Genomic DNA, 114,851 nt, shown 5'->3' on the forward strand with positions numbered 1-114,851 from the left:
TTGTGTCTGGAATTTGGTGCGGGCTTTGATGTGTGTACGTCTAAGTGTTTGTGTATATTTTGCAGACAGTATTTTAGGTACGTGGGGGAAGGAGGGAGGGGAATCGATGCCTTATTCCCCCTTGGATGCACAATCCCCACTGGCTTTACCCATCCCACAACTCTAGCACAGCTGTTGGTGATGGTTGGGCCGCCCACATAACCCCATGTCATCCCTTCCAAGCACTTTTCTATGGCTTAGTGGCCTCTCGTAATATCCAACATCAGAGCAAAAATTAGAAATGGTGATGGCAAGTTCTCAAAGGCCATTCACTGTTATTTTAAAAAAAATACATTTTACATTCTGTTTGAGCACAATTTAGATGTTACTTTTATTTCCTGTTGATTCCAGTGGGGAAAGAAGCATGCACTTGAACGATTTCCCCATGGAAATCAGCAGCGCTTGGGAACGGTTAGCTTCAGTGAGGGTTGTGTCCTTTCTAGACAACCCCATTCTGTGTTTACCTGGAAGCACTTGGTTCAAAGAGAGTTAACTTCTAAGGATGTGTACTTAGGGATTGGAGCCTTAAGTACAGAATTTTAAAGGCATCAACCTGGGGGTGTGTGTGTGTATGAATCACTCCTGAGTTTAAACAGTTGGGGCTAAGCCTGTCCTTGGATCTTGGCTACCCCCAGGTGGCTGCCAGTCTCCTGCAGTAAGATGCACAGGGCTTTTATTGTAGCAGGGTGTGTGGCATATTGAGGGTGTGTGGCATATTAGGCCACACACCCTCGATGTAGCCAATCCTCCAAGAGCTTACAGGGCTCTTCTTGTAAGGCCTACTGTAAGCTCCAGGAGGATTGGCTACATCAGGGGCGTGTGGCCTAATATGCAAAGGAGTTCCTGCTGCAAAGAAAGCCCTCGAGATGCAGGCCCATCTTCCGCCATGGCCAGGCAAAAGTCATCTTAATGCCAACCATGGTGGTTTATGTGCAAAAAAAGGAATATGCATAGTATTCACAGGGCTCCCTTTCCAATACGGCTCTCGGTAGAAACCGAGCAACCTACTCTGGTGCCAGAATTTCAGATGACATGACTCACCCAACAACTCATTCAACTTAACTGCAGAAATTGCACTAACGTCGTCAGGTTGTTCTTATTATTTTTTTGCACTACTGTGGCAATGACCTTAAGACTACCCCACATTCTCAGCCTCTGCCTTTCCCTGGGTTTTTGGAGGAGCTGAAGTTTCGAAAGCTGCTTCTCATATTCCTTTCAGAAGACACAGGTGCATGCTCAGAAAATGAAATATGTCTAAAACTTTGTGAGAACACAATGGGCATTAACACATTCTCATTTTCCTTGCTTGTATCTTCATGTTGCTTTGGGGATTCTTTTCTGTTTTGCTGTGTTTTGCTCCCTCTTGTGGTCAATTTGATATTACATTGCTGTACGTCTGGCATATCTGTAATTTTAAACACGTGCAGAACGGGGAGGGGGGGAACCCTTGGAGCAAAAAGAACTCACAAGCAAAGAAAATGAAAATGCAGAAAAACCCAATGTTGGCATTAGAACCCATAGCCCTGAGCCTTGCTGGCTACGGAGATGTATCTGTTAGAGGGAGAAATGTACATCTTCATTGCTTCTAAAACTTTGCTTTAGGTAAATGTGTTAAAGCAAATGACCAAAACTTGGGGCAGGTTGACATTCATACAAACGACACATGGCTGAGTGGTAGAGCATTGGCTTGGCATACAGAAAGTCCCAGGTTTAATCCCTGGCACCTCCAGTTCAAAGAATCGAGTAGCAGGTAATGTAGCAGACGATCTGAAATCTGGAGAACCACTGCCAGTTGAGTAGACAGTTCTGATCTTGATAGACAAATGGTCCGATTCACTAGAAGGCCAGTGCCTAAAAGCTAGATGCATCATTTCCCACCGCGCCTGTAAATGAATACCAATAGTCGCATTTAGGGAACTGCCACGGATCTGCCTCATTCAGACATCCATAGCCTTGATTTGAGATTGTCCATATTCACATCCAAAATGTCAACAGTCGACCCATTGCAGAAGTTTGTGGGAACACGACAAAACCACCCGCCACTGGCGATCGATGCGCGTTTTGTAGTTTGGATTTTTACCTGTGCTCGGATCTTTTTAGACACAGTACCCTTTCAGAGCAGACCTCTGTGCCTTTCTAACGTAATGTGTTCAGCAGCCCTGAGATTCTTCGGACTTGAGAGATGTGACTAGGACTGGTTTCTTGCTATTCTCATGTACAACAGTGGGAGAGTGGATGAGGCCTTCTTTGACACATTTCCTAATGCCAAGGGAATTGGACACCTCCGGGCTCCACGTAAAGTCTCCCAGGATCAGGCATCACAAGCAACAGTTGCGGGGGGGGGGGGGGGCAGTCCCATATTCTCTGATGCTGTGAAGCTGTCACTGCCACACTTGTGTGTGTGTCTTTCTCTCTCTATGTGCCTGTGTTTCTAAAGGCCAATGTTTCCTCATTGCCCCAATGTGCTGCATTCCTTTTTTTGGATATGACTCAACCTTCCTTTCTTTCTGGACTCTTGTACTAAATGGCTTAAAACAAACCGATTAACAAATAAAGGCAAACTGGCAGCTTGGGTTCAGAGTTTCACTGGTAAGAAAAGCGAAGGGACAAACTGGCAGGGGCTTCACTTCGAATCCGTTCGGCATTTGCTTTTGCTTTTTAAATAAGAACCTACTTGGAAATCCCATCCTCACCCTGAGACCCCTGGCCGATTCCATGCACGTTTTTGTGCACGTGTGTTACATGGCAATCATGTTACCTGTGCAATTGTTGGTTCATTTGCAGTTACAATGGCAAGTCCCGATGGCATAGGGTAATCTGTTCCCCACCACACATCATTATTATCTGTAGCTTCCTTTCACACCAGATGTACATTGATACCCCTCCATTGTAATGCCACTATCATACTTCTTTGCCCATCATTAATTTGATTTGGTGTATGCATACTGCTGTTTGAAACTGTAATTGTACACTTTTAAAAAGTACATTTGCATAGTTTGCAGTGCTGAACAGGACACTGGGCAGATTCCATTCCCCTCCCCCCATCTGTTTATATTTGGGCTCCATTTCCGTGCTGGGAAGGCCAAGACATCTGTGCCTATTCTGCCCCACCCACCCCAATCTTCCTTTAAATCTGCAGGGAAACATGCTGGACATTCAACAATGTAATATTGGCTTGACCAGCAGGGGGAGCAAGACACCTGTGGAAAAGGGAAAGTAAAGCAATAGGAGAAAACGAGCAATTGAGAATGCAAAAGTGATTTTATATTGCTGTACTGTACCAGCTGTGCTAAGATATCCCTCCCCTCAAGAAAACCTCCATGAGTTTTTTGTGAAGATGCAGGGGAAGGGGGCACTTACTTTCTTTTTTTTGGACATAAAGGAATACCACTCCCCCCCCCTTTGAATCCAAGAAAACGATCATCCCAATAATGTCATGCCAGGAAACATATTTATTTATTTATTGCATTTATATCCCGCCTTCCCCTAATGGGTTCAGGGCGGCTGCTATTTTTAAAAATTACTGATTTTTTAAAAAGCTAGGCGGGGTTTGGGAAGGGGGGAGATTAGTGCAAAAATGGAAGAGGGTGTCTTGAGGACCCCCCCCCCCAAAAAAATTCAGTGCTGAAATGGGAAGGGGGGTCGAATCCTCTTTGAACCTGCCCTGTCAAAAACAGTATTGTTTCAGAGAACTTTCACACCAGACGCTGGGGAAGCGGCTGGTTGTGTTTGTTCAGTGAGAAGTTAATTCTTGGTGTTCCAGCATGGTTAAGGCCTTGTGTCCCCCCGCCCTAGCTCTAGTCAAGAGTTAGTCTCATAAATCCTTAGTGTTGCCAGCTTCTAGGTGAGTGGGGCCTGGAGCTCTTCTGGAATTACAACTGATCTCCAGACTACAAAGATCAGAAAATGGCTGCTAGAGAGGGTGGGGTGTGGTGGACATTTTGAAAGTCTAGGGCTGAGGAGACGGCAATGCCAGCAAGCCAGAAAAACCTGCTAACCTCAGGAGCTCCATTTGAAAGTAAACAGTCACCTGGCCACCCCGTATCCTTATCGGCCATTCTGCCTCTAGAGCAGACATCCTGTGTTCTGTGCCAAAGGCCTAAGCGAAGGGAGCAAGGAAATAAGCTGGAGTTGGTGTCCAGCCGAGAAGTTTGCATAGAGACCGTAATACATAACAGGTACATTTCCCCAGAGGTTGAGATGAGTCTAGGCTAGCTGGGGGTGGGGGTAAGAAGTGCAGATGACTCAGAAAACAGTACACAGCAGGGACCCCCATGTGCTGTAGGAAGATAGTTACCATAGCAACACGGCCAGGCCCCTTCGGAAACTTTACAAATGGGGCGATGAGGGGGGGGGGGAACCACACAAAGGCCCTATTCCTACATTCGCTAGTCAAATTCTAAGGGTCACCGGCTGTCGTAATTTTGCCTCTCTGTGGTTAGCCTTCAGAACAAAAGCAGCACCTGTTTCTGATAAGGCATTGCCTATTTCAAGGTAACAGACACACTGATGTGTGGCCAGTTCCCCAGAAATATTAAAGCTTATATTCCTCCAGCGGGCACCTCTCCAAAGGACTGACCTACTCCCCCCCACCAACTATGCATCCTTCAAGAAAGCATCAAATGACATTCCCAGATTGTCCTCTGCACAAAAGGCAAAAACACTGAGAAGCCACCTTCGGAAGGTACTGCATTGACCTGGATAGCCGAGGCAAGCCCGATCTCATCAGTTCTCAGAAGCTAAGGTTCAACTCTGGCAAGTACTTGGACTGTCTTGGAATATTAGAACCGGGAGGTGAGGTCAGGCCTTATTCTGCCACCTCTCTGAATATCCTCCAGCAGTGCCGGATTAAACCCTGTGCAGGCCCCTAAGCAGTCAAAATCTTGGGGGGCCCCAAACAAATTATCTCAAGAGTCGGAGCACCCACCCCACCAACGGTGGTCCCCACGGCAGCCTGCAGGCACCTTCTCAAAAGCCCCTTTGACAAAGCTGTGGGGGAAAAGTAGAGAGGCAAACTTGGAGATGATGCCAGCAGCAGCCACACCAGGCAAGTTGGACAAAGAGCAGCTCAGTTGCTGGCTGTGCATGCAGGCTGGGAGGGCTGCTAGCAGGGGGAAAACCGGGGAAGGGGAGGCAGCCTGGGGCCCCTAAAGACATGGGGGCCCATAGGCCAGTGCCTGGTTTGCCTAATTGTTAATCCAGCCCTGTCCTCCAGGCTCCCAATAGGGCTCAGTCACCAGAGGTTGTCATGACTTTCCAGTGCGTACACACACACACACAGGTTGCCAGGTTCTACCTCACTGCCGGCAAAACACGCATGGTGCAATGACATCACCCAAAAGTGACATCACATAGGATTGCCAAGTCTTCTTCATTCCCCAGCGGGGGACATTTGCGTGTGCGATGCGCACGTGACAAAATGACATCACCCAGAAGTGCCATCATCAATATGGTGGCACCTGTGCAGGGCCGCTCTAGGCGTTTCTGGGAAAACTCTATGGTTTTCCCAGACACTCTAGCTATTTGGGAGGTTAAAACTCTATGGTACCTATCGTACCATAGAGTTTTACCTCCTAAATGGCTAGAGTGTGCGGGGAAACCATAGAGTTTTCCCGGAAACATTTCAAGCAGCCCCACACGGGCGCCACCATTTTGATGATGGCACTTTCGGGTGACGTCATCGCACCAGCAATGCAGGGGGAGGTTCACCCTGCCAGCCCAATGTGGGTCGGCGGGTTGAGAACCTCCTGGGTGGGAAATTCCCCGCCCGGACCGGGGGTTTGGCAGCCCTATCATCACATCACTTACATGATGTGCGACGCTCTAGATTTTGGGCAAAAACTCTTTTTTTTTTGTTACAAAACCGTAGAGTTTGCCCAAAAACCAGAGGGTCGACTCATCATCACATGATGTTTTGGGGTGGGGTTTCCTCTGCAAGCCAGCTGGGGGTCAGGGGATTGGAGCCCCAAAGACCGGGGGATCCCATGGCTGGACTGGGGGGGTCTGGCAAGCCTAACACACACACATACACACAAAATACAAAAATGTCAAAAGAAAGATACTATGCTTCCCTACAAAGTTTTCTTGTGGTTTATCTGCTCATTCTCCAGTAGGGGGCTCTATAATTTAGAAAGTCATTTGTAACAGAGAGGAAGGTCCATTCCAGAAAAGCACTTTAGGGACTGTTGCTTGAATAAACCTTTGTTGGTCTTAAAGGGTCTGCTGTGATATATGCAGGAATGCCACCTGATTGGATGCTGGAGAGGGAAAAAGGGGGGGTGGGGGCAGGCCACATTTTGGGCAAGACCTCACAGGAGTGGAGCTCCAGAACCTCTACATTTTATTGTGCTCTTTCTTACCCCCTCTCCCCCATACTTGCTTCTGAGCTCCAAAACCATATAAAGCAGATAGATGGAAATCTTTGTCATGTCACAGTGGCCACGGAGGACAAAGTCATTTAACAAGCATGATGGGAGTAAGGTTTCATTAGGACAATTAAAATTCAAGAAGCATTTTAAGGTAGCTGCTGAGCTGATATAATTTAGTACACCTTCCCGTGTGTGGCATGTGCAAATGAGTTATACAAATGAGTTCTGCTGAGCTCCAGCATCTCTTTTTCTACAAAATGACCCCTGTGGGAGGGGAACAGATTATGCTATGGAGTTCCAGCTAGGTTTTAACCAGCCCAGGTTAAATCCATACTTTGTACAAAGAATACTTGACATCCTCAGGCTTTCAAATCACATTTATGAAACATTTGAAGAACAGAAAAAAGCATACAAAGAAATTGTCAAGATTCCTCCATAAGAGACCACAGTGAAAGGATGATAAATTGAAGTGGCCAGAATGCAAGACCAGCCATGGCCAGATGGAGGAGATAAGGTCAGTCTTCAAGGACACATTTTGGTGTGTGATGGTGGGTACGAGGATACCCAGAGAGGTCTCCATAGAAAGGTGGCTGAGGATCTCTTGCTCTGCCTAGCAAAATAAGGTCCTCTTCCGTCACTCAATGCAAAGCACCTTGACCAGCTGGGGTGCCTCACATTGTGGTGTAGTGGTATATGGCCAGAAGGACCACAGGGCACTAAGCAGGGAGGAGAAGAGGATATCATTAGGCAAATTCCACAGTAGCCCCATAGCTATCAGTTCCCCTTTCCCCCACCAGGCAGCTGGGACTCGCTCACCGTGAACATCAGGATGGCAAAGCCAAACCAGGAGACCCCCCAGGCGTAGCTGTCTACTGCGTGTTTGATGTGGTCAAAGCAGCCCTGGAGCAAAAAGGATAACTGAGTGAGAACTTCTTAAACAGGAACAAAGAACACATCGACACATAGGGTTGCCAGCTCCAATTCAAGAAATATCTGAGGACATTAGGGGTGGAGCCAGGAGACAATATTGTAACAAGCATAACTGAACTCCAAAGGGAGTTCTGGCCATCACATTTAAAGGGCTGCACACCTTTTAAATGCCTTCCCCTCCATTGTAAATAATGAAGGGTAAGGGCACCTTCATTTGGGGCTCATATGATTGGACCCCCTGGTCCAATCTTCTTGAAACTTGGAGGGTGTTTTGGGGAGAGGCACTGGATGCTATACTGCCAATTTAGAGCCTCTACCTCAAAAAACAACTCCCCAGGAGCCCCAGATACCCATGGATTAATTCTCCATTATATCCTATGGAAAATGGTCTCCATAGGAAATGATGGATTGTCCAGCAGACATCCCCCCCCCCCCGCTTTCTGATGACCCTGAATCAGGGGAGGGCCACCATACCAGGGGATCCCCTGCCCCCACGTGGGGATTGTGCAAACCAAGCAGAGAATCAGGAAAAAGAGTGACTGGAGAAAACCCAAAGGTTCTGTGATAACCAGCCTCATAAAGAAGGAAGAAAAGGAAAGGTCCCCTGTGCAAGCACCAGTCGTTTCCGATTCTGGGGTGATGTTACTTTCACAATGTTTTCACAGCAGACTTTTTACGGGGTGGTTTGCCATTGCCTTCCCCAGTCATCTACACTCCCCCCCGCCCCAGCAAGCTGGGTATTCATTTTACCAACCTTAAACAAATAATAGAAATGGTTACTGATACTTATTGACACTCTCATACAAAATTATTTCAAATATCATACCCTGATGTGCAGAACATCTATATTAACTGCAACATAAGGACATAAATAAACCATTTAAAGGGGGAGTCCTGAAGTATTTCCAAAAAGTCCGGCTTCAAAGCAATCCTCGGTCCAAAAGTTCCCGCGGAAACCACGTGATAGTTGAAACTCCAATATGTCCAATATATCTTGAACACAGCTGTCTTGAAACACAGCAATGAGGTAGTACTTTTATATTCCCTTGTTTCACTAGAAACGTTGACCAGCTTTCAACAATATACCAGAGCATGGCAAGATTCCAATATTTTTGCACACAATTAAGTCACAGTCTTCAAGGTCTTGCCTTTAACAAAATTAAGTCACAAGTCTCCAAGGTCTTGGCTTCACATCACCTACTGTCTGATCTGCTTTAATTGGAGATGCTGAGGATTGAACCTGGGACCTTCTGCATGCCAAGCAGATGCTCTACCGCTCAGCCACAGGAAGTGGCTTTAGTTGGCTTACTAAATCCAGCATCATCTAAGCCAACTGGCAGTGACTCTCTAAGGCAGAGAAGGGTCTTTGTGGGTCCTATCACCCAGTGGCTTTTAACTAGACACGTTTAATTAGGACTTTCTGCATGCAGAACATACACTCTGAGTCATGGCTCCTTTCCAGAGGCTGAGAGTGCTGCTTCCTCCATCAGGTTGGCAGCTCTCTTTGACCTGGAAAAGGAGGGTCTGTTCGATTCCAGCCAGTTCTGATCTCACCAAAGTGTCCAGGAACAGCAAGGGAAATATAGAGGATTCCCCATACCTTGGTATTGATGTAGTCAATATGGCCCATTCTGCAGCCCTCTTCGTTGATGATGATGAAGTTGGGATCCCGCTTGCAACAGTAGAATGGCCAGGGGGCCACCACCTCGGGGTACCTGCTGCGGAAGACTGAGGTATAATTCACCCAATCCATTGGGCTGTTCGTGCCGCAGCATTGTTGCTAGAGGAGGAGAGGAGAAGATCACACTGAATAGAGTTTGTACCTTCTGTAGAAAAAACAACTCTCAGGCACCTTGCTTTGGTTTGGTTTTTTTTTTTTTGCTGTGCTCCACCTATGAGTGAAACCGCCTTGTCCTGAATCTACTGAGGCTGGTCTTGTCTCCTCTAGCTGCCAAGGTTTCGAGAGGAGGTCTTTCACCTCCCCTACTACCTGATCCCTTTTTGTTGGAGATGCCAGGGATTGAACCTGGGATCTTCTGCATGCAAAGCAGACGTTCTGCCACTGAGCCACAGCTCCATCCCTGTTGTGTTCAGGAGTGGTGGAAATGTTCAGAAGCACAGGGCTTTTTTGTAGCAGACACTCCATTGCCTGTTACACCCCTGATATACTCAATCCTTCTGGAGCTTACAGTAGGCCCTGTAAGAAGAGTCTTGTAAGCTCTTGGAGGATTGGCTGCATCAGAAATTTGTGGCCTAATATGCAAAGGAGTTCCTGCTCCAAAAAAACCCCCTGGGCTCCAAGAAGACTTAGAGCAGGGGTGGCCAAACTGTGGCTCAGGAGCCACATGTGGCTCTTTCACACGTATTGTGTGGCTCTTGAAGCCTCCCCTTCCTTGTCAGCTGGCTTGGAGAAAGCATCTCTCTCTTTAAATCACTTCTCCAAGCTAGCTGGTGGCTTGGAAAATGTATTTAAAGTTAAAGTAACTTTCTTTCCACCTCTCCCTCCCTCCTCCCTCTATTTGCTTCCTTTGCAGCTCTCAAACATCCGACATTCTTGTCATTTATTCTTTGTGGCTCTTGTGTTAAGCAAGTTTGGCCACGCCTGACTTAGAGGAACTTAGCAGCAGCACTTTCTGGTAGATCTGTATTCGCAATAATATTTTTACAACATGTAGTTTAGGTCCCACTTTTTCTCCTCAACGGGGACCCAAAAGCAGCTCACGCCATTGTTCTCCTCTCCTTATTTTCTCCTCACAACTATGCTGTGAAGTAGGTCAGGGTGAGAGGCCATGACTGGCCCGAGGTCACCCAGCAAGCACCCATGACAGAGTCTCCTAGAGTCTAGCCTGACATACTAACCACTACTCAGTGCTGCCATCCACAGCTCTGACGTGTCCCTGAATGCTCTCATCTCTCACAGCAGGCTCCCATGTCGGAAAGCAGAGGAGAAGAGGAGGAAAAGTGGAAGGAAGAGGAAGAGAAGGAGTTGGTTTTAAACCCCACCCTTCAGGATCCGATGGAGTCTCAGAGTGGCTTACAATCTCCTTCCCTTCCTCTCCTCACGACAGGCACCCTGTGAGGTAGGTGGGACTGAGAGAACTGGGACTGACCCAGGGTCACCCAACTGGCTGCATGGGGGAGAAGGAGGGGGGAATCAAACCCTGTTCTCCAGATTAGACACTACAGCAAACTGTAGGAGTGCCTACAGGGTGTCAGAGTAGGGTTGCCAGGCTCTCGGCGCCAGGTACGCACATTGCTGGGCGGGGGGGATCTATTATATATATCACTTGGCGAGGAGAATCTATTATAACGATAGAGTTTTTCCCCAAGTGACAGAGCATCCATTGGCAATGTGCCCGGCACAATAACATCGCTTCTGGGAAAGCCAGCGCTCTTCGGGATGGGGCTCCACCCACCAGCCATTTGTACGGTAGCAAGTTGAATCCCCTGAAATCGGGGTAACCCCTGCCCCCAGCAAGAGGCTGGGAACCCAGTGCCAGAGACACCTTCCTAATACCAGTGTGGTGAAAAACTAGCAGCTAGTTGCTAGGAGTGGTGCAGGCGTATGCACAAATTCCCAGAATGCCCTTCTGATTGGTCACACCAGGAGTCAGTTCCATCAGCAGAGGTTGGGAAGGAAAGCAGAAATGTGACTGAGCTGCTGTCAGTGTACTCCCAGGGAGACTAACCAAATTAAATAAATTTTGCACCATTGTGTTCTTATCAGTTAATTCCCACCCTCCAAGAGTTACTGGAGACAGACATGCCACTTTAATGCATCTAAGCTGTGTCCGGGTGGGCTGTACAGTGCGGCTTCTGCCACCAAGCCACTGCCCAGCCCTGACAAAGTCACAAGTTTAGCTCTGGGCCATTCTCTTCAGTTGAAACCCTGTAGGGTTGGGCACCTTACCTCCATCATGAAGCGGTCCCACATCTGGGTGAGCTCCCGGCCTTGGTGCGTGTCTGCAGAATAGTAGGTCAGCATCTGTTTGGTGACCAAATTGGAATTCGAAATGACCTGGGTGGGGAAGGGAGAGGAAACTATGCAGGTGAGCCACATTCCCCAACTTCTCAGCACAAACCACGCAGTCTGAGAAGTCTGCTTTGCAAAGAACTCAGTTAAAAAATATAAGAGAAGACTGGTAAGGTCCTCTTTGTCCACTGTAACCCACCCATTTTGGAAGACTGGAGGGCTTATGTTAGTCCCTCCCACCATCAGAGATTAGACAAGTGGGGACAGAATATTTCCATTGGGGACATCCTCCCTGTGGAACGCTCTCCCCAAAGACAGTGGACAGCAACGGGAGAAGAAAATGGGGAAAGTTTGGCTCCACAATGTTTGGGTATGGTTGGAAACACTCTACTGTTTCTAGGCTAAGTTGGTTTTCTAGGCTCAGAAGAAAAAGGTGATGCAACCCTAGACCAAATTCTCTTTGGAAAGCCTTGCAAACTTTTGAGCATAAAGATTTTCCTTCATGAAGAGGTGCTTGTAGTCACTGGGTTGGATCCAGGTAGCTTTTCTGCTGGTGAAAAAAGAAGGGACCACCCAAAAAGGCTGTGCTGGGGATCATGGTACAGGCACAGACAAAAGTACAGAGTGTTGGACTGGATGGGCCATTGGTCTGATCCAATATGGCTTCACTTCTGTTCTTAAAATATGTCAAAAGAGCAATCACAGGTCATTTAATCTTCACCCATGTTTGAAGAACCACCTTACAATGCTAAGAAAGCTTGTAATGTTAACTGGTCGATCCCATAAGAGGCATCAGCATGATATCAGTTTGTAGAATGAAACTTTCAACACTGACTGCCACTGTAGGGTTGCCAAGTCTGTGTTGGAAAATACCTGGAGATTTCAGGGGTGGAGCCAGGAAAGGGGAGGGTTTGGGGAGGGGAAGGGCCTCAACATGATATAAGGCCATAGAGTCCACCCTTCAAAGCAGCCATTTTCTCCAGCGGAGCCAATCTCTGCCAGCTGGAGATCAGTCGTAAAAGCAGAAGATCTCCAGGCCCCACGTGGAGACTGGCAACCCTAACTGCCAGTGAGAGGCAGCCATCATTCACCTTCAGCCAATGACAAGACAAGCATCCCCACATTCCCACAACTGCTTTGATTGCTGGAGTCAAGTTGCACGGAGACGTCATGCTCACTGTAGCCAATGAGCTACATAGTTTAAAGGGGCATGTTTACTGTTTCACGCAGTATGTACAAAACAGAATTGTCCAAGAAGGTCTGTTCATACAAGAAGCTTTGTGGAAAGTGCCATCAAGTCACAGCTGACTTATGGTGACCCCCTCATGGGGCTTTCAAGGCAAGAGACATTCAGAGGTGATTTCACCATTGCCCACCTCTGCCTAGCAACCCTGGACTTCCTCGGTGTCTCCCATCCAAGGACTACCCAGGGTTCACCCTGCTTAGCTTCCAAGATCTGATGAGATTGGATTAGTCTGGGCTATCCATATCTGGGCGTAAAGAAAATAGGATGGTAGCTTTTAATGTCTGTGGGGGGAAAAAAAATCAGGCAGTTTTAAAATATTATATTATCTTGCTTTTATTGCTTTGTTCTCCAGTCCTGTAATCCAGAATTATTGCACTTTTCTAGTATTAGTAGACTTGGTTTTACTGTGTTGTTTTCTAGTTCCATAATCTGCCCTCAGTCTCAACATGAATCATGGAATATAAATAGAGTTGGTGACTCCAGGTTGGGAATTCCTGAAGATTTGGGGGTGGAGCCTGAGAAGGGACCACAGCAGCATATGCTGCCATATAGTCCACCCTCCAAAACCGCCATTTTCTACAGGGAAACTGATTAGTGTTGTCTGGAGATCAATTGTAATTCTGGGAGATCTCCACTCCTAAATACAGAAGAAGTAAGTTAAGTAAATGAGTGAACTGCATGAAGTTTTGAAAGGCCACAGCCAGGAACTTTTGCACAAGTCTGATGCCGTAGACAAGAATGGGGTCATGTCAAGTTAAATGCACATGGTAGAAAGTCACTCCCCCCCAAAAAAAACAACAACCACAAAGGCTTTGAGATGCAATGTTTCTTAGTAGACTTCGATCATTTTAGTATGTGGCACCCAATACTCCCTTGAAGTTGGGAAGTCTTATAAGCAAAAATTCTACTTTGTGAGCTACTGGTATTAAAGTTGTGAGCTACTGCATAAATTAGTTTGCTCTGGGGCCGTTTTTCCTGGGCTAAGACAAAAAAGTGTGAGTCAGAGACTAAAAATCTGTGAGCTAACTCTCACTAACTCATCTCAGAAGGAACACTGATGGCACCTCCCCTCCTGCAACGCATAAACAAGTTAGGCAGAGGGATGACTGGCACCTCCCCCCTCCACCAAGCCATGCCCTTCTGCTCCCATCAAAAATGGGCACAACTGGAAGATGTCCCCCTCCCATACTTACAAAGTCCCGGTGAGTGTAGGCTGTGATGCAAGATGCACATTCAAACAAGTAGACAACCAAGATCAGGACCAGATACTGAGGACATAAAAGACAAAGTGAGACTCCAGCAGGGACAGGATAACAAGTCATCCTTCTCTGTTGAACCCTGTGGAAAGCAGGGTTGAGTGACCCGTCCCTTCTTTCTATGGAGACATGAATCTGTCTTCTCAGACTCTTGGTCCACGAACATCAGGATGGTCTATTCTGGTGGACAGTTACTCTCCAGGATCTCAGGTTAGGGGTATCACCCTCCAGGTGGGGCCTGGGGAATCTCCTGAAATTACAGCTCCAGTCTACAGAGATCAGCTCTTTGATGCTTTGGATGGTGGGCTCTATGGCTTTGTACCCCACTGGGGTTCCTGTCCTCTCCAGGCTCCACCTCAAATCTCCAGAACTTCCCCAGCCTGGAGCTTCTAACCCTACCCCTCACTGGTAACCAGGGAGGACCTGGCAGCCCTATTTCAGGCAAACATCACTTCCAACCTGGCCCTTTCACCTGGAGATGCCAGGGACTGAACCTGGGACCTTCTGCATGCCAAGCAGATGCTCTACCCCTGAGCCATGGCCCCTCTCCGATACACACACAGGGCCCGAGCATCATTTCTGTGGGCTTGGTACAAACATACAACACAGGTTTCTGTGCACTTGCAGTTAATTCTTCATAGCACAGTCTCATCTGTTATGAAAGCCGTATTTCTGAAGTGAAAAGCTTATCATAACAAGGGACTTGCAGGTCAGGGAGGAATGCTATAACCCCTATAAAGTTGCTTCGGGTAGATGCGTTGGTCCAAAGTGAAACTCAAACCCCAAAGTCACGTGATGCTTTTTTATGATGACCGATTAAAATGACACAAAGCAGCAGGCAACTTTTCAAGTTCTGGAGACCACTTCAACAGGCTGGATGAGTTACGGAGACCCCAAAAACTTGCATGTTGTTCTATCTCATGTCATTTTTGGCTGGGGCTAGTAAAGGGCATTATCTGGGTTTGGGGGAGGGTTGCCAACTTCCAGGTGGCACTGGGAGATCTCCTACTATTATAATTGATCTCCAGACAATCAAGATCAGTTCCCTGGAGAAAATGGCTGCTTTGGAGACTGGACACTATGGCATTGTACCACTGAGGTACCTCCCCAAACGCCACCCTCCTGAGGCTCCACCCCCAAAATCTCCCATTATTTCTTAACCCTTAGAGCTAGTTACCCTACTTTCGGGTTCCCCTACCCCCCCCCCCCCATACTTAGGCCTGTACCAAGCAGGCTGGGTGCATACTGGAGAACCCAAAAACTTGCATGCCAGTTTGGTGTAGAGCCAGTTTGGTGTAGTGGTTAAGTGTGCGGACTCTTATCTGGGAGAACCGGGTTTGATTCCCCACTCCTCCACTTGCAGCTGCTGGAATGGCCTTGGGTCAGCCATAGCTCTCGTAGGAGTTGTCCTTGAAAGGGCAGCTGCTGTGAGAGCCTTCTCAGCCCCACCCACCTCACAGGGTATCTGTTGTGGGGGGAGAAGATATAGGAGATGGGTAGCCGCTCTGAGTCTCTGATTCAGAGAGAAGGGCGGGGTATAAAATTGCAGTCTTCTTCTTCACAAACACTCAGCCCACAGTAGGGTTGCCAGGCCCTCCCTGGCACTAGTGGGGAATGGGGGGTTAGAGTTGCCAGATCAAGGTTTTGGGAACTTCTGGAGATTTGGGGTGGAGCCAGGGAAGGACAGGGACTTCAGTGGGGTACAGTGCCATACAGTCCACCCACCAGACCATCCATTTCTTCCAGTAAACCATTTGTATTAGGATTTTTGTACAAATACTAAAAAAGAAAAACAAGACAAAAAACTCCCTACTCTCACACACAAAAGAAACAACTACCGTTTTTCTCCTGCGGAACTCATCTCTGTACTCTGGAGAGCAGCTGTAATTCTGAGGGATTTCCCAGGTCCCACTTGGAGGCTGGCATTCCTATACAGGGTTATCAACTTCAGTGCGGTCCCCAAATTACTAGTCTCCAGATGACAGAGAGCAATTCCCCTGGAGACCATGGCAGCTTCAGTGGGCAGACTGCTATGGCAGGGGTGCCCAACGGTAGCTCTCCAGATGCTTTTTTGCCTACAACTCCCATCAGCCCCAGCCATTGGCCATGCTGGCTGGGGCTGATGGGAGTTGTAGGCAAAAAACATCTGGAGAGCTACCGTTGGCCACCCCTGTGCTATGGCATCAGATCCCTGCTGAGCTCTATCTGCTTCTCAAACTCCACCCTCTGCAAGCACCGCCCCCAAATCTCCAGGAATTCCCCAAGCTTCAGTTAGTGACTCTCCCCATAGTTATTTCTGGTCAAACAGATCCCTTTAAAATATGTAAAACCTCCAAAGCTTATTGTCCAGTGGCCATTACGGGATGGATGTCAACACAATACCCTGAGCGTCAAGCAAGCATCCCTTCTTCCAGCCATCTCCCACTCTCCCTGTTTCTGGTCTCATCCCATAATCAGGGGACAAGCCTCAAAGCTTCCTTTCTCAATAGCGATGAAGTGAATCAGACTTCCTTTTAAAGCTAGTGTTCAGAGATATCCATTCTTGGTCCTTGTTGCACTCACCAGTAAAACCATGAGGCGATTGCCACGCACCAGGCTGATAATGCCGAAGACACAGACGCAGAAGAAGGCAAAACCAGTGAAGATGGAGATCCAGGCACCCGAGTAGACATCATCTTTGCCCGAGACCCCCAGGATGGGGTACACTTTATATGGATCGGCTGTCACCCAGACAGACTCAGCATATAGGGCTAACCCTGCAAGCTGCAACAACATGGGAGGCTGTCAGCATGGCCTGTGGTCAGCTTCCACGTGCACGGTAGAAAAAGAAACATACAATTGCTTTGGTCTGCAGCCCAGCACAGGAGATCTCCCACGATTACACTTGATCTCCAAATGATAATGGCTGCTTAGAGGGTGGACTCTATGGCAATATACCCGGCTGAGGTCCCTCCTTCCCCAACCCCGCCCTCCTCAGGCTCCACCCCCAAATCGCAAGGTATTTCCCAGGCCAGAGCTGTCAACCTTATGTACTCACCATAATCACAATATTAGCCATCACCAACAAGCCCACAACAAACGGTGACCCCTTCTCTGCCATGTTCCCTGGAAACGGCTCCTTTCCAGCAGCTCAGATTCTGAAGAAATGGAAAGAAAATGAAGGAGTCAGGGGTGAAGTGTCTGGAAAGCACCAAATCAAAAAGCAGATCTATCACCATCCAATGTCACTTCATAAAGGACATGCATCGAAAGAGATTGGTTGAAACTGAGTACTGTCCTACCAATGAGATGATTGCAGATCTATTCACCAAGCCACTTGACAAAACCAAGTTTGAGTATTTATGCGAGAAGCTGAACCTGAATTACTTCTGTGTTGATGCTTGAGAAGAGGTGTTAGAGCTTTCAAGTGAACAACACTTCCAGCCATTATAGAGTTAACTTGCATGTCGCTTGTAATGATGACTGGAAGTGTTGTTAACTTGAAAACTCCCAACAGACAAGAACTTTCCCCACCAAGTAAGAAGGGTTTTATGATCATGGTTCTGGTTCTCCCAGGTTCCCACTCAAATTTGTGGAGAACAGCCATCTTCAACCTGTCAGGTCGTGAAGTTCTGCTTCCTAGGGTTGCAAACCCTGATAAAACAGACATATTTGTTTAAGAAGGGGCTGCTGCTAGTGCACATGTGTGGAGACCGAGGACATCACAGCTACTGACTCTTGGCACCTGTACTGAAAAGAGCAGCCTGTTTGTGATTTAGGTCACTCAGTGACACAGAGGGTCCTCTACAGCTGTGTTCCTCAGCTGGGTCCTCTCCTCACTATGGTACAGGGGGGCCAAACTTGCTTAACATAAGAGTCACACAGAATAAATGCCAGATGTTTGGGAGCTGCAAGACATGAATGTTTGAGAGATGGAAGGAAGGAAGGAAGGAAGGAAGGAAGGAAGGAAGGAAGGAAGGAAGGAAGGAAGGAAGGAAGGAAGGAAGGAAGGAAGGAAGGAAGGAAGGAAGGAAAATAGATGGGGGGAGGGAGAAAGGAGGGAGAGGTGGAAAAAGCCCTCTACTTTAAATGCATTCTCCAAGCTGTCTGCTGGTTTGGCTTGGAAAGGTGATTTAAAGAGACAAATGCCTTCTCCAAGCCAGCCAGTAGGGCTGTGGGGGGCTTCGAGAGCCACACAATATGGGTGAAAGAGCCACATGTGGTTCCCAAGCCTCAGTTTGGCCACCCCTGCTTTGGTACATTTCCTAATGTCTGGCACTTTTGGTCTGGTGCCCATGGCCTCAGCCCCGACACCAGTGATGTCATAACTCTGCTTCCCTTCCTGTCATATGACCCTGATGTCACTCATCTGAAGCTCACTGGGTCCCATGTTACTTGGGGATTAAAGATGGGTCTCTGGTCTAGAAAGACTGAAGATCATCAGTGGAGAAGAGACCCCACACAAGTCAATTTTGTCAATGTATCCCCCTCAATCACCAGCCTCTACGATATGTGAAGATACTCAGAAAGACAACTGCTAGATCTTTGTGTCAAGGAGAGATCTTTGCCTGAAGTTAGGATTCATGGACACACACACACACTAGAATATTATGACCCATCTTCCTCCACCAAGCCCACGGGGCCTGTTTTTAGACTACATGCCTTAATTCATTCCACTTTTGTGCTGAAATAATCCATTCCACAACTTGTTTATGGCAGCATTCCCTTTTTAGAAACAGATTTTAAAATATTTAACTTTTGTGGAACCAAACGGCAAAGCAGATTTAAAATATTATTTTTAAGCACATCTGTTGACACATTACTGGGACAGTGCAAATGGACTCAGATAGCCATATTTTCATTAGAAAAAAACAGCACAGAAACACCTCCCCCCCCCCACCCACCCACCCACAATCCTTCAAAAACGGCTGTGCAAAATGTGGGGCTGTAGTTGAGCAATGGTACAACCAGGGAAGTGTTCTCATCTGGATAGCCCCCGTGAGCCTGATCTCATTAGATCTCAGAAGCTATGCAGGGTCCGTCCTGGCTTCTGCTTGGATGGGAAACCATCAAGGTCACGATGCAGAGGCAGGTGATGGCAAACTGGCTCTGAGCATTTCTTGCCTTGAAAACCCTAGGGGAGCTGCCCTAAATTGGCTGTGACTCAATAGCTTTTCCCTCCAACACCAGATGAGCTGAATAAATTGCAACCTATTCTCATTCTCATGAACCGACTCAGTGGCCTTTAAGTAGTATAGAACTCTAGACAGGAAGTTACCACCTGCCTTGGTTGGGAATGATGGCCACTTACAATAACTCCCACAGGTTGCCAACATACAGCTGAACAACAGAACCATTTGTAAGGCAGAGGCAGGAAGAGAAATATCTCATGCTTATGCAGGGATTGTGTTGGTGATGCTTACTCTGTTCAATTATTTCTACCCCTCCTTTCTCCCCGGGGCAGGGGAGAACCCCAAAGCAGCTTATATTGTTCTCCTCTCTTCCACTTTATCTCCACAACAACTCTGTGAGGAAGGTTAGGCTGCCAGTGTGTGATTGGCCTGAGGTCATCCAGCAAGCTTCCATGGCAGAGTGGGGATTTGAACCCAGGTCTCCTAGATCCTAGTTTAACACTATAACCACACCAGTTCTCTATTTAGGTTTCAGTTTGGGAGGGAGATAGATAGAAATGCATCCATGACTTATGCAGAGGAAGATACTTTTCCAAAAATGTAGGTTATGTTCCCTCTTATTGCATTTTCCAGCTTTACAACACTTTTGCAGCGCTGGTTTTCAGTCAGAAGCCAGTTGCCAGCCAAAGGACACAGGCAGAGCTAGGCCTGAAGCAGGCAAATTGGAAACAGATTTTGCAGACTTGTTTGCACACTCTATAAGAGTGTTCCTTTGGCAATTAAAGACGGTTTCAGGTAAATAAATAGATTCTAGAGAAGCACAGAAGTGACTTGTGTTGTAGCCACACTCACCCCTCACAACACAGCATGCCTTTGCATCTCGAGGAAGTGATTAACAACGCTGTGGGGAATAAAGGGGATGCAGAGATTGTTTGGCCCGCTGTGGACCCAGGCAAGGGAGTGAATGTTTGTCCCCAGGAATCCATTCAACACCAGTTTGGTCCAACAAAGGCAGGTTTGACTGGTCAGGAGGGAAAGGCCTACTAGGCAACATTATATGGATTCCGAGGGAGGGGGGGATGTCAGAATTGCACCATCCAGGAGAGGAACACGAACTGCCCATTCAAGCCTGTCCGACGAAGTACCCTCCCCACCACTCCCAACGTTCCTGGCCACACCAGTTTCCTTCTCACCTGACACCAAGTAGACAAACAGCTCCTAGTTCAAAGAGGAACATCCAGTGGTCTACTGGGTAGAAGTCTGAAGACTCTGATTGGTACAGTCCTCAACATCTGAGGTGAATCCACCCTAGAAAATACCTTGAGAGTTGTGGCAGTGATGGACGTCTCTACCTGACGAAGCAAGCTGAAGCTGGGCAATTTCTTGGTCTCACACAGGTTTTGTTCTGACAGAACCAAACCCCTTGCTTACGCTCCCCCTCCCCACAAGGGAAACCCTCTCTTGGCCCTCAAATTGTAATCGTTGAGAAGATCTGATCTATTTCAGTTTTGTCAGTTCTGTCACAGTTCAATAAAATCTTACTTCATTATGTTAATCTGATACTCTAAGGATTTCTATGTGTCTTTTTCATTGACTTGATTTTTTTCTCGTATATTTTATAGAAAGGTAATAAAAGAAGACTCAAATTAAAATTGTAATTCTAGGTTTTACAGCATTTAGTCAGAACAGGTTTGACCAGGGTTGCCAACCTTCCTGGAGACTTGGAGGTAGAGTGTGGGGAGGGCAGGGTTTGGAGAGGGGAGAGACCTCAGCAGGGATTGTAATGCCATAAATGCCCACCTTCCAAAGCAGCCATTTTCTCCAGGGAAACCGGTCTCTTTCACCTGGTGATCTGCTGTAATTCCTGGAGATCTCCAGGAGCTACTTGAAGGTTGGGAACCCTAGGTTCGACCTTACATCTGCATCCAAAACCTAGTTCTGTGAGAAAACAGTACAGATCTAGGCTATGCTGTGGAGCAAGAAGGGTTTTGATTTTTAAGTTCCAAAGATTCAGGAATTTTCGAGAAGTAACACTGACTGAGCCTGAGATGTATCCTTTGCGGCTGCTGCAGAGGGACACGTGAAACATCCATTCTTATATTAGCATGTGCATTATGATTTAAATCCAAACTTCTCCATTTGAGACATGGGAAATGCCCAGCGAACTGAAGTAAAAATGGCCCCCAGAGTGGCTTCTAAGTAATGGTGCATGTCAGGGATGAAGACCAATTGATCACTGGGAACATTCAGAGCCACCGTATTTTAAAGTACCATATTTTAAAGTAAGGTGTCTAGAAATACAATATAGATAACACATTATGCTGTCAAACTATCAGGTTTTTCTTTTGTTGCTGGTGTTAAATAAGTTGTGGGTGGGTGGGTGGGTGTGAGATTCTGAACTAAGATTACCAACTCTGGGCTGGAGGTTTGGGAATGGAGCTTGTGGAAGGCAGGGTTTGGGGACAGGGGAATATAATACCATAGAGTCCAATCTTTAAAGCAGCCATTTTCTCCAGAGAGCCTGGTCTCTGTAGTGTGGTGAAAAGTCATAGTTATAGATCTCCAGACCCCGCTTGGAGGTTGGCAACCCTATTCTGAAAATGTCATTATATTCAGGTGGCAGTTTTGGCAATATAGGCCCATTGCGCACATACATCTTACTTCAGATTTTCAGAGCATTAAGCTTTTAATTTTGACTTTTGATTCTGTGCTCACCTTACACACCATTCTCCCCCCCCCCATCAGTGCATTTATTCTGCAGCTACATTTTTTTTTAATCTACGCTGTTCTAAATCAGGGTAGAATGTCACATGAGGGAGTGGCATAAAAAGGTTTTTTTTTTAATTTACACAATTGTCCTATTGCAGCCGCATCCAGCAAGTTTTTTCCATTTAAATCCTCGAGGTTCAGTTTTTGCACATGCATTTGTTTGTTGAATAAAAGGGTACAGAAAGGAAGGCAGGCAAAGGGGGAAACCCGATGTTGAAACTGACAAGACTTTTTGCAGCTGCGAAGCCCAATTTCCCATATTGCTGAGCACTAGGGGATTCTCTGCTGTGCTATTGGCCCCTGTGAAAAATGGGAAAGAGTCACACAAACTTGTAATAGGGGGGGATATGTTGAATGTACAGAATGCATGGTAGAACCCACTGACACTGATGCTGCAAACTGTGATTGTTGGCAATGTGTGTATGTGTGCCTACACAAAGTCAGCTGCAATTCCACCACACTTTGCACAAGGCTGCAATTTGTAGGTCGGAGGACTCCACTGGCAGAAGCTCTGGGGAGCTTTTTTGTGCCACTAAACTTTTTTTGTTTTCACCAGTGCCCTAGCACAGCTGCATAGTAATACTGACTTCCTGTCCTTTCTTGCAAAATTTGCATGGTTTTCTCTTTGTGATTCTCTAATTTGATCCTGCACACTGTTCACAGATCTTGGCAGTTTTTTAAAAGCCTGTCCTGTGCTGATTGCATTTTGTTCGCCAAACTGATTGATCCCAAGCAATTCTTAAGTTTGGCAGTTTGCAGAAGGTCCATGTGATTCAACTGCCATTTTAATGTTAGGCTTCCAGAGACTGCCAAAATGGTTCCCCTCAACACTTTGTTAATTAAAAGGAAAATGTTTTCAAAACTTTAGGATTCCCATCCCAGTCTCTCTCTCTCTCTCTTTAATCTCATGTCAGTTTCATTCCACACTGATGATTCCCCCCAGCCTTTATTTGGTTTGCATGCAGCACTGAAATCCCTTTCCCCCCCCACTGGGGACGCTGACATTTGCCTCCTCTCTGATCCCTCTTTCAAGTCAATACCAGCAGGAAACTAAACCTCACACAGCTTCTTTTAAACTTTCCACTTCTTTAATTTTTTAAATTCAGCGATCTGAGACTAGCACTAGCTAGCCTCATATATTTAAACTCATGTCGCTTGTAAAAAATAATAAAAAAGTAAAACAACAAGGGGAAAATGGAGTTTGCACATAGATGAAGGGGGGAGGATGGGAGACAATGCAGAGTGGGCAGAACAATCTTGATATGGGTGGGGAGTGAACTTTGAAGGGTGGCAAAAGGGTGGTGGGGGGAATCCGAGGGAATTTGTACGTTTTTCCGATTACCTTCAGTTTGGAAGTGATACAAGGGAAAAACTGGCACAAAAGCACTCTCAGAAAACCCAGAGAAACAACAACCAGAAAGAGAACTGAGTGCTGGAGGGAGGAAAATCAATGCAGAATGACACAGAAAATCCAAGCAACATGCACAGTAAAAGGCAGGGGAAACAAGGCCATAGAGATAAATTCTTAGTGGGGAACAAGTTTGTCAGTTTTCCTCTGGGAAAAAACGGTAACCTTCAGACAAAGCAGTCCCACTCAATTCCTACCACTCAGCAGCTGCAGAAAACAGATGGGGGTGAGGGGGAGATGATAACAGTTCTACAAATCCATCCAAAAATTAGATGCAGTTGTTAGATTAGAAAATAAGGTGGTTTCCCCCTTGTACTCTGAGGTAAAAACAACCCAGGTTGGCCATAATCACAATGGGGGGAAATGGAAAGAGTTCTAGAGCCTTTCCCCTTGGGTGTCATTCTTCCTCTCATACATACCCCCAAAGGAGCCATATTTATTTATTTAATTCATTTATACCCCATCTTCCTCTGCAATACAGCCCTTCATGCAAGCAGACAGTTTTGACCAGATTTCCCCTTAGGCAGGGCTTTTTTTGAGCAGGAATGCACAGAAACGCAGTTCTGGCTGGCTTAGTGTCAGGGGTGTGTGGCCTAATATGCAAATGAGTTCCTGCGGGCTTCTAAAAAAGCCCTGTGTGAAACAGTGGTGATGTAAGGGGGAGTGGTCTAATATGCAAATGAGTTCCTGCTGGACTTTTCCCACAAAAGCCCTGACCTTAAGAATACTTCAGATGGGAGGGAACCAAGTGCAGAGGTCAGCAACAGACATACACAACGCAAGCCAGAAGTTCCTTCCAGCCATTACTAAGAAATCCTAACTAAAATATTAATGCGGGGAAACAAAAACAAATGACTGAAAAAATAAGAGGACATCATGGATGCCTCCCTTCGCTCAGTACTTTGTCTTCTCAGCCATTTTCTTCACTTCTCTTTCTATAACAATCTTCCCTTTGGTCGCTTGCACAAGCCATTATCCTGGCATTTTCTGCCCTATCTCCTAAAACCTCTTCCTAACCCGCAGCAACTCCTTGGGGCAGGCTTCAATCCCCGCCAAACTAACAATTCTCCCTCTCCTCACAGGGGATGGCCTGCACACATCTTGCTGATCTCTGAGCAGCTGAACTTCCTGCACACTCAACCAACTGGTATCAGAGGCTTCTTCACTACAAACACAGAGAAATAAAAAGAGAGCTTTAATGAGCCTGCAACACAGCTGGTGAAGAGAGCTGTGTTTCTCGAAAGCTTGAGCTACAATAAAATGTATTAGTCTTAAAGGTGCTACTGGAATTTTTGCTATTTTTGCAGCAACAGACTAACATGGCTAACTCCTCTGAAGCTACAAACAGCCAATTCTCTTTGCAGTCATCAACCAGGTTTTCAGGCTCTCGTTTTTTTTAAAAATAATGGGACAATTTCCAAAATGGAGTTGACCTTACGCAGGTTCATTTGAAATTAAGACCTGGACTCAAGCCTCTCAACCTGTTAGTTTTTGTCTCCAGTCCTCCCTGCAATGTAATGTGTTTATGAGGCTATTATCACTTGCTGACATCTCCAACTTGCTACACTGGCCAGTGGAAAGCTGAAAATCTACTTAACCACTCTTTATTAGTTACATTTTGTTTATACAGCCCAAGCGGCTCAGCAGGATACCAATGTCAATATCTCTCCGCCCCCATCCCTTCTACACATTTTTTTTTTACAGGAGTGTTCTCACAGTCCTTGATAACAATGGCATTCTACCAAGAGGTCTTGCTTGGGGGAGAAACTTCTAGTGGATCACACCCCATAATTGCCCATTTCAGCTAAGACCCAAGAAAGGTAGCCATTTTAGTCTGAATGCAACAGTAGAAAAGAGCAAGAGCTCGGTAGCACCTTAAAGACTAACAACATTTGTGGCAGGGCATGAGTCATTGCTCACTCCAGTGACTCATAAAAGCTCATACCCTGTAGGGTTGCCAAGTCCAATTTAAGAAATATCTGGGGACTTTGGGGGTGGAGCCAGGAGTCTTTGGGGGGTGGAACCAGGAGACATTGAGGGCGGAGCCGAGAGCAAGGGTGTGACAAGCATAATTGAACTTCAAGGGAGTTCTGGCCATCACATTTAAAGGGACTGCACAAATTTTTAAATGCCTTCCTTCCATAGGAAATAATGAAGGGTAGGGGCACCTTCCTTTGGGGCTCATAGAATTGGACCCCCTGGTCCAATCTTTTTGAAACTTTAGAGGTATTTTGGGGAGAGGCACTAGATGCTATACTGAAAATTTGGTGCCTTTATCTCAAAAAACAGCCCCCCCAGAGCTCCCGATACCCGTGGATCAATTCCCCATCATTCCCTATGGGAATCGTTCATGGAGGTACATGATGGCTCTCGGGGCGGGGCTTCCCCCTGCCAGCCAGCTGGCTGGGGGAGGGGGGAAGCCTGTAAAACCGGGGGATCCCCCTCTGGGACCTGGGGATTGGGAAGCCTAATACCCTGCCACAAATTTTGTTAGTCTTTAAGGTGCTATTGGGTTCTTGCCCTTTTTTACAGCTATGACCCAAGGCAATCTCATTAAGTTGGATCCAACTAGCTATTCTGTTCCATCTCCTTCCCACTTTATTTCAGTCTATGTTCCCCATGGCTTTTGTTCACTGTGACCCATGATTTCCAACGTGGCCTTTATGGTGGTTTCTTGCCACTTTTACATCAGTAGAAAAGCTAAGGTCTTCCATCACCTCTGGGTCTCAAGATCAATGTTCCCTCTAAGCTGCAGAGTCTTGTGAGCAAAAATTCTACTTTGTGATCTACTATTGGCATTAAAGTTGTGAGCTACTGCATAAATTATTGTGCTCTGGAGACATCCTTCCTGAGCTAAGACAAAAATCTTTGAGCTGGAGGCTAAAATCTGTGAGCTAGCTCACACTAACTCAGCTTAGAAGGAACAGTGCTCAAGATTAGGATTCACCGTGTTTTTAAGACCATCTCCACAAACAGCAGAGTTCCCATCTTTGTCACACAAAACAACCAAATAACATAAATAAATGATTGGCAGAATTGCTTACTTGTTCCAGCGGTCTGGAGAGATGTCCATTAATCATAGTTGTTGCACCTTGTTTGTCCCCAAAGGCTGACCTATGGTTCCAGGTTCAGATCTCTCTAGGTGGCCTTGATTGGTTGCATGTCCTCACATTTGCAAGGCAGGGAAAACAATTCTCACCTACCTTACAGGCAGGATATAAGGACCACCAGAAATGGCATGTGGGGTTAGAATCATAGAATCACAGCCAGTTTGGTGTAGTGGTTGAGAGTGCATAGACTCATATTGAGGAGAACTGGGTTTGATTCCCCACTCCTCCACGTGCACCTGCTGATGTGACCTTGGGTCAGCCACAAGTTCTCTCAGAGCTGTTCTGATCAAGAGCAGTTCTGGGAGAGCTCTCTCAGCCTCACCTACCTCACAGGGTGTCTGTTGTGGGGAGGGGAAGGGAAAGGAGATTGTAAACTGCTCTGAGACTCCTTTGGGTAGTGAAGAGTAGGGTCTGAATCCAATCTCTTCTTCTTACTTCTGTGCCTCTAGGATTACAAAGAGGAGGGTTCCCACATTGCTCACAACCTTACTTCTTCGTATATACTTAAGTGCCTAGTGATGTTAATTCCTCGTAAAAGTGAAGGATCTCCAGGCCTCATCTGGAAGCTGGCAACCCTATAGGGGGTAGGAGAACCATGTGGGAATCCTACCAAGCCCCAGATCTCTCCTTCCATAATTTTCTAAAATCTTAGAAGCTAGTTGGGCCTTTTATTCTTGGAACTATTGCCTGGCTGTTCTCAGCCTTTCATCCCTTCTAGAATGTTCTCTAGTCTTCTCAGACTGCCTTTTGAAGGCATTTCTGCTGTTCTCAAAAATAACTTTCCCTCTCCACATTGTAGGGTGGTCAACTCCAGATTCTGAAAACCTGGAGATTTGAGCCTTTGGAGAGGAGACTTTAGAAAGGACATGGACCATGGTAAAGTATAATACCATGCAGCCTACCTTTTAATGTTTTAAATGAATAAATAAGGAAGCAATTTATGTACTCTGGTGACCAGTTGTAATCCTGGGAAACCTCCACCCCCCACCTGAAGGTTGGCACCTCTAGATATGCACAAGTAAATAGAGGCCCTTTACACCTAGGAGTATGCCCCAGGGCCCAGTCAGTTTACTATTAGATGCAGTGATACTTGAGTATAATTAATGGCCCTCCCTGATCCACTAAAAATAATCACCAGCACCAGGCTTGAAACTGCAATTCTGAGCGGGAGGTTCTATCCACCCCAAAGGCGGTCCACTCAACAACACCCCAACTCACCTGTCCACTGTATACTAGCCAACTCCAACCCGTTCTGCCAGATAAAGCAGATTGAGAGCTGCCCTTTATACATTTACCCAGGTAAGGGGTGAGGGGGTTAGACGACTGGACTGGATTTTCCGGATTGGAGTCTGGATGGACTGGTTGAGAAAAGGCTGGTTGTCTTCTGCTCTTCTTGGGCCAGCTAGGCGATGCCCCACCCAGAATGGGTTGGCTGATTGGAGCCAGGATGGCTTTAGCATAGTGAGGTCCATAGCGAGATAATTAACCTGAGGACAAGAATTTCCCCTGCAGGAGTTCAGCAACAGCTTGACAATTTAAGGGATAAAGCAAAAAGGTAAGCTGGAGGGAAGGTTGCCAGCTAAATGGGAAAGAAATTTCAAATAGTCTGGCCCAGGGCTTTTGTATATTAGGCCCCACCCCCTGACATCACCATTGTTTCACATAGGGCTTTTTTGTAGAAAAAGCCCAGCAGGAACTCATTTGCAGATTAGGCCACACCCCCTGACATCATCATTGCTTCACACAGGACTTTTTTTGTAGAAAAAGCCCAGCAGGAACATATTTGCCCCTGACACCGAGCCAGCCGGAACTATATTCCTGTGCGTTCCTGCTAAAAAAAAAAAAGCCCTGGGCTGGCCAACACTATGGGCAGCATACAGATATTGGCCAGGCAGCTCTACACCCGGATTGCTGCAAACTAATTCTGATGATGTTCAAGTCACCAGCTTAATGCTGATAAATAACCCCGTTTTATATTTCCGGGAGGCCCTGTAATCCGTTGCTGCAATCCGTGAAACACATTAGAAGGGCAAGCCCAATTCCATCTAGAGATTAAGCCAGCAACCCAAAAGACTAGCTGTTTCAAATAAACATTTTTAAAAACCTAGAAGCTGGTATAAGGCAACAGATTGAAGCCCTACTGACAAAGATATTTATAGTTTGAAGTAAGCATGTTTCCAGATAGGGATAGCTTTGAGAGAGCTAATTTTCCTATCAAGCCCATGTAGCTGTGGCTTTAACAGTGGTTAGTAACAGGTGAGTGCATTATGCCAGAAATACTTCACCTGCTGATTTGCGCAGAGCAAATCTGGACACAGGCACACCAACAGGCCATTCCCCCCCTCACCAGTTACCTTGCTCTGGAACAGATTTGCAACCTATGGCTTTAAAAAAAGAGAAAGAAAATGAAATCTGTAAATTAAGGTGTGCTGGAGCCACTAGGATGAGGAAGAGAATGGCAGGAAACGATTTTGATGGGATGAAAGGACTTCTTAAGAGATGCCAGCATGATGCAGGAGATAAGAGCAGAGGACTCCAATTTGGAGAACTGGGTTTGATTCCTCCCTTCTCCACATGAAGCCAGCTGGGTGACCTTGGTCCAGCCACAGTTCCCTCAGAGCTCTCTCAGCACCACCAACCTCACAAGGTTCCTGATGTGGGGAGAGGAAGGGAAGGCGATTGCAAGCCACTTTGGGACCCCTTCGGGTAGAGAAAAGCAGGATATTTTAAAAACCAACTTGTCTTCTTTTTTATAGAAAGGGAACTGATAGATGTGAATGGTTGCCAGTGTTTTAAGCGCAAACCATACACAGATTTATGTCTGTGTGCTAAAACAGTCAGGCAGGGTGGTCCTTTGTATAATGATTCCTTATTGTGAGACCAAATGTACACCACTTCCTCATAAAACGACTCGCAGCAACCAATATCGGGGTTGTGGAAAATGTAATTGATGGGCCCACGTGTCAATTAGCAGTCATTGAAGTTGTATGTTTTCAGTTACATAAATGGCTTTTCTCATACTGGCTTTGTTGGGGGTTTTTTTGCCTTCGCATTTTGATGTCGTTTAACTCTTTTAATGGTAAAAGCTGGCTGACGCCTGCTCTAGACAATACTGGCATGAAATTTGTGTGTGCTTTTTTAGCCAGGATATGCTGACATGGTACGGCAATAACTTTTTTTTTTGTGATTACCATCAAGAGAGATGAAGTTAAAATCCGTGGATCTATGCCAATGTTTAAGAGAGGCGGTGCGGTGCGGGGAGCAGAATTATCATCTAACCAGCAAAAATAATAACCCAGCCTGGCCTACTCCTGTGTTTTTAGTAAAAGACTTGATAAAATCAGCAGAAGAAGCAAACCATGATGCTCCCTGGCCAATTTGCTCCCATGGAAATGCTGTTAAAGCAGCCGCTCCTTGGCTGCATCTATCAGTAATTCCAGATTTCCCTCCTATTCATGTGGCATTTTAATGTCCTGATTGATTCCTAGTAGAAGGCCTGCCAGCTCTTTGTGGGGGGTGTGTGTGTGTGTGCAAAGACCTCTTCCCATATATTTAACAATCTCTGTTGTGTTGAACTTCCACAGAGAAAATCTTTTCTACCAGTGCATCTCTAGGGAGAGGGGTGATGCTAGTCCTACCGGACTTCCGCCCATCACACAGCTATTGAATGCACATGAAGGCACGCACCCAGGAAGGAGAAGATTATTGGATTTATATCCCACCCTATTCTCTGAATCTCAGAGCGATCACAATCTCCATTACCTCCCCCCACCTCACAACAGACACCATGTGAGATAGTTGGGGCTGAGAGAGCTCTGACAGCAGCTGCTCTTTCAAGGACAACTCTTGTGGGAACTATGGCTGACCTAAGGCCATTCCAGCAGCTGCAAGTGGAAGAGTGGGGAATCAAACCCGGTTCTCCCAGATAAGAGTCTGCGCACTTAACCACTACACCAAACTGGAAAAAGAAGGCAATGCCCTTTGTTAGCTGGGTGACCTCCCTTGGATTTATATCCCACCCTATACTCTGAATCTCAGAGCGGTCACAATCTCCTTTACCTCTTTGAATAGGCAACAGGCAGCGCAAGACCCTGTGCGGCTCTAGATTGCCGCTGAGCGGGGCTTCCTGTGTTCATGAGCTCTCTTTGGCTTTCCACTTCGATTGTGTGAGCTGGAGAGCCAGTTTGGTGTAATGGTTAAGTGTGCAGACTCTTATCTGGGAGAATCAGGTTTAATTCCCCACTCCTCCACTTGCGCCTGCTGGAATGGTCTTGGGTCAGCCACAGCTCTCACAGGAGTTGTCCTTGAAAGGGCAGCTGCTGTGAGAGCCCTCTCAGCCCCACCCACCTCACAGGGTGTCTGTTGTGGGGGGAGAAGATGTAGGAGATTGTAAGCTGCTCTGAGTCACTGGTTCAGAAAGAAGGGCAGGGTATAAATCTGCAGTCTTCTTCTTCTTGGTCCAAAGAATGCTACGTCAAAAACTGCTAGTAGGGTTGCCAGCTCTGGGTCGGGAAATACCTGGAGATTTTTGTGGTGGATCCTGGGGAGGCCAGTGATTGAGGAGAGGAACCTCAGGAAGGTATAATGTCACAGCGTCCACCATCCAAAGAAGCCATTTTCTCCCAGCAAACTGTTCCTGGTCATCTGGAGATCAACTGTAATATGGGAGAGCGTCAGGTGCCACCTGGAGGCTGACAGCCCTATAAGCTGGTAGCTCCTTTATTCATGAGCCCTTTTCAGACATTACAATCTCCCTGGAGCCCGCTAGGGGAAACATGTGCTAGCTGTGATGGTTAAAATAAATATTGGTATATTACTGACACATCAGTCACCAGAGACTTGTGCCTTTAGCATGCACGCTTACTCCCGAAAGCTATTCAACTGTTCACATCCCAATTCAGTCAGCTCCTAAAATCAGTGAGCAAACTACAAATATGATCACATGAAATATGAACAGGTAGTGGCTCCCCCCCAATGTTCTTTTCCTGTTTGTCTGTAAGAACAGAAATACCCCTAATTCTAGCTCAGTCATTCCCCACTGTAGTGCCCATGTGTTTCATGGTGCTTTCCTTCATTCCCAAAACAAAGAGCCAATTCTGGGTTTCCTGCACATCATTGGGACAGGAGCTCCTTCTGAAGAAACCAGGAGGCATCACCTTTGTGTCACCAGGTAGCACCTATTTGGAAACAGCTGCCTCCCTCATATGAGAGCCAGATCGGTATAGTGGTTAGGAGTGCGGACACTAATCTGAGAGAACCAGGTTTGATTCCCCATTCCTCCACGTGCAGCCAGCTGGGTGACTTTGGGCCAGCCAGAAGTTCTCTCAGAGCTGTTCTTTCAAGAGCAGATCTCAAAAGGGCTCTCTCAGCCCCATCTACCTCACAGGGTGTCTGATGTGGGTAGAGGAAGGAAAAGAAGATTGTAAACTCCTCCAAGACTTTGAGTGAAGGACGGGTATAAATCCAATCTCTTTTTCTACAAAAATGCACGGCTTAGAAAACCTCCGCACTTTTTATGATTACTGCCTGTGGCAGCCATTTTGTGGTGGCCCCCACGCTCCCATGTTCTCAAAATTCCAAAACTGCCTGCAGGCTCAACCCAGCCAGAGACTCCATTCTAGCTGCATGTGGAGAACCATTCAGAACCATTTTTTTGGACTGAGTGCTGTCTAGGCTTGCCAACTGTTCTGAGAGACTCATCCTAAAACTCAATACCATTTGAAACAAGTCTACTAGTTCCGAGCAGTAGATTGCTGTTTCATCTCCACACGCCTGCTCAGCAACTCAATAGGAATCCCAATGGCTGGTCAGGTTTGGCCTCTATGTTTTTTTTTTTGCACCACTACCTCTTTAAAGCAGTTCTCCAAGTTTCAGGAGTTGGTCGGGTTTTCTTCATGGTTAACAAGGCAGCATGGGAGAAGCCTTGCCTTAGTGACTCTCTAACAGAATGGCCCCGTGGCGCAGAGTGGTAAAGCTGCAGTACTGCAGTCAGGGCCCTCTGCTCACGACCTGAGTTCGATCCCAGCGGAAGCTGGTTTCAGGTAGCCGGCTCCAGGTTGATTCAGTCTTCCATCCTTCCGAGGTCGGTAAAATGAGTACCCAGCTTGCTGGGGGGAAAGTGTAGATGACTGGGTAAGACAATGGCAAACCACCCCATAAAAAGTCTGCCCTGAAAATGTTGTGAAAGCAACGTCACTCCAGAGCCAGAAACGACTAGTGCTTGCACAGGGGACTACCTTTTCCCTTTTTTTTTTTTTTAACAGAATGGCATGAAGAGGACTCGAAATCAAAATTAAACAGAAGGGCAGCAGCACCTTACAGACTAACAGCATTCATTGGACCATCCTGTTGAAGTGAGAGCCTCTGACTCAGAAAAGCTTGCAATTCTGTAAGTCTTCAAGGTGCCACAATATTTCTGCACAGTTTTGTTGCCACAGGCTAACAAGGGTATGCTCTCCCTCGTAAGAGGTATACAAGACAAAACGTAGCATGAAAGACAGGTCTCCAAAAAGGGTTTTGAGAGAGCCTTCAGTGTGCATTGTGGGGCAAACAACTTGAAAACTCACAGCCGTCACTGTGAGAAAGTGGACTTCTACCACGGATGTTTTCATTTAATTGTGACAGTTTCTGGGCCTTGAGGACGCCACCTCTTTGCAGAAGGGCAAGTTCTACAACCCCATGTTTGTGTGTCACCACTTCCCTCTGCTGGATTAAAAGGAGAGAAATCATACTTCAGAACTGGTTTGTTTTGGCCTGAATGCTGTTGTTCAGGCACCAGCCTTATTTTCTCCTTTTCCTCTTAGAGGTGTTGGTCCCTGCAAAGGTCTGATTGGTGAACATGAGGAAGTCTTTTGCTTCTTCCCACCTGGGCCAGGCAACAAATTACCATTCTGTCCCCACACGTCTGTCCTCAAAAGTTAAACAGCGTGGCTCTCAGTTAACACCTGGACTTTGGCAACAGGCGCTTTTGTGTGTGAATCCTCCACATTCCTGCATTGCTGAATGTGTAAATTGCCCTTCGTTTAGCACTTCTGCACCAAATGTGAAAAACATCCTTCCCTGCTGTTTGGTCTGAGCAGGGCTGTCGTTATAGCAGTGTGGAAGGATCTTCCATGATCAACAGCTACTAGCCTTGGTGGTTGAAGAAGCTGTCATGTTCAGAGGCTGTAAAACTCTGATTACCAGAGCCAGGAGGCAACACTGGGGAAGGCCTCAGCCTTGGAGAGCCAGTGTGGTGCAGTGGTTAAGTGCGCGGACTCCTTATCAGGGAGAACCAGGTTTGATTCCTCACTCCTCCACTTGCAGCTGCTGGAATGGCCTTGGGTCAGCCATAGCACTCTGAGGCTGTCCTTGAAAGGGCAGCTTATGTGAGAGCTCTCTCAGCCCCACCTACCTCACAGGGTCTTTGTTGTGGGGGAGGAAGATAAAGGAGATTGTGAGCCATTCTGAGACTCTGCGATACAGTGAAGGGTGGGATATAAGTCCAATTATCATCTTCTTCTATACCCTGTTGTCGGCCGTCCAGAGGAACTGGTTGGTCACTTTGTGACACAGGTGCTGGCCTAGATGGACCACTAGTCTGATCCAGCAGGACTCTTCTTGTGTTCTTAACTCCTTCATAGATAGAAACTGTCACCTGAAAGCAGGGTTGCCAGTTCCTGTTGCTGATCCAGTGGGGGGATTTGGGTGGCATTCCAGGGGTGGGCAGGGATTGTGCGTGATGTCTCCAATGTGATGATGTCACCCGGAAGTGATGTCACTGTGTCAGGGACATCATACAGTGACATCCCTGTTTAGGGCCGGATTTTCCCCTGCCTACCAACTGGTCCACAGCATGGAGAAGCCTCCAGAATCAGGGGATCCCCCACTGGGACCTGGCAACCCTACCTAAATGGTATATTCCTGTAATGAACATGCCCAGCACCTTTTTTTTTAGCAGGAGCTCCTTTGCATATTAGGCCACACCCACCCTTATGTAGCCAATCCTCCTGGAGCTTGCAGTAGGCCCTGTACTAAGAGCCCTGTAAGCTCTTGAAAGATTGGCTACATCAGGGGTGTGTGGCCTAATATGCAAAGCAGTTCCTGCTATAAAAAAAGCCCTGAACGTGCCTATGGGACCACAGGTAACAGAACTGAACAAAAACAGTTGTGTGAAGTAAGCTGTTCTCTTCCTCCAGCCCTCTGCAAGCTTCCTCTTGGCAAGCTTGCAGGCCCAGAGTCGTTGCACAATCCACCTCATCCTGTTACAGTCCCTTTTTTCTCCCATTCCCCGGCACAGAAGAGACCAGGCCCAGCACTGGAGTTAGAGAAGTGACAATATTTTATTAGTTTGGTGGGAGGGCTGGCAATTGAAATCCAGTTCCTGGTTTGACATATTTTTGCATCTTGATTCCAAGAATGTCAGCTTTTCTTAAAAAGAAACTAACAGTAAAAAGGAACAAGAACTAAACAGAAAGTGGGGCGAGGGAGGAAGGAAAGGCAGGGAGTGAATAGGCAAACAACGGAATAACAGAGCGTGTTTCTGGACACGCTACATTACGCCTTCCCCAAACCGAGTCTGGCAAGGAACCAGAAAGGTTGCAGGTGGCCGATCTGCCTGCTCACATCCTTGGTGTGTGTGTGCGTGGGGTGAGTGGGGGGCTGCCAGCTTTCACAGGGGGCTTCCTGTTTCTTCCAGGTCTCCAAGTGTCTAGTCTCCTGTGATGTGGGGAACTCAGCACATGAGAAAACCTGTGTATTGCTGTGCAACTGGTAGAGTGGCAATAGCCCTATTGGTGGGTTGGGCTCTGGCAACTTTTCATGGGTAGAATCCTCCCTCTACCATAATGCCTGTCCAGGAGGATTAGGTCTTGGGACAGAATCAGCTTGGTGTCATGGCTGAGAATCTAATCTGGAGAACCAGGTCCAGTTCCCCCACTTGAAGCTAGGTGGGTGACCTTAGGCAAGTCACGGCACTCTCAGTCTAAAAAATAAGCATAGCTTGCCAACTACTGATGCCAAAAAGAGCTATAGTTTCAGCAGCCAAACAATCCCTTCCGGGATCTCCTGGCTATTTCACACATAATGCCCTATGATCATTAATTAATTAGGTCTTGGGAAAGCGAACAAACAAAACCAAAAATCAGTCCCCCCCCCCGCTAGTGTTCTAAAATCCACCCCCTAAGCGCCAGTAGTGTAAGTCAACCAATGTAGTCTATTTCCTTAATTTGCCACCTGTCGGCGACCCTGTAAAAGCTGGTGAAACCAAGAGCCACCTCCCACCCTCCAGCAGTAGGGAAAAGTTTTGGTGGGCAGATGTCATTGCAAGGCAACACAGCGGCCTCAGCGGGCCACCGTCCTCCTCCTTCTCTTCCAAGATGGCTTGTTCCCAAAGATCTTTGGAAGATGACGACAAATGTCATAGCATGACCACCCTTGCAGTGATCGGCGAGGTTCCACTATCGGGGAAATGTCCTGCTTGCAGAGGGCAAAAATCAGTCTCACCCAGAAATGGACTCTCCTGCCTCTATTGCCACTGGTGACCTTAGGGCCAAGCCAAGGAACTCCCGGGATGGACAAAGACCAGCCCTCTTGTCTGTTTTCAGCAACTTCACCTGTCTCCCTTACATCGTTAAGGAGTGGAAGCGAGGGGGGGGGGGGGTTTGCTTTCAATTTTCTCTTCTCCCCTCCCTGAACGAGTCAGTAAAGGTGCTGATGGAAGTTACTGGGAACAAGGAAAGTGGAAGGGCTCACCCGCTGCGATCGCCCTCACAGCTTGCTTTCCAATAAATTAAGTGCAAATAGTGAGGAGGTGAAAAAAGGAAGCATAATACAAGGTAAGTGGTGGTGGTGGGGGGGGGGAGTGAGGCAAGCAAGTGTAGGCAGACGTGGATTCTTACACAAGAGGCCGGCAGGGTTAGCAAGGGGGGTAAATCTGAGTGTGCACAATCTTTATCTTGTGCACGAGCTACCAAAGAAAAAGGTGGGGTTACAAATGAGTGGCGGTGGACAGAAAGGGCAGTGGACAGGCTGGGGCTCAGTGGGATGTGGTGTTATCTGCACAAAAAATTCGGAGGTGTGGGGGGGTCTTTCTTGTCAAAGCTAAGGTCCGTCTGTGTTAAGGTCAAAGAGGAAGTTTGTGTGACAGCCCCAAGCGACTGAGCACTGGTTAGCGATGTGCGCGCATGAGTCGTTAAGGGTGCAGGCGTGTGGTCCTCGGCGTGCCCCCCCATCCCCGTTTTTCCAAGATACTGCAGGTTCAAGCGTGGGATCTGGGTGCTTTGCGGAGGTAGCCAGACGAGCCGAGATACCTGGAAACGGCATCTGAGACCAGCAGTATTGGGGAGGGGCCCTAAGGAATTGTGAGAATTGAGGGTAGAGGATGTGGGGAGGGGCTAGCAATGGGAGCCATAAAGCCCAGAAAGGTATGCATGGAGAGGAATATGGCAGTTGGGGGGCGGGGGAACAAAAGGAATCCGTGAGGACAAAAGGACAACGCTCAGTCAGAGCAGAGGGAGAGGAGATCGGTGGGGGAAGTGTTTGGAGAACCTACCCCTCTCCCCCTGTAGATACCACCCCCTTCCCACCCCCATGGTAATGCCCGCCTCCCCCAGTGACACACCACATTCCCCACCCCTCCCCCACCCCCTTAGCACCGAAGGACTCAGTTCATCTCCTCAAAGAATTTGTAGGTGGGGTTCTCGTAGCCGTGGTTCTGCATCTTGTTCAGCTGCCGCTCCTCGGGGCTAACCATCGGATCAACCTGTGGTGTGAAGCGGAGGGGGGGGGGGAAGGAGGAAGAGAAAGGGGAATGAAAAACAAAAACCAACTGGGAGCAGTGAGACACTCTCCCCCCAAATTACAAGACCACCGATGTTTTGGGAGATTTTCAGAGCGTGGCAGCAAGTGATATTCAGGGTGTGGCGGGAAGAGAATTCTAGGAACTAAGAGCTCTGGGAACTGTAGTCCGACATGGAGGAGGAGATTTAACAGAATTGTCAGTATTTATTTATTTGCTTTACATAGACCCTGCCTTTCTCCTCAGCGGGGGGCTTTACACTAAGGTGGCTTTACACTATTCTCCTCTCCTCCATTTTATCCTCACAACCAGGGCTTTTTTGTAGCAGGAACTCCTTTGCCTATTAGGCTACACACTCCTGATCTATCCAGTCCTCCAAGAGCTTAAAGTAGGATCTGTGCTGCTCACAACAATCACTCTCAGAGGTAGGTTAGCCTAAGAAACGGTGACAGTCCCAAGGACGCTCAGCGAGCTTCCATGGCAGAGTGAGGATTTGAACCTTGGTCTCCTGGGATCCTATCCCTATCCTAACCACATCACCATTCATTTTCAGTACACTCACCAAACTATGATCTCCAGGAATCTCTCCTTTTTTGTGTGGGTGGGAGGGGGAAACAGTTAAGAAAATACAAGCCCCAGCCTGGATAGCCCAGGCAAGGCCAATCTTGTCAGATCCCGGAAGCTAAGCTGAGTCTGCTTGCGGAGAGGGCAGGAGAGAAATCAAAAGTGATAAACAAACAATAAATAAAAAAAATTAATAAGTAGGGCCGACCCTGGCAAGTACTTGGATGGGAGACCTTGGAATACCAGGGCCGGGATGCGGTGGCTTGGATTGAGCCACTTCAGTCCAAGCCCCAGTAGGGGTGGCCAGAAGTCAACCATGACTTCCAGGCACACGTACATATACACACACACAAAACCCACAATCACCCTGCAAGTTAAGCAAATACAAAACCATGTTTGTGATGGCAGGATTCATGTATCATAGAAGACACTTGCTTTTTTTTTTTTGGAAACAGTGATAACAGAATTGGTTTGCATCCAAGGCAGACTTGGAAGGGCAAGGTGCATTTCCATGCCACATATTGCCTATCTTCCTCCATCACCTTTCTGTGGGGCACCTGCTCTTCTCCTTGCTTGTGACTCACTTTGGACCAGGTGGTGTGGGTGTTGCTCTTGCAAAGGGGGAAAGACACACAAGTCCTGCCTTTGAAACAGGAAGGGGGGGAGGTTGGATTGGACACAACGTCCTGTCCTTTCTCACTTTACCTCAACAATGCCATGGCTGATGGTCCCGTAGGGCTTCCGGCGGACCATCAGGAGACTGACGATGATCACCATGGCAACCGCCACAGCCACCACTAGAAGGCCGATCAGGGCGCCCCTATTGATGGTCACCAAGGTGTCTGGTTCCTGTGACGGAAAAGATTTGGTGAGATTTTTGGTACACTGTCTCAGCCTCCGTCCTCTTCCCAAAGACCGTTGCCCTCCCCTTCTGTGCTTAGACAAAAGCCCCCCTCCATACAACACATCTTTAAAGGTTCCTAGATCTTCCCTGGCCACTGGCTGGGGGAGGTGTGGTGAGTTACCAGCCCCAGGATGGAAAATTCCCAGAGATTTGAGGGTGGAGCCTGGGGAAGACAGGGACCTCAGAGGGGTACAATGCCATGGAATCCACCCTCCAATGTGGGTGTCCCCAACCTTTTCAAGTCTTTGGGCACATTTGGAATGCTGACATGGCATAGTGCAGGGGTGTTGAACTCAATTGTTATGAGGGTCGGATCCGACATAAATGAGACCTTTTCGGGCCGGGCCATGTGTGTCATAAAATGTAATGCTAAGTAGCAGAGAGATAAACTTTTTAAAGGACACAAACACAAATTTGTTTTTAAAATTTAAGATAAGATATACTTAAAATCTTGCAATATTTTGTTAATTTAAAAGTTTCTGATAACGGACACCTTTTGGCCTGAATTACTGCATCAAAATCCGGAGACAATGTCTGTGCTTTAGCAATCTTGAGTATGCCATTCAGGTGTTGTGTGTTTGTAAGTTGCAAACCTACTTTTGATTTACTGACATTCATTATAGAAATCTCATGGTCAATGCTTTGAGCCTAAGACCCAGGAGAAAACATGAAATGGCTGGGCATTGCAAGCTTTTGTACAGAGGTTGCTTCATGGGCCAACTGAGAAAACAGAGGCTTTGCTCTGTAGATCCTCTGTGATTTAGCAAGCCTGGCAAAGCAAGCTGTGATGCAGAAGGAAGCAAGAGATGGAGAAGGAAGCAGATAACAGTGAGTTGCTCATGGAGGAACCCTCGCTCCAAAGCATCCATTTTCTCCAGGGAAACTCATCTCCGTAGTCTAGAGATGAGCAGTAATTCCATGAGAATCAGGCCCGTGGCCACGGGGGCCTTGTGGAGGCCCTGCCCTTGCCTGCTTTTCTCTCTCTTTTTTGCCATGGCTGAGCTGGTGAAGTGTCATCAGCGGCAGCCGGAGCCGGAAGAGCTGAGCAGGGCACAGTGCACTGCAGAAGCAAAAGCAGCAGGCGGAGAGAAAGGAGGCAGAGGAAGCTGCGTGGAATGGACCGGGGAGGGGAGATGGATGGAACTGCTGGCAGCAAAGTGCTGGGGTGGGGGTGAGGGAGGTGGAAGGAACTCCCCTGCTTGCACGCAAGGTGCTGTCCCTTCTTGACTCCAAAGTTTTAGAGTTGACTGCCTTGACTTGGCCACTTTCAGAGCTTCCAGCTTTTGCCCCTACCCCAGAAAGCTTCTGAGAAGCATTCTGCAGTGGATGGGAAAGAATGCCCCTGCAACTTTTTAAATCCTGGTTATGCCCCTGATGGGAATCCCCAAGGCCCAACTGGAGGTTGGCATCCCTACTGGGCCACCCCCCACAAAATTCTTGATGAGATCAGGGAGGGCTTTTTTTTTTTGCAGCAGGAACTCCTTTGCATATTAGGCCACGCACTCCTGAGGTAGCCAATCCTCCTGGAGCTAACAGTAGGCCCCGTACTAAGAGCTCTTGGAGGATTGACTACATCAGGGATGTGTAGCCTAATACGCAAAGGAGTTCCAGCTACAAAAAAAGCTCTAGAAACAGGTATGCTGTGACTACCCCTCAGCCAGGCTCTGTGGGCCCCTCAAATTTTGTCACTCCCCCACTGCACCTTCAGCAGCCCTGCGTAAGTTAAAGATGTTTCACATATTCTTTGTTTATACTCTGCACTTAAGTTTTTCAAGGCACACCTGAAACTCTTAAAAGCGTGAACAAGTCAAACATGCATCTGGAAGCACAAACTTTATGTGTTCTGAGAGCGCTCAAATTAACAGCAGCTCCTGGCTGAACCTGCAGCCTGCGGCAAACGGGGGTTTGTTACTACCTTGTAAGCTCTGGCAGAGCGGCCCTGAGAGCATCGCTCGTTTTCACAAGTTTTTTTTCCTTTTTAATTTGTCGAAGTAGAAAAAGCGAACCTTGTTCACCAGGCTGTTTGGGAGGATAAAGATGGGAAAGGAATTTGCGCGCACACACAAAAGTGCTACTTAACGAGACGAAGAAAAGGGATTAGGTAAAGATTACGGCTAGTGTTGTGAAGTGTTCGGTAAGCTTTTGATCCCCCACAGCGAGTGTGCGCTGGGTGTTAAGAGCAGAAATAAAATGGGATTTGTTCTTAACACGCCCGTCTCTCTCCCCCCTCCCGTCAGGGACATTTCACCAACAATACTACAGTTCGCAGAATGTAAATATCAGAATTTTAAAATGTCATTTCCTATGCCATATTGTGCCACTTCAAAATCCTGCCAAACTGATCAAAAATGCATTCTGCGCATCAGTTCTGATAGCTTGAACCAGGAGGCTGTTCTCACTTGCCTTTTCCAAGAACAAAAGCAGACCTGTGGCCAAATTAAAAAGGATTAATTGGCTCCTAGAGTTTCCCTTTTCGGAGAGAGTACTCTATTCCGGCCTCTGGTTTCTTCAAAGCCTTTTGGGACCCAAACCAAAGAAATATAGCTGAAATAATTCTTTCTTGGGATGCAATTTTTTTTAAAAAATCCATGAACTAAGATGTGAAACATGACATAAAGCAGAGAGATGACCTCAGTCACGGGAAGGTACCCGTTATAGAAAGGTGGGGGTGGGTGAGACTTCTGCAGGTTATATTTCCTATGCTGTGGGATTCCACAGAGAAGCAGCCGGATCACTGGAACTTCTCTGCTTCCTGCCGTGTAATTTGATGCCAGTGAACCTCTTGTAAAAAAATTAAAATAAAAGATGGGAGTAAAAGAGGTACAAGAACAAAGAAGGCAGGGACCAAGGTATAACTGCAACAGATGCGGGGAGGGGGGCAGAGAGGCAACTGATTCTAATGGGGAATCTGGAATTCTCCATGTCACCGTGAGAACAGTGAAATATACTGGGAGGGAATAAAAACACGAACAGCCAGATGTATGTAATAATCATTTCGGCCCTGACTAGTGTGGGAAAAGGCACTCTGCACATGCCCAAAAGCAGGGCCGTAGCTACTGGAGAAACTTTGGAGCAGCAAGGTTCTCCTAGCACAGGGGTGGCCGAATTGTGGCTCGGGAGCCACATGTGGCTCTTTCACACATACTGTGTGGCTCTCAAAGCCCCCACGACCCCACCAGCTGGCTTAGAGAAGGCATTTCCCTCTTTAAATCATTTCTCCAAGACAAGCCAGCTGGCAACTTGGAGAATGCATTTAAAGTTGCTTTCTTTCCACCTCTCCCTTCCCCCATCAGTTCAGTTCAGACCTTTATTGGCATAAAAGCAATAATGATTCACAATCAAAAGTAGATACAAAGGCCTGAAGTATAGTAAGAACAAAACATAAAACAATTTATTAAAATAGCAGCCAATAATACTAATAAAGAGTAGACACCCAGCAATTAAAATACAGTAGTATGCCTAGATTTAATTTTATAGGCTTCTACTAAGAAATTCGCAACACATGTAGTAATATGGGGATTAACATCTTCTAAAAACTAGGCTGGAGTTTTCCTTTTAGTAAATACATTGTGTTGGAGGTATTCAGCTAAAAACTGTCTACGTTGTGAGGCCAGGAAAGGACATTCTAAAATATTATGGGATATAGAATCAAGGACTCCTAATTCACATGGACATAATCTATTTTGGAGAGGTATCTGTCTAAACCTACCAAAGAGAGCTGTTGATGGGAAGGCATTTAAACGTGCCAGAGTAAAAGTCTGACAATGGAATGGGGAGTCTAAAGTAAAAAAATAATGGGGTATCTTCCCATGTCTTTGGAGTATACCTAGATTAGCTGCAAAGCAAACGGGGGGATGTGAGAGGAACACTTTTTTGCATTCGTGATCCATAAACCTTAGTTGGATTGTTCTTAAAATATATAATTCATCACATAAGAAAAGAGTGTCCACCTCAATACCAAGTTTTTGTAGTTTGTGAGTAAAGTCACGTGATGCTGTGCCTGCCTTTCATCAGGTAGTGTAATAAACTTCCTGAATCCGTTCTGAAATGGATTTTTAACCAGAATTTAAAAGCCATAATCCAGGCTCTGGTTTCTAGAAGGTGTAAACCTAGCTCTGCACAAATGGATGAGTAGGGGACATCTATTTTCCTTTCCTTCCTTCCTTGCAGCCCTCGAACATTTGACATTTATTCTGTGTGGCTCTTACGTTAAGCAAGTTTGGTCACCTCTGTACTAGTGCTTTCTCCCAAAGGGAAATGAGTGGAGGTGATATTCTATTGAGAATGTAACTGCTTCTGCCTTCCAGTGTTCTAAGCCAATAACTGCAAAAGATACCCCCACCTTTCAGCCCCCTCCCCCGCCACAATACTGGCTATGGGCCTGTAGAAAAGCTGTCTCTTCATGCTTTAAGATGGAGTTCTAAGCTCTGAAGGAGAGCAGAAAAAGCATTTGGGCTCAACGTCAGTCCTCAGAGCATGCTCAGTTTGGTGTAGTGGTTAAGTGTGCAGACTCTTATCTGGGAGAACCGGGTTTGATTCCTCACTCCTCCACTTGCACCTGCTGAAATGGCCTTGGGTCAGCCATAGCTCTCGCAGAGGTTGTCCTTGAAAGGGCAGCTTATATGAGAGCTCTTTCAGCCCCACCCACCTCACAGGGTGTCTGTTGTGGGGGAGGAAGGTAAAGGAGATTGTGAGCCGCTCTGAGACTCTTTGGAGTGGAGGGTGGGATATAAATCCATCATCATCATCTTCTTCTTCTTCATCTTCTTCTTCTTCGAATTAGGAACTAGCCTTGTGTTGGGCTTAGAATACTAGAGAAAGAATTAGAAGATGGGGGGGGGGGGTGGTGGTTTGCAGATCTCTGCTCTGTGATGGCAGCTTGCTGGGTGACCTTGGGCCAGCCTAACCTATCTCGCAGAGCTGTTGTTGTGATGGTAAACTGTGGGATGGGATAACCTTGTTCCTGGGCTGCTTGGATAAAGGGCAGGGTACGATGCAGATGGAAGATATTTTAGAAGTCATATTAAAAAATAAAGATGGGCGCCACATTGGTATGCGTTTGCTGTCCTGGGGATGGCTCTCTTTGACTTGAAACTGAGGGAGAGGCAAGAGGCAAGACCTACAAGGAGGGGTATGTTTTAGCACTCCCATCTTCAGAATCCGCACTATGCAGTGGGCAAACTTTGCTCCCAGTGCCCCCTTCGGGATCGCAGTCCGATGCATTTCTCCCAGAAAGGCTGGTGGGAACCACCAAAACCAGTGGCAAAGGTGGCAGCAACTGGCTATGGAGTCACTCAGTTAGTTCCATAGCAGGTGAGAGATCTGAAACCAGGTCTTCCAGGTCTGTTGCGGTGGAGCTTTTTGGATGGGTTTTAGCTGACCACATTGGATTTTAATTGGTTTCATTGTGCTTTAGCGTCATTTAAATTGTTTTAATCTTATTGTGTCCAGTGTTCCCTCTAAGATGAGCTAGTGTGAGCTAGCTCACGGTTTTTTAGCTTCTGGCTCACACATTTTTGTCTTAGCTCAGGAAAAGTGCTCCCAGAGCAAACTAATTTATGCAGGAGCTCACAACTTTAATGCCAGGAGCTCACAAAATAGAATTCTTGCTCACAAGACTCCACAGCTTACAGGGATTATTGATTGTAACCTGCCCTGAGCCTGCCTTGGCAGGAAGGGTGGGATACAAATGGAATAAATAATAATAAAATAATAATAATAATCCCCCTTGGATGCCCTAACCACTATACCACGCTGGCTGTCATAAGCCACAATCACCCCTCCCCTTAGTGACCTCAGCCTCTGTTTATTCGTGGTTCATTCCACTACAGACTCCAGGGCAATATATGTGGTTTCTTCCTCCACGGAAGAGCCAGTCTGGTGTACTGGTTAACAGCGGTAGGTCTGATCCCCCACTCCTCACATGAAGCCAGCTGGGTGACCTTGGGTCAGTCACATCTCTCTCAGAGCTTTCTCAGCCCCACCTACCGCACAGGGTGTCTGTTGTGGGGAGAGGAAGGAAAGGTGATTGTAAGCAAGACTCCTTGCGTAGTGAAGGGCAGGGTATAAAACCAACTCTTTCCCTTATCTCCACAACAACCCTGTATGTATCTGAAGAAGTGTGCATGCGCACAAAAGCTTATATCCAGAATTAAACTTCGTTGGTCTTAAAGGTGCCACTGGACTCAAACTTTGTTCTATTGCTGTTCAGGCCCAATGGCTACTCACCTGAACCTGTGAGATTAGTTAGGCTGAGAGTGTGTGAGACAGGCCCAAAGCACAGGCAAGCTTCATGACGGAAGGTGGAGGGGGGGATTTGAACTCAAGATCTCTCTAGCTGAGTTGCAGCACTCTAACCAGTACAACACACCAATTCTCATTTATACGTCTGACGGAATCATGCATACACTTGACTGAATCACAAATCTAAGTAGAAGACAAGTGGCACCTTTAAGACCAACTAAGTTTTATTCAGAATGTAAGCTTTCGTATGCTCTAAGCAGATGAAGTCTGCTTAGAGCATACGAAAGCTTACATTCTGAATAAAACTTAGTTAGTCTTAAAAGTGCACTTGTCTACTGCTTTGGACCAACACGGCTGCCCGCTTGGATCTATCCGCATATCTAAGTGTTCCTGCATTATTTTGGACTGTAAGTGAAGGAGCACATATCTTAACCTTCCCCATTTTAAAAAGATGGCTTAACCTCTCTGTATATAAAAACTAGCAGGTTCTCTCCCTCCCAGCTGCAGCCTTTTTTATTATTCCCCTCCCCACCCCACCCCCCATTACCACCCTAATGAGCAGCACAGAGAACAGAAGCTGCACAGCTCCGCTGTCGGTCTGATTCCTTGAATAGAACATAACAAAGACAGAACCCCAAAATGGTGTGTTTTTTCGAAATATATTACGACAACAACATGAAAAGAAGCGCTCGAGGGAATGCTTGGGGGCAGCGATATGCTGGGAAATGAATCTTACTTTGAAGAACAGGCACAATTACAGTGCCGAGGAAAAGCAGGAAAATAAATAAGGTCAGCTATTCCGCCGCGCCCCCCCCCCCCACCGCACAAAAAGCATCCCCCTTGCACAAAAGCTGGCGTGCCCTGAAGAAAGCACATGGGGGTTGGATCCGGTGTTAGTGGAAATGTCTAACAGCTTTTTGCTGAATCCTTCTTTTTACTGCAGATTTGTCATTTGTTGTGTTTGGGTGGGGGAGTCCCCAGGGGCACAGCATTTTGGGGAGCCCTTCAGGCTGTGGTAGGATAGAGAGGAAAGCCCATCATGCTAGGAAGAAGGCGGCAGGAAAAGAGGAAGACCTGACATGAGATGGGTGGACTCTATCGGGGCAGCCGTGGCCCCCAGTTTGCAAGACCTGACCAAAGTTGTTAAGAACAGGATGTTTTGGAGGACATGAATCTACAGGGTTGCGTAAGTCAGAAGTGACTTGGCGGTACAGGTGACACACAAGATGGGGGTGGGGGATGGGCAAGTCAGTCCCATTTTTCTGGTGGGCATTTCTTTCACTGGACCCAAGCCAAAGGTATCTCTCTCACACCATCACAATATTTCTTTAATTTTTACTTCATTGTGGGGACTCAAAGTGGCTTATATTTGTTGTGTTTGGGCGGGGGAGTCCCCTGGTGTTCCCAGGAGCACAGCATTTTGGGGAGCCCTTCAGGCTGTGGTAAAATGGAGAGGAAGGTCCATAATGCTAGAAATATAATGCCCTCCCTTTGTGGGGACCCAAAGTGGCTTACATTGTTCTTCTCTCCTCCATTTTATCCACACAACAACCCTGTGAGGTAGGTTAGGCTGAGAGTGTCTGGTGAACTCTCCACTACAGCACACTGTCTCTCTGCCACCAAGGAAAAAACCCAGTTCATGAGCTAACTTTTTCAAATGTGAGAAGCCTTAATTCCAGCAGCCTGCCCCTTTAACAAGACTGACAGTTATAGGAGAGTAAAGACCACAGGTTGCTAAACTTGCGTAACATAAAAGCCGCATAGAATAAAAGTCAGATGTTTGAGAGCTGAAAGATATGAACATGGAAGGAAGGAAGGAAAATAGATGAGGGAGAGAGAGGTGGAAGGGAAGCAACTTTAACTTTATGCATTCTCCAAGCCACTGGCTGGCTTGGATTGGAGAAGCTATTTAGAGAGAGAGAAATGCCTTCTCCAAGCTGGCTGATGGGGTGGTGGGGGCTTCAAGAGCCACACAATATGTGTGAAAGAGCCACATGTGGCTCCTTAGCCACATTTTGGCCACCCCTGGTAAAGACCAAATGTTACGGGACACCATAGGGCAGGGGTCCCCAACCCCCGGTCCATGGCCTGTTAGCAACCGGGCTGTGATTCGTATAATTATTTCATTATATATTATAGTGTAATAGTAGTAGTAATAATAATAATAGTAATACGACATTGGATTTATATCCCGCCCTCCACACCAAATTCCAGAGTCTCAGAGCGGCTCACAATCTTCTTTACCTTCCTCTCCCACAACAGACACCCTGTGAGGTGGATGGGGCTGAGAGAGCTCTCCCCAGAAGCTGCCCTTTCAAGGACAACTCTGCGAGAGCTATGGCTAACCCAAGGCCATTCCAGCAGCTGCAAGAGGAGGAGTGGGAAATCAAACCCGGTTCTCCCAGATAACAGTCTGCACATTTAAATCACCACACCAAATGAATAGAAATAAAGTGCACAATGGTAACATCCCCAAATCATCCCCCCACTGTCCCCTGTCCATGGAAAAATTGTCTTTCACAAAACCGGTCCCTGGTGCCAAAAAGGTTGGGGACCGCTGTAGGGAATCAATGTCCAAGCCTCCCCCCAAACCAAGTGCAATTTGCTTGCAAAAAAAACTGCCACAGGAAACCCACAATATAGTCGGGAATCACAGTGATGGGATGGGGGGGCATTTTCCAAACCAAAACACCCTCCTCAGCTGCTTTGCAATCCATGTGGGTTAAAGAAGGGTTTAAAGCAGCTGCAGATGACATTTGGATCAGGGAAACTATTTGGAAAAACAAATAAACCCCTCTTCCCTACCCCATATGGGAGGCGGCCACAGCTGCTTTTGGCAGCCAGATCGCACACTGGGGGATTTGAACACAGATCCCAAAATTCACATAAGTTTTAAGCAATTAATAAGGCAACAGAGGGTTATTTTTTTTTTTTAAATCGTCTTTTGCTATACAAAGCTAAAAGATGACTGATTAGCATTTTAAAACTCTCCATAAAGGAGTGGGAGGGGGAATGGAACCTAAATGAAAAAACCTCAAGATTTGAAATTCAGTTTAAACATAATAAAGACTAATAAGGTACGTGTGTGAAGGGCGAGGGGGGGGAGTGGATAAAGGAGAAAGTAGAAGCATCTTGGTAGAGCTCTAAAAGCTCATGATAAGAATTTAAAAAGGGATGCATTAGAAAGAGGAAGCCTGCCAAGGAGAATAGCTCAGGTCATTAGACCATCAAGATGTTAAAAAAAAAAGAGCACTTAAGACAGACAGAAATATTGCGGGGAAGTTAAATGAGTGCTTTGCATCTGTCGTAGACAAAAAAGACAAGGCTGGGGGGAGATACACCCGAGCCATTCCTCAGTGAAGGTGATAAATCTGCAGGAATGACACACACTGAATCCTCTTCGGAAGACGTCGTGGAGTGAAAAGGGGGGGGGGGGGGGGAGGCAGGGAGATTAAGCTCATAAATCACCCGGAGCAGATGGAATTCTCTCCTCTGCCAGTCCTAAAGGAGGCCCAATGTCAGAGGGCTGAAGCGTCAGCGACTCCAGATGCGGCGCTCTGTGCTTCGAAGCCTGGACTGTGCATGCCGACGGCTGTCCGCACGTGCAAACACCCCCCCCCCCCCAAAAAAAAGAAAAGGAGACAGGAGAAGCCAAAAATCCCTTCCCTGTGCAGGCAATCTGATTCCTTTGCTGAACCTCACACGCACCTGCCAAACAGATGGTCATCCCTGCCACCTTTAACAGGATCCAAGCGGGCAGCCGTGTTGGTCTGAAGCAGTTGAACAAAGCAGGAGTCAAGTGTCACCTTTAAGACCAACCAATTTTTATTTAGAACGTAAGCTTTCGTGTGCTCTTAAGCACACTTCATCAGACAAGGAATCCAGCACAGTGAGCAAAGCCATACATAGCTGAGCAGAGCTAGGCAGTGGCCCAGAATGCAACATGGTACAGATTTAAGAACCAATGACAGTGAAGTGAAATTATCTGGTAGGCAGTTGTTTAGAATGTAAAATGGTACAATGACAGAATAGTAAAATTAACAAATTGAGCAAATCTTTGATCATGCTCATGCTACTCAGAGCAAAGGTTTGCTCAATTTGTTAATTTCACTATTCTGTCATTGTACCATTTCACATTCTAAACCACTGCCTACCAGATAATTTCACTTCACTGTCATTGGTTCTTAAATCTGTACCATGTTGCATTCTGGGCCACTGCCTACCAGCTACGTATGGCTCTGCTCAGCTATGTATGGCTTTGCTCACTGTGCTGGATTCCTTGTCTGATGAAGTGTGCTTAAGAGCACACAAAAGCTTACGCTCTAAATAAAAATTGGTTGGTCTTAAAGGTGCAACTTTTCTCCTGCTTTGTTCAACTTTTAACAAGAGCGATTCCCCTTTTTTGGCAGGGAGGTGGGGCTGGCTGAAGCCAAGCATCCCTCACCCCTTCACCTCTCCCCCCACCACCACCCTACACACACCAAGAGATTGGCACTGTCAAAGCAAGGGATGCCAAACATCTGTTTGGCAGGGAGAATGAAACATGTGCCCTGCGGCTGTGCAGGAGAACTCAGTGGGGCCAGAGCCTGCATTGCTTGCCTATGGAACAAGGGAGTTGCTAATACTCAGCTTTTAAAATTACTAGGTGTGAATCTGGAAACCGCAGGTGCCCGACAAAACCAAGTTCCGTGACCTGGAACTTGTCAGAGGGAGGAGCAGGGTCCACGTGGCAGTCTATTTGCAAGAAGTGGCTATACACCTTTGTATATCCTCTCTATACCTAGGGTTGTCAACTCTGGGTTGGGAAATTCTTGGAGATTGGGGATAGAACCTGGGGAGGGTCTTCAGCTGGGTGCAATACCAGAGAGTCTGTCTTCCAAAGGTGCTGTTTTCTCCAGGGGAGCTGACCCCTGTGGCCTCACCTGGAGATGGCAACCCTACCTTGTATCCCTACCTCTTCTCCGCAGGGTTTCCATCGGATTTCACACTATCTGCCCCGGGGCTGCAACTCGCTCTGCCTCTTTTGTGCAGCAAACAAGATCCTCTAAAACCCAGTTTCTGTTTGCCAAGCGAAAGAGGCGGAGCGAGTTGCAGCCCCGGGGCAGATAGTGTGAAATCTGACGGAAGCCCTGCAGAGAAGAGGCGCATGAGAGTGGCATAAGGCTAGTGGGAAATCGGTCTAAGTCTGTGGGACTGGTCCAAGGTCACCCAGCAAGCTTTATTGGTAGAACAGGGATTTGAAACTAGGTTTCCTGGATCTCAGTATGACACTCTAATTCAGGGGTGTCAAACATGTGGCCCAGGGGCCGAATCAGGCCACTGGAGGGCTCCTATCAGGCCCCTGAGCAACTCAATGTTGTCTGCTTTCTTCTCCCTCTCTTGCTTCCTTCTGCATCACAACTTGCTTTGCCAGACTTGCTCAATCACACAGGAGCAACAGAGCAAAGCTCCTCCCTTGTGGGGGAAGGAAAGCTAGCTTTGCCAGGCTCTCTCAACTGCACACCAGAGGCTACTAAGCCAAGCCTCTCTTCCTTCTGTTGGCTGAGGCTCAGCAAGCCAGTGAAGTGGATTAGGCTGAGTGTGTGTGTTTGTTTGTGTCCGTTATAGTTTATATCTCCCTGACCTGGTATTACATTTTATGACAAACATGGCCCGGCCCAACAAGGTCAAGATCTGGCCCTCATAGCAAATCAGTTCGACACCCCTGCTCTAACCACTCCAATAAAGGAAAGCAAAGAAACTCCACAATAGTCAGGCAAACATTCTAGATAAATATACTTAAGGCTCTCCTGACAATGCTACTGTGAACAGTGTTGGAGCTTTTTAGCATTACCTCAATACATTTTCATTTTCCCACTGCACCATCGGCATTTGTCTTTGCCTTCTTTTGCCTTGGGAGGCTGGTGTAGCCCTCTTTGTTTTGCTACAGCTGCACCACACTGACAATTCTCATTATGCAACCAGTTGCCCCACCCCAAAAATATATTTTTATGTACACGCATGTATGCACAAACACAAACATTCACAGAGTGCCATGACCAAAGTCCTGGGAATTATTGCAGTTTGCACAAAAATGTATATTGGAGATCAGCCTGCTCACACTGCTGAGTTTCAAGCTGTCAGCAAATCACATAGGGAGCGGGCCTTGTTGACTGACTGACTTTCAAAATACAAAACACCTTTAAGCAATTAACACAATTAAGCTCCCCGTTCTCATGCAATTCCCGCAATGTGATCAAACAGAACAGAAGTGTTTGAGACAGCCTGAACAACTGGAAAGTGAGGAAGCAGTGCCAAGTTCTTGCACACATTTGGATCTGTGCATTTATTTATTTATATAGTAATTTTCCACCCACAGTTGGGACTCAAAGCAATTATTAGACCTTTGTTCTCGCTTCCTTTATTTTCTCAGAACAGCCCTGTGAGGATGGCCAGGTTGAGATTAGAGGTGGGAATTTGAACCAGGTCACCCAGGTGTCCTAGTCTGCCACTCTATCACTATGCCACATCAGCTCCTGCTGAGTTATTTTTCAGCAAAAAAGAGGTGGGAAAGAGACTCTGTTCTCTATTTGTACAGATGGATAGGTTGAGTTTGCATGAACAAGTACGGAGGGGAAGGGGAAACACACAGAACAGGAAGATATGGGGGCAGGGGATGCACACCTGGCCAGGTGGGAAGGCGAGGTGAAGCTGTTTCGGGCTGGCTCCAGAGCCACTTACCAACTCGTCACGTTGGATCTCTTGGGATTTGTACACCAGGCCTTTGAGGTCCGAGGCAGACACATTAACCTACAGTAAGGGACAGAAAATGACTTTAGGATCTGAGGCTAGTGGCTGTAACAGGGAGAGAGAAGAGGACTGTGTGTAAGTAAACATATTTCCTTTCTGTCAACTCAGAGAAGATGTAGACCTTGGCCACTGGAACCAGCTCTTTCCCCTTTTAAATATCTCCTTTCACACCTGACAGAGACAATTCAGTGCAGGCAAGCATGGACGTGGTACAGCCTTCCACACAACAGCAACTCCTCGGGATCACATTTTTATTGACAGGACGTTTTGGAGACCATTAATTCATAGGGTCGCCCTGAATTGCAGGTGGCTTGATGGCACATCGCACTCACAAGAAATTCAAAGCAGGGCACATTATTCTCTGCTCCTCGCAGTTTTCTCTCACCACAACCCTGACAGGAAGATTCAACTGTGAATGGCCCAAGGTCACCCTGCAAAGTTCCATGGCAAAGTAGGGATTTCTCAGATCCTAGTTCAAACCTGAAACCACTAGACTGCACTCTTGTCTTTGGGAATCATTACTTGAAAAGACGCCTTTGTGTTAAGATTTCCCTGCATGTGGGAAAGGCAGACTTTGGCAACACCTCTGCAACAGTTAATAAAATTTCTAAGCTCTTTTAAAAATAAGACAACCCCATGGGATAATCAGTGAATAAAACACAGAAGGTACGTCAGCATTCCTCTCAGATGGGACTTACTTTCCGTTCATACTCATAGAGCAAGGCTTTGTCGCTGGTTGGGTAGTCATATTCAGCCAGACCAGAAGCTGCAGAGAAAGGAATCCGGTAAGGAACAGAAGCTTGCCTCTTAACGGTTCAAAATACCCTCTCCCCCTTTTGAGGTGGGATGATCTGTTTATGACTTGTATCCTGCCTTTCTGTCACAAAATGGCACGCAAGGCAGCCTAGCAGCATAAAATTTAAAATTAAAAAACCCTAACGATTTCTTAAAAACAGCAGCCAGCAGCAGAAATCAAAGCCAGGATTAAGAACAAGCCAGCCATAATTAGAAATTTAAAAAGCAGCAGTGCAATAAAAAAAAAAGCTGTAGCATAAAGCTTCAGAGGAGGAGGAAAAAAGATGTCGGGCATGCCATCTGGATCACAACTGGAGGGGCAGATTTCACTGCTTGGAAGCGTTTCCCTCCCACCGTCCACCCCCCTCCAAGAAATACTCCGGGAAGATGTTGAACGTAGATCTGAACACTCACCTTTCTTGTCAACTTGTTCAGAATCTGCCCGTTCCCCACAGAGCATCAAGAGCAGAGAGACAGACAGAGCGCATGGCAGAAAGAAAAAAAAAAAGGGCAGAAAAAGAAACACACTTTTGAGGCCAAGAGGAAAATAAAAAGGATGACAACAGGGTGTCAAGGAAGCAGGGATCAAGCTGGCAACTAGGACACAAATGGCTTTCAAGCTGGGCTTGAGGAGTCCTGAGGTACGATTGAAGCGTATCGAGAATTCCTCATGAAGCAGCTTCCACTTCTGTGAAAGATGGCTCACCACTGCCAATCTTTCTTTTTATCTGTGATTTAAGGCCAGTTTTGAGCATGTGGTACAAAAGGTGACAGCAAAAGGCCTAGCCCCGCTTCTAAAGCATATTCTAGAATTTTCCACAGCAAATGAGGAACACCTTGGTCAAGCTAGAAAGGGCTCTCACCCTGAAAGGAGAGTTTGAAAACCAATGAACAAGGGCAGATCTCCAGATTGATGCTCAGTTCTCCTGCTTGCTTTCTGACATGAGAAAGTTCATTGTCATGGAAAATATGGTGGGATACCGCATGCTAGACTCAATGGGAAACTAAATACCATTTGTCACCATCATGGGGATATGTTTGAAAGAAACATACTCATAAAAAAACCCAAACCCTCAAAAACCAAGATTAGGGATGTTGCTTCACGGCAGTTTTACCACGTGAAAAACTGTGAGAATTGGGTTTATGCCATAGTCATCTCTCAGGATTCAAACAGATGTACACTAAAAAGAAAAGAAGTTCGCAATACTGTGAGAATATACTGGGCTCCAGTTCTTTTTGTAACATGTGCATGGATCTACATCCATGCATGGATCTACATTCATGCATGTGTTACAAAAAGAACAACAGATCCAACACTGATCTGCCACCAGCACATTTCCTCACAGCTGTACAGTTGGAAGAACTGCCCGTAGCATATCAGTGTTCAATTCATTGATACGGTATAGCTGCCCGCATTTTTGTTTTTTAAAAGAGAGAACTTAAAAGGGGCAATGGCTCTCGAGCCACTCCAACCAGACAAGAATTGCTCCTAAGACCACTGAGTCACTACTCTGAATTTATCTAGAAACAGAGCAGAAGGGACTTGAAGGGTCATAAGAACATAAGAGAAGCCATGTTGGATCAGGCCAATGGCCTGTCCAGTCCAACACTCTGTCACACAGTGGCAAAAAAAAAAAAGTGCCATCAGGAGATCTACCAGTGGGGCAAGTACAATAGAAGCCCTCCCACTGTTGCCACCCCGAAGCACCAAGAATACAGAGCATCACTGCCTTCCTTTTAACCCTAGAGCAGATTCTCATTTATTGCAGGATACTTAATGGACATCAATCTGCTATTCTGGCATTTATTACTGATTTTGTTGTTTTAGCCCAGTGGACACAGGCTGGCAGTCCCTAGGCCCTGGCTTGTGATGCTTTTAATCTGCTAAGGGACATTGCATGCTGATTCACCACCCACTTTCTTTACATTTAGGACAGCTTGCCATTCCATCCTACTGTCTGATGAAGTGTGCCTAGAGAACACGAAAACTTACATTCTGAAGAAAACTTTGTTGGTCTTAAAGGTACTACTTGACTCTGCTTTGTTCTACTGCTTCAGACTAATACAGCTGCCCACCTGGATCTGCCCCAGACAAAGAGTTCTATCTATACACTGTGGCTACTATCCACTGATGGACCTCTGCTCCATGTGTTCTTACTAATGTTTAGCTGAAAACTTTGGATACAATTTCAAGCTGTTAGTTCTGCTCCGACCTTCTGAGGAAAAAGAAAACAGATCTGCTCCATCCTCTATATGGCAGCCCTTCAGATACCTGGCACGTCTCAGTCATCTCCTCTCCAGGCTAGCCATACCCAGCTCCTTCATCCTTTCCTCACAGGACTGCTCACCATCTAACTGCATCATGAAAAACAGTTCTGATCACCCAAACATCCCATCTCCAAAACATATTGTAGAACACATTAAAAAGGATACCCAAAATGACCAGGGGAACAAATGCATCTTCTTCCTAATGAAGAAAAGCTGAAATGGTTGGATTCAATCATATGGATTCAAAATCGCCTTGGATTCAAAACAGAACAGACTCTGGGACTACTATAACCAGACCTTTGTGGTCAGTTGTTAAACTGAATTACAGTCAAATAGAGGGGGTGGGATCAACCCATCAACTCCAACATGGTCTCATTAATTAAAACCAACCTGCCCCCCAGCCCTGTAAAAAAAAATTGGACAACAAATAGATATCTGTCTTTTTTTCTTTAAAGTGCTATTAACAGTGTGGTGGGAACTGGCTTTGATGGACGAAAGACACAGGGTGAAAAACCCTCCCCACTCTTTCCTTTCACAACCCTAGTCCAACTTTTAAAAAGATAACAGGAGATCTGTGATTACTACTTTGCCCCTGAATTTGGGGGGCACTGCAGCTGAGCGGACAGAGAACATGTTTTGCCTACAGAAGGTCTCCCTCAGATTCAATTTCTGGCAACTCCATTAAAATGCTATTAAGTGGTGGGTGCGAGGGAAGGCCTCTGACTGCCTGAAACTCTGGAGAGCTGCTACCAGTCGGAAGAGACCATACTGCATTAGATGGACCAATGGGTTAGGGCTTGGTATAAGGTAAGCTTCCTGTGGATTTTAAGAAAAATTGCTAGCCAGGAGGGGACACGATCAGAAGTTTATGAAGTTATTTACAGTGTGGAGAGAGAGAGAAAAAATAATCTCTCATACACAATGGTTCTTTCACCATGTGGAAAAAGGAGATTAAGATAAAGCATAAATTGATGTATGGAATGTATTGACCCAGGGTGACGCAATGGTTGCTGATAGTGGGAACTGGCATCAAAGCAGACGACTTATGGAAACCCTGTCGGGTTTTCAAGGCAAAAGACCATGAGAGGTGGCTTGCCATTGCCTGCCTCTGCATTGCAACCCTGGACTTCCTTGGTGGTTTCCCATCCAAACCCTAACCAGGGCTAACCTGCTTAGCTTCCAAGAACACTGTGGGTAGTATAGCCAGGATACCCTAAGATTGCCTGGAAGCCAGAAGTTCTAGCTCTTCCAGTGTTATGCACCACTAGGTGGCAAGCTAGCCTTGTTTTTTTTAAGGCAAAAGATGTTTCAGAGGTGGTTTGCCACTGCCAGTCTCCGCACTGTGACCCTGATGTTCCTTGGAGAAACATCACCCTTTCAAATACTAGCCAACCCTTCAGAGATCTGATGAGATTGGGCTATCCAGGTCAGGGTAGCTATCTTGGTCATGGTTGGTCAAGGGGTTAGCGCAGAGTGGTAAAGCTGCAGTCCTAAGCTCTGCTCATGACCTGAGTTCAATCCTGGTGGAAGCTGGGTTCAAGTAGACAGCTCAAGGTTGACCCAGCCTTCCATCCTTCCGAGGTCGGTAAAATGAGTACCCAGTTTGCTGGGGGGGGGGGGGGGGAAGTGTAGATGATTGGGGAAGGCAATGGCAAACCACCCTGTAAAAAAGTCTGCCGTGAAAACGTGAAAGCAACGTCACCCCAGAGCCGGAAACGACTGGTGCTTCCACAGGGGACTGCCTTTACCTTTTAAAAATACATTTGTGGAGGTTAACAATTTTTTTTTGCCGTTATATCCAATAGAACCTCTACATTTAGTGGCAGTATACTTCCAATTCGCAGCCTGCTTGTCTTCACCAATGGGTTCCAAATAGCTGAGCTGCAGCCACTGGCAAACATGACAGATGTCAAAGTACTGGACTAGATCAGTCAGATTCAACAGTTCCCAACAGTTACAGATTCCTGTAATCTCAGCAATGCAGCAATCTAGGGAAAGCACACAGGTTGGCAACCACACCGGGGACGACTGTCAGAGAAGAGCTTTCCCATCCTAAGCCTGCCAGGAGCCTTCTAACTGACCACGGTCCCAAAGGGAGAGCTAGGATCCGATGGGTTGTTTTTGTCAGATCCAGAGAGCAATTCTTATGTTCTTCCTACTCCCTTTCCTGCTAAATCATTCATGAATTCGGCCCTCTGGAGATGAGAGTTCTGCAGCTTTTTATAGCTGTTCTCAGATTCTCATTATTTCATTCATTCGCTAAGAGAGACTAAAAGGCCTATTGTAAAGTCCTTGGGGTTTTGTTTTTTTTTACACCATGGGCTGTTCCTCCAAGAGGCAGAAAACAAAACCCAAAAGCTGCCAAGTGACATATTACAGAGTGACCCTATTCTCAAATCATGTTTACTGGCTGGGACAGTCCCTCTTGTTACTTGGTCCCTCTTGCGCCTGCTAAGCAACGTGCTCTGCCGGCAGGAAAGGATATACAGGTGCAGTTGCAAGACCCGTGCATTAGTTGGTGGTTATCACCAGCGTAATGCTTGAATTCACAGGACACAGCTGGGGAGGAGAGGGGGTTGAGACTGGGAAGAGCTGGAGCACGTTGGAAGAGTAACAGAAGTTAATCAATCGGGGTCCTTCTTCCCCACAGTGGCATGTGACAACTGCAGAAGAGATAGCATGGTGGAGAAATGTGTTAGTTGCAGCTGACTTATGGCGACCCCATAGAGCTTTCAAGGCAAGAGACATTCAGAGGTAGTTTGCCATTGCCTGACTCTGCTTGGCAACCCTGGACTTCCTTGGTGGTCTCCCTTCCAAGTACTAACCAGGGCCAACCCTGCTTAGCTTCCAAGATCAGACCGAGAAAAGGCTAACCTGGGCCATGTCAGAAGACCTGCAAATAAGGGGCCTAAAGACATATGAACATATGAAGCTGCCTTCTTCTGAATCAGACCATGAGTCCATCAAAGTCAGTATTGTCTACTCAGACTGGCAGCGGCTCTCCAGGGTCTCAAGCTGAGATTTTTCACACCTATTTGCCTGGACCCTCTTTAGTTGGAGATGCCAGGAATTGAACCTGGGACCTTCTGCTTACCAAGCAGATGCTCTACCATTGAGCAACTGCCCCTCCCCAATTCCAAGGAGGGCAGACTACCAAAGACTAGGTGCAGTTGCTGAGAAGGCCCCTCTGAGAAGGTCCCCACCAATCTTGCCCTGACCTGGATAGCCCAGGTGGGCCTGGTCTTGTCAGATCAGCTGGCAGCTTGGAGAATGCATTTAAAGTTAAAGTTGCTTTCTTTCCATCTCTCCTTCCCTCCCTTGTGGATCTCAAACATCTGACATTCATGTCTTGTGGCTCTCAAACATCTGACGTTTATTCTTTGTGGCTCTTGCATTAAGCAAGTTTGGCCACCTCTGAACTAGAGGCTGTGTAAGTTCCACAGTTCTTTTGGAGAGATGGTTTTTGTTCTGCAAAGTTTGAAAGGGGGAGGGGAGACTGGACCTACTAGGGCAGGGGTGTCAAACATGCAGTTCGGGGCCAAATCGGGCCCCCGGAGGGCTCCTATTAGGCCCCCGAGCAATTGGCTGTCATCTGCTTCCTTCTTCCTATATCTTGCTTCCTTCTGCATAACCGCTTGCTTTGCAAGGCTAGCTCAATTGCACAGGAGCTACAGAACAAAACCTCTATTTTCTCCAATGGCTGAGGCTCCTCCCTTGGGGAAGGAAGGAAAGAGCCAGAGCTTCCTTTGCCCAGTTCCCTGGATCCCATGGGAGAAATACAAATAAAGCACCTTTAAGACCAACGAGTGCTAATGCTTTAAGCATGTTTTAAAATATATATTTGTGTTTGTGTTCTTTATAACATTTATATCTCTGCTCTCTAATATTAAATGGGTACACACATGGCCCAGCCCGACATGGCCTGGCCCAACAAGGTCTCTTTTATGTCAGATCTGGCCCTCATAACAAATGAATTTGACACCCCTGTACTACGGCCATTTTCCTGCAGAAGATCATCCCCACCGAGGTGCTTCTGTCTCAGCTGCAGAAGAGGAACAAGTGCATAATGTATTATCCTGCCCTAAGTTCTGCTGCTAGAACAATGAGTGGTTTCAGCAAGCAAAACACAGTTCACGCATCTATCCAAGATGCACAGCAGAAGGACAGCTGACATGACTGTGAGCAAAGAGGTTGTGGGGAGCAGTTTGGAACTGCTCTTGCTTTCTGATCATCCTATGAGGTTCTGCTGTAGGAGTGCATTGTGGAAGGAGGTGTGGCAGGGACCTAAAAGAAGGCCTTGCATGGTTAACTAGAGCAGGAGTGGCCAACGGTAGCTCTCCAGATGTTTTTTTGGCTGAAAACTCCCATCAGCCCCAGCCAGAATGGTCAATGGCTGGGGCTGATGGGAGTTGTAGGCAAAAAACATCTGGAGAGCTACCGTTGGCCACTCCTGAACTAGAGAACTGAGGCTTTGGCTCAGTGGTACAGCATTTTGCTTGGCATGCAGCAGGTCCCAGGTTCAATCCCCACTATTTACAACTAAACAGATAGGAGGAGATGTGAAAGATTTTGATTTGAGACCCTGAATAGCTGCCATCAGTCTGAGCAGGTGGTATTGACTTTGGTGGACCAAGGGTCTGATTCAGTATTGGACAGCTTCATGTGCGTTCTTGTGCATATGTGGGAATTTGGTGATGGGACGTTTGTTGCAAACAACACTGCAAAGCTGGGGGCACAAAACAGTAAAAAGCAGATGGACAGAACGACTGAAACCCCCTTGTGGGCACTGTGCCTTGGGATTTGTGCGTGCAAGCATTCTAAGATGGTCTGAAGGAAAGCATGAATTCACAATTCTCTTGGAATGTCCACAGCCATAGAGTATCTCTCTCACTTCTCTGCAATTATTCCTCTTCTAACTTCTGTGGGCACTGACAAGAGAGGCACGGTCTCCGGAAACATGTGCATGAGAGTGTGAGAGGGTGACATCATCCCAGCACTCAGATCACTGCTGTGTGCCTTCTGCAGACCACTGCTGTTGCCTTCTTCCCCACATGAGTCATGCTGAGGGCATTGCTGGGGCACAAGGTCACAATTCGCAGGTGATGGCAGAGCTTCTAGGAACTCTGTGGAAACATCTATGGTGACGTTAGCTTTGCAATCTACAGTGGCGCCTCTGGATTGGATGCAAGGGATGGGTCGGACTGCAAGCCCAGAGTTGGCACTGGCACTGGGGGAGGGGGAATCCATCAATTTCAGGTCATTCTCAGGTCACGACCTTTCTTGAGGGAACTGTGCACTTCTCTCTGCACACTGGAGGAGATCACACCGCACCATGATGGAATATCTTAGACAGAGTTGTTGAAGTCATTTGTTATGAGGGCCGGATCTGACATAAATGAGCCCTTGTTGAGCTGGGCCATGTCAGGCCAGGCCAGGCGTGTACATATTTAAGATTCAGTAGCAGAGATATAAACTTTATAAAGGACAAACACAATTAAAGATTTTAAAAAACTTAAAACATGCTTAAAACATTAGCACTAGTTGGTCTTAAAGGTGCTTTCTTTATATTTCTCCCATGGGATTCAAGGAACTTGGCAAAGGAAGATTTCCTACCTTCCCCAGGGGACCAGGAGGGGGAGGAGCCTCAGCCAATAAAAGGAAGAGTGGCTCATCTCAGTAGTTCTGCTGCGCAGTTGAGAGCCTGACAAAACAAGCTCTGCCTTCCCTCCACTCCTCCCCAAGGGAGAAGCCTCAGCCAATGGAAAAAATAGAGGCTTTGCTCTGTAGTTCCTGAGCAAGCCTTGCACAGCAGGCTGTGATGCAGAAGGAAGCAAGAGAGAGGGAGAAGGAAGCAGATGACAGCCAGTTGCTTGGGGACCTGATAAGAGCCCTCCGGGAGCTTGATTTGGCCCCTGAACTGCATGTTTGACACCCCTGTCTTAGGAGATGGGAGAGAAGAGGGACCCTGATGCTTAGGGCAGTGGTTTGCTTGGATTCTCTCCCATTTATCTCTGGAGCATATGAACCAGCCAGAGATTTCAGTGAAGGTACAGTTCAACTGACTGATACCCATCAGCAATCCATCATGGTTTGACATGTGCTTGATAACTACCCTACGTTTGCAGTGCCAGGCTGCCTGTCAAAGTCAGGAATAGCCCCCAGACAGCCCCTACCTGGTCTGCTCTGCATAGGCTGACCAGATGTGTTCTGCTAAGCTGATCACAAATTGCAAAGGATGGCTGTTTATACAGATGAGATGCGCCAACATCAGAAACCAAAGCAAACTGAGGAATCATTTTAATAAGGCATCCCATGACTGAAGGATCAGGTCTATTTTCTCATAGATATTAGCTTTTAAGTCAGCTGATTTCTTGCTCTGAATATCCAGCAGCATCTTCTAACCCAGAGGGGAATTAGGGATGCCAGCCTCCAGGTGGGACCTGGGGATCCCCTGGAATTCCAGCTCATCTCCAGACTACAGATATCAGTTCCCCTGGATAAAATGGAAGCTTTGGAGAGTGGACTCTATGGTACTGTACCCCATGAAGGTCCCTGTCCTCTCCAGACTCAATCCCCAAATCTCCAGGAATTTCCAAACCTGGATCCGGCAACATGATCCCCTCTATCCCCTGACAGTGGCCAGAGAGTACCTGGCAACCCTACTATAGTTCGACAAGGACTGAAATACTACTCCAATTTATCAGAAATTCTGCTTCTTCCTTCACACCCCTTCTTTCTTTTACAAGTCTGCTTCTCTGGATGCTGATAACCTCACCACCCATCCTTCTGTCTGGGCATGCGGCCAGAGCATCATTTTCCATTTCTCATTATATTTTGCTCCTGTGATCCAATCTTCAAATGGCCCAACTCTGTCAATGTCACTGCTGGAATATTTCTATTGATACCGCTGCTAATTCAATGACTTCTCTGGGTCTCTCTCTCTCTTCTTGTGCTATGCTTCTTAACACCGCCCCCACCCCCCAGGTCCTGTAGGGTTTCTTTGTACCTCTAGGCTGGTACTATGAATATTATAGCAGCCTTTGCACAGTACCAGGTGTTTTAGGTACTCGACAGATATCACAGCCATTGCAATTTGAACACAGACCTGGACTCAGCCAAAAGATATCTTTTCCCCTAGCAATTTAAGATATTGTTATCAGTCTCCGTAACTTCAGGACACACAAAACATTAGGGTTTACGTATCATTCATGATTCCCAATGGTTTTCTTAATCTTGAAAAAAAAAATACCCTGTCATATTTGGTGGCAGACAGTTTCAGAGATTAAATGGGCATTATCGAACAATATTAGTTATTTTCTTTCAGTGCTCTTTCAGGTGACCTCTAGCTCAACTTGTTCTCTACTCACTTTGTCCTAAAAGTGGCAAGATTCTATATAGTTCAGAGCAGGAATGCAATTCCTTCCCACTCTTTAAAAAAATCTCAGAAGTTGATGAGATATGCTAGGGCAACTCAAGAATCAATCACGCGGCCCTGTTTCTTAGGCACATTGGCTAACGAAGAGGAAAAAGATGAAATGGCGCAAAAGAAAATGAATACTTAATAATAATTAAAGATTCTTTTTCCTTTGTACCATTTTCTCTTTTTCTTCTTCATTTGCCTTGGTGCTGCCCCCTTTTTTAAGACCATTGGCTAATGAAGATGAAGAAGAGACATCCTGTGAGGTAGGTAGGGCTGAGAGAGCTCTGAGAGAACTGTGACTGACCCAAGGTCATCCAAGCTGGCTGCATGTGCAGGAGTGGGGAATCAAACCCGGTTCTCCCAGATTAGAGCCTGCGCTCTTAACCACTACACCAAACTAGCTCTCACTGTGACCATCTCACACGTATGTTCAGATCAAAAGTCCTCAAAAACCTTTCTTCTCAATAGAGAAGAACCCATTTTAGAAATACTAAATACAATTCCAATTCCTCTAAAGCATTTTTTTACTGCTTACATTGGCAAATATCTCCAGTTCCAACACACCTATTGGGAAATGGGATGCCTAGAATACCAGTTCCATTCAGGATTCTACTCAGGTCTCTTCAGTGGGGCTCACTCCCAGGAAAGTGTGCTCACAAAAGCACTGATAGTGCAGTTGTGTTCTTAGTTTTCATAAGAAGGCTGTAGGAGAAAGAGCCATCTGGGTGCAGTGGTTAAACTGCTAGGTAGGACTAGTATCTGGGGGACCCAGATTTGAAACCCTGTTCTGCCACAGATGTTCACTCGGTGACCTTGGGCCAAACAGCCTAGCCTGCTTCACAGAGAAGCATAAAATGGGGAGGGGAGAACCATGTATGTGGCCCAGGGGCTCCTTACAGGAAGGGTAAGAATGTACTAGATAATGAACCTCCTTTTCCAACCCTCCTTCTCTGTCTCTCTTGCGGTCGCAAAGCCTACAATTGTTCGTGAGCTCTCTCTTGCTAAGCATCTTCTGCTCTACACGTGCCCTGAGCAAGTGGAAAGGTGGCATAAAAAGGTTTTAAATAAATAAACAACATGGCATGCAAAAGGTTCAGGTTCAGTTGCATGGCACCTCCAGTTATAAAACAATACCGCAGTATAAAACAATACCTTCAGGCCAATTCAGCAGGCAGATTTTAGGTAAGATGCTTTCTGCCTCCGCCCCCAATCAGTAATAAAGGGATATCATTATAGACCTACAGCAAACCTGCAGCAACAAGGTTTTGTGTAAGGTAACTTTGCCTTCCTCTTCCTATAAGTATTACAAACTTGGGCATAACTAGGAGGTATGGGCTGAAGGGCAAAAGTCAAAGGGATCTCACCTGTGGCTTGCAGATTAGGGTTGCAAACTCCAAGTGGGACCTGGAGATCCAGAATTATACCATCTCCAGACTACAGAGATTAGTTCCTTTGGAGGGAATGGCTGTTTTGGAGGGTGAATTCTATGGCAATATAGCCCACTGATGTCCCCTCTAGGGATGCCAACCTCCAGGTGGGGGCTAGAACCCCCAGGAATTCCAGCTCATTTTCAGACTATAGAGATCAGCTCCCCTGGAGAAAATGGATGCTTTGGAGAATGGACTCTGTGGCACAGTATTCCACTGAGGTTCCTGTCCTCCCCAGGCTCCACCCTCAAATCTCCAGGAGTTTACCAATCTGGAGTTGATAACCCCTACCTCCCTGCCCCCAGCTGGTGGCCAGGGGGACCTGGCAACCCTCCCCCTCTCAAGGCTCCCGCCCCAAATCTCCACAAATTTCCCAAGCAGGAGTTTGCATCTCTGCAGATGGTACATCTGTGGAAGAACGAGCAATTGATTCCCAACTCACTCAAGCCATTTTCAGAACAATATTTGGCATAGTTCTTTGTTGTTTTAAGTCCCCTTGAGGAAAAAAGCAGGATGTAAATACTTACAAAACAAAAGTTGATGACTGATTCCTCAATAGTGTTGCTAGTGGCCCTACTGACGGACCTCCGGATGGCACCTGTTTTTTTTGCCACTGTGTGACACTGTGGAACTGGATGGGCCATTGGCCTGATCCAACATGGCTTCTCTTATGTTCTTATGTTGCTCCGCCCCCAGGCTTCTGCTTTCCTCGGATCAAACGATCAATTCCCCACCAGTAGATGCCTGGATGCATTTTGATCCATAGCTCCCTCCAATTTCCCTTGCAGCTTCCTATTCTGTTTTTTTTTTTTAAAGATTTGGAAGCTGTGAGGGAAATTGGAGGGAGCCACGAGTTAAAATGCAGCCGTGCAGCACCTAGTGGAGAATCAATTGCTTGATCCAAGGAAAGCAGAAGCATAAGCCCAGGACGAAGCGACTGGTAACAAGTATTAGAAAACTGCCAATGGCTGTTTAAGCAGCAGGGATGGGAAAGATTTTGGTCTGGACCCTTGGAATGATCCTGCAGGTCAGAAAGTGAACCCCAGGCCTGGGAATCGATAACCTGATTTGTAAGTTTCAGATGTTCATGCGTATGATGTAGGTTACTCCAGTACTATTCTACTAGGAAACTCTAGAGTTGCTGCTACAGAATCAGGCCCCAGCTACTTGTTATTCATTACACAGACTTTTGAAAAAAAAGTCCACTTTTTCGCATCGCTTCAGTCCAAGCAGCCAATACTTCCTCTGCTTCAAAGCAAGAGATCAAAAGCTAAACCCCTCCACGGTCATTACTGCTTCCAGGGTCAAGTAATCCCTCAAGTGGCCTAGCGTGGTTCTGCTAAAAGATTATTTAATTGCTGGAGCAGCAACTGGAATGTCGAAGGAGCAGGATTGAAGCTGATTCAGATTTGACAAATGGAAATGGAAAATGAATGCTGAATTTAAATGGGAAATAAGAACCTGAAACTGTCATGTTTGATATACTTTGAGCGAATCTCTAGCTGAGGAAGGACCCTGCCAGAGCACACCAAGACCCCATTTAATTCAGTATCCAACTTCCCAGAGTAGCCAAGCAAACAACCTCTCCAAAAGGCCCTGAAGCAGGTCACAGAGGCCAAAGTGACCTCCTATTACTACCCCTCACAACTGTTACTGAGAAATATACTGTCTTTGAACATGGAGGCTCCATTTATACCTCATGATTTAATAGCAACGGATGGGCCTCTCTTCCACGAATTTGTCTAATTCCCCTTCAAAGCCATCAGTGCTAATGGCCACTGCTCGATCCTGTGGCAGTCATTTCTGTCAGCTAATTAGGCATCATGTGAAGGAGTGCTTTTGTCTGTCCTCCTGAATCAACTGCCCCATCAATTTCCTTGAGTGCACCAACGCATTATGGGAAAAGGGAAAAAATATCACTCTTCTGTTTTCCTTGACACTACACATACTTTTTAAAACAAATCTCTAGTTAAAAAGCTAATTATGATCATAAACTCAAAAGCCAATAAAAAGAGAGGTTTTATTTAGAGTGAAGATATTGAAGAAGAAGAAGATATTGAATTTATATCCCGCCCTCCACTCCGAAGAGTCTCAGAGCGGCTCACAATCTCCTTTACCTTCCTCCCCCACAACAGACACCCTGTGAGGTGGGTGGGGCTGAGAGGGCTCTCACAGAAACTGCCCTTTCAAGGACAACCTCTGCCAGAGCTATGGCTGACCCAAGGCCATTCCAGCAAGTGCAAGTGGAGGAGTGGGGAATCAAACCCGGTTCTCCCAGATAAGAGTCCGCACACTTAACCACTACACCAAACTGGCTTATAACCATCCTAGACAGCAGTGTAGATTTTAGAGCTTCACGGGACATTGGGTGTGTTATTTGGTAGCATGACTCACAATTCAGTCCAAAACTTTTGCTTGTGAAAAGGGACAAAAATTTCAGATTTTGAAACTGGAAAAACAGATCAGATTTTCTTTTTACACTCAGCACAAAATTTCACTTCACCTGTAGAACAAATTCCAACTATAATACTTTGCCCCTAAAAAGCAGATGTATTTCATGTCCAAATTGTGCCAATGATTACCAATGTGAGGCAGATTAGGAAGGAGAGACATACACACCAGATCCAGAACAGGCAGGGGGAGAAGTCCCCCATCCACACAGTCCTCCAAACGCAAAGAAAGTTCTCTCTCAAACTCTATTCCAAAGAGGAATTTCACAAACCAACAAAGAAAACCGACCATCCAGAGGACATCCATCAGCACCATCTAATATACACATAAACCTCCTGCTACCTCAGTTGTGACTATAAGAAGTACACTAAGAGGAGACAAACTCTTACTGTAACTAATATAAAGGTGACCAGAGATTGTGGAATGACTACTTTTGGGAGGTCCTCCTGCCCATTTATCTTGGTTCAAATACTGGAAAAGACTAACTTTTAGTCAACAGGACTGGAAAAAAGCTTCCTTTTCCCTAAGGAAATGAAAGGAAACTCCTTTAGGTGTAAAATTCTGACCATTCTGGGTCCATGGGAGGGAGACCTATCATGCTTTAACTTTTCATTAAAACCCAACTGAACAAAAATGAAATCAACCACATAGCACTACCTGTCAAACTCAGGTTTCAGAATGATGAAAATTTCTAAAAACTCTCAGTAAGGATCACCATTGGAGAATCTTACAAAAGTCAAACCAAACACAACAGATCAGCATAAATAAGGCCTCTAACAGGGGAGGGATTCCCTCTGGTCATACAAAATGCCCTCTGAAGGACCAATAAACCAAAAATCATACACAGTTCAGAGGGATCTTGCCTGCACATTATGTGATCTTTCCACGGATCTGACATCTGAACAGACTGCCTGCTGACACCCTCCCCCCACTGCCACCAAGAAGCAGCTCCCTCATTAATAATCTATCTACCATGATGCTCTGGGAGTTAAAGACCCCTTTGCTAAACAAAGTTTTGCTCCCTTCCAAACACTGTTGTACTCACCTTCTCCATCACGTGGGTATGAATGACTCTCAGCAGCCATGTCCTCACTACTGTCGACAGGGAGGAACTCCTCAGTGGTGCGTGTCTCCGAGATGGAGGTGGTGAGCAGGTCATTGGTTGCCACCCGTTCTGATCGCAGCAGCTCCTCTGGAAAGACCGAAGGGAAGCCATTTTGAGAGGCAGGTGGCCGACTTACATCACAAGCCCTGAACAGGTAGTTGCCTTTTGAGCCTGTGGGCTGAGGAGGGCATAACCATGGCCTCAGACTGAACTATTAGATCCCTAACTGCTAGGATACAGCAGGCTACCAACTTAGAGATTCCCCACAGGGGTAGACTGAAAGAAAAAAGAACTCTGTCCCCCAGCCATCTAGGCTCAATCTCACAAAAGGATGGAAAGGAAGACTTCTGACCAGTGTTCCCTCTAAGCTGAGTTAGTGTGAGCTAGCTCACAGATTTTTAGCCTCCAGCTCACAGATTTTTTTTGTCTTGGCTCAGGAAGGATGACCCCAGAGTACAATAATTTATGCAGCTGCTCACAGCTTTAATGCCAGTAGCTCACAAAGTAGAATTTTTGCTCACAGGACTCTGCAGCTTAGAGGTAACATTGCTTCTGAACTGCTTTCCCAGGCCCTGTCCAAAGGAGGGAAAGAGAGGCCATCTGCCCTCCTAAGGGCAGCACACAGCATCTGCCTCACTGTTCAAGGCCTGTGAAGCCCACAGGCTGGCTTCCCCTGCCCCCCATCTAGGTCAGGCCAACTCAGCTGCAGAAGGGCAGTGCACGACCTCGCCAGAACTACATGAGATTCAGACAGCTTGCAAACCTCCCTTTTGCCACTGGGTTGACCTGGCCCAGGCGCAGGGGAAGAAGGCCATTGCCCCCCCTCCAGAAAAATTCCACTGGCCATAACGGAGAGTCCACCCCTGTTTCCCCCAACCTTTAAAGCTGCTGCAATGGAAATCCGCCATCGTTCAAGACCTGCCTGACAACTTAATCTTTTACTTCAAAAGGGAAATTCCCTTTAGCGCTTTACAATATATTCTTCCTTGATGTCCCATTAATGGCTTATTGCCAACCCATCCACAAGATTCTCATGAGCTTATTGCCAACCCATCCACAAGATTCTCATGAGCATGCATCCCCCTTCTGAATCTTTGCCTAACCTTCCCAGGTGAAGAACTAAACAACTTGTTCCCCAGAGAGTACTGAGATCGGGAACTCAAAACCTCCTCGTTGTCCCCGGGCCAAAGGAAGCCTGTTTGAAATCTACTAGGGATAGGGCCTTCTCCGTAATGGCCCCTTCCTGGTGGAACCAGCTGCCGGAAGAGGTAAGGGCCTTGCGGGATCTTGCTCAATTCCGCAGGGCCTGTAAGACAGTCCTCTTCCGGCTGGCTTACAACTAACCGGCACTTGAAACTGAGTGTAGTTTTGACTGCTGTATGTTTTTAATGTTTTAACTGTGTAAACTGTTTAAATTTTTATATTCTTAAGTTAGATTTTATATGCTGTAAGCCGCCCTGAGCCACCTGGTGGGAAGGGCGGGATATAAATCACAACCCCACCCCCCAAAAAAAACAACAACTTGATTCAAACTAGGCCACCTAAACATCCCACAGTTCTCTCCAGCAGTCCCTTGTTCCGATATCCTACGCTGAATCTGTGAAGAGAAGGTGCTGCTTCCAACTTGCAGGAGACAAAATGCCCTCCCCCAAAGGACTCGTGGCAGAAATTTGGCTTAGATGAAGACAGGAATGTTTTCTTCTTCTCAACACACCCACTTAAGGATGCTAAGGCCTACATTTTAGTAAGAACGGACTCTGGTTCAGTCCCAGAAACCACTGCAGCGTGGCTCTGCCTACTACTCATGAACCCCCTGTAACTGGCCGAGCTGTGCTCTCCACATTATAGTTTATGATGCTGTTATAGTAGGAAGGGTCTGTGTATTGTAACTTATATGACGTTTTTCGTGGCATCCGTCTTGGAAACACTTAGCAACAAAAGGATACAAAAGGTGTTAATTTTAGGTGCTGGCGGCTGACTTCCTAACAGTTAGTTTGGGCCCTTTGGTTGACAACCAAGAGATTTGTTTACTTTTGGGCCGAATGTGTACACTGTTTTGACACATGCTCTCAGCAACTTGGTTATCTTGGTATTTAGCAGAATGCAATGAAACACAGGGCAAGCACTGGATACTGTCTCTTTCCTCCACTGCTGGGATCTGGACACAAGTCAGCTGTCTCCTACCAAAATCTGCTTAAAGGAGGGGACTGGGGGTTCCATTGTCCCTTAGGACATCAGGGGATTTATTATCCTACTACAGGACTGGGTATTAATGTGGTTGAAAGCAGTCCCTGGCTGCTTTTAATGGATCTCCTTCCTCCTTCTGGCTTATGTCTGGTTGTTCATTGCCACAGATCTGGAAAATGGGAAGTATGTCATAAAATGGACAATATAATCACACAGGTTCCATGTTTTTGACTGTGTTCAATTAGCAGGAACACAGACACTGAAGGTAGGAGCGGAGGAGGAGGAGGAAAAGACAACTGCAGATTTATACCCCGCCCTTCTCTCTGAATCAGAGACTCAGAGTAGCTTACAATCTCCTATATCTTCTCCCCTCACAACAGACACCCTGTGAGGTGGGTGGGGCTGAGAGGGCTCTCACAGCAGCTGCCCTTTAAAAGACAACTCCTGCAATAGCTATGGCTAACCCAAGGACATTCCAGCAGCTGTAGGTGGAGGAGTGGCGAATCAAACCCGGTTCTCCCAGATAAGAGTCCGTACACTTAACCACTACACCAAACTAGCTCTATGTAAGATTCTCATTTCCAACAGCACTGAGGACAGGCAGTTGGGCTAGGGTGAAAGCTCTTAGGTATTTGGGGATTTCTAAAGCATAAAAACAGTTTGCTGGCACAAAGGTTTGACTATGATCCCCTAGCACTAGACAGAGATGTTCCCAAGCTCTGTCGAGTTGAGGAATTGTCTCCCAGATCCATTGTTTGAGTATTTCTTTAGCTCCTGAGAATTCAAGATGGCAGACCGCTAAGGAGGAGAAGCTTAAAAGTTGCGTTTTATCCTCAGCTGTATCAACCTGACCTGAGCAGTAGCTATCCACAAGAATTAAGGGGTTAATCCAGTTGGTTCAGGCTTAGCTGTAGACAGAAACGTATAGCTTGATACCAATTATGAGCTGTATAAAATGTTCTGAATGAAGTTGTATAAAATGTTTTGAACAAATGAGTAACTCAGCGAGGTCTCTGGGGTGTCCTTTCCCTTAGCTCTGGAGGGGAAAACTGACCCCATACCCATACCAAACCTTTAATGGCATAATAGATTCAAATAAAAATACACAGAATATAAAAATTTAAACATTGGAGATAAAATCAAAATGAAACCGAGCTTACAGATGCATTCAAACATGGTCAGAATTAAATTTAAGGATGTCAGCCAGAAATTTTGCCACAGCCTCACTAACCACCCCCTCAGTATCACTCAATAAATAATAACAGGGTGGCAGAATAGACAAATCTGGGGGAAAAGAAAGCTTGCCAAATAAATCTTTACGGAGGTTATGGTAAAAAGAACAATCAAGCAATATATGCTGGATTGAGTCAGGAGTATTCGCTCCACAGGAGCAAAGTCTATCGGCTAAAGGGACTTGCTGATATCTCCCTTGTAAAACTTTGGAGGGAAACGCATTTAGTCTAGCCAACATAAATGCCCTGCGATGACTTGGAATGGTTAAGTCTGATAGATAACTGGGCATTTTGCCACAGAAAGCATAGAGACCTAAGGAAGCTGGAGAGCAAATATAAGGGTCTGTTGGCCGTAACTTCGTTTCCTCCGATTCCCACAGTCTCAATTTAATACATCTGAAGATGTATGACTCATCAGAGGTAGAAAAATCATCTACCTCTAACCCCAATTGACTGAGTTTGGACAGAAGCACTGCTGTCCAGGATGAAATATATGGGTCTCTTTTCATACAATCAAGAAGGCTGTTAGGATCTGTTCTAAAGCTGACCCAATAAGAACTGGTGAAACCATTGGAAGGAACAATCCTGGTCAGGCCGTTTGCTTCCAGCTAGTGGTAATCAAGGGTGTGTGTGCTCTAATGCTGCTTCCAGGTGAGGCTTAGAGATCTCTGGGAATTACAGCTCATCTCCAAACTACAGACAACAGATACCCAGTTGAAAATGGCTGCTTGGGAAGGTGTACTCTCTGAGACCATTCCCAGCTGAGGCCCCTTCGCTCTCCAAGCCCTGCCCATCTGAGGTTCTTCCCGCAAATCTCCGGAAATTTCCCAACCTATAGCTGGCAACCCTATGTAACTGGAACCTTGATTTCCCAGACATTAGCCAGCCATTTCTGGTTTAAAGAGGCAAAAGAAATAGAGGGAGGGGAAGGAAGAAGAGAAGGAGACCTACAGGAACAGCAGAGACTAGAGAGGTTGCAGAGGAAAAGAGACTGCCCCCTTGGGAAATGAAGGGGTATGGTACATACCAATGTCCCCGCGGAGCTCTTGAGCCAGCTGGTGATTCTTGTACAGCAAAGCCAAACTCTGGTTCATCCGTTCTTCAATGACATGGAGGTGGGTATAAACCTAGGGGAAAATGGCAGCAGGGGTTCAGGTTCTGCAGGCAGGCCCAACACTGCAGGGCTGGAAGGGGAAACGACTTCCTAAGAAGGGAAGGGGAAAAATCGCACCTGAAACTTCATTTGCTCAGCCTTCTCGGGATCGGCAGCAGCCACGTGCTGGTAGTGGCGGAGGGTGTGCCGCTGGTCTTTCTGTTCTGCCCGCACGTACCTCTTCAGGGCTGCCAGGACGCGGTCCGGCTGGGTGAGAAACAGAGGAGCACAAAGGTGAAGACACGAGAATCACACATGAAACTGGCCTTATACTGAATCTGGCCATCAGTCCATCAAGGTCAGTATTGTCTATTCAGGCTGGCAATGGCTTTCCAGGGAGCTACACAAAGGTCTTTCCAATCATTTACTACCTGTTAAACTGGAGATGCCAAGGATTGAACCTGTGACCTACTGCATGCCAGCCAAATGCTCTACCATGAAGTCACAACCCCTTCCCTGAACCTCTTCCTAACATCTCCACTACTTACCCCACCACCGCGGACCATCCCCGGATGTCTTTTCTCTGCAGCCTGCCCCTTTTTCTTCCCATTTGTCCACGGCTGACGAATACCCCCAGGCTGCACGTTCTCCATACAATCATCTCTGCCTCGATCTATATAAGCTCACAGCATTTTGGGCATGCATCGCTTAAGTATTAGATACAGGAAGACAGGAAGGAGCATCTCGGGTTCTGTGCACCTGCATGGGGTGGGTTATTCCAGGCTAACTGGTGTTCCCCCCCCTCCACCATCCACAGGCAGAGCTCGCTTGCGTATTATCCTCCAAGATCAACCTTTCCTTCAATCTCTGTCAACAGTCGCTTTGTTGTGTATCCCTGATATTCAGCCACACGCTTGCTACCAACTTGCCATTCACAGCACCAAAGTACTCGAGGCGATGGGGGACGTCAGGGCGACTCAGCTTGCATCTGGCATTAGGCGGATAGGATGGAAGGGAGCGGACAGGGTAAGCGGCAGGAGGTTGCCGCTGAAGAAGTAGATCTTGACAAGGGTCTCAAAGGAAGAAGGGAAAACTACCCTGTACAAATTTAAGTCTTGTCTCCCTTTGTCTTTTCTTTTTTTGCTGTCAAATCAAAGCTGACTTAGAGTGACACCTTGGGGTTTTCAAGGCAAGAGACATGGAGAAGTGGCTTGCCGTTGCCTGCTTCTGTGTAGCAACCCTGGACTTCCTTGGGGGTCTCCAGGGCTTTTTCTTGCATCAGAGGCCATACCCCAAGAGCTTTCAGTAGGCCCTGTAAGAAGAGCCCTGTAAGCTCTTAGAGGATTGGCTACATCAGGGGTGTGTGGCCTAATATGCAAAGGAGTTCCTGCTACAAACACACACAAACACACAAAGCCCAGGTGGACTCCTATCCAAACACTAACCGGAGCTGAATCTGCTCGGCTTCTGAGATTCAACAAGATCCGGCCAGCTTGGGTTATCCAGAGCAGCAAATTAAAGTCCCTTCTCCCCACGTCTTATGGGAACTGACACACACACAAAAGCACTTAACTCTTGAATGATTACAATGATGGATTAGGATCTGGGAAACCCAGGTTCAAATCCCAACTCTGTCACAGAAGACTGCTTGGATGACCTTGCTCCAATCACTCTCTCTCACTCTAACCTACCTCACAGAGTTGTTGCTGTGAGGATAAAACAGAGGCAGGGAAAACAGTGTTTGGGCCCCCATTTGAGAAGAAAAAATGGTACAGGTTATCTAAATAAATGACAGTTCTCTTTAATTCAATCTGTAAGGTCTATTTCTTCTCCTTTACAGCTATGATGACATTTCCCAACATTTGTTTCTATCCCGCCCTTCCTTTAAGGAACTCAGGGCAGCAAAGATGGTTGTCACCTCCTCCCTTTGGCTTCCACACCAGCCCTGCGAAGCAAGTTATGCTGAGAATGGCTCAAGGCCACTCAACTAGCCACCATGGCTCAGTAGGGATTGGAACTCAGGTCCTAAATCAACACTGCATCATGCAGACTCTCCATTGCACCCTAGGGAATGCTGGGATTAGTACCCTTGCCTAGTTAGTGAACTGCATAGTTTCCTTGGTGCCTTTCCCTGCAGGAATGCAGTTAGCAGCACGTTCCCCAAGGATGCTTAGTCCCAGGGCATGGCTGGAAAGCATGTGACACAGGACCCTTGATAATGCAGTCCACTCTCTGGTTAATGCCTGGCTAGGTATTTTACGTGCACATGTGTGTCTGCACCTGGAAGTCAGGCAACTTTGGTGATTGACCTCTGCTGGGGGCCTGGAGGATATTTAGGGAGGTGGCTGAATAAAGCCTGCTCCTGCCTCCCGACTGCTGGTATTCCAAGGAGGTCTCTCATCCAAGTACTTGCCAGAGTCAACCCTACTTAGCTGCCATGATCTGATGAGATCAGGCTTACCTGGGCTATCCAGGTCAAAACAGTGTTTGGCTAGGTGACCCTTCCTATTCACCAGCTTGACTCCCATGGCAGGAAAAAAGGCCAGGTGACAAAACTAAATACAAGGCATTTACATTGCTCAGGGAATCACCCCTGGGATTCTCATGCCCTGGGATGCTAAGCTCAGCAGCCTCTATGGTTAGGCCAGGCCAAAAGTACCAAAGGGTGTACACCAGGCAGGAAGAACAGAAGAAAGACCAGAGATGGGGGCAAGGAGGAAGACATGAAGCTGAGTCAGACCATCAAAGTCAGTATTGTCAATTCTGACTAGCAGCAGCTTTCCAGAATCTCTGGCAGAGGTCCTTTCACATCCATTTAATTGGAGATGAGGAAGACTGAACACGGGACCTTCTGCATGCCAAGCAGATGTTCTACCTCTGTAGCCATGACCTCTCCCCTTAACAAGAATGAATAAAACTGCCTTACCCTGAGTGAGACTATTGGACTGTTGCAATTATCTACTGCAACATTCCAGGGTCTCAGAGAGAAGTCCTTCCTATCACCTCATCCCTGGAAGTGCTGAGGACTAAATTTGGGACTCATGACATGCAAAGCAGATGCTCTACCACTGAGCCACAGCCCCTATCTATGAGATAGCAATAAAGGATGTGGAGGAGAATGGGAGGTGATGGGCTGCTGGAAAAATCTATGGAGGAGAGTGTCAGAACGGAGGGAACATCAGTAGGAAAGATTATAAGCTGAGTTATACTTGGACTTCCGCTGAGAATCATCAACTGTCTTACTCAGCTGCATGCATACTCGCTAATTCTACATATTGGCTGCGATCACACACACTAAATAATGCACTTTCAATGCACTTTCCAACTGGATTTTGCCAGCTCACACAGTAAAATCCAGTTGGAAAACACACTGAAAGTGGATTGAAAATGCATTATTTAGTGTGTGTGATCGCAGTCATTCAGGCAGTTTCCACACTGCTTTTGTGCTTAGAAACAATACTTGGAAGTTTACCCCCCCCCCCAAAAAAAATCAGGTTCACAACAGATGACAACCAAACATAACTTAAAAGAGAGCATCGGCCTACAAAATCAGAATTAAATCAGCAAGGTGGTGGTGGTGGGAACCAGAGGAATTAAAAGCATCAGCAATCTCATTTCCAATAAATCAGCAGCCAAAATTATTGAACCCCATCAAAGACCATTAAAGTTTTTTTTTAAAAAGGCGATTCAGGGCATTAAAAGTTGGGTGGAGGAAGCTGTGCGTTTCATTGACCTATACGTATATAATTATTCTGTTAAAAATTATATCGAAGCATTATGTGTCGCTGCAGCCTATGCGTGACCATTTGTGCAAGCGGAATTGTGCCAAGTACATTTTCCTTTTCCACTTGTGCTGCTGGATTCAAGCCAATGCAACCCCCCCTTCCCCTTCTCACTTCCTTAGAGACATAGATCTGACACATGAAAGCTAATACTGAAATAAAAATTTGTTTGCCTTTGAGATACTGCTGGACTCCTCTATAATTCTGCTATTGCAACAACCTGGATGCTGCCACCCTTCTGGAGTGATCTCTCTCATGCAAAAAGCTTCCTTATCCTGAATAGGCCTTTTGGTCCATCAAGGAAAGCACCATCTACGCAAGCTGGCAGCAGCTCTCTGAGGTCTCAGGCAGAGGTCTTTCACACCACCTGCTACCGGATCCTTTTTAAAGGGGAGATGCTGCAGGGAACAGAACCTGGGACCTTGGGCACGCCAAGCAGATGCTCTGCTCCTAATCCACGGCACTGCCCCAGATTTAACACAACTGCACCAAGCCAAGAATGCTGAGAGCCATTATCTGCACAACAGATACCCTCAGTTCTCAATGCTCTGATGAACTCTTGTCCCAATTTGCCCACGCTCCCTCCTCCTGGTGGTAGAAAGTGTTGTCAAATTGCAGCTGACTTACAGTGACATCTCATGGAGTTTCCAAGGTAAGGGACATTCAGAGGTGGTTTTGCCATTGTCTGCCACTGCGTAGCGACCCCGGACTTCCCTGGTGGTCTCCCATCCAAGTACTAACCAGGCCTGACCCTGCTTAGCTTCCAAAATCTGATGAGACTGGACTAGCCTGGGCCATCTAGGCCAGGATCCCTCTGCCTACCTGAGGGTTATCGCTCTGCACAGCCGTCAGGTAGCTCTCGAGTGCTGCACGGCGGTTATCATTCAGCAGGGCCACCACCCGGGCAAGGTGGGTCTCCACCAGTCGCTGTCGTTCCTTGGCTACCTGCTCTTCTAATGTCTGGAGGATGGATTGGAAATGCTGGAACAGCCAGAAGCAGCGAGTCGGGGTGAAAGCGGAAGGTACTTAATTAAATGAGTGCATGCAATAATTTATATGCTTTTAGAACATATATATTTGAGATGGTTTATGGTCAAAGACCAGGGGTGGCCAAACCGCAGCTCGGGAGCCACATGTGGCTCTTTCACAAATATCGTGTGGCTCAAAACCCCCACTACCCTGTTGGCTGGCTTGGAGAAGGCATTTCTCTCTTTAAACCACTTCTCCAAGTCAAGCAAGCTGGCAGCTTGGAGAATCTATTTAAAGTTGCTTTCTTTTCATGTCTCTCTCACTCCCCCTATCTATTTGCCTTCCTGCCTATCTTGCGGTTATCAAACATCTGACATTCATGTCTTGCAGCTCTCAACCTGACATTTATTCTATGTGGCTCTTACGTTAAGAAAGTTTGGCTACCCCTGGTCAAAAGCCATTGAGAAAACAAACACCACTTACTCAGAAGGCCACGATGTAAAACCAGGGCTCCCAAAAGTGACACTGAACTTGCCACACTGTGTGTGGGGGGGGATATTCATTAAGAACGTGCGAGTGGGGAGGCAGACACGTAATGGTTGAGTCTAGAAACTGAAACCACTGACGAACACAACATATGTGAGCTACGTTCCATTAAGCTGCTTCTGACTTTTCGTGTCCTTATGGATTAATGACCTCCAAAACCTTACGTTCTTAACGACATAAGAACAGCCCTGCTGGATCAGATGAGCGATTCATCTAGTCCAACTTCTTGTTTCACATAGTGGTCAACCAGCTCCTCCGGACAGCCCACAACGAGGTATAGAGGCCAAGGCCTTCCCCTGATGCTGCCTTCCTGGCACTCGGATTCAGAGGTAGACTGCCTCTGAATGTGGAGGTTTCCTCTGAACCTCTTATCACTAACAGCCTCACTCAGGTCTCGCAGACTGAGGGCCATGGCTTCCTTTGTTGACTCAATCCACTTCATGCTAGGTTTGTCCTCTTTTCCCACTGCCTTTTGCTAGCATTATTCTCTTTTTCTAATGAGTCCTCTCACAAAGTGACCAAAAACAGAGTATCAGGGAAGCCCCAATCGAGGTCAATCTAACAACTGCCACCAATGGATGGACTAGAGTAGACCGCGGCACAGTGGCTGGCCAATTGTCCCTTTCCTCAGTGTCAATACTCACCTCGTTGAGTGCCTGGCGGTCAGTCTTGGGCAAGTTCTTGGCTTGGTTGTCGGCCTCGGCCCACTCCTTCATCACCTAGGGAATCAGAACAAAACTCTGGATCATGGTGCAGTGCCCGCTGACACTCTGCTCCTACACTCAAGTCACCCACTGCTCCTGCATATGAGCTGCAGGAAGTGTGTGTATTACAGATACTGGATACCGCTGTGCATTTTCTTCTTGCAAAGTCAGGAGAGGTGAAACTGTTGAAGGCTGCAGTCCAAAGAACGTTAGCCTCCCTGAATAAAAGGGACTTCCAAACAGACCTCCTTCGCTTGTTCTCTAGACACTCTGTTCTGAGTCTCCTCCCTCTCCCCAGCCAAGTGAACCTATGAAGCTGCCTTCTACTGAATCAGACCCTCGGTCCATCAAAGTCAGTACTGTCTACTCAGACTGGCAGTGGCTCTCCAGGGTCTCAAGCAGAGGTTTTTCATGCCTACTTGCCTGGACTTTTTAATTGGAGATGCCGGGGATTGAACCTGGGACCTTCTTCTTACAAAGCAGATTCTCTACCACTGAGCCATCATCCCATTCCAAAGTACACAGATCATTTTGAACCTAACTGGTCTGCCCAACCGGATGCTGCTGTCAGACCACTGGGCCCTTCCCTTCCTCAGGTAAAGAGTTCACTGCCTAGATACACAAAGAATAGGAAAGCAAGGTTTGGGTTCCAGTTTGCACCTTAAAGACCAACAAGTTTCCGAGGGTTCAAGCTTCTCTGAGCCAAAGCTCCTTTTGTCAGACTTGACTGTCAAAAGCTCATATCCTGGAAAATGGTTTGTTCTTTCAGGTGTTACTCAATTTGACATTTTGCAGGTGCCTGGCCCCAAGACAGCTCAGTTAGTTATCACCAGGGGAAGGGCCCTCTCAGTTGTCGCTCCTACCCTGTGGAATGCACTCTCAGACGATGTCGGTGCCCTGCCAGATTTGCTTAGTTCCCACAGGGCATGCAAACCTGAATTCTACAGACTGGCCTTTGGAGGGCAACTACATGTTTGGGCTGCTTTACATTCTAAATAAATAAAATTTTAGTAGTGGTATGCTGATAGCCACCTATCTTAACTTTTTAATGTTACTACTTTATATTTGTTGTTTGTGTTTTACGCTGTTTTCACCATCTTGGCTTTAATGTCGTAAATTGCCACGAGACCCTTTGTGTGTGTGGTGATTAAAAAGCCCAATAAATAAATACAATAAACAAAAATGTGGAAGTCAGATGACCTCAAGATCCCAATGCCTTTCCTGACCTGTTTGGTGTAGTGGTTAAGTGTGTGGACTCTTATCTGGGAGAACCGGGTTTGATTCCCCACTCCTCCACTTGCAGCTGCTGGCATGGCCTTGGGTCAGCCATAGCTCTGGCAGAGGTTGTCCTTGAAAGGGCAGCTGCTGTGAGAGCCCTCTCCAGCCCCACCCACCTCACAGGGTGTCTGTTGTGGGGGAGGAAGGTGAAGGAGATTGTGAGCCGCTCTGAGACTCTTCGGAGCGGAGGGCGGGATATTAATCCAATATCATCTTCTTTTAACAGCTGTATTTCATGTATATGTATCTACGTATGTTTGAACGTTTTGATTTTAACTGGTTTTCTGATATATTTTTATACCACTTTGTTTTTAACTGTTAGCTGCCTGGGTGGGCCCTGGCAGGCTAGAAAAGTGGGATATATATATATATTGTGAATAAGTAAGTAAATATAAATATTCCAGCATGATGCCAGAAGGGAAAGAGGGCCAGCAAATCACCTCATTGATCTGCCTCATGCGGCGCTCCTCCAGGTCCATCTTGGCTCTCAGGAAGTTGGCGTGCTCACTCCCATCTCCAGGCATTTCAAAGTAAACGTCCACTCCATCTGTCGGGCGAGGGGTTGGGGTCACTGAGAAGGGGAAGGGGAGCTTGTTACTCGGACAATTCCCCCTCACACACACATCTTGAAGCAACATCTTATCTGCCTCAAGTCACGCTGATACCAGATAAGTCTCATTACTGTGGAATCAGTCCCCTTCTTAAAAGAAACCCTTTTTCCTTTTTTTTTTTTTAAAAAAACCCCCAAACCTTACTTCCAAAGGCCCAGCATGATTCAGAGCCTGATAGGTGCTGGGTTCAGTGCCAGCTGAGGCAGGAGTGCCCCCTTCAGCCTCTCAGAGATGTTGACTTGAAGGACCCATAGGCTGGGAGGCGGCTGCCCTTTTGTGTCAGGAAGAGCCAGGTTCGGAGCTTGGCCTCAAACAGAGGCCCCATTGTGTGGCAGCAGAGACATGACCGGGCCAGGCAGCTGAGCATTTCCTTCCCACCCCCGGGTGGTTTCTGCTGGCTCCACGCGCCCGGGACTCTCATGTGCCAAACAGTCACTCTTTCCCACAGCAGGGATTCTGCAAGCTTCTCCCTTTGGAAATGTCCACCACTGCCTGCGTTGGCTTACCTTTGACATCCTCTTCAGTGGTCTGAGTAGTTGTGGTGATGGTCGTCTGGGTGATGCTGTCGTCGTAGTAACCCGGCTCCACGAAGTAGTCATCCCAGGCGTTAGGGAAGGGGTCTGTGTCTGAGGCATTGTCTGGAGGGCTCTCCTCCTCCTCTTCTTCTTCCTCCTCTTCCTCCTCCACTTCTTCCTCCTCCTCCTCCAGGTCCCGATCTTCCAGCTCCAGGCTTTCTTCTTCCGTTGGGATGCGAGCTGTTGGAACCTTGTTGCTGGGGACAGAGGAACCAAGTAAAGCAATTCTCTGAGAGATGCCACAAAGAAAGTGAATGAGGGAGACATATTTTGTAGAGGGGGGGAGGGGAGGTACAGTTTCCTTTCCAGAAGTACCCTCAACAGGACAATGCGCTTCCTACTGGCATGGTAGCAGGCTAAGTGGGAGAGGAGATCTCTAGAACTTACTTGAAATACAAACTTATCTTGTTTCTCTGGGGCACTATAGTGGTGTATGCAGATCTCCCCCTTTCCTCACACAACAAGCCTGCAAGGGAGGCTAAAAAAGTGTGGCCGACTGAAGATTTGTCTGATTCTGGACAGAAATTTGAACTCTGGTCTTGCCAGGCTTAGTGAGCGACTTGGATCAGTATGCCATGCCAGGTCGGAATTAGAATTCAGGCTCACAGCTTTGTGAAAATCCAAGAGGAAGAGCTGGGATGTCAAAAGTAGACAGTTTTTTTTTCCGGGGGGGGGGGGGGCATTAATGCAAGCACACAGGCTTGAAATGAAAAACAGACCGCCTGTGTTTTGATTAAAAAATAAAGAGACAAGCAAGTTAAAAAAGACTTATGCAGCCAGAAATCTGAATTCCAGCTGGCCAACTTCAAAAGAAACTTGTGAAGCAGTTTAAAAGTTGTGAAGCATTTCTTTTACACCCCATTTCTGGAGAATAAGCGAAGCGAAAGCTAGTGCAGCTTTGTAGATAAGTGGCTTTGTCGTGAATCTGGAAGCTCCAAATCTTGCTGGCTTTTAGGACAAGCACTTTTGCCTCACCTCAACTTCCTGTCTGCAATACAGGAAGAAGCACCCCAATCTGTCTCATAGGATCCGCTTGAAGCTGAGCACTTCTGAACACTCTAAATTGCAAATGCTCAGCATCCTTCTAAGGCACAGAGGATGCTCACCTGTACACTGCTTCTGCCCTCATATGGGCAAGGCTTGGCGGGGCCTCAGTGGCTTGTTCGACCCTGACCGGTGCTGGGCGCAAGGGACAACACACGTACTCGACCCCCCGGAAGCGGTCAGCCCCGCAGGGCAACAACATGCCGTAGCTGTGAAGCACCAGTTCCTCAGGGCTGCAGGCCTGTGAAACAGAGGAGGACAGTCACAAAGCTACTATGTGCCCCACAGGGCCTATTAAGAGGATGCACTGCCAAGACCCTGTCAAACAGATGGGTAGCGGGAGCTCCCAGCTTAGATTCTCAGCCACATGGGGACCAATTTCAATCAGGACTGTGGGGCAAGGTCTCATTGGGCTGGTTCCAGGTTTGGGAGAACCTTGGGCATACAGTGCCTGGAGCTCCCACCTCCCCGTGCATCCTTCTCCCGCTCGCAAGCCCTCCCATCACCCATGCTCAGTCACCTGCACCACCTGCGCCCCCTTCCCCCATCAACACCAGTCAGCCGATGCAGCTGTGAGTGCTCCTGCCATTGCCACAAGTGCCACAGCTATGCAGTGCTATGCTGCCCTTTCTCAATGACTCTGGGCAGATGGGAGCATGGGTACTGACCGGCAGGTACGTGGGAGAGCGGTAGTGGACTCCACCAGAAGTCCTGGACCTTGGCAGCTGTCTCACCTTAGGGTATTTTGACACCGGCCCTGCCAGAGGACATGAGCAAGACTCCCCGCCCCCCCCCCCCCCCCCCCCGCCATGGCATTTTCTCAACTCGATTATCTCCCCCGGGAGCTGCTATTTACCATCAGTACATTTTAAGTTCCCCCAATAGGGCAAGTGGGCCCAGAGGCCAAAATGGCCAGGAAAATGTCCTGGGTCGGTGGATGGGCTCAAGCTTCCTTTCCCCATGCTGCTCAGTCCCAATCAATATGCCCTCTAAGCTGTGGAGTCTGGTCAGTGAAAATTCTTCTTCTTGAGCTCCTGGCATTAAAGCTGTGAGCCAACAATTTGGCTACTGCATAAATTAGTTTGCTCTGGGGCCATCCTTCCTGAGCTAAGGCAAAAATGTGTGAGCTGGAAGCTAAAAGGCTGTGAGCTGGCTCACACTAACTCAGCTTAGAGGGGACACTGGTCCCAATCCAAACTGACTCCCTGAGCGCCTGAGAATCTAAGTTTCAACCCAGAATGCCAAGTGCACAGCTGCTGGATGGGACACAGAAAAGAGACCTTTCACACACACACTTTCAATGCACTTTGCAAACTGGATTCGGTGCGAAATGGCAAAATCCACTTGCAAGCGGTCACTAAAGTGGACTGAAACTGCATTATTTAGCATGTGCGAAAGCACCCAAGGATGGGCCGAGGAACAGTGCATCCTTCACCTAGCCCTTCAATATTACCTCCTGAACAATGCATAGTTACAAAGAAACCACAACATTCTGCCCAGTTCTTCCACCTATATACATTCTCAAAAGTTAAGCCGAATGTACACAGCCTCTCTCATTTTGTGCATGCTCTACAGTTCTGCAAAAATTTATTCCTTCACCCTAGTCACAGAGCAGGGCTTTCAGGTGCCACCCCCCCCACCTCCCAGACACTGGAAATTTTGCATCACAACTCCTCCACCTTCTGGAATTTCACCAGGTGATATCCAAAAAGTTCCACCTGTATCTTTACTCATAAGGGCCAGAGACTTGGAAAATGCGCACACAGTGAAACCAACAGGGTGTGTGTAAAATGCCTTCATGTCACAGCTGACCTATGGCAAACCCCAGCAAGGGCTCTCAAGGCAAGAGAGAAGCAGAGCTGATTTGTTATTGCCTTCCTCTGCACAGTCTTACTTGGTAGTCTCCCCTCCACGTACCATTTAGCTTCAAGATCAGATTATACAACGCTGACTTCCCTCCCAAAACAGGCATTAAGAAACCAAATTCTATGACTCTTCCACTATATTGCAGAAAGGTGGAACTGCACTTGGATCCCCTTGAAACCCCGCCATTACACCTTTCAGGGATTTTTCATACAAAATTCTCTTCCACAATCAATCCCCAGCAACCACCCTCTTTGATGGCACACCGACAATGCAAAATTGGCATGGTTTTTGCAAGGTCTTTGTCCCCGTACATCTTGCCTTGGTTTGTTGAAGGTATACGTTTCCCTCCCTCTACCCTAAGTCATTCCAGGGCTGCTCACCTCTTTTGCCACGCTATGCCAATACAAGTAGCTCTCACATGAGTCCATCTTCTCTTGATGCAGGAACTTGCATTTGTCGGGCACGAGGAGCGCCTCGCTCACAAATTCACCCACTGGAGAAGGGAAGGAGAGAGTGAGCAAGCATTGATCCCTCCCACAACTCAACAGTATGGCAGAGTTTGGCATGCACAGGGCCCTAAGTTCAACCCCTGGTGACTCTGTGCCAAACATTCCAAGAGAGCGTTTGAGCTGCATGTACCACAGGGCTAGACGGTCCCAAGGGAATGACTCAGCTGACTCTCAAAGGTAATCCCATAGCCACCTATGGAGCGGGGCTGTAGCTCAGCAGCAGACCATCTGCTCAGCATGTAGGAGATCCCAGGTTCAATCCCCTAACACCTCCCTCTAAAAGGATCAGCGAATAGGCGAGGTGAGTGACCTCCTAAGACCCTGGAGAGCTACAATGAGTCCAAACAGAAGAAGATATTGGATTTATATCCTGCCCTCCACTCCAAAGAGTCTCAGAGCGGCTCACAATCTCCTTTACCTTCCTCCCCCACAACAGACACCTGTGAGGTGGGTGGGGCTGGAGAGGGCTCTCACAGCAGCTGCCCTTTCAAGGACAACCTCTGCCAGAGCTATGGCTGACCCAAGGCCATGCTAGCAGGTGTAAGTGGAGGAAAAAACTAATATTGACAGTCCAAAGATCTGACTCAGTATAAGGAAACTGCACGAATCCACCTAAGTCCAGTTCTAAGACTAGTCAGGTTCTAAGGCTGCATTCTCGTATCACTGGTTATTGCACAACTGTTGCACAATAGCATCAACCCGTCATTGTCCACCCAAGAAAATCATTTTCTATTGAAAAATTGTGCAATATTCAGCGATGCATGGACATAGCCCAACTGCTTCTCAACTACAGAAACATGACAAACAAGTCTTGGCAACTAGCCTTCTCTGTGAGACAGCGCTCCCCAGGAAGCATGGCTCACAAGCAGCGAAGACAACCACCCACCACCTTCCCTTGTGTATCACAGACTTGACTCACATACAGCTTATGGGTCACTTTTATTCCCATTTTACTGACTGAGAAAACATCTCCACAGAACTGATGTGCAATAGGACTACCCCCTATGCGCCAGATCATGCTGGTTCTTGGAGGCCAGCCCATGTCGGGCACTTACCCAGACACCGATAGGGAACCACGATGTGCCGATGGTTTCTGCACTTGGGTCGCCCTTTCTTGCACCAGTTGTCGATCGCGACAGGCTGGGTTCCCTCCACAGCATTGGTGATCTGCAGCTCGGGGTATACCTGAGGGAGCAGAGAAGCATCATCACAGTACGTCCTGAGAGAAAAGGACAGAGATGAACAAGATTCTTCTAGCCTTTTCTGTTGGCAACATAAGGAAAACAGCCGGAGGGGTGCTGTGCTTTGAATTTCAGACGATGATCCAGGACATCTGGGTTTGAATCCCTGCACTGCCAGAGAAACACACTGGGTGACCTTGAGCCAGTCACAAACTCTCTCTCTCTCAGCCTAAACTACATTACAGGATTGTTGTGACGGAGGAGAAGACTGGATTTGTACACCGTTGTTCACTCAGAGTCTCAGAGCAGCTTACAATCTCCTTCCCTTCCTCTCTCCACAACAGGCACACTGAGAGGCAGGTGGGGCTAAGAGCGCTCGGAGAGAACTGCTCTTGAGAGAACAGCTCTGAGAAAACTGTCACTGACCCAAGGTCACCGAGCAGCTGCACGTGGAGGAATGCAGAATCAAACCTGGTTCTCTAGGTTAGAGCTCACTGCTCTTAACCACTACACCAAAGAGGGGAGAATAATGTTGAAAAAGCAGGTCTGGTCCCCACTGGGGAGAAAAAGATAGATATCTAAATTTGCAAGGGATAAATATCTACATTTGCACCCTTCCTTGCCTCCAAAGGAGCTGAGCAACACACCAAAAGATGGCACGGAGCCTCCCATCCAAGTACCGAATACTTCCAAACCTAACCTCCCAGCAGGGAACTAAAACAACTTGGTTTGGACTGTATTCCAGATACCTGACACCTGGGAACAGGGCCGTAGCCAGGATTTTAAAAGTTGGGGGGCTTTTTAAAAAGTTGGGGGGTACCCATTCCCATCCACTGTGGGAATTGTTGCTACTCAGAAGCTTTCTGGGGCAGGGACAAAAGCTGGGGGCTCTGAAAGTGTCCCCTGAAAGTCAGTGGGCAGTGCCCCCATAGGTCCCCCTGTGGCTAAAGGCCAGCCTGGGAACAGGACATCTCAGGAGTCTGCAAGTATGGTTCACCACAAGGTGCTTCATCAGAAGAGCTCCTTTCCTCAAGCACAACGTCGAATTGCGCAGAGACCGATATATGGCATCAAAGGGTGCAACCGAACGGGGGGATCAACGCGAGAGGCCAGCAGAACTAATGTTGTAAAGCTACCCTAAAGCTTACTGTTGGCTAATATGCTCAGAAGCAAGGGAGACAGGGGTTCTGTGTAACAGCTGGCAAATGCATTACGGGATGCAGCTGTGCTGTTGGAAGGATTTAGGAAAAATTTGCTCCGGGCCAAAAATTCCTAGTGCCTTCTAAGGTCCTCCCTCCAATCGTTTCTTGGCTCAGCTGACTTGCTCGAGTCTTTCCTGCATCATCGAATTGCCTTTTATCAAGAAACCAAGCCATCTCAGCTTGTCCTCACAACCATCCTGCCCGGGAGGCCAGGCTGGAAGGTAGCAACCGACACCATTTGGGTGAGCTTCTGGGCCAAGAGGGGTTTCTTTGTAATGTTTACCAAAGTGCCTTTCGGTGTAAAAAAATGCCTGAGGCAGGGTCCAAAAACTGAAAAATGTATGTTGTCAAAGCTGTAAAAATCAAGTTTGCCTGACCCAATGTCGCTCTGTCTTTCTTGCATCCCAGCGTTTGATGTAATGGTTAAGTGTGCGGACTCTTATCTGGGAGAACCAGGTTTGATTCCCCACTCCTCCACTTGCACCTGCTGGAATGGCTTTGGGTCAGCAATCGCTATCGCAGTTATCATTGAAAGGGCAGCTTCTGGGGTAGCCCTCTCAGCCCCACCCACCTCACAGGGTGTCTGTTATGAGGAGAGAAGACATAGGAGATTGTAAGCTGCTCTGAGTCTCTGATTCAGAGAGAAGGGCGGGGTATAAATCTGCAGTCGTTGTCTTCTTCTTCTATTAGCCAACGGCGAGCTATATGGAGGTAGCTCCACGCCATTAGTCATGCAGGCCTCACAGGTTGATCTCAGCTGTTCGGTTGCACCCTTTGATATCATTTCCCAGCCTTTGCACAAGTCACTGTTCCACATTAAGAGCAGAGTGCTACTGTCTGGATTAGGTAGCCAATCAGGCATAGGGTGGTCTGTAAAAATGGATCCCTTTGAGCTGATCGTTGGCCTTCCTGGGATCATTCTGAGATTCAGCTCAGTACCAGTCTGAGACACAAGGGCTGCAATCACACACACTAAATAATGCACTTTCAATCCACTTTCAATGTACTTTACAACTGGATTTTACTGCGTGAAGTGGCGAAATCCAGCTGGAAAGTGCACTTGGAAGGGGATTGAAAGTGCATTATTTAGTGTGTGTGATCGCAGCCATGTTGTATTAGCCATGAAGCTCGCTGGGGTAACTGTGGGTCAGTCATTCCACCCCCAACCCCAACTAACCTACTCTGAAGGGTCGTTGTGAGGATTTTAAAAAAACAGAGGAGAGTAGAATGGCGTATGGCAACTTGAGTGCTGCTGAGGAAGGGCAGGATGAAAAACACAAAAATAAATAGATAAGTAGACTCAGTGATGGGTAAACAGAGCTTGGGCATCTTTAGCTGATATGGCCCTGCTGAAAATATTCACAATGGTGCTGGCGCACGGGTGCTGAAAGCAACCATGTGCATTGCACACTAGGGAAGACACAGAGAGGAGGTTTAGAGGCAGAGCCTCTGCTTGGCACACAGAAGATCCCAGGCTGGATCCCTGGCATCTCCAGTTAAAGGGCCAGGCAGTAGGGGATGTGAAAGAACTCTGCTAGAGACCCTGAAGGGCGGTCCAAGGGTGTGATTCCATATAAGGCTTCAACTGTTCATGCATTCAGCCAGGCTACCTCATAGATTGTTAGTCAGCAGGGTGCTGTCATGCTCCAGAAAGATCTCACCGCTTGGCACGTGTATGTTACCAGGTGGCAGCATCACCGGATGTTTGTGTATTCAAGGCGCTTGGTGGGAATGCATTCGAGGCAGAGTGCGTAAATCCTTCGCTTGCGGGCGCCTGCCCCATGATTTGGACACTGGCACTTTTTGCATACCCTCGTCTTGTCAATAGCGTTGTTCCAAGCAGGCTGGCTGAGGGCAGCATTCCATTGGCATACAGGCTCGCCAGCACCCAAAGGGACTACATTTCAGTGAGGCTATTATCCGGGCCTTTTTTTTGTAGCAGGAACTCTTTTGCATATTAGGCCACATACTGAGAGCCAGTTTGGTGTAGTAGCTAAGTGTGCGGACTCTTAACTGGGAGAACCGAGTTTGATTCCCCACTTCTCCTCTTGCAGCTGCTGGAATGGCCTTGGGTCAGCCATAGCTCTCGTAGGAGTTGTCCTTGAAAGGGCAGCTGCTATAAGAGCTTTTTCAGCCACACCTACCTCACAGGGTGTTTGTTGTGGGGGAGGAAGGTAAAGGAAATTGTGACAGCTCTGAGATTCAGAGTATAGGGCAGGATATAAATCCAATATCATCTTCATCACATACCCCTGATGTAGCCAATCCTCCTGAAACTTACAGTAGGCCCTGTACTAAGAGCCCTGTAAGCTCTTGGAGGACTGGCTACATCAGGGGTGTGTGGCCTAATATGCAAATAAGTTCCTGCTACAAGAAAAGCTCTAGCTACTATTATTATATCACTTGTTTTGAGGAGCTCGGAGCTGACCGGTGATGTTCCTAGCTTTAACTGGGGATCCAATTTACGTGGGAACTGAGTTCGAGCACAGGGTTAGGATTGTGGCTTTGGCTGTTCGAAAGGCAGAGCTAAATGTGTGGGTTGAGAGCAAGGAAAAGAGGTAAGATATGAAAAGGGGCACCCTCTCTTCTATCCAAGTGAGCTATGAGGAGACAGTGGAATGGGGGGGGGGGGCGTGGTACCTCCTGGCAGTAGCTGCGGATCTCTTCGGTGGTACGGAAGCAAGTGTGGGTGCCGAAGGCATCTGGCTCCCAACGACCTGTTTGTACATTCAGATGCAAAACCAGCTTCCCACAGAACATGGCCACTTGGGGGTCTCCGAGTGGGGGACCAAGGGCAGCTCCCATGACCTGCAAGACACCAAGAGAAGGGATGTAATTCCTGACTTCTCCACAAAGACCCCCTGCCTGGCCAAACTCGCAGGGCAGGGGAAAGGGAGGACATGCACACAGTTTGCTTCCACAGCTGCCGGAAGAGTTCAGGGGCCGCCCCTAGAAGGACGTCCCTGTTGGCCCGCCCCAAATCTGGGTATCCCCCTGCCCAGTCCCCTTTTCTCCCTTCCCCCATCCTTGTTTGTACCATCTCTCTCTCTCTTTCTCTGTCTTCTCCTCCTCAGCAACCACGGGGATGTTGTTGCCGTGGTAACCGCTCCCCATGGAGTTGCCGGATCTTCTCTGTTGCCATGGAGACCAGCTCCCAGATGGAAATTAATACTGCATCACCAGCCCCTCCCACGACAGCTTCTCCTCGTCCCACAGCCGCACCTCCTCTTTTCTCTCTCTCACTCCCCCTCCCCAGCGACCACCTCCCACTCTCCACCCCTCCACCCCATCTCTACAGACTCCCTTCTGCTCCTCTTGTGATGCTCTCTTCCGTTAGAGTCTTCCCTCCAAATCTGAGGAGGCACAGTTTCTCAGATAGGTATCGTGCCAAAGGGCAGATGGGGCCTCCGGACTTGGCAGCTGCTACCCAAAACGCAGGCAGAAAAGGGCAAGAAACAGGGTTGTGTTGTTCGCATCACACTCTAACGGCAAGATCGCACCCTGACGGCAAGAGGCTCAAGGCCTCTCTGGTCACTACCTGGCTGAGCAACGGACCCTATTTCCACCACTTCTCCCAACCTGATCAAAAGAACGACAAAAGGACTCTATTCACCTGGCACAAACAAAGGGCGGGGGACCCCCAAAGGGAAGAGAAGACCTTCAGCATCTGAGCTATAATAATTGTAAGAAATTCTAACAGACGAAGGGTGGCAGGAGAGACAGGAATTGGATGATGGAGAAAAAAGGGAAGGGGACGGCTTCTAGGCCCAGGATGAAAGCCAGTGACAAGGGCTCCAAAACCACCAGAGAGTTCAGCTTCTGTGTGGCAGTGATGGGGTATGTGACCCAAAAAGAGCCATAGGTCTGGGACAACAGCAGAAGCAGAGATAGGTTAAAGTTCAGGCAAGTCGGTGGCAACTGGACTACAAATGCTGAACACCTCTCCCTCTTTCCTTACAGCAGGGGTGGGCCGCATATGGTCCTCGAGGTCACTTGGTGTGGCCCTCAGGGATTGCTGGACTGAACCAAGACATGTGGCAGCCTTCCTGGCACCTGGCTGGCCAGCGAGAATTGTGGGGCCCAGCTACGCTGTGCAGCAGCCTCCCCAGGGCCAGGCAGGGATCACAGGGCCCAGATGTACTGTGCGGCAGCCTCCCTGGGGCCTGGCTGGCCAGCCAGAATTGCTGCAGGGCCTGGAAAAGTTACTGTCACAATTCAGTTTGTACTTGATTATCCCAGATGGTGTGGCCTAATATGCTAATGAGCGTGTGACCTAATATGCTAATATTAGGGGATGTGGTCTAATATGCTTCCTGTTGAGCTTTTTCTACAAAAAAGCCCTGCACCTATGCATTTGCCTAGGGCGGCGGGCCGAATGTGTGTGTGTGTGTTTGTGTGCTCCAGATTAGGCTCTCCTTACATGACTTCAAAATAGAAAAACAATTATTTGCATTAATTTTGCTGGCTTGAATCATTCTTTCTCAGCGGAGCACTGTTTTTAAAGTTGATATTTTTTTATGGCCCGCAAATGATGTTATAAATATCCATATGGCCCTTGGCAGAAAAAAGGTTCCCCACCCCTGCCTTACAGTCTAAATCCTGCTTCTGTTGAAGCATGTGGGCGTGTATGGACAAAATGGGGACAAGCATTATTTCTCAATTCTGGTCTGCAGATGAAGAGGACAACTCAAGGGCATGGAAGAATGCCCCAAGCATCCTCAGAATAGAGGCAGGAAGGGGGGTTAAGAAAAAAGAGATAACAATGGGTGTATTTGTACGAGGGTCCCAGGTAGAAAAAGACAGAACAGGGGAAAGTGCATGTATTTCAGGGGTGTGTGTGCTTGTTTTAGCACAAATAAACAGGAATCTACTGGCACCTTGAGGACTAGCACCTTAAATATGCAGTGACACCTCAAATACTGTAATGGGACTCCCTCACCCATGGTGGCCATGAACTAGCTTAACCACAACAGAGAATGGTCTTGATATTCTGTTTAATTTGATTCAAATTGTTACACACAAGCACTCTGTGCCCCCTGCATATTGTGGCCCCTTGCTGGGTTTTCCACTCCAACACCCCCGCCCGACATATCATAGTGAGGATATCTGCTGATTGCAACTGAAGAAATGGGCTCCAGTGCCTGAAAGCTTATGCTGGAATCCAGTTTTGTCAGTCTCAAAGACCTCTTCCACATGGGCTCTTAAACCCAATCTGGCTTCCAAAAGCAAATGGGTTTTTAAGGTTTCACACGCTTTTAAGGATGAAAATTCAATTTTAAAAAAACCCCTCATACTGGAATAAAACAGGTTTGGGGAGGAAATGGCTTAAGGCTTCAATAACTGCAGAAGAAAAGTGTTTTATCCTGAAGGTATGTAAAACCTTTTTTAAAAATCAAATTGCTTTTGGAAGCCAAAGTGGGATAAAAAGGCAGCACCGCAGGGATCTAGGATACTACCTGTTTAAGTATGCGTGTGTGTGAAAAAGACTGTACACACACAGAGGACCTGGGGAAGGGCTGTGGCTCAGTGGCAGAGCATCTGCTTGGCACGCAGAAGGTCCCAGGTTCAATCCCCAGCATCTGAAGTTAAAAGGACCACGCAGTAGGTGATAGGAAAGCCCTCTGTCTGAGACCTTGGAGAGCCACTGCCGGCCTGAGCAGACAATACCGACAGCCGGAAGGTCTGATTCAGTATAAGGCAGCTTCATGTGTGTTCATGACGGTGGAGAAGACGGGCCCAGATTAAGTTGGATCCTGTAGCTAAGCCGCTGCTGCTAGAGCGATTACTCAGAGCTGCCGTAATAATTTGGCGGTGCGATGACCTCCCTTTGGGCCGGGGTGGAACGGGGTTAGGCATCAAAGAGGGGCCGACTCAGCTTCCTAAACCAAGAAGCTGGTGCACGGGTGGGCGTGGGAGGCATGGAGGCGTGGGAGGAGGAGAACCGACCATGACAAAGAGGTAGCCGGAAAATGGAAGCTAGGATGGCAGGGAAGCAGTTAATTGGCACCGGGATTAATAAATGCAGTACTAATCCCCCCTCCTGTTCTCCCCTCCCCGCACAGCACTTAGTGAGATGAGATAGAAGGGAGAGAAAGCTTCCACCTGTTCTCCCCCCCCCCCCAATCTCATAGCTGGGGGTGGGGGGTAAGCACTGCAGGGGGATACAGCAAAGGAGAAAGCTGGTACAGAAATTGATGACCCTACCTCTTGCAGAAGGGCTTGGCCAAAATCCTTTAAGAGGAAGGCAGCCCAAAAGAGCCAAGGAGGAGGTGGAGGGGGGGGGGGAAATGTCTGTTTTATCGGCCTCCCTCTGCACTGCCCTCCCCATCCCGTCCTCTTCAGCTGATGCAAGCTGTCCCTGTATCTCAGCACCAGCTGGCTCGGGAAGAAGGAGGCAAGGTGGGCTTCTCGCCAACAAGAGGGGGGGGGAGAGAAGAGGTGGGATAAGCTTCCTTGAGTCGTGAGGCCCAAGGAGTAAATCCCCCTCCCCCCCAAAAAAAAATTTCTGGAGAAATCGCAGCTGGAGGATGGCAATTCCACCAGTCCTAGAGAAAAATCAAATAGTGGGGTTTCTTTTCCAGAGTAGGGGATTTCCATACTCCAGTTCTTTACACCTTCTTTTGCTACTCAGTCAAGCGAGCAGCAATTTTTTTGGGAGGTGGGGGGGTGGGTGGGAACGGCTTAAAAAAAAGAAAAGAGCAAGTGATGTGAGGGGGAGAAGAAAGACTGGAATTGAGGGAGGCAGTGATCTGGGGCAGTGACGCTGTGTATTCTTGGTGCTTGGGGGGGGGGGGCAACAGTGGGAGGGCTTCTAATGTCCTGGCCCCACTGGTGGACCTCCTGATGGCACCTGGGTGTTGGGTTTTTTTTGCCACTGTGTGACAGAGTATTGGACTGGATGAGCCTCTGGCCTGATCCAACATGGCTTCTTTTATGTTCTTATGAGGGAAATGGGTTCCTCTGTTCACATATGCCAGATCCCCAGTTAGAACCAGAACACAACAAATCCTCAGACATTAAATGGCTTCCAGAAATCCCTCCAGCCCTAAGGTACTTCCGTCAACAAGGAGTGTTTACATTTTAAGTCCCCTAAACCATTTACCTATGCATTGAAAACAAATTAAAGAATTCAGAACGTAATATATGCATGTTAAAAACTAGACTACCTAAACAATATTTTGGGGAAGGTTTGTGGCTCAGTAAGAGAAAACTTCTTTGCAAGCAGAAGATCCTGAATTCAATCCTTTGCATCTCTCACTAAAAGGTACAAGGCATTAGGAATGAAGTCTTTCCACCCGGACCCTGCAAAACTGCTGCCAGTCAGAGCAGGCAAAACTCAGCTAGATGGACCAAGGGGATGACATCAGTGTAAGGCTGTTTCATACAGGGAGGAAACCTGTTCCTGGTTCAGTCCTAGTTTGAAGATTGCAGGTAACCCGGAAAGAACTTTTCCTCCTGAGATGCTGACACCAGCCCAGGCAGGCAATTCAGGGACCAACAGCCTGACTCAACATCATGTGCTCATAAAAGTGACGGGCTGTGGCACAGGCATTGCCCGCAGAAGGCCCCAGGTTCAACCCCTAGCATCTCCAGTGAAAAGGGCCAAGTAGGAGCTGATGTGAAAAACGTCAACCTAAGATCTTGGAGAGCAGCTGCCAGCCAGTGCAAGTAACAATGAGCTTGACTGACTATGGCCTGACTCAGCATATGGCCACTTCATATATTCCTAAATAGTACCTTCTTGAGAATGGACCACGGCTCAAGGGTAGAGCAAAAGTTTTGCTCACAGAAGATCCCTGGTTCAGTCCCCAGCAGCTCCAGTTAAGGGATCTCAAGTCTCAGTTATTGTGGAAAGAACTTTCTCCTGAGATCTTAGAGAGCGGTTGCCAGTCTGAGTGGGGAATTCAAAGCTCAACTGGTCAACAGGGAGAGGCTGTGGCTTAGTGGTAGATGATCAGCTTAGCACATGGAAAGCCCCAAGTTCAATCCCTGGCATCTCCAGTTAAAAAGATCAGGTAACAGGAGATGCAGAAGATCCCCACCTAAGTTCCTGGATAGCAGCTGCCAGCCAGAGTAGACAATACTGTTCTTGATGGACCAATAATGAAGACAGCTTCCAGTGCTCATAGCCCACGCTTCCCAAACACTATCAAGCAAAGCCAAGCAATCCATGGATGGCCACAATGGATACGACCAATGTCCCCTCTAAGCTGAGTTAGTGTGAGCTAGCTTACAGTTTATAGCCTCCAGTTCACACATTTGTGTCTTAGCTTTGGAAAAATGTCTGGTGAACAAACTAATTTATGCAGTAGCTCACAACTTTCATGCCAGTAGCTCATGAAGTAAAATTTTTGCTCACAAGACTCCACAGCTTAGAGGAAGTATTGGATACGACCATTCCTGAACGGGGGGGGAGGGGGGGAAGGGATGTCTGTCTCTTTCCCAACCAGTTAGAACCACCTTGCTGGATGTGACCAAAAAGGCCATCTCACTTTGCATTCAGTCCCCAACAACCACCAGCCAGATATCTCAAGACACTCCTCAGTGAGAGATGCAACCCTTTGCTTGCCTCAGTCTCTGCAACTCAAAAAATGCAACTTAAAAAAAAAAAGCATGCTGCCTCTAACTGTGGAATCTCCATTCCGCTTGCAATGTCTTTACCTACTGACAGAACTATCTTCTGTGACTGGATCTGACACCTTTTAAAACCATGTTATGTTAGAGAGAAGGGACTAAGAACCTGCCTCCTTTATGGCATAACATGGTTTCCATGACCCAGAAGAAACCAGAATAGAGTTGAAGGGCGAGGGGGGAGGCTACGAAGACGTGCGGGGGGGGGGGTCACACCTTTGATCCAAAGGCCACATTTGCTTCTATTCTGCCATTCATTTTCTTGTAAAAAGACATTCTCTCCTCCCACCTGAAAAACCCCCCATGGTACACTGCAGCCTCTCCCCAATCTGTTTCTTATGATGGGGTAGGCTATTTAGCATTTCAAATCCCGACAAATTGCAAACACAACCAATGGCTGCTCTGATGCAAGGTGCCACCCAGGGTGATCGCTGCAGTCAATTCACCCCTCCCCCCCCCCGAAAGAGCTACGCCAAAAGTATGAGGCCGGGGTGCAGAAACCTCCCCCCAATATACAGACACACTGCTAAGATCTCACACAAAGCAAGGCCTTTCCTTTGGACAACCCCGACCCCCCCATGCCACAGAGTACCCAGGCCAGAGCCCAGCTAGAACAGTTTCTGTCCCCACTCCCAGCAGGCCCAGAAATGGCAGGAGACTGGTGAATCTCCTTTGAGCTGAAGATATCTGCAGCCTCCCACAGGGGTTGTCTGTCTCTTTTCAGCGCCAACAACAGCTTTCAAGGATGACAAAGAGGCCAGGAGAAGACAGACAGTGGCCCACAAAAAGACCAAAGGCCGGGACGGCTACCCAGTTAGACGGTCCCGGCCAGGAAAGATGCCAGACAGGGAAATGACTTGGTGCTGCACTGTTCCCCAAAAGGCAGCAGCGGGTACCACAGCTAAGATGTCCGATGGGCAATTCCACTGGGCACGATTCAGGCTGCGTGTTGCCAGCAGCCTCTGTAGGTCCCCATCCCAAGGAGAGGGTCATCCAGGCCACCTTTGGGGTGACCAACTCTGGATCTTCCTTGGAAGGGGAAACCTCTGCTTATGCCCAGAGACACTTCTAGAGGGAGGGGCAGATCTTACATGCCGCTTCTTTCACGTAGCTATCTATTTTATGACAAGCGCTATTACAACAGTGGTTTCATATGCAGTAGTCCTTCTTACGTGCCCATGGAAATGCCATTTGCCACTGTTTGGCGTCAGGCAGCAATTTTTTCTCCAGGCCACGGTTCCTGGAGAGGGGTTTTTTGGGGCCATCTTCTGGACATGGAGCAGGGGTCACTGGAGGTGTGTGTGGGGGAGGTACTTGTGAATCCCCTGCCTTGTGCAGGGGGTTGAGCTAGATGACCCTGGAGGTCCCTTCCAGCTCTAGGATTCTATTATTCTATCTGTGTTCCTTTTGAGAGCTACAGATAGGGGCTACCCCAAGGCAGGATGGGGGAACATTCCCTTCCCTTAGGCAAGATTTGCCTGCAACAAGACCAGCTGCTAGAGACGGAGGGGGGGATAGCAAAACCCCCCCCCCCAGCCTTTACAGTCACACCCTCTCCCACCTTGAAGGCTGCAACATCTGGGGCTGAAATTGGAGACTGAACCACCTTGGCAAAGCAACCTTCCCCATCAGAGGGGACGGAGCAGATGGGCCCCCTACCGCCCTTTTTGCCCTCCAGTGGGCAGCAAAAACCAGATACCTGCTCCTACCCATCCTTTGGCCCTGGGGCGCCAGGCAAAGGCGATCCTGAAGATGGCTGCCCGAGGGGCGTAGGTGTTTGGCTCCCTCGCCCATATCCCGCTCGCTTAGCCAAAGACCCCCCCCCCCAAGCCTCTTTTAAGCTGGTATAGAGAACATCAAAAAGGAAGCCTCCGGCCGCTCCGGTGACCTTGGCCAACCTCCCCCAGCCCCGGTTTCAACGCGCCGTCCTCGCCCCCTCCTCCACTAAAGGACCCGCCGCCGTCGAGGCTCCAGCCGCGGCTCCCTGCGCGCAGCCCGGCGGCTCCGCTTTCTGCCCGCCCCAGCCCAGCCTAGCCTAGCCTAGCCTAGCCTCCGGGCGGCCTCACCTGGGTGTTGGCCGCCGCTCCGGGGCCGCTGGAAGAGGCCAGCAGGAAGGAGAGGAGCGTCGGGAGGAGACGGCGCGCAACGGCGGCGCATCCCGCCGCCCCAGCCATGGCCACGGCTCGGCCGAGACTCCGCGCTGCTGCTGCTGCTGCTGCGGCTCCTTTGCAGAGAGAGAGGCGCCAACCGAGGGGGGGGAGAGGGAGGGAAGAAAAACCCCGCGCGTCTCGTCCCCTCCTCCCCGAGCTCGGCTGCACCAGCTCAGGCGCTGCTGCTGCTGCTGCTGCTCCTGCGGCTCCCAGCTGGGCTGTGACAGGAGGCGCTGGCTCTGGCCCCGCCGTCGCCGCTGCTCCTGCTGCGGCTGCAGCCTTTGCCTCGGCCCCTCCCTCGCTGGCCGGCCTCGCCCCGCCCGCTCTGCCTGCAGCCGCCGGAGCCGCGACGTAGCGCCCCGGGGGGAGGAGCCGCAGCCTCGGCAGCCGGCCTAGGGGCGGGCCTCGCTCGCAGGGGCGGATCCCTGAAAGGGAGGGCGGGAGGGAGGAGCGAGAGAAAGAGAGGTGTCGGGGCGCAGCCTCTCCGGAAGCCGGTAGTTCTCTGTGCATGCTCAGGGACGCCCTGGGGTTGTGCAGGAGGTCGGAAAATCGGCGCTGTTTCGTCCGCCTCTTCCTGGCGCCGAGCCTGCGCCCTCTCTGGTGGCTGGAAGTCGCGTGTGCAGTGGCGGACTGGCCGGGGTGTCAGCTTCCCCGATGGCAAGTGGCTCCAGTAGGCCCGTGTTGAAGTGGGCCCCCTTAAACATTAGACAATATGTTAAAAATGTTAGTGAGCTTTTAGTAGCTTGAAAATATCATAGAAGTTCCGATATTTATTACTGTAATGCAACTAAAATTTATCTTGCCAGCCTCCAGGTGGGGCCTGGGGATCTCCCGCTTTTGCAACTGATCTGCAGCTGGCAGAGATCAGCTCCCCTGGAGAAAATGCAATCTGTGTTTACATTTATAATCTACTCCACACTGCCAGTAAAATGTACAATGTATGTACACTGTAATGTCTAAAAATGTATATTTATTTTGCAAAAGTTTTAATTGCACCTTTCCCCCCACTTATGGCATTTTTTGAAAATGTTATTTATTTCTTCCAAAAATGAAATGATACCCTTATAGTTGTGGGTGGGCCTCTGTGTCTCCTGGCATCCAGTATTTGTAGACCCAGTCCCCCCCCCCACTGCGTGTGCGCTTTGTTCATCTGAAGCCAGATCCTGACGTGCACCCCTCCTACGTGTGAATACGGTCTGCTGACAGCTCAACTGGGGGCAGGAGCGAAGAATCGATTTCACTCCCAATCGCCCAATGTTGTGTTTGGAACGGGACCTGACGTGTATAGCATCTGCCAGTGTATAGTTTTACACGCGTCGTCTCTTTATGGTCATCTGAGTTGCAGGGGTCCCAACCTCCAGGTGGTAGCGGGAGCTCCTGGAATTACAATTCATCTTCAGGAGACACTAACCAAGTGTTCACCTAGAGAAAATGGCCGCCTTGGAAGGTGGACTCTGGTACTCTACCCCAATGAAGGCCCTCCCCAGACCCTGTTCTCCTCAGGCTTCACTCCCCAAATCTCCAGAGCCAGGGCTGGCCCTAGACTGTCGGGCACTCTAGGCAAAGCTAACTTCTGGTGCCCCCCTTGATAATGTCACCGAGTCACATGGGGGTGCGTGATTTGTTACCCCCACAAGGCTGGCACCCTAGGCAATTGCCTAGTTTGCCTAGTGGCAGGGTGAGCCCTGGGTGGGACCGGTGAGTGCAGAAATTTTCCTTTTTACCTCCACACATTGGGTTTACACAGCACTTCTTTACTATCCAATGTTCCAAAAGCCAAATCCTGACTTTCCATATTTTTTTCATTTCTGGCAGGTTTTTAAAAGCTGTGGGCAGGTAGAAGTCCAACGGGGGAAGATGCCATACCACTTTTCACACTTCCCCTTGTTGAGTTTCTTCCTGTCATGCAGCTAGTGAAGAAACAAGAGGTCTGGCAGCATTCCCCCCCCCGCCCCCACCAGCATCCATAGTGTATTTTTGCCACTGAAATACCTCCTGGGTGGAGTCTCACTGGAAGGTGCATTCATGATGTTGTCTCCTTGGGCAATGCTTCCTCAAGGATTTTGCTATAACCACTGTGCTTTCCTGCCTTCCCTTATATCCCCCCCTTCCAGGTTAACTGTTGGTTTTTTTGCAAGGTTTTTTTTTTAAGTTTTGCCCTGTCCTTACTGAGGTTGCGTTATTGTGCCTTTTAAGGTCTCCTGGCGGCTGTGATATTTCGTGTGGTGCTGGTTCTCCTCCAGCGGCCGTATCGCTGTCATAAATCGGTCTTCACGGGTCTTACTTTATTTTAATGGATCGTGATGGCTTTCCCGTGGCAAAGCTGCTGCAGACACGCTTGACAAAGAGGCTGATTCGGTGTGGGGTCTACATCACCTTCCTCCGTCTCTGCTTTTGTGCTTGCCATAAAAGACGTTTACATGGATAAAAGATAGACTCGCTGCAGGAGAGCCAGTTTGCAGAGAGCTCGATGCAGGTTGATCTTCCCAACTTAATTCCCCCCTGCTCCGTCCCTTTTTGCCGAGCATCATCATCAATGTCCTATCTGCAGCTCAAAGTGAATAGGGGGCTGAGACAGGCGTCTAATTTTTCCATTCTCTCCACCACCACCCCTAGCTTTCCGTTCAGTCTCAGAGATACTCTTCGCTCAATGACCAAGCATGCATCCCCCCTACAACCTGTTCCTTTCCCTTTTTCTGCCCTCATCTTCGCTGCTGTCACACTGCTCCACTTCTCTGTCCTTTAGTATTTGTCTTGTCTCAGGGCACCTAAGGTTGCCAACAAGCCTGGAGAAGGGTGTCATGTCCTTTTAATAGACACTTAATGTGTGGAAATGTGCAGTTGAAACTTTTCATGGCATGGAAATCAATAACATTGCCTGCTAAATTGCATCCATTAAGCCTCTGATTCGAGGGACATACATTTTTTCTTTTGGTAGTAACTTTAGGAGCACTTGAGGCTTTGCTTGGTAAGAACCCCATCTGCTAACTGGATTAAACAGCCTGCTTACAGGGCTTTTTTTGTAGCAGGAACTCCTTTGCATATTAGCCCCCCCCCATGTAGCCGATCCTTCAGGAACTTGCAGAGCTCTTAGTACAGGGCCTGCTGTAAGCTTTTGGAGGATTGGCTACATCAGGGGTGTGTGGCCTAATATGCAAAGGAGTTCCTGCTACGCCCCCCCCCCCGCATCTGAGCTCCCCAATGAAGGAAGAGATGTAAGGGGGGGGAGAAAGAGCCCGATGTATTCATTCACCATCCAGAGGGCTATATGCACCTCATCTTGTTGCAATCCCTTACAACAATACTGTGAGGTAGGACTGTATTAGGGCCTTTCCCCTCTTGCAGAGGGAGCTAAGAAAATGTGACTTCTCAGGCCATTTGGAGAGCTTGGGACAGAGGCAAGATTTGATTCTTTTCCATCCCCTACGCTCTGCCACAACAGTTTTGCTCACCTGAACAGGGTCTTCTGCAGGTGCCAACCTGAACATGGGCAAAATCAACAACTGCACATGCAGGTGCCTTCGGTGTATAGCTTGCTGAAACTAGGATCCTGTTGTGGAATCTTGCATCATTTCTTCTCCTTCTTCTCCTATTTCTTCAGTTCTTTTGTATTTTGTGTGTGTGTGTCTGCACCTGGAAGTCATGGCGACCTCTGGTGACTGACCCCTAACTGTGAGCATGAAGGATATTCAGGGAGGTGGCTGAATAAGCCTGCCCCTGCCTCCCGACTGCTGGTATTCCAAGGAAGTCTCCCATCCAAGTCCTTTCCAGAGTCATCCCTGCTTAGCTTCCAAGATCTGATGAGATTGAGCTTGCCTGGGCTATCTAGGCCAGGGTGAATTTTGCCTCATTTAAAGTGGCCAGAATACTTACGCTTTGCTTCAGTTTCTGTTTTTTAGACTCCAGGCTGGTTCTGCAACCTTAATTTGATTGCACTTTCTTATTGAATGTCCCATCGGTCAATTGTATTGACTCCCTCTGTGCAGCCTGCCTGGAGTCCCATCAATAGCCTTGGACTGTCAATAACATCAATGAAATTTGGACTGGGGACCAGCCAGATCACAGCTCCTTCAGCTTGTCATTGTGAGGTCACTGCTCCCAAAGAAGTGGCACGATCTGTTTTGGGGTGGGTGGTTTGGCTCCTACTGCCACATGAACAGCCAGTCAGACCTTTGGTTCCTCAAGGCCAACATTGTCTGCTCTGGCTGGCAACAACTCTGCAGGGCCACAGTCTTTTGCCTCACTTTTTTTTTGTATTGGTATTTTTTTTGTAATGTGTAGGTGTGCCTGCGCATGCATGCATGCCTGGAAGTCATGGCGACTTCTGGTGACCCCTACTGGGGCATGGAGGACGTTCAGAGAAGTGGCTTGATGCAGCCTGCCTCTGCCTCCCACTCCTGGTATTCCAAGGAAGTCTCCCTTCCAAGTACATGCAAGCATCAGCCCTGCTTAGCCAGTTTGGTGTAGTGGTTAAGTACATGGACTCTTATCTGGGAGAACCGGGTTTGATTCCCCACTCCTCAGCTTGCGGTTGCTGGAATGGCCTTGGGTCAGCCATAGTGCTCACAGAGTTGTCCTTGAAAGGGCAGCTGCTGTAAGAGCTCTCTCAGCCCCACCTACCTTACAGGGTGTCTGTTGTGGGGGAGGAAGGTAAAGGGGATTGTGAGCCGCTCTGAGACTTGGGGTGGAGGGCAGGATATAAATCCAATATTGTCATTGTTGTCATCATCATCACCTCCTCCTCCTTCCTCTCCCTTCCTCCTTCCTCCATTCTTCTTCTGATCTGACATGATGGGCTTGCCTGGGCTATCCAGGTCGGGTTTTGCCTCACCTTAAGTGGCGATGCTGGGGACTGAACCTGGGAACTTCTGCATGCTGAGAAGATGCTCTGTCACTGAGCACCGACCTAGCAGTTTTGCTTTCTATCCAGGGGGAGACTTCTCCAGCTGCTATCTCACTGTGCCAGTTTAAGTACAGTGGCCATCACTGCAGAGCTTTTTCAGCTTGGAGAGGCACTTACCCCATTCCGGCATAAGGTTCATCGACTGAATTTTTGCCTGCTTTGCAGATGTGAAAAGCAGAGGAACCCTGCCAAAAAAGAGCTGGCCATCTTGGCTATTGGCGCACAAGTGCCTTGTACCACTCCTAGAGCAGGAATAGCCAGCCTGTGATTAGGCACAGCTCTGTTTTCAATCCAGGGCGTAAGAGCAAGAAGGATATTTTGTTCTACATCCTCATCACAGGCTTAGGGTTGCCAGGTTGAAACCTTCACATTTCTAGTCAGCTGACTTTTTCAAACTGTGACTCAAGAGCCACGTGTAGTTCACACACATTGTGTGGCTCTTGAAGCCCCTCACCGTCCCGTCAACTGACTTTTTCTAACTGTGACTCAGGAGCCACGTGTAGCTCGCACACATTGTGTGGCTCTTGAAGCCCCTCACCGTCCCGTCAACTGACAAAGTCAGTTGACGGGACGGTGAGGGGCTTCAAGAGCCACACAATGTGTGCGAGCTACACGTGGCTCCTGAGTCACAGTTTGGCCACCCCTGGTATAGAATGAAAAACCTGATGGATGAAAACACTATTTCCATTTTTGTCTGATGGCAAAGCAATTCCAGGGATAATGCCTTCCAGATGTCTACCTGACCTTCGCAAATGAGGATGATGATGATTGTTGTTGTGGCCAAACCAGATCTAGTTGGCTCTATTCGTCAGTCATAACCGAAACACTGGCGAATAAAAATAGAGCCAAAACACAAACCGCGGTATGTTTTTTGAAGAGACGAGCATTGAGATAACCGGGAGGGAGGTTATTCTGGTACAGAGTGGTTTGGGTGGGAATAAAGGGTAGGTTGCTCCATCCTTAACTGTTTCCCAGGGCCCCACAATCAGTAAGATTGGAGAAGAGTTTGCAGTTCCATCCACCAAAGTCCTTTAATATTATAGCGGACAATAGGAATCCACATGAAGAACAAACATGCATCTCAAAACCCGTTTTGCCCCGCCCAAACCTAGCCATCCGTAAGAGATGGTACTGTGGCTCAGTGGAAGAAGTTCTTTGAATGCAGAAGGACCCAGGTACTGTCCCCACTTCGGGCTTTTTTTGTAGCAGGAACTCCTTTGCATATTAGGCCACACCTCCCTGATGCAGCTAATCCTCCAAGAGCTTACAGGGCTCTTAGTGCAGGTCCTACTATAAGCTCTTGGAGGATTAGCTACATCAGGGGTGTGTGTCCTAATATGCAAAGGAGTTCCTGCTACAAAAAAAGCCCTGGTCCTCTGTATCAATGGTGAAAAAAGATCGGGGAGGAGGTGACATGAAAGACCTTGGCCTGAGACTCTGCAGAGCTGCTGTTGACCAGAACGGACAGTACAGACCTTGATGGACCAAGATAAGGCAGTTTTGGGTGTCCTTGTGAAGGGGATGGGCCGTGGCTCATTGGCAGAGCAGCCCCTTCACATGCAGAAGGCCTGAGGTTCAATTCCCACTTTCCTCAGTTTAAGAAGGACCAATCCCTGGCTTTTTCAACAAAAAAGATCAGGCAGTAGGTGATAGGGTTGCCAAGTCCAATTCAAGAACTATCTGGGGACTTTGGGGGTGGAGCCAAGATCAAGGCTGTGACAAGCATAATCAAACTCCAAAGGGAGTTCTGGCCATCACATTTAAAAGGATGGCACGCCTTTTCAATTTCTTCCTCCCATAGGAAATAATGAAGGAAAGGGGCACCTTCTTTTAGGGCTCATAGAATTGGACCCCCTGGTCCAATCTTTTTGAAACTTGGGGGGTATTTTGGGGAGAGGCACTAAATGCTATACTGAAAATTTGGTGCCTCTACCCCAAAGAACAGCCCCCTCAGAGCCCCAGATACCTGCAGATCAATTCTCCATGATTTTCTATGGGAATAAATCTCCATAGGGAATAATAGAGTTCCCAGCAGACATTTCCCTCCCCTCCCCCCGCTTTCTGATGACCCTGAAGCGGGGGGAGGGTCTCCAAACTGGGGGATCCCCTGCCCCCACCTGGGGATTGGCAACCCTAGTAGGTGATGCGGTATGAAAAAGCTCTGTCTGCTAGTCAGAGTAGACAATACAGCTGGTACCTGGAGATCTTCAGCTGTTAATCTTCAGAAGACCAAGATCAGCTCCCCTGGGGAAAAAATGGCTGTTTTAGGTGTGCTGTTCAACATCTTCTCATAGTCCCTGGACCTAAGGATGCCTGGCTGGCTTCAATGAGGGCCAGGGCCTTTTTGGTCCGGGCCCCTACCTGGTGGAAAGAGCTCCCGTTGGAGATCTGGGCCCTGCGAGACTTATCAAGGTTTTGCAGGGCATATAAGACAGCGCTCTTCCGCCAGGCTTTTAATTAATCCAGCAGGTGTCCTTGAAAGTCATCACTTCCCCCAGCATTTCACCATTATGGTGTTACGTTATGCTGTTAACCATCAGCCGCATGCTGTTTACTGCCTATGTCTGTAAGATTGTTTACTGTGCTGCTCCTGTTTTGTAATGTCTGTTTTTATGATATTATTTAAACTCTGTTGTTTTATTGTTGTAAGCCGCCCTGAGCCCAGGATATAAATCTAAAAATTAAATTAAATTTAAAAAAAAATTAAAGGTGGGCTTTGTGGCATTATGTCCTGCTGAGGTCCCCCCTTCCTAATCCCCTGGCCAGGTATTTCACAACCCAGAGCTAAGACAATACAACCTGGCCAGACTTAAATTTCTGATTCAGGATAAGGCAGCTTCATGTGTTTAGTGTTCTTCTTTTTTTTTTTTTTAAAACCATTTTGGTCTGGATAATTTTCATGCAAACCTCAAAGCCACACATTGTGTTGTGCAAGACTGGTGCGGAGGCCCAATCAAACTGTTGGACGGTCTTCCCAAGCTGCCCGCTTGGCTCCATCCGCAGGCCAAGGCTGGAAACTAGAGGGTGGTGTCTCCGGATTCACCTCTTCCAGCATCCCTCTGCTGGTGATTCATTAATATTGCGCCACACACCACGGTTGGAGGACTGAAGTCACTGCCTGCCATGAGCTGTGGAAGAGGTCCTCCAGGTCGGATCAGGACCCTTAGTGCTCTGTTTATGCCTGTGTTGCCAGTAGCACAACTACATGTCCCCATTTAATTGGGGGAGGGGGAGAGACAAGGAAGACACCCTCCCCACTTTCTGTGAATTCACTCTGGCTATGCATGCCCCATAGTGCAGGGAGGTAAGCTGCAGTACTGCAGTCCAAGCTCTGCTCACGACCTGAGTTCGATCCCGGCAGAAGCTGGGTTCAGGTAGCCAGCAAAAGGTTTTCTCAGCCTTACATCCTTCCGAGGTCAGTAAAATGAGTACCCAGCTTGCTGCGGGGGGGAAGTGTAGATGACTGGGGAAGGCAATGGCAAACCACCCTGTTAAAAGTCTGCCATGAAAATGTCGCAAAAGTGATGTCACCCCAGAGTCGGAAATGACTGGTGTTTGCACAGGGTACAACATTTATCTTTTTATACATTTATACATTTCATAGGTGAAGTGTCTGGCTTAGGGATGAAATGAAAGAAAAAGCTTCAGTTATATTAGCGATAGGAAAAGTCAGTAACCCAAAAAGGGGACAGGAGGACAGTGTGTATGTATGAGATAGCCAGCATGATGTAGTGATTAGTGTTGGACTTGGATCTGGAAGACCCACGTTCGAGTCCTCACTGTCAAAGTACTGGGAAAGGCAGGGAGGGAGAATAGGATCTGGGAGAACCAAGTTTGAATCTCCGCACCATCAAAATACTGGGCAAGGAAGCTGGGAAGGTGTCAGACTAGGAGTCTGGGCTTGAATTCCCACTTTGCCACAGAAACTTTGCTGGATGACCTTGAGCCAGTTACACACTCTCTGACCTACCTCACAGGGTTGTTGTTAGGATCAAATGGAGAAAGGGGGGATATTGTAAACTGCTTTGGTTTCCTATTGGGCACTGCAGGCTTGTTTGTTTGGCAGCTCTTCTATCAAAGTCAGGCATCTTTTAAGGGTGTGTGTGTGTGTGTGTGTATAAAAGATGGTTTTAATGTGATATTTTAATTATTTGTCCACTGCCTTGACCAAAGAAGAAAAGCAGCAGATAAATATTTTCAATAAACAAAAGTGCAATACAAGTGAATAAAATTGATGGTGGAAAGTACCATCAAGTCACAGCAGATTTACGGCAACTCTGTGCAGAGGTTTTGAGGCATGAGGCATCCAGAGGTGGTTTGTCATTGCCCTGCCTCTGTGCCACAATCCTGGTATTCCTCAGCGGTCTCCCATCCAAACACTTGCAAGGTCAGCTCTGCTAGCTTCTGAGATCTGATGAGATTGGGCTAGCCTGGCCCATTGTCATAAACTGGTTGACTCCTGCCGTTTTCATGAAGGCGGGAAAATCGGGCCAACCAGAGACAAGGATGGGGTCAATGTTCCCTCTAGGTTGCAGTCTTGTGAGCAAAAATTCTACTTTGTGAACTACTGGTATTAAAGTTGTGAGGTACTGGCATTAAAGTTGTGAGCTACTGGCATTAAAGTTGTGAGCTACAGCATAAATTATTGTGCTCTGGGGCCATTTTTCCTGAGCTAAGACAAAAATGTGTGAGCTGGAGGCTAAAAATCTGTGAGCTAGCTTGCGCTAACTCAGCTTAGAGGGAACTCAGGATGGGGTCTCTACATACCCCCTAGTATACAGGGGGAGGGAATTCCATTAATTAAGTAAAAAGGGGAGAGAAACCCCAAACTGGTATGATCAGGACTAAATATGCTTCTGGGAGGGAAAGTAGAATTGTACAGTAGCTCAGTCTCATTAGATCTCAAAAGCTAAGCAGGGTTGGAAAGGAGACCAACAGGGAAGGCTCTGCAGCGGAAGGTAACCACAACGCACCTTTGCTTCTCGCTTGCCTTGAAAGCCCCTTGCTGGGGTCACCATAAGTTGGCTGAGTTTTGACAGCACTTTACACACACAAATATGCCTCTGGAGGCATGACATTTAGAGAGTAGCAAAGAGTCAGTGAAGGAGGGGGGGAAGAAGGGAGATGGAAGTTAACCTTATAAAACTCCGGAAAGAGAGTTTGGCTGTGAGATTTCCAAATGGCTCCCCCTCCTCCTCCTACTTCTCACCCCCTCCAGAAGTTCTAATAAAAGCATAAAATGATCATCAATATGAAACAACATTGCCATTTTTTGGGGGTGGGGGGATTTGGGGAAGTGCGTATGACTTTTTTCAAAAGTGTTCTATAAGCAGAGCTGCCCCTGGGCTAATACAAAGGAGAGGGTTTTTTTTGCAAAAAGTTGAAGCCAGATTCTGGGAAGGGGGGCTGGTCGCCCCAGGCCTGGGGCTGCTGTGATCTATTGGTCATGCACCAAGCTCTGAAATGCACCCAGCATCAAATCAATCAATCTGGTCTGACCGATGGATTAAGCCCTAATCAAAGTGTGTTTTCGGAAATGCTGCTTGCATAATTGAGCCGCTCGATGGAATCTTTTGCAGGGTTGGGCATTCTTTGAATGCAGGCTGACCAATTTTGTTCAGTGGCATTTGCCAGCGGTGGAGAACTGGTTTAGAAGGTGGCGGTTTGCCCAAAGCTTAATGAGGACCTGATCCTGTTAAATGGCAGCAAAAATGCATGGCTGTGGGCCTCCATCTGATCCCTGTAGCTTTTGATGCACATTCTGCGTGCAAGATTGATAATGTTTTATCTACGCATTGGGAAGGACTTCAACTACTGATTGCATCAGGGCTTTTTTGGTAGGAAAAGCTCAGCAGAAACTCATTTGCATATTAGGCCACACCCCTAACATCACCATTGTTTCCCACAGGGATTTTATGTCGGAGAAGCCTAGCAGGAACTCATTTGCATATTAGGACACACAGGAGTGGAATTCTAGCAGGAGTTCCTTTGCATATTAGGCCACGCCCACCTGATGTAGCCAATTCTCCAAGAGCTTACAAAAAAGAGCCTTGTAAGGTCTTGGAGGATTGGCTACATCAGGTGTGTGTGGCCTAATATGTAAAGGAGCTCCTGCTAGAATTCCACCCCTGAGGCCACAGTCTCTGATGCCAAACCAGCCAGAAGTGCATTCCTGGGCGTTCTTTCTTTAAAAAAAACAAAAAACCCCTCTGGATTGCATTGCTTCAAGGTTAAAGGCGAAAGAGCAGGCTAGGCTGCTTTCTGGTTAGCAGACCTTATCTGTTCCCCATCAGAGTATGCAGATTTTTTATTTAACAATCTAATGAGCTGGTGATGTTGGACAGAACCAGTCTGATAAATACCATCCTCTATTTCCATTCTGGCATACAAGCCAGAAATCTGACCACAGCCAAAGTATTATCAGAATCAGTTATCCGCTAGCAAGGAAACAAAGGAAGCGTTGAAGCTACCACTGGCTGGATCCACAGATTACTCAAAGGGGCAATCAATACACAGTCCAAGAAACTATAAACATTTCAATTGCCCCAGACCTACATGCACATGATCTATCCAAGGAGGGTATTCCTCAGAACCTACCCGCCAAAACACCAGAAGGAAAGCATTTAGCCTAGCCAAGAGAAGAGCCCTCCGATACTTGGGAACAGACAGTTGATGAAAATAAGGTGGCTGGGTAAGAGTGTGCGGGTTTGTGTGTGTGTGTAGTAGTGTCAAGTTGCAGCTGATTTATGGCCACCCAGTAGGGTTTCAAGGCAAGAGACATCCAGAGGTGGTTTGCCATTGCTTTTCTCTGCACAGTGGCCCTTGGTGACTTCCCATCCAAATACAAGCCATGATCAACCCTGCTTAGTGTCTAAGATCTAGTGAGAGCGGGGTAGCCTGGGCCATTCAGGTCAGGGCAAGAACGGGTGGGATACCAAAAAGCAGCACAGAGCATACTCTATGAGCCCTGCCAAGAACCAACTGATGGTCTAATGCAGGGGTGTCAAAAATGCAGCCTGGGGGCCAAATCAGGCCTCCAGAGGGCTCCTATCAGGCACCTGAGCTACTGGCAGTCATCTGCTTCCTTCTGCATCACAGCTTGCTTTGCAAGGCTTGCTTATTAATTGTACAGGAGCTACAGGGCTAAGAGAGCCCTGTGGTGCTGAGTGGTAAAGTTGCAGTGCTGCAGTCCTAAGCTCTGCTCACGACCTGAGTTCGATCCCCAGTGGAAGCTGGGTTTTCAGGTAGCCGGCTCGAGGTTGACTCAGCCTTCCATCCTTCCGAGGTCGGAAAAATGAGTACCCAGCTTGCTGGGGGGAAAGCGTAGATGACTGGGGAAGGCAATGGCAAACCATCCTGTAAAAAGTCTGCCGTGAAAACGTTGCGAAAGCAATGTCACCCCAGAGTCGGAAACCACTGGTGCTTGCACAGGGGACCTTTCCTTTCCTACAGGGCAAAGCCTCTGTTTTCTCCATTGGCTGAGGCTCCTTTTTTGGGGAGGAAGGGGGGGGAGGGAGTGCTTGCTTTGCCAGGCTATCTCAGTCACACAGCAGAGCTACTGAGCCAAGCCCTTCTATTGGCTGAGGCTCCTCACCCTCCTGGTCCCCTGGGGAAGGAAGGAGAGAGCCAGAGCTTCCTTTGCCCTATTCCCTGGATCCCATGGGAGAAATACAAAGGCCAATGGGTGCTAATGTTTTAAGCATGTTTTATTTTAGGGTTCTTTTCTTAAAAAAAATCTTTGTGTTTGCCTGTATCCTTTATAAAGTTTATATCTCTGCTCCCTAATCTTAAATAGGTACACATATGGCCTAGCGCAACATGGCCTGGCCCAACAAGGTCTCTTTTCTTTCAGATCCGGCCCTCAAAACAAATGAGTTTGACACCCCGGTCTAATGCTTCCTCAAGCAGGAGGGATGAAGGGGACAGCCTTAAAAAAGGAAGTCAGGATTCAGTGTTGGGCCATCAACGCAGGGCAGCCAAGTTCAGGCTGGGAAATTCCTGGAGATTTTTGGCGGTGGAGTCTGGGAAGAGGAGAGCTTGGGGATGGAAAGGACCTCTGCAGGGTATAATCCCACACAGCCACCATCCAAAGCAGCCATTTTCTCCAGGAGAACTGATCTCTGTAGTTGGGAGGCCAGCCGTAATTGCAAGAGCTCTCCACCTGGAAGATGGCAACTGTGCAAGCGCAAAACATGAGGCTCTGACCGCAACAGAGAAAGAAAACTACCAGTTCCTTCAGAGAACAAGACCTTCTGATTTTTAAATTCAATTTTAAATGAGAGTCAGTTTGGTGTGGTGGTTAAGAGCGTGAACTCTAATCTGGGAGAACTGGTTTTGATTCCCCACTCTTCCACATGCAGCCGCTGGTGTGACCCTGGGTCAGTCACAAGTTCTCTCAGAGCTGTTCTCTCAAGAGCAGTTCTCTAAAGAGCTCTCTCAGCTCCACTTACCTCACAAGGTATCTCTTGTGGAGAGGGAAAAGGAGAGTATAAGCCACTCTGAGACTCCAAGTGAACAGTGGGGTATAAACCCATTCTCCCCCTCCTGAAAAGAATACACAAATCATGCAGCCACAGTTCATTCAGGCTTCCTGCTACCTGTATTTACACAGCTGGAACCACCGCCTTTGTTACTGGAAATGATTTCACAGCGCCAGCGAAAACATTTTGTATGCATCCTTTTGTCTTTTTGTGTGTCTTGCAGCAAAAGCTTAATTTCCAAGTCGCACCGTGGCAGGTGGTATGTATCTTCTCTGCAGCATCAGCCATCCACCCCACCTTTGGTACACAGTGGGGGTGAGAGATATTTTTGGCAGGCGATTAGGAAAAAAAAATGCATAGACTGAAACCATTCCAGCAATGCCGAGATGTTGGCGATAAGGCCTAATGAGAAACAGAGCTGGTCTGTGATTCTCCCCCCTCCCCAATTTTCAAAGACAAAAACAGTACGCCATCAGCCCATCTGGTTTCACAAGAACAGAAAAAAGTTGTGAAATACTTCACGTTTTTTGGGGTTTTTTTTTAATACTGTTACAGGAAAGGAATCTTGCAGCCAGGAAATCACTGCTGAAACAGTGGCAGGGACTGAGTAATACCTAAGGAGGGGGACCCAGTGCAAAGGGTTCCTTCCTAGAAATACTGTTCCTAGGTCCATCTCAGGAAATATCTGGGGACTTTGTGGGGTGGAGCCAGGAGCAAGGTAGATAGAAGCATGATCAAACTCTGAAGGGAGTTCTGGCCATCACACTTAAAGAGACCCCTCTCCTTTAAAATGCTTTCCCTTCATTGGAAATAATGGAGGGTGGGGACACCTTCTTTGGGGGCTCATAGAATTGGACCCCCGGTCCAATCTTGTTGAAGCTTTTTTTTTAAGAGACGCACCAGATGCTATGTTGAAAATTTGGCACCTCTACCTCAAAAAAACAGCTCCCACAAGCCCCAGATACCCATTGATTCTCCATTAAATCCTATGAGAACTGGTCTCCATAGGGTATAATGGAGTGCCCAGAGGACATTCAAACCCCACCCCCCTTTCTGATAACCCTGAAGTGGGGAGTGCCTCCAAACCAGGAGATCCCGTCCCCAACTGGAATGGCGACCCTACCTAGAAATGGAATTTTTCCATTCTCTATTGCAAGCCCCTTTTCTGAAGATCCTATAATGTTGACAACCAGTCTTCACCACAGAATCCATCTGGTTTGGTTCCAACATCATTTGTATCATACGGAGCTCAAGACAGTGTTTATGCTTCCATTTGGCCCTTTTTAACAACCCTGTAAGGTAGGTGAGGTAGGTTAGACTACTGGTCCCAAAATAGCCACTGTGATATATACGAAGACAGGGACGGAATTTGCATCTGGATCTCCCAACTTGTAGCCTCACAGCAACTCTGCAAGATAGGTTAGGCAAAGTGTGACTGGCCCAAGGATGTCCACTGTGAGATTCGTGAAGGCAGGGATGGAATTTAGCTCTTCCAACTCCTAGTCAGACATGCTAAGCACTGTGCCATACTTCTGATCTTATTTTCCCCATGATGACCTAGGGTTGCCAACCTTCAGGAAGCACCTGGAGATCTTCTATTACAGTTGATCTCCAAGTGACCAAGATCAGTTCCACTGGATAAAACGGCTATAAATGGTATTATACCACGCAGAGATCCCTCCCCTTATCAAACCCTACCCTCCACAGGCTCCGCCCATAAAATCTCCAGGTATTTCCCAACCCACAGCTGGCTACCCTGTAACAACCTGGTGGAATCTCAAGATCCTGGACATGGTGGGGATTGAACCAGGGACCTCGTGCATGCCAAGCAGAGGTTCTACCACTGAGCCACAGCACGTCCCCATGTTGAAGCCTGATCCTCACTTGATTAGAATCAGAACTGGGCACATGCTGCAATTCCAAAGGCTTTCTGTTTTTCTTTCTTTCTTTCTCATCCGTATGGCTGTGAAGATGTTCTTCAAAAAGCGTGGGCAATACCTACTGACATTTAAGAAGCTAGATTTTTTTAGCACCTCTGTGTTTGGCTTTCAAGCCCCACGTGCCTTGCCGCTCTTCACAGGATCAGACTGGTGTAAAAAGCATTGAAGCAGTGGAATAAGTTATGAAAAGTTGGGGAAGACAGATAACGCTTCATTTGCGCAGCCTTCATCTTCCAGTTCATCTTGGACGTGCTCAATGTAGGACTGTATTGCTTTGCAGGAAGGAGTATATACAGTGCAGGACGAGCTTGTACCCTACATCAACCAGAACATTCTTGCCTATAGGTATGTATAAGTATACTCCCATAGCCCTCTTAGATAGTGTAAGAACATAAGAGAAGCCATATTGGATCACACCAGTAGCTCATCCAGTCCAACACTGTGACACACAGTGGCCAAAAACCAGGTGTCATTAAGAGGTCCACCAGCAAGGCCAGAACACCAGAAGCCCTCCCACTGTGGCCCCCCAAGCACCAAGAATACAGAACATCACTGCCCCAGACAGAGTATTCCATCTATATCTTGTGGCTCATAGCCACTCATGGACTGCTGCTCAATATGTTTATTCAATCCCCTCTTTAAGCTGTCTATGCTTGCAGCCACCCGGAACTACCACTTCCTGCGGCAGTGAAGTCCACATGTTCATTACTCTTTGGGTGAAGAAATACTTCCTTCTATCTATTCTAAGCCTACTACTCTTTAATTTCATTGGGTGTTTTCGCACTCACGTTTTACTGGCGTCACGACCATCCTGACGCCGGCGAATCTGCATAGATTTCGCACCAGAAGCGCCGGCGCTCCCAGAAGCGCCGGCTACTTCCGTCGCTAAGCCAGCGCAAACGTTTTCCTGCATCTTTGCGATTTCCGTTTGCGCTGGCTTAGTGACGGAAGTAGCCGGCGCTTCTGGGAGCGCCGGCGCTTCTGGTGCGAAATCTATGCAGATTCGCCAGCGTCAGGAGGGTCGTGGCGCCAGTAAAACGTGAGTGCGAAAACGGCCATTGAGTGCCTACCAGTTCTTGTATTAGGAGGAAGGTACTTCTTTCTTTCTGAGTCCGCTTGCGGAGAGGGCGGGATATAAATGCAAAGTAATAAATAAATAAATAAATAAATTTCTTCGCTTTCTCTAGCCCATGCATCATTTTGTAAACCTCTATATCATGTCACCCCCTCAGCTGTCGTTTCGCCAAGCTAAAAAGACCTAACAGGGCTTTTTCATTTTCAAAAAAAGACCTAGCAGGAACTAATTTGCGAATGTGGCCACACCCCTGCCACTATTGTTTCACACAGGGCTTTATTTGCAGGGAAAAGTCCAACAGGAACTAATTTGCATATTAGGCCACACACCCAAGCCAGCTGGACTGCATTCCTGCTCAAAAAAAGCCCTGCCCTAACCTCTTCAATATTTCGTCAAAGCGAAGGTATTCCATCCCCTTACTCATTTCAGTTGCCCTATTCTGCACCTTCCCTAATGCTACCCAATTACATTTTTATTTATTTGCTGCATCTAAACAATTCCCATCTTTGTTGGTATAAGAACGACAGTATTCTTCCCTCACCTCAACAGCCCAGGTTAGCCTGCTCTGATGACCTATGAAGCTAAGCGAGGTCAGCCCTGGTTAGTACTTGGATGGGAGTCCAGAGTAGCTCAGCAGATGTAGGCAATGGCAAACCACCTCTGTTCATCTCATGCCATGAAAACTCCATGACAGGGGGTCTCCAGCGTGGTGCCCATGGGTGCCACTGGCTGATGCCTTTCCTGGTACCCATCAATATTTTTTAGGAAGTAGGTGGAGCTTTTGCCCAGTAGGGCTTCTGATGAGCCATTCGAGATCTGATTGGCTGTGCACATTTTTAGAAAAATTGCTTTGGCTGGAACTGCCACCACAAAACCAGGGTCTTTACTGTGTGACTGATGACTAGCTAGACAAAATGTTTCGTTTTTATAAGCAGAGTTTCTGCTTGAAATGTTGAAGAGTTAATGTGAGAGTTATGCAAGAGCTTGCTCCCTGAAATTTTGTGGCTGGCTCCACCTCTTACGGCAGCCATTTTGCCATTGTGCCCACCACCTTGTGACAGAATTTCAGTGGTGCCTGCAGGCTCAAAAAGGCTGGGAACCTTTGCCCCATAGGATCACCCTAAGTCATGCTGTGACTTGATAGCTCTTTCCACCTCCACCATGTTTTTCTGCCCTCTGCTTTACAGGGGAATAATTGTATTCCAATTGGAACTGGCTCCACAGCTGAAGAATTGCTGTTTTTTAGGTTTTCAAAGGGAAAACCACCTTTGCTTTCTTTGCCCTTATAGGCCCCATGAGATCTTTCTGCAGCTAGCACAAGCTAGACTACTGGAAGTCTGCATCACTTCTCTCTTCCATTTTAGGACTGCTGCAAGCTGCAGAAAAATCTGGGCTTTTAGCATGCTCTGTAACATCTCTCCCCATCCCCTTTCTCCCTTTGTTTTGCTCAACATCCAAGCCTGAAGAAAAATTATCTGGAACTCAAAAGCATGTCAGAATGTGTCGCTGGCAACTAAGATCAAGTTAACTAACAAAGAAAGTGATTCTGGTATAGTGGTTAAGAGCAGAAAACTCTAATCTGGGAGAACCGGGTTCGATTGTCCCTCCTCCACATGCAGCTAGCTGGGTGACCTTGGGTCACAGTTCTCTTAGCCCCACCTACTCCACAGGCAATGTTCCCCCTAAGCTGCAGAGCCTCGTGAGCAAAAATTCTACTTTGTGAGCTATTGGCATTAAAATTGTGAGCTACTGCATAAACTATTGTGCTCTGGGGTCATCCTTCCTGAGCCAAGACAAAAATTTGTGAGCTGGAGGCTAAAAAATCTGTGAGCTAGCTCACACTAACTCAGCTTAGAAGGAACCCTGCTCACAGGGGGACTGTTGTTGGGAGAGGAAGGGGATTGTAAGCTGCTCCGAGACTCCTTTGGGTATAAAACCAA

The 114,851-nt window shown here is 47.6% G+C and overlaps 2 protein-coding genes and 1 non-coding gene across 8 annotated transcripts; all 3 read right to left on the bottom strand.

Annotated features, from left to right (window-relative positions):
- Positions 1-6,766: 6,766 nt before the first annotated feature.
- On the bottom strand, positions 6,767-27,856 carry UPK1A (uroplakin 1A). Of its 3 annotated transcripts, none has more exons than XM_060257979.1 (8): positions 27,429-27,856; positions 16,850-16,949; positions 16,375-16,575; positions 13,750-13,824; positions 11,248-11,355; positions 8,938-9,117; positions 7,224-7,307; positions 6,767-7,123 (listed from the first exon to the last, which is right to left on the bottom strand). In XM_060257979.1, the coding sequence occupies exons 2-8, from the start codon at positions 16,910-16,912 to the stop codon at positions 7,079-7,081; spliced, it is 756 nt and encodes a 251-aa protein (XP_060113962.1). In that variant the 5' UTR covers positions 16,913-16,949; positions 27,429-27,856; the 3' UTR covers positions 6,767-7,078. The 3 variants fall into 3 exon arrangements, with proteins under 3 accessions (XP_060113962.1, XP_060113963.1, XP_060113964.1); XM_060257980.1 differs by having other exon boundaries at positions 27,506-27,631; XM_060257981.1 differs by lacking the exon at positions 27,429-27,856 and adding an exon at positions 26,145-26,303.
- Positions 9,343-9,414, bottom strand: TRNAA-UGC (transfer RNA alanine (anticodon UGC)). The gene has a single exon. It is a non-coding gene; the product is annotated as a tRNA-Ala (tRNA).
- Positions 27,857-34,512: 6,656 nt separating the features above from the next.
- On the bottom strand, positions 34,513-96,553 carry APLP1 (amyloid beta precursor like protein 1). 4 transcript variants are annotated; one of them, XM_060257955.1, is made up of 17 exons: positions 96,430-96,553; positions 88,373-88,540; positions 84,405-84,534; positions 83,221-83,333; positions 81,037-81,215; positions 79,862-80,127; positions 79,185-79,315; positions 77,407-77,481; positions 76,070-76,228; positions 71,604-71,732; positions 71,400-71,499; positions 66,894-67,040; positions 52,697-52,720; positions 52,186-52,253; positions 51,419-51,487; positions 38,257-38,400; positions 36,802-36,951 (listed from the first exon to the last, which is right to left on the bottom strand). In XM_060257955.1, exons 1-17 carry the CDS (start codon positions 96,535-96,537, stop codon positions 36,853-36,855), a joined length of 2,109 nt encoding a protein of 702 aa, XP_060113938.1. In that variant the 5' UTR covers positions 96,538-96,553; the 3' UTR covers positions 36,802-36,852. The 4 variants fall into 4 exon arrangements, with proteins under 4 accessions (XP_060113939.1, XP_060113938.1, XP_060113936.1 ...); XM_060257953.1 differs by having other exon boundaries at positions 51,362-51,487; XM_060257956.1 differs by lacking the exon at positions 52,697-52,720 and having other exon boundaries at positions 34,513-36,951.
- Between the last annotated feature and the right edge of the window lie 18,298 nt (positions 96,554-114,851).

This window comes from Heteronotia binoei, chromosome 17 (assembly GCF_032191835.1).
Source record: "Heteronotia binoei isolate CCM8104 ecotype False Entrance Well chromosome 17, APGP_CSIRO_Hbin_v1, whole genome shotgun sequence".
NCBI lineage: Eukaryota > Metazoa > Chordata > Lepidosauria > Squamata > Gekkonidae > Heteronotia > Heteronotia binoei.

Coding starts and splice junctions, on each gene's coding strand:
- APLP1 (XM_060257953.1), bottom strand. CDS start 96,537: ATGGCTGGGGCGGCGGGATGCGCCGCCGTTGCGCGCCGTCTCCTCCCG. Junction 71,733..76,069: donor TGCAGAGCGATAACCCTCAG/GTAGGCAGAGGG, acceptor TTTCTCACCCAG/CCGGACCGCGTCCTGGCAGC. Junction 52,254..52,696: donor TGAACAAGTTGACAAGAAAG/GTGAGTGTTCAG, acceptor CTTTCTCTGCAG/CTTCTGGTCTGGCTGAATAT.
- UPK1A (XM_060257979.1), bottom strand. CDS start 16,912: ATGGCAGAGAAGGGGTCACCGTTTGTTGTGGGCTTGTTGGTGATGGCT. Junction 16,576..16,849: donor TGGCTAATATTGTGATTATG/GTGAGTACATAA, acceptor ATGTTGTTGCAG/CTTGCAGGGTTAGCCCTATA. Junction 11,356..13,749: donor CCTACACTCACCGGGACTTT/GTAAGTATGGGA, acceptor TTCCCCACCCAG/GTCATTTCGAATTCCAATTT.